The 130483-nt window shown below is 50.5% G+C and overlaps 7 protein-coding genes and 1 long non-coding RNA gene across 16 annotated transcripts; 3 read left to right on the top strand and 5 right to left on the bottom strand.

Annotated features, from left to right (window-relative positions):
• The first annotated feature begins 26721 nt into the window (after positions 1–26721).
• Fam240a (family with sequence similarity 240 member A) lies at positions 26722–28426 on the top strand. Its single transcript, XM_015994386.3, has 2 exons — positions 26722–26880; positions 28017–28426. The coding sequence occupies exons 1-2, from the start codon at positions 26738–26740 to the stop codon at positions 28105–28107; spliced, it is 234 nt and encodes a 77-aa protein (XP_015849872.3). The 5' UTR covers positions 26722–26737; the 3' UTR covers positions 28108–28426.
• Positions 28427–40396: 11970 nt separating this feature from the next.
• Als2cl (ALS2 C-terminal like) lies at positions 40397–61995 on the bottom strand. Of its 6 annotated transcripts, none has more exons than XM_042281780.2 (26): positions 61854–61995; positions 57302–57427; positions 55748–55946; positions 55359–55424; positions 54879–55044; positions 54317–54448; positions 53589–53711; positions 52275–52333; positions 52067–52133; positions 51530–51726; positions 51077–51142; positions 50611–50709; positions 50352–50513; positions 49925–50036; positions 48976–49053; positions 48224–48354; positions 46966–47139; positions 46756–46852; positions 46409–46566; positions 45783–45848; positions 45233–45406; positions 43974–44016; positions 43165–43226; positions 42904–43053; positions 42566–42662; positions 40397–42277 (listed from the first exon to the last, which is right to left on the bottom strand). In XM_042281780.2, exons 2-26 carry the CDS (start codon positions 57402–57404, stop codon positions 42197–42199), a joined length of 2862 nt encoding a protein of 953 aa, XP_042137714.2. In that variant the 5' UTR covers positions 57405–57427; positions 61854–61995; the 3' UTR covers positions 40397–42196. The 6 variants fall into 6 exon arrangements, with proteins under 6 accessions (XP_042137714.2, XP_042137712.2, XP_076433286.1 ...); XM_042281778.2 differs by having other exon boundaries at positions 53589–53708; positions 61854–61975; XM_076577171.1 differs by lacking the exon at positions 61854–61995 and adding an exon at positions 61524–61813 and having other exon boundaries at positions 53589–53708.
• Positions 61996–68304: 6309 nt separating this feature from the next.
• On the top strand, positions 68305–77707 carry Tmie (transmembrane inner ear). 2 transcript variants are annotated; one of them, XM_015994398.3, is made up of 4 exons: positions 68305–68833; positions 71941–72024; positions 75470–75619; positions 76615–77707. In XM_015994398.3, exons 1-4 carry the CDS (start codon positions 68584–68586, stop codon positions 76713–76715), a joined length of 585 nt encoding a protein of 194 aa, XP_015849884.1. In that variant the 5' UTR covers positions 68305–68583; the 3' UTR covers positions 76716–77707. The 2 variants fall into 2 exon arrangements, with proteins under 2 accessions (XP_015849884.1, XP_006975582.1); XM_006975520.4 differs by having other exon boundaries at positions 68623–68833; positions 71941–72058.
• A 1418-nt stretch (positions 77708–79125) lies between these two features.
• Positions 79126–85493, bottom strand: LOC102905137 (serine protease 50). Its single transcript, XM_015994387.3, has 6 exons — positions 85246–85493; positions 84966–85142; positions 82165–82327; positions 81058–81341; positions 79825–79991; positions 79126–79453 (listed from the first exon to the last, which is right to left on the bottom strand). Exons 1-6 carry the CDS (start codon positions 85469–85471, stop codon positions 79217–79219), a joined length of 1254 nt encoding a protein of 417 aa, XP_015849873.3. The 5' UTR covers positions 85472–85493; the 3' UTR covers positions 79126–79216.
• Positions 85494–87659: 2166 nt separating this feature from the next.
• On the bottom strand, positions 87660–101929 carry LOC102905454 (serine protease 46). Its single transcript, XM_042281776.2, has 5 exons — positions 101790–101929; positions 96668–96845; positions 96238–96497; positions 94589–94752; positions 87660–88172 (listed from the first exon to the last, which is right to left on the bottom strand). The coding sequence occupies exons 1-5, from the start codon at positions 101872–101874 to the stop codon at positions 87918–87920; spliced, it is 942 nt and encodes a 313-aa protein (XP_042137710.1). The 5' UTR covers positions 101875–101929; the 3' UTR covers positions 87660–87917.
• An 88-nt stretch (positions 101930–102017) lies between these two features.
• On the top strand, positions 102018–108015 carry LOC143274351 (uncharacterized). Its single transcript, XR_013052964.1, has 2 exons — positions 102018–102215; positions 107162–108015. It is a non-coding gene; the product is annotated as an uncharacterized LOC143274351 (long non-coding RNA).
• Positions 107117–113966, bottom strand: LOC102905767 (inactive serine protease 45). The gene is made up of 6 exons (XM_006975534.4): positions 113817–113966; positions 111893–111919; positions 109675–109822; positions 108968–109242; positions 107878–108041; positions 107117–107598 (listed from the first exon to the last, which is right to left on the bottom strand). Exons 1-6 carry the CDS (start codon positions 113920–113922, stop codon positions 107365–107367), a joined length of 954 nt encoding a protein of 317 aa, XP_006975596.2. The 5' UTR covers positions 113923–113966; the 3' UTR covers positions 107117–107364.
• A 2653-nt stretch (positions 113967–116619) lies between these two features.
• LOC102906076 (serine protease 43-like) lies at positions 116620–122906 on the bottom strand. 3 transcript variants are annotated; one of them, XM_042282128.2, is made up of 6 exons: positions 122781–122906; positions 122350–122571; positions 121990–122149; positions 120988–121250; positions 120093–120253; positions 116620–117481 (listed from the first exon to the last, which is right to left on the bottom strand). In XM_042282128.2, the coding sequence occupies exons 1-6, from the start codon at positions 122857–122859 to the stop codon at positions 117245–117247; spliced, it is 1122 nt and encodes a 373-aa protein (XP_042138062.2). In that variant the 5' UTR covers positions 122860–122906; the 3' UTR covers positions 116620–117244. The 3 variants fall into 3 exon arrangements, with proteins under 3 accessions (XP_042138062.2, XP_042138063.2, XP_042138061.2); XM_042282129.2 differs by having other exon boundaries at positions 122786–122906; XM_042282127.2 differs by having other exon boundaries at positions 117103–117481; positions 122350–122811.
• Between the last annotated feature and the right edge of the window lie 7577 nt (positions 122907–130483).

The raw sequence follows: 130483 nt of genomic DNA, 5'->3' as shown, positions 1-130483 counted from the left end.
GATAAGCACCAAGTGTCTAGCGGATGCTCAGATTGTTGGCTTTTTTTGGGGGGGCGGTGTGGTTTTTGCTTTTTCTTAGTTTTTGAAACATGATCACACTTTGTATGTAGCCCAAGCTGGTCTTGAATTTCTCATCAAGTAGCCAAGAATGACCTTGAATTTCGGGTCTTCATTCATGAATGGAGGATGGTAGGCATGTTTCCTCAATCCCCGTTTTATGTGGTGCTGAAGATCAAACCTAGGGCTTCCTGTGTGCCCTCCAAGCGTTCTGCCAGCTGAGCTACATCCCCAGAGCACCATCCCACTCCCACCCCCGAGTATCAAAAGCCAGGTATTGTGGCACACATTTGCAATCTCAGCACTAAGGATGCTGAGACAGGAGCCAGCTCAGGATACAAAGTGGGACTGTCTCAAAGAGGAAAAAAAGATGGGAATGTGGGCTGGAAAGATGCCTCAGTGGTTAAGTCTTCACTGTGTTTACAGTGGACCCCAGATTTGGCTCCCAGTACGCCTACATGGCAGCTCACAACCACCTATAATTCCAGTTCCAAGGGATTCAAAATACTCTTCTGACCTCTGGTCTCATGCACCCAGGCACATATACACATAAAATTATAAATCTTGGGGCTGGAGAGATGGTCCAACAGTACTTGCTGCTCTTGCAGAGGACCTAGATTTCAGGTTCCAGCACCCATGACAGCTTACATGGCCTCCATAACTCCCATTGCAGGGGCTCTGGTGCCCTCCTCTGCCCTCTACAGGTGCCAGGCACACAGTGTATTTGTGTGCACAAAGGTAAATAGTTTTTATTCAGCTCTCGTTTGCGTGGGAATGATGCATGGCTATGGTAGTGAGGATGCCACTGTACCTCACCCTGTCTTCTGCTGCTGCTGCTGCTGCTGCTGCTGAGTCGTTTGTATTTATTTTGTTTCCGTTATATCAACTTTTTCTTTTTGGGAGAGGGAGAGGCTGATCTGCAACATAGAATTCTCCTGCCTCCGTTTCTCAATTCCCAACCTCATTAAGTACATTTACATTGGTTTATACTCGTTACCCAACCCACCATGCTAGGATTTTTTCATCATTCCAAACAATCTGCTCCATTAAACACTGTGTTCCCCTTCACCCTGGTTTCCCTCAGCCTCTGATAACCTTAACTGTCTGAATTTGATCCCAGATGCCATGAAGAAGTGGAGTCAGTGTTTGTCTCTTCACATCTGGCGTAGTTCACTTAGCGGGTCAGTAAGTTCTGATCATGTTGGAGCATGTGCAATGCACCCATGCCGTACAGGCAAACACATACAAACAAAATAACTTTTAAAAGGTACAGAGCAATTGAGAGACGCTTGACATTGACCTCCGGCATCCACATGTGCACACATGAAATTACATACACACACATACAAAATAGACACATAAGTGTAAAAGAATTGAGAACAAACAAACCTTTGTGCTGCTGGTGGTGGCGCACACGGCTTTAACCCCAGCACTGTAAGCCTGGTTCACAGTCTTGTCTGTGAGAGTCCTTTGCAAACAGTTTGGTGAGCTGTGTCGAAATTCTTGACTTAGCCAGCGAGAGACCCAAACCAGATCCGGGAAGTGATGGGCTTCTGACCTTCTTCATGTCCCTTTAGCTGTTACTCATGATCATGTTGGGAAAAACAGATAAAGGGGTTCGGTGACACCCCCCTCCCCAAACTGGTCTTCAAGGGGCGAGCAGGAACTTCTGGTTTTTATAGAAAAAGGAAACAAAGAGGAGTGGGGTTTGTGGAGATGACAACGGAGGCAGTCTAGTCAGGCCTGGGATCCCATCTGTCACCTCAGCTCTGAGAAGTCATCATCACTTGGGTGGAGCACTCCGGTTCCCGTAAGATGACGGGTGCTCACTCCTGCTCCAGGGTCAGTTCCCATCAAGGAGGTGCTGTTGGGTGATCTCATCCTGGGGGTGGAGTGGAGGCTTAGTGTCCTCCCTTGTCATAAATCAGTCCTGTCTTCCCGGGAACTCAAAGTAACCCAGCTGGGAGTGAGACCTGCGGGAAACTAAAGAGGTTACAGTCAGAGGGGCCGTCCAGCCAAACGAAAGCAGCGGCTCCCTGAACAGAGAAGGTTAACGCTGACGGGATAGGACTAATGTAGTGCCCTGCTCTTTTCATTGTCTTGGTTTCTCGTGACAGGGTTTCTCTGTGTAGCCCTGGCTGTCCTGGCTGTCTTGGAACTCACCTTGTAGACCAGCCTGGCCTGGAACTCGGAGACCCACCTGCCTTTGCCTCCTGAGTGCTGGGATTAAAGGCGTGTGCCATCACTGCCCAGCTGGTTTGGTTTTTTTAGATGTATTTATTTTTCTTAAAGATTCCTTTATCATTTTATATGTGTGTGTCTGTGCAGTGTGTGCAACGCCCAAGGAGGCCAGAAGAGGGCAGCACTGTCACAGGTGGTTGTGAGCTGCCAAGTGGGTGCTGGGAACTGAACCCGTGTCCTATGCAAAAGCCACAACTGCTCCTAACCTCTGTACCATCTCTCCGGCCTCAAGGTTTGCTTTGTTTTTAATCATTTGGATGTGGGGAGGGGGTGCCCATGTGAGTGCAGGGGCCCTTCGAGTCCAGAAGAGGGCGTCAGAGCCCCTGGTCTGGAGTTACAGGCAGTTATGAACCACTCCGGATGCTCTGGAAGAGCAGGAAGAGCTCTTGACATCTGAGCAGGCTCCCCAGGCCCTGCAGCCTGCCTTTTTTTTTTTTTTTTTTTTTTTTTTTCTCTCTGTGTAGTTTTGGAGCCTGTCCTGGAACTCAGTCTGTAGACCAGGCTGGCCTCGAACTCACAGAGATCCGCCTTCCTCTGCCTCCCAAGTGCTGGGATTAAAGGTGTGTGCCACCACTGCCCGGCAAGCCGCCTTTTTAAGTAGCCAGGTGGGAGCGTGAGGTTCAATACAGCCATAAGCCCATCTCAGACGGAAACATCTGCGAACCAGCAGAGGGTCCGGGGAACCTGCACAGGCCGTGAACACAGACACTGGGCCCCAAAGCTATAAAAAAATAAAATAAAATAAGATAAGCGGAGTTTAACTCAAATGCTGTGAATTTACATGAGCTCGGGAGCCCCCGCCCTTCCCGCTTGTGAGGACTGGACTGGGCTTTGAGGGCACAGCTTCTGTTTAAGAATATCCATGCCCATAAATTTAGCTTTGCAGGCTCAAGCATCAGGCTTAAGTGCAGGTATAAAAAGGACCCAGGCAAGGCCAGGTTGGCACCACAGGTCTGTGCCTCCCCCTTTCAAGCCCTAGAAGCTGCTCCTCCACCGCAGTAGAATTGCGGCGGCCCTTCTGTCCTCTCTTGTCCTTCTTCAGGATCATGAGACGGCACACCTGGGAGCCACTGACATGGAGTGACTTAAGTGGCCAGGGAGCTTCCAGGGCTGGTTCTCTGACGCAAGCCATCTGAGCCAAGAAAAGGATTCCTCCACACCCAGGGATCCCTGCAACACTTGGATGACCTGCAGGGGGAGCTCCTGAAGAAGAAGAGCAAATGAACGTGCTTCTTAAGACCGCATTGGGACCGGAGAGATGACTCAGTGGTTAAGAGCACCTGCTGCTCTGCCTGAGGACCTGCGTGGGACTCCCACGATGACTTACAAACCATCTGTAACTCCAGTTCCAGGGGATCTGATGATATCTGGCCTCTGTAGCCACTGGCTCACACACCTACAGGCAAGCTAAAGAACAATACACATAAAATGAAATTGAGAAAATCTTAAAAGAAATACTTTTCTTCGGTATCACAACCCCCGCACAATTTTTAAGGCCCATGATTCTATCATAACATCACTGTCAATCAGTCAACTTCAGGGTGGAAGTTGACCCAAAACAGAGCCAGGATTACTGGGAAGGTCAGATGAATCCCCCTCTTTCTCTGACCCCGAGAATGTCAATTCTGCACTAATCCAGTTTCCTTTTACAGACTGAAATCCTGTGAAAGTGGGGAGGCAGCCAGTATATCTAGCGAAGGTCACTCTCAGGTGCCATCTGAAGACTCCGACCAGAACCCAACAATCCAGCTGGAAGCCATACCGGGCAATCTCGCAGCTTCTACGGATTCCGGGCATCTTCGTGCCACAAGTTGAGCACCGCCATGTCTCAGCCTCATGGGAGTGGCAAAGCCTTCCCTAGAGGAAGCTCGGAGGGACGGCCAAGCCTTCCTCAGGAGTCTGAGTGTGACCTAGGGGGCAGTGTGTGCAAAGACTAACAACCGCGGCTCCTCCTGGATGTTTACAGGTCACCCACAGAGCCCTCCTACCCAGGGTAGCCAGCCCCTCCCACCATGCTGTGTAGACTAAACACACTGAGGTTGCAGGTGCACAGTGGTAGGTTCAGCTCCACCACAGCCTGCACAGCCACCTGACCCAGCTTTTCTGTACGTGTGTCTGGGCGTCTGTCATTTCTTCATGCCCTTGCCACACCCAGTCCAAATTCCAGACTGCGTGAGGTTTTTGCTCCCTCTCACCAGCGGCTCAGTGGGGGAGGGGGAAGGGAGGCAGAGTCACGACGAGTTTCCCGAAAGGAGACTCAGGGACCAACATCGAGGGGCAGATCTGGTTGAACGTGTATGTTCACTGGCCTATATGATTATCCAATCAGCTAAGGCCATATCAAGTCACTGTCCGATCCGTCCGAATGGAGGGTGTACAGGAGGCGCAGTATGTTCAGGCCGTGTGTCTGCAGACAGAGGGCGGGACGCAGGCAACGCTTTGGCGCCAAATGAGAGCGTCTCCAGTACCTGGACTCCATTATGAGTCATCTGGTGTTCCAGAGACTCAGGCCTGCTCAACAGCCTCAGGAGGTGTTGGCGCTTCTCACGTTCCCTGTCTTTTAGTGACGCCGGCTGAACTGAGACTAACCCCTCACTCTGTAGTGTGTAAAGACTCTCTGACCCAAACTCCAGGGCAACCAGGACCTCACCAGACAACCAGGGCCTCACTGTCTGATGCTACGACCCATCAGCTGGGGCCTTCTTCCCTGGATCACAGCAATGGCCACTGCCTGGCTCTCTTGAAGCTCAGCCATGTCCTTACAACAACCAAATTAGTGCTCTCTCCGGACCTTGCTCAACCCCCAAACTGTTGCTCCTTACACAAAAAGGTCTCCTTTTGACCTATCCCTTATCATTGACCTTCTCTTTATAGCTTTCCCGTCAACACCTTATTGGACTTAGAAGTCGCAGCTCATGCCTCAATAAGCTGGGCTTGGTCACTTGTCCTCAGTAACCCAATTAAAGGAGCCATATTAATAGGGAAAAGCAGAAAAGGGAGATTTGTTTAATGTGGCCACACTAAGAAGGAGAAAGAGATCTAGGAACTGTCTAGGAACTGCCCCAAGTTCATCTTCTGGGGGTCCTAACATGAGGGTAGCATTTATATAGACAGACAGACAGACAGACAGACAGACACACACACACACACACACACACACATGCAAAGTATGGTCCCCTGTCCCCCATTGTCTACTCTCTAAGTAGACTACTCTCTACTGTCTAAGTCTGCCCTGCAAGGTCATCTCATGAGAAAAGTCTTTCTTTCTCCAGGAGACAAGAACTTTCTCTGGGTGCTCCCAGGGCTTCAGCCTTTCCCTTTTCCAGCTGGAGCTCCATGTGGGTCCCAGGGCTTGAACTCAGGCTGTCAGGCTCGGATGCAGATACTTTTATCCAGGGACCTCTTCCTTGGGCTAGAGAGATGGTTCAGTCGGGAATTTGGCGCCATGCAAGCATGAGGGGCCTCGGCTTGTGCCCCAAACCCATGTAAAAAAGCTGGGTGTGGTGACACACACTTGAAATCCCAGTGCTACGGACAGAGACAGGCAGGTCACTAGAGCTTGGTGGCCAGGCAGCTTACCTTAATGGGCAAGCTCCAGGCAAGTGAGAAACGATGTTTTGTTTAAAAAACAACAACAATGTGGCCAGCACATGAGGAACAACAAAGAAGGCTGACCTCTGGCCTCCACCTATACATGTGTACAGCCTGTACACACATGCACTGCACACACACCCAAGAATGTCCTTCGTGTAGAACACATGCTTGTACATGTTGATGCTCAACCTTTTGAGGATTTAAGGAAGCTATGGACTTCCGTCTTAAGGAACTGCTGTGTGTGTACAGCCATGTATAGCACACATGGCTGTATAAACAAAGACATGTGTGGGTTCAGAAGGATCTGCAAATTACGTGGCATCCATTCATGTTCCCCGTGGTCCTCGAGAAGAACTCTCTCTGAAAGAAGAGTGTGGAAACTGGACGTGACCTTGTTTCACACACCAGTGGGTTTCCAAGGCCACGCCCCAACAGATCCCAGCCTTAGCCAAGCCTCTGGACTCACTGCCCCGCTGGGGGGTGGGGTGGGGCTTGTTCATCAGTCAACACCACAGACCAGGAGGGGGTTGGGCCTCTGGGATTGCAGTGGGGAGAAGGTTGACCCCAGAGGGCCCTAGAGAGATGGGGGCAGTGAAAGTTCCTCACATTCAGCTGCTGGCACCCCCGTGTCCAGCATCAGGGGTGGTCAAGTACACAGTCACACACAAACACAGAGTGTATCAGTCATGCGGTGACCTCACAAGCTTTGCTCACTCACTCTCAGGGACCGTAGATAAAGACTCCAACCTCATGGTCCCTCTGCTCCACCCCCTTCTCTATACAGCCAGCATCAGGCTGGCCAGGGGCTGCTATGTGGGCAGCTGTGTCCCTTGGATCCCATTGACAGGCTTGGGCTGACCTGAGTGGCTTCAGAGGATTCATTTGGAGTGTCTGGAGAGACCTCAAAAGTCACTCGCCCAAAATAATCCTCCCAAAAGTTCTGCCAAAGAATCTCCCTGCTCTCATTTTTCCTCAGGGAATGACCTGGAAGACTCCAGAAGGCAGGCTAGTGTAATCCAGGCAGCTTACTAACTGTGGCTGCTTCAGCAGCCAGGCAGGGGCTGCTGCTTATCCAGAGGTAATCGAATATGGATCAGATTTATAGAAGACTTGGAAAAGGTCAGGCCAAGAGTCATACAAATCCAACCCCATCAATTATAACTCTTGTCCTTTGTCAATTTTCAACGGGGTCTTTCAAGAAGTCACCAGGAGCCTGGACTTCCAATTCCCTACAGATTCGTACACCATGCCCCGGCCCTCATCTTCTCAGGCCACTGAGAGGCACTAACAGACTCAGAGGAAGGCTTCGTCAAGTCACCTTCTTACAGAATCTCCAGGCCCCACAGTTGTGTTGTGGGGTCTTGAGTAGGCAGGGGAAGTGGAGCATGTAGGTCACTCATGCTGTCTCAGCTCTCTGTCAAGCTCTGTCTGGCCTCTACCCCAGAGGCCCAGCTCCCTTGGGCCTGTTCCCCTCCACAGGCCTCCATTCTCAGCACACTCTTCACAGCTGAAGCAGGTAAGTTACATCCATAGTGCTACAGTCAAATTATCCGACACAGACTAAGAAAGATTAATTTGGGCTTATAATTTTTGACATTTATTGATTTATTTAATCAATTATTCATTTATTTTAGGGTGTGAAAAGCATACCTGCCTCAGGTCTGAGGACAACTCTGGTGAGCTGGCTCCCTCCCTCCACTACGTGTGTCCCAGGGACTGAACTAGGCCATCAAGCTAGGCTGTAAGTGCCTTTACCCACCGAGTCACCTCACTGACCCTGCTCAAGATTTGGAAGGGTTTTATCCACCATGGCAGGGAAGGCATAAAAAAGTTTATGCCAGTGGCCCCAGGTGACTAATTTCTGCCAGCTACACCCCACCTCCTGAAGGTGCCACAGCCTCCCCAAATCTCGTAGTGCCCGGAGAACAAGTGTGCAGAACATGAGTCTGAGAGAGATTTCAGATTCAAAACACCCTACCCCCCAGGTTTACACTGAAGCATGCCATCTTTCTACTGTTCTTTCATAAAGTTCACACATACTATCCTACATATTTCACATCCTCTCTGACTATGAGGAAATGAAGGGCTGATAAGTCCTATGTAAAGCATCGTGACGTCCTGGAGGAAATGGAGCCCACCCCATGGAACTGTAGAAAGGACTGTTGTCAAGCAATAGGAAGGCCTGTGCTCCCAGCTCTGGGAAGGCCTATCCTGCTATGGTCAGCCTCTCCCAAAAAGCAGCCAAGTGAAGCCTGGGATGCCATGTGCTCCATGTAAATAGTTCAGTTGTCACAAAACCAACATTATCAGGACTGGGGATGTAGCTCAGTTGGTAGAGTACTTGTTCAGCATGCATAAAACCTTGGGTTCATAATGACACTTGCCTATAATCCCAACACTTAAGAGGTAAAAACAAGGGTATCAGAAGTCCAAGGGCATTCTTGGCGACAGTACCAAGTTCAAAGCCAGCCTGAGCTCCAAGAGACCCTGTCTCAAGAGAACAACAACAAAACCCATGACATCACTAAGCAGCAGAGACCCTGGAGAGGTGTGCTGCCCCCTCCCTGCCTGATTCCTGCCTTATGGATTTTGAACTTTCCTATGGCAGATCTAAGTATGGCCGAGAGTCAGTTCTTGCATATTAACAGCGAGCGAAAACATCTTCCTCAGATGAGGAGCTGTTCCGAGCCCCACCACAAAAGCCAGAGATAGCCCTTCCTGGGCTCTGCTGCATCTACAGACTGGGCTGCAATTGTGTTTCTTGCTGGGCCTCTGTGGCCAGTGACACGTGACCTGAGCTTGTACTCAGTCGGCAGACTTGGTGAGGCAGCCCCCTTCCTTACAAATGGCTACCTCACAGTCTTGTCTGTGAATCGCTGGCTGAGCCAGGTTGTCACTTTCCTGGAATGGAATCCATTCTTGATGGTTAGCATTCTGGGTGCAGGCCTGTCTCACTGGCTGTTTTGCTTGGCCCGTTTGGCGGAGGGGTATTTTTGAGCCTGGTTGTTGTCTCCCATGGGGGCAGTCCTCTGTCCCTACTATTTATTTCTTTTCCCCTGTCGCCATCACATCTAAAAACTGTTCTTGTAGCCAAGAGCATCTGCTGTGATGAATGCAAATGTTTTCAACTCCAACTGTCCCCTGGCAGTCTCTTGAATTTTCCTTCATCATTTTGCGACAGCCCATGGTAACAAATTGAAGCTGAATAAACCCTTTATTTCCAAGAAGGAAGAGCAACTGCAGCATTAATGCCAGCGATAACGGGCGTGTCGCCATCTGCCGGGGTCCCCTCTGAGACGGGAGCTCTGCTGGCAGCCAGAGCAGCTTTATTTCCAAATGGCCTGCCTGCTGGGCATCTCAAGAGACTGTAGCATCTGCTTCCACCCTGCCTCCAAGAGCTCTGTCAGCCACCAGCCTCTTGCAGCCGCTGTACTTGGCTAGGCAGAGTCTGAGAAGAGAGTCTATGGAACTTTGAACTCACCCCACATCCACAAAGTTGGGCTGCTTCAACAGTACATGTGAATAGAAACCACTAGGGCATCAGAAAACTCTGCATCGCCCCATGGCTCTCATCTAAAAATGCAGGAGATGGACGACACATTAGCTGGAAGCTGTGACACTCACCTCTACTGCAGCAGCCGGGCAACACCAGGATGGACTGAACAACACCTTTTCTCCTTGGAGAAGTGGCTGATGGCAGGGACCGTCTATGGCATGCAACATGAAACCGGAGCATCTCCCGTTGAGAGAAGGAAGTACTCAAAGGACAATGGAGATACATCACAGGACCAAGGGAAGCCGGTGTGGGTGGCTCTTACAGGCCACATCTGGGACAAGCTGAACATTGGAACTAAATTTTCATAGTAATGATAGTAACTCATTAAATAAAGTAGTAGTTTTTGATGCCATGCTCATAATAAATAGATTGCTATTCAGGTAACGACATAGTATGGATAGAAGTAACTCTTCTATGCTGTACCATACCAACTAACAAGAGCTGGGGAGCAGGCTAAGTCCCATGCAAATGTAAGTATGTTAGTGTGGGTCCCCATGTACAAAAGCTGGCCTTGCAGACCCACACATGGAATCCCAGTCTGCAGAGGCAGAGACAGGAAGATCCTTGGAGCTGGCTGACTAGCTAGTCTTGACAAATCAATGAGCTCCAGGTCCAGTAAGAGACCCTGCCTCAAAAATAAGCTGGAGAGCAGGCTGTGGTGGCACACGCTTTTGATCCCAGGACTCGGGAGGCAGAGGTAGGAGGGTCTCTGTGAGTTCGAGGCCAGCCTGGTCTACAGAGTGAGTTCCAGGACAGCCAGGACTGTTACAAAGAGAAACCCTGCCTCAAAAAACAACAAACAAACAAACAAAAAGATAAAATAAGATCTTTCTATACGTTCTTTCTTCTCCAAGTTGCTTTTGGTCAGGGTATTTATCACAGCAACAGAAGACAAACCAGAACACTCATGCTAAGACATTGGAGCCAAAAACAATGTCATCTCCATGACACTGATAACCAAGTCTCTCCTAGGCTGCTTCTGACCATGAGGACACATCAAGCATAAGCGATTTGAGAAGCACTCTAAGAACACTGGCCTGAGACCTTTAAAAAATGTCAGTGTCAGGAATGAGGGGAAAAAAAAAAGTAAGGAGAAGGGAGGGGGAGGGAGAGAGAAAGAAGGAAGGGAGAGGACCTCTCTTGTGTGAAATTATTTTTGAATATCTGCCTGCGAGGCAAGGTGGGTCCGTTGATGTAATCATGGCACAAGGATTTCGGGGTAACCCATAGCTCTTGGCTTGGATTTGGGGCCTGCTCCCCGGGGGGATTCATGGCCGCTACTGCAAGCCTGGTCAAGTCTGTGGTTCAAGAGATCGCTGGCCCTGGGGGTGTGTCGGGGGTGGGGTGGGGGTGGGGGACACCGACTACTATTGGTTTGCTAAATGAAATGGACTTGTTGTCAAACCACCTTCTAAATATTTCTGTTTATACCCACAGGTCAGCGCTGCCTCAACCTTGGCCAAAGAAACTTCTCTCTGCCATGGGCAGCAGTTCATACAGAGACTCATAATTGGTTAAAGTGAGACCCTGGCTCCAAAAATCTTCTTTAGGGGAAAAAAAAAAGGCCTGAGAAGCAAAAAAGACATTAAATAGATTCAGTGTAGGATGGGAACGTAAAACGGTGCCAGCACTCTGGAGAAGAGTTCATGGCTTCCTAAAACCTTCGGCATGTGCTGACCATGTGACCCAGCATCCTGGAGGAATGAACTCTCACTCACACAGAGAACTGAACTTGAATGTCCCTAGCAGCTTTATTGGTAATGGCGCCAAACCAGAATCATCCAGAACACCCTTCCTCGAGTGGATGACTACACCAAGGCACAGTCCCCCATGCGGCCCACTCAGCATGGAGGAGGATGGGTGCCCAGGAAACGACGCTGAGTGGGAAAAGCCAGCCTCACATGCTGAGCAGTTCCATTTAGGCAGCACTCGGAAATGGCAAAATTACAGACGAGGAAGAAATGAGTGGTTGCCAGACACTGTGGAAGGAGGGAGGGAGGGTGGTGGCCGTGACGGTAAAAGGCAACACAGAGACCCTTGGTACGGGACAGGGCTAATCTCCACTGGAGGGAGAGGCACACACCTACACATGGGATAAAGTAGCACAGCATGTGGACCCAGTACGACCTGAAGAGGCAGACCTGGCTGTGACACCCTTGTCACGGTCCTGGTCTCAATAAAGTGCTGTAGTTATGCATGGTGCTGAAGCTGGGAACCTGGGGAGAACACGCATGTTTCTGTGTGTTTCTTTGCCGTGTCCTGTGAATCTACTCCAAAAACTTCAAACAGAAAACAAGCCCAGGACAGAACCTGTGTGCGCTTCCAGCTCTGCCTGCCTGGAGCCTGGCATGCCTTTCCTTACTTTGTTTGGTACCCCAGAAATTTTCCATGAAGTCTCAGTCCCTCTCTTTGGGTGCCTTATCAGCAGGGAACAGACGGCATATAGAGGTATAAGAGCAGACACAGAAATCCTGGGCTTGCCTCTAAGGGGGTCAATTCTAAGTGCTGGACTCTCCATTGGTTTAAAAAACCCAGTCTGTCATTTACCGCTAATGAAGTCTCAGGTAAGATTCATATGTGCCTCTGTTTTTTTGTCTGTAGGATGGGTTCGGTGATAGTATTCAGGTCAAAGGATCTCTGTGGGGCTTAGTCCCTAGAGTTAATAGATGTTAGTTATTATCTACAATAATAGTACAAATCAATGACCTACTATCATAGCTCCCTGATCTCTCACAGATGTTACCACGCCCACTTTAAAATTTCGTTACTTTTTAAAAAAGTAACATTCTTTTAAGAACATTATTTTCTTATGCATATGTGTGTTTTGTCTGCATGCCAGTGCACTATGTGTGTTCAGTGCCTCATGGAGGCCAGAAGAGGTCACTGGATCCCCTGGAACTGGAGTTAGAGTTGTAGGTCCTGGGAATTGAACCCATGTCTTCTGGAAGAGCAGCCAGTGCTCTTTACTGCTGAGACATCTCTCTAGTCCCAAATTGTATTAAATTCTCTCTCTCTCTCTCTCTCTCTCTCTCTCTCTCTCTCTCTCTCTCTCTCTCTCTCAGATTTATTTATTTATTTTTATGTACACTGGGGTTTTGCCTGCGTGTATGTCTGTGCCAGATCCCCTAGAACTGGAGTTACAGACAGTTATGAGCTGCCATGTGGGTGCTGGGAATTGAACTCAGGTCCTTTGTATGTGCATGTATACCTGTGTGGGTGCACACACTACAGCACACATGCAGAGGTCGAAAGACAACTTGCAGGAGTTGGTTCTCTCCTTCCATCGTGCGGGTCCCAGGGATTGAACTCAGGTTGTCAGACCCCGGGACAAGTAACTTCACCCACTGAACATCTCACTGGCCTTATCATCCCATTTTACAACGAAGCTGGCAAGTCAGTAGAACTAACTAGTGTGGTTTACCTAACGACAGGAGGAAATACAAAAATACTGATAGGCTTTTCCCAAACGGGTCTATTTTAGAGTGGAAATCAGAAAAAGGATAGTGTAAGAGAAAATCCAAACAGAGAACAGGAATAAAGAATAGATTGTAGTCCCAGAAAATAGCGTGTAAAAGAACACCTTAATTGTATTAAACTGTGAAGGGAACTGATTTTCACACTACACATGAATTCCTAAGGCGGGCCCTCCTGGCTTGTCATTCTGGGACTCATCAACGGATTTAACCACATGGATCTGTCTTCCTTTCAAATCTGCCAGCTTTTGTAACATGTTAGCTCTCGCTGAGGACTTTACAGGACTCCTCCATTCCAGAAACATATGGAAACGGAGCAAAACACCAGGGAGAAGGAAGGCGGCCCCAAACATGTGTTTGTGGTTTTTCATTTTGAATTTTTGATTTTTTATGGCATTCATGTATTTATTTTGAGAGTCTCTAGCCCAGGATGGTCCCAAACATGCTGCATTGCTGAAGATGACCTTGAACTTGTGATTCTCCTGCCTGCACTTTCCAGGTCCTGAGATTACAGGAATGTGCCAGACCCTGGCTTACGTGGTGTTGGGAAAGGGACCCTTGGCTTCCTTAATGTTAGGCAAGGACTTTATCTACAGAGCTGCATTGTTATCCCAGGTTTTGTGTTGGTGTCTCACTCTGTTGCCCAGTGTGGCCTCAACATCTCAGCAATCCTCCTGCCTCAGTCACCAAAGAGCTGGGATTGCAGACATGAACCCCCTGGCTCTATGTTTTGGAAAGGGAAATCTTAAGCAGTTCTCATGCTAATATCTCCACATTAGCTGGAGACCTCTGAGCTCAAGGCAGTGAGAGAGGAGTCAGCACAGAAAATCCACCCAGCTCTTAAGTGCTCCAGGCTGGAAGTCAGGGTCACCTCCTGTCTTTGCTAGAACAAATCCGTGACCAGGAAAGTTGACTACATTTTCTGTCTAAGGCACTTGCCACGGAGGGGCTCCTGCTCCACAGGGGTCCAAGCACAGAGGGGACCAGGCCACAGCACAGAGTCTGACCACTCTCTCTCTGTCATCATGTCTCCCTCTCCTGTCGGCCCCCTGGTCACCGAGGAAGAACTAGCAAAGAGCTTGAGCCAACCGGAGCATTCGAAATGAAGCTGAAAAAGTGACAAATACAAAATTTTGCAAAACAAATCCCACAAACATGGGTGGAGGCGTGCTGAATTGGGAAGACAGTCTGCCCTGTCATTACCCAGGCTCCTCCTAAGCTGTGAGAGTTGTAACTATGCTTTCAAGTTTGCCAGCCAGTAATGCAAACAGCACTGTGCGAGAGCAGAAAATGCCTTGCCCTAAACATGTCTTCCTCTTCCCCGTGCAACAGGAAGCCCTGAAACACAGAGAATAAACAGGTCCAGGCAAGTGACTCTGGGTAGATACACACACACATTTTTTTTTTTTTAACTTTAAAGTAAACTGTACTGTGCTTCATTCTGAGTGTGAAGACCTTTGTAGCAGTTTCTAGCTATGAAAGGAACTTTGAATATAAAATGAAGATTGGGAAATTGAGAAAGTGTTGATCTAAAACTCAGTGGATCTGGGACAATCATAAATGTGTACTCCTTGAAGTAAACACAGAATGGAGGCTATGTGTGGTGGTTTGAAGGTCATTGGCCTCCATAATCTCATAGGGAATGACATTATTAGGAGGTGTGGCTTTGTTGGAGTGGGTATGACCTTGTTTGAGGAAGCTGTCACTGTGGGGTGGGCTTTGAGGTTTCCTATGCTCAGGATACTGCTCAGTGTCTCAGTTGACTTCCTGTTGCCTGCAAGATGTAGGACTTTCAGCGACTACTCCAGCACTATGTCTGCCTGCACGCCACCATGCTCTCCGTCATGATGATAATGGACTGACCTCTGACACTGTAAATGAGCCACCCCAATTAAATCTTCACAGCAATAGAAACCCTAACTAAGACACTATGAAATCCCACATTGGGGGGGTCAAGTGGGTTTCTTCCAATGTCTGTGAGCCCAGGGGAGGAGTAGCAGTTACATTTCGCTTTACAAGGGTGTTTTCAGACAGCTTGCTAAAGGTTAAGTGGATTGATTGGAAGAACCTGATGTTCACCCAGCAGCCAACACCAACCTTTCCCAGCAGTCTTCTAACTCACAAAAGTTGTTTTTAGACTTATTTATACTCTATTTTCTATGTATGAATGTTTTGCCTGCATGTATTATGTGCATCGTGTGCATGCTTGGCACCTGTAGAAGTCAGAAGAGGGCTTTGGTCCCCTGGATCTTAAGTTGTTGACAGGTATGAACCGCCACATGGTGAGATCCAGGTCCTCTGGAAGAGCAGCCAGCGCTCTTAGCCACCGAGCCGTCTCTCCAGTCCCAATTTTCCAACATTTTAAATGTTCAGTTTCATGGTGGATTTTCAAAAGAAGGAATAGGTATTTCAAATCCTAGCTGGGCACAGAGGCTTGTGCAGGAGGCTGAGCTGGATGATTACTTGCACCTGGGAGTTAAAAACTAACCTGAGCAAGATAGCAACTCAGTCTCAAGAAAGGAAACAAACAGAAAAGCCAGGACTAGCAGTTTATATTTATAATCCCAGTATTTGGGGGAGGCTGAGGCAGAATGGTTGGCTTGGGGTCAACCTGTCTTATGGAGTAAGTTTCAGATGAGCCTGGGCTGCAGAGAGACCCTCTTTCAAAAATAAGAGCCAGGTATGGTGTTGAATGGCTTTAATACCAGCATTCAGGAGGCATAGTCAGGCAGGCTAGCCTGGTCTACATAGAGAATTCCAGGCTAGCCAGGTGTGGTGATTTGAATGAGAATGGCCACCATATTCTCATATATTTGAATGCTCAGTCACCAGGAAGTGGAACTGTTTGGGAAGGATTAGGAGGTGTGGCCTTGTTGGAGTAGGTATGGCCTTGTTGAGGAGATGTGTCATTGGCGGTGGGCTTTGAGGTTTCAAAAGCCCATGCCAGTCTCAGTCTGTCTGTCTGTCTCTTTCTCTCTCTGCCTGCGGATCAGGATGTAAAGGTCTTAGTTACTGCTCCAGCACCATACCTGTCTGCTTCCCACCATGATGACCATGAATTAAACCTTCTTAGCTGTATGCAGGCCCCGAACTAAATGCTTTCCTTTATAAGCTGCCTTGGTCATGGTGTCTCTTCACAGCAATGAAAACATAACTAAGACAGCAGTTACATGGTGAAATCCTGTCTCAAAACAAAGAAAACAAACAAAGAAAAACCTCAAAATCTTGTACTACAAACATTTTACTACCATTTTATTCTATTCTTTTGTCTGTTTTGTTTTGATTTTTTGAGACAGGGTTTCTCTGTGTAGCCCTGGCTGTCCTGGAACTCACTCTGTAGACCAAGCTGGCCTCAAACTCAGAGATCCACCTGCCTCTGCCAAATGCTAGAATTAAAGGCACCTCCAGCACTGCTCCCCTTTATTTGTACATAATGTTTATTATTAAAAGAACAATAAAACCACCTAGAGTGAGTGAGTGAGTTGATTTATCTATTTACTATTCACTTAGGTGCTGAAATTTGAACCCAGTGTGTATCATATGGTGCACACAAGCTGACATCTCCGGTGTTTTGTCCTGCTTATACCTTCCGTGATGATTGGTGCCATCCCTCTTACACCCTCAAAAGCATGTTCAGAAACACAAGCAAAGTTTGATGATAACCCAAGCTGTGTTTATTCTCAGACAAGGATGCCCAAGATATTCAGCTCAAAAATACAACCAATGTGCTCCTTGGAAAGGCATAAAGAGGGGCTAGGGAGCGATGGCTCAGAGGTGACAAGGTTTGCTGCTTGTTTAGAGGACCCGGGTTCAGTTCCCAGCACCAGTGTCAAGTAGTTCGATGTCCTGGAGGATACAGTGTCTTCCGGCCTCTGAGGGAACCTGCGCGCTGGTGGTATATACTCATACAGACCCATACACACAAACAAACATAAAAGAAATCTTTAAAAAATGACTAGACATGAAGGACACTTTCAACCAAGAAGTCCTTCTTGCTGTGGTGCATTTCTGGGAAACAGCCACTGGTGGCCAGCCAGCCCCTGCTCATGCTGGAGGAGGACTGAGCAGATTTTGAAGCGTCATCACCCCTGCACTGTCCACGGATTAAGGGCTTCAAAGAACACCATGACTCTGTAAGTCATCCTGTAAGGTGACCCCAGGCTGTAGCTCAGCACGACAGCCAGAGTTCCTTTACCCTAGAATACAGACAGGTTTGCCTGCCTCTCTGAGGATCCCTGTTCACACATAATCCACACCATGTTCTAAATATCAGCCCCAGTCCAGCCAAGTCATGGCCCCTGCAGGGCATGCCAGGGCCGAAGCTTGCCTGGTGGGCAGTGGGATCAGGGAATGGGGACCATTTTTCATCAGGAATAAGGCCACCTTGTCATCTCTGTACTCTGCTGCTAATTGGTACCTGTAACCTTGACAGGCCCAGGCATTCCTGGAACTCTCCCTCCTGGGCTATAAAAGGGTTCTGAATCTGAGGGTTCAGAACCAGGCAGTGGCCTCTGTGAGCTGCAGAACTGAGGGAGCAAGGCTGTGGCACTTGCTGGCTCTACCCCACATCAGACAGCAGCAGACTCATCTCAAAGGTAAAAGATGTCGAACATGAGAGAGCCTAGGATGGAGGTTAGTCCTACGCTTCAAGGAGGAAGGGGAGTGGGTAGCCTCCTTGTAAGCTGGTTGTTTTCAGCTACCGAGTCAAAATGTAGGTCTTCTTGGCCAGTATAGCTTCAGATCAACGATGGCCTCTGGTTTTGACAGCTAACACAGGGCTGGGATTCACCTTTTCCTCCAAAAGTTTCTTCTTGTATCTGCTCACCAGTAACCTAATTGTCTTTATTTTTATTTATCCATTTGTGTATTTTTTTTTTTAATTTAAGTCAGGCACGGTGGCACACACCTTTAATTTCAGCACTAGGGAGGCAGAGGTAGGTGAACCTCTAAGAATTTGAGACTAGCCTGGGCTACATAGTGAGTTCCAGTCCAGTCATGGCAGCATAGTAGACTGCTTACATTCTGACTGAGAGACATCAAAACTCCAAACAACAGATGCCGCCCCCCCGCACACACACATACACACCTCACTTAGAGACACTGTCTCAATGGCTTCTCAAAAGACTGAGGTAGGAGCACTGGCCCTCGCTGTGATCATGGTTCAGAAGTGAGTGTCTCAGACTGCAAAATGTACAGGAACCATCCGGGATTAGGGTAAAAAGCAGAATTTGATTCAGATTTTGGTCTTGAACCATTGATGTATTTGTACCAACTCCTGAGTGACGAGAATGCTGCTGGCCCAAGGGCAAACGGGTAGCAGCACTCGGTGTGTTTCCATAGCAATAAATTGTCTTTGAGACTTTGTCAACAAGTGAATCTGATCCAATGAGCAAAATGAAAATTTTATTTAAAAAAATGTCCTACTGTTTATTTTATTTCATTTCACTTGTTTTGTTATTTTATTTTAGAGATGATGTCTCTCTGTTTAGGTCTCTCTGTTTAGCCCTGGCTGGCCTGGAACTTGCAGCAATTCTCCTGCCTCTGCCTCATCAGTGCTGGGATTGTCCTAGTTTTTTGTTTTTATATTAACACATAGTAAAACACTTGGTTGCATGTACTCAGTTCTAATGAGTTTTACTCTACGTTTGTGTATCTCAACTCCCCCACTCCCAATCAGAATACAAGAGGATGCAAGATAACTCTGTTCCTCAGTATCTCTTGGGAGACAGAGGCAGGCAGGTCTCTGTGAGTTCAAGGTCAGCCTGCATAGTGAGACCCTAGCAGCTAGCACTACATAGATCCAGGATCCAGTCTCTCTCCATATATATATTCCAGACGAAAATCCTTTGTCTTGTATGTGATTTACAAATATTTTCTCCATTTGTATCACATCCTTTCATTCTCTTAGCGTCTGTTTTCACTTCAATGAAGAACAGTTTGTTTGTTTCTCTGTTGTGAGTTGAACTTTTCATGTTTTATCTCAGATCCCTGCCAAACCCCAAACTGTGAGAGAAAAGAAAAGAACTCTTGCCAGGTGGTGGTGGAGCACATCTTTAATCCCAGCATTCCAGAGGCAGAGCCAGGAGGATCTCTGTGAGTTTGAGGCCAGCCTGGTCTACAGAGCAAGATCTAGGACAGGCACCAAAGCTATACAGAGAAACCCCTGTTTCGGAAAAAAAAAAAGAAAAGAAAAGAACTCTTTCCTATATTTTGTCTTAAAATTATATTTAGATCTATAATCTGCTTTGGGTTAATTCTGCTTTGCAGAATGGGGTTAATACTGAGTCTGTTTTTCTTCTCATGCCGATGTCTGATTATTCTAATGCTATTTATCGCAACATTATCCTTTCCCTCTCGGTGAGCTGCTGGACTGTTTTGTGCCGTGCCTTGGAACATCAAGGTGTCAATACCACCCATCTCCATTATGCAGTTTTACAAGTCAGTTGTCTCTCCAACTTCCTCCTTCACTTTCAGAGGTTCTTTGGTTACTCTGGCTCCTTTACCTTTGGCAGATAAATTTCAGTATCAGCTTGTCTATATCCATTTTTAAAACCCACTCTGGTTATTCATCTCGTTATAATACATGAATAAGTTAGTTTGGGGAGACTGATGTCTTTGTTCTACTGAATCACAAACATTGTATATCTCTGCTTATAAAGATGGTATTTCGTTCATCAGCCTTTAGCAAGCATGTATGTGTTCTATTGGATTAATATCTAAGTGTTTCAGGTGAGTGTTGGTTTATGTTATGAAAGCTATTGAGATTTTAGTTTTTGTTTCTGATTGTTCATTGTTAACATTGCTTGGTTTGGGGGCATTATTAAATTTATTGAGCAGCTCCAGGAATTTATAAATTACATTTATTTGTCGGGGGGGGGGGGTCATGTCATAGTGCACATGTGGGAGCAGAGGACAACTTCTGGAAGTCAGTTCTGCCCCTTCCGCCATGTGGAACCGGTGGACTCAAGTCCTTAGGCTTCAAAGCCATCTGGACCTCAACCCCACCTCGTTGTTAAAGACAACGTCTCTTGTAGCTCAGGCTAGCTTTGAGCTTGCTGAGGATTTATGACTTTATGACTCGCTGAGGATTGAACCTAATTTCAAGCATGCTAGGCAAGCACTGTACTGACAGTGCTATATCCTGGCTCCCCCAGGAAAATTTTGAGTACTTTATTCGGTGTGTACTTGAAAAGAGTGCCTGCCCAGCTGTCATTGGGTGGAGTGTTTTGTAGAATAGACTCCATTCTAGTCAGTTGACGCTCAGATGTTTTTATATCTATGATTTCTTCAGCTACGCACTCTCCACTGGTTCCTTTGATTATCCAGAAAGGAGAGATGTCATCTCCAACTCTACCCAGATGTGTCTGTTTCCTCACCCAGCTCTGCCAGGTTCTGTCGGTGCCTTCTGAAGACCCAGCCGCTGTCAGCACTGTGGTCCTTCCCGCTCTCAGCACATTGATTACCGTGTCTGCATATGGGTTTCTTTGGATTCAAGTTCTTGAAGCTATGTGGGGTTTTTTGTTTTTGTTTTTTTGTTTTTCGAGACAGGGTTTTGGCGCCTTTCCTGGAACTCACTCTGCAGCCCAGGCTAGCCTTGAACTCACAGAGATCCACCTGGCTCTGCCTCCCAAGTGCTGGGATTAAAGGCGTGCCCAACCACCACCTGACGCTATGTAGGGTTTTGTTTGTTTGTTTGTTTTGTTTTTCCAAATTCGGGGAGTTTAGCCTTTATTTGTTCAAATGTATTTTCCTGCGCTTCACTCTTTATGCCCTCTCATTCACTGCCTCTAAGCTCTGAATTCCCTCTTTCCAATCCCTTAAGCTAAAACCTAAGACTGAGGTGGCTGAGTTTTGCTGGCACCACCGAGACAGAGAAGGCCTGAAGGGTCAGCTCCTCCCTGCCAGACTGTGACCCCCTCTACTGGAGGGCGGGTGTTTCGGCTTCAAGGCATTGGGAACATGAGTCCTTGTGTCTGTTTCTGGGTTTCAGGTTGTCCTGAGTCTAAACCGAGGATCGCTGAAAGCAAACGGAAAGTTTCAGTCTTTCCCTGAAGGCCTCCTCACGTGGCAGCACATGGCTTGTGTCCGTCCCTTAGTGGCACATTCTTTGGAGAACAGTGGGGTGTCCATCCTCCACTTTGCCAGGAACTAGAACCTTTCTATTCAGCACAAGGCATAATCATAAAGAAAATTTGAGGGGTAGGGGTGGAAAGATGGTCAGACGCTTTGCTGCTCAAGTATGAGGATTGTAATTCCAATCCCAACACCCATGTAAGAGTCCAGTGTGATTCCATGTATACCTATAACAGAGACAGGAGGATCACTGGGACTTGCTGGCTGCCAGTGTAGCCAAAACATGAGCTTTAGGTTCAGGGAAAGACCCTGCTCCAAAGGAACAAGACGGAGAGTGACGAAGGAGGACACCTGCAACCTTCTCTGGCCTCTGTGTGTACTCGTGGATGCACCACACACACACACACACACACACACACACACACACACACACACACACACAGAGGCACACACAGAGGCACACACACAGGCACACACAAACATACACACAGAGACACACACAGGCACACACAAACATACACACAGAGACACACACAGGCACACACACAGAGACACACACAGGCACACACAGACACACAGGCACACACAGACACACTACACATGCACACATGCAAGAAGGAAGATGGGGAGGTTAGATCACTTGCTGCTCTTGCAGAGGACCTGGGTTCAATTCCCAGCACCCACATTGGGTGACTCACAGCTACCTGTAACTCCAGTTCCAGGATATCTAACGCCCTCTTACGGCCTCCTTGGACACTCCATGCAAATGGTGTATATACGTCACACAGGCAAACACTCATAGTCATAAAATTAAAATAAATCTTTAAAAAAAATAATAATAGCAATAACAATAAGAAGAATCTGAAAAGTGGCTAAACATTTTTAGAAATGTGAAAAACAATCCTGATAAAATAGTTGCTATTAGCAAGTGCTGGCCGTGAAGTTTGCTGTTCGAATGCACAGTCCAGTGTGTAAACAATGAGGCACTCTAGCCAAGAGTCATAGGAATGACCAGGATGGATAAGACAAAACTCAAAAACAAAAAACCTTCTCAGATTCCTTCACTTAGACTTAATGCTCTAGGTAACCTGAGACTTGAGGGATTAAATTGTTGGCATGGCATTGGACTCACAGGGACAAATTTATTTGACTCACTGAACATGAGTGGGCTCCTCATGCAGAATGGATGCCTCACAGATGTTATAGGTTCAAGTTTTCTGTAACTGAATGAATGTTATGGTTGAAGCATTGATTAATCTGGGGGGATGGCGCCATGGCGACTGTCTGAAGCAGAATTAACAGAATTCACTGCAGGGCAGTCTAGTCAATGGTGTCCTCAGCTGAAGAGACACAGAGGGGACATTTATTTCTCTAGAACGGTCCCCTGTGCTCCCAAAGAGCCTTCCGACAGTTAACACCTCTACCTCATACTTCTGCAAGGAGGAGCAGCTGGTCTCTTTGTAAAAACCAGGAAACCAACACAAGCACAGGGAACTCATGCCCAGGGACAGATGTGCTGACCCTAGAGATGAGATGCTAATCCCAAGGTACCCCCTCACATCCCCATGAGTGAGAACAAGGGGACAGGAGTGAATCTCTAGTCCAAAGACAGAAAAAAACAAAACAAAACATTTCTCTACCTTTATGGACCCTTAATTTGAGTGTAATAAAATCTATCCATTTTTAGTATAGACGTTGATAAATGTTAACAATTACATTCAGCTACCCAGCCATAATTAAAAACAAGGGTACGGCACGTTTTCATAAATTTATAAAGTATCTGGGTACTTCTGCAGTAAGTGTCTGCCCCCAGCCCAACCAGCAAACTCCGTCCAGCTTCTGTAGATGGGGCTATGCCTCAGCGGAGTCCCTGGACAGACCAACTTCCCTCCCAGGTTGCTCCTGTCTGTCAGCCTATATGCATGTCGTCCCCAGAAGCACCCACAAGCCCCTCAGACCAGAATGTGGATTCCGTTTGTCTGAACTCCTATGCCAAGAGCTGTCACAAGAGGTGTCTGTGTCTGAGAAGTACCCACTGCACTCTCCATTATAGCTGAAGTCACCTCAGGGTGGCCCTGTCATATCCCAGTGTCCACTGGGGATGAGGTGGATGAGGTGGATGGGGTGTTAGGTATCTTTAATCGTCTCTAGTCTCTTGCTTTCATATTGTCCTAAAAGTGTGTTCCTAAAGTTGCCATTGATTCTTTTTCTTTTCTAAAAGCAATGTATTTATTTTATTTTACTTACATGAATGTTGCGCTGGCACATTTGTTCACCACAAGTGTGTCCGGTGCCTGCAGAGGTCAGAAGAGGGCGTCAGACCCTCTGGAACTGGAGTTGCAGATGATTGTGAGCCACCATGTGGGTGCTGGGAACCGAACTCTGGTCCTCTGGAAGGGCAGCCAATGCTCTTAAAGGCGGAGCCATCTCTCCAGCCCCCGAGCTTGTTTTCCTGAAGCTGCAAAGTTACTGACAGCAACTGCTACAGGGCCTCTCACAGTGACAATGACAACAAAAACAGATTCCGAAGCTGAGGGAGTTTGAAAGTGAAAAGCATTTTTAAAGACGTACGCACGCACGCACGCACGCACGCATGCAGCACAGCCTGAGAAAGCAGCAGACAGCTCAAAGGAGTCAGTTCTCTCCTTCCACCATGTTGGGACCAGGAATCCAACTCAGGACAGTGCTCTATACTCTGCTCTGTCTAGCTGCCTGGGACTTTTCCATTGCTTCGTGCATGCATGGAATCCCCATGGGTATGTGACAACCTGGCTAGGGACAAAAAGGCTTCCCAGATGCTCCTCTGGGTGTAGGCTGCTGCGTGACATTGCTTATCCCCGAAAGAAGAATTGCCCTGCCACCAAAGCAGTACTAGCCAGTGAGCAGCTGACCGGGCACAGGGAGAGCGAGTCCCATACCCAGAAAGCCAAGCAGCACTGTGCACAATGAAGAAAATGGACTACGTGGAGACACCAGTTTGCTGTGGGATGTCCTGTATACTGTGAATATGTGTAGCTATGATTGATTGATAAATAAAACGCTGATTGGCCAGTAGCCAGGCAGGAAGGATAGTGTAGGTGGGACAAGGAGAGAGGAGAATGCTAGGTGGAAGAAGGCTGGGTCGAGGAGACGCTGCCAGCCACCATGATGAAAAGCAAGATGTTAAGATACCGGTAAGCCACGAGTCACATGGCAACTTGTAGATTAATGGAAATGAGTTAATTTAAGATATAAGAACAGATCACAAGAAGCCTGCCATGGCCATACAGTTTATAAGTAATGTAAGTCTCTGTGTGTTTCCTTGGGGACGCTAGTGGGAGAGATCTGTCCTGACCGTGGGCCAGGCAGGACCAGGAAAACTTCAGCTACACCAGTTACATTCCTTTAGCTTTGATGATCCCACACCAGAAAACATTCTTAGAAAAATCTGAGGTCCAAGGCTACAGTCCTATCCCTGGGAAGGATGAGATGCACCAGAAGTTCAAGACTAGCCTGGGCAATACAGTGAGATGCTTCTCTCCAAAAATCCCAAATCCCAACTTGGGGATTGTACTGCACAATCCTAGTAATTCTAGTACTCAGGAGGTCAGAACAAGAGATTCACAAGTTCAAGGTCACCCTCAGCTATGTAGGGAGTTCCAGGCCAGCCCGGGGTTGGAGACCCTGCTTAAAAATAAAATCCAAAATTCAAAATTTTGTTGAGTGCTGCTGACACATTGCCACAAGTGGAAAATTCCACATCATGAAACTGTTTTATGCATGAAATTCTCTAAAATGGTGTCTAAAATTACATCCATACTATGTGCATAAGGCGTGCACCAAACATAAACGAATTTCATGTTTAGAATTAGGAAAACATCCCATTATGCATATGTAAATATTCAAAAATCTTTAACCACTTCTGGTCCCAAGCATTTTGGATAATATATTCAGCTTGCAAGTGTATTCAAAACTTTGTAAGTTGCAATCTATGACCACATTTGAACTTGAGAGACATACTGAAGATAAGAAGAGTGGGACCCATAGTTTTTGTTTTTTGGGGTTTTTTTTTGGTTTGTTTGTTTGTTTTTGTTTTTGTTGTTGTTTTTTTAAGGAAAAGTCTCGTTCGAGACCAGCCTGGTCTACAAAGTAAGATCCAGGACAGGCACCAAAACTACACAGAGAAACCCTGTCTCGAAAAAACAAAAACAAACAAAGCAAAGTCTCACTATAAAAAAAAAAAGCTCTGGAACTTGCTATGTAGACCAGGTTGGCCTCAAACTCACAGAGGTCCATCTACCTCTGCCTCTTGAATGCTGGGATTAAAGAAAGTATATACCACTATGCCTGGCAAGAATTTTTAAAATTTTAAATTATAATTTAATTTAAAATTGACATTTTAAATTAAATAATATTTTAACATTTTTTGAAAATTTTATTCACGTAATTTTTATTCATGCCACATACACGCCTTTGGGGGACCAGAAGAGCACCCTCTGGAGCTTGAGTTACAGGCAGTTACAGTAAGCTGCTCAGCATGGGTGCTGGAACTGAGCTGGGGTCCACCAGGAGAGCAGTAAGAGCTCCTGACAGCGGAGCCATTTCCCCAGCCTCAGAGAATGTCTCTAAGAAGCACCGAGGACACCAGCTGAGTGGAAACAGGTCTGGAGAGAATGTCTGGTTTCAAGCTCCCTCCCCTTTTACCCCATCCAATTGCCACGGTCACTGTCTGTGAGAGACTGATGGTCCAGATCTTCAGGCAGAGTCACGGCGGTCCTTCAACTCTCCCAGACACCACTCATCTCCCAGACATCAGCACCCAGGCATCACTCATCTCCATGTGTGTTGCTGGACTCTGCTCCCCAAGGTCTCTCCTCTGGCTTTCCCAGGGCACAAGGCCCAGCCAGGGGAGTCTCCATGGACACCGGCTCTTGTTCACTCTCCAGCTGTGATGGACCACCTCTGAATCCCTTGAGAATCGGTCCCCAGGGCAGTACTCTCATCACTCCCACTCTGGCCATAGCTGAGCCCAGGCTGCCTCCAGCAGCTTCTTCATCCATGTCCCTGGACCTCCTGGTCTCATCCCCAGCACACCTGCACACTGATGGTCTGAGCACCCCGGTTCCCTCCTCACACACACGGGCAGACCTTCTTGCTCCCCTTAAAATAAGAGAAACCCTGTCTTGAAAAAACAAAAAACAAAACAAACAAACAAACAAAAAAAAAAAACATGATCCCACTGGGCAGTGGTGGCGCACGCCTTTAATCCCAGCACTCCAGGAGACAGAGGCAGGCAGATCTCTGTGAGTTCAAGGCCAGCCTGGTCTACAGAGTGAGTTTCAGGACAGCCAGGCTACACAGAGAAACCTTATCTCAAAAAAACAAAATTAAAACAAAGGAATCCCAGCACTGCAGAGGTAGAATTGAATGGTTTCTGCCACTCCTCATGTGGGTGCCCAAATCCACAGCCCACACGCCTGTGCCTACTGCTGAGGGCTCTCCTGTCAGTAAGGAAGAATGACAGAAAGTGCCTCCAGGCCAGTGCCTACGTCACTGCTGCCCAGGAGCACTCCACTCTCCATGCTCAGACCCTCTGGCTCCAGTCTTCCTGCACCCTGACAAGGGACGCTCTCGGACTAGGTGACTGGTTCTGTGGCTGGGTCATAAGAAAACAGCAGGGTCTGGACGAATGGACCCGGACCCTGCAGAATCTGAGGGATCATGCCGGGGCTGGGGCTTCAGTGCCTCTTTTCTTTTCCAGGGGATGAACAGTCAGTACGTCCGCCGAGAGGTCTTCTGTGGGAACACCTGCCACGAGCTCAAACGCTTCTGGGAGAGGGAGATTGGCAAACAGACGTACTACCGCCAGTCCGAAGAGCATCGCCTGGGAAGGAGCGCGCTGAGAAAGTACGCAGCCGCATGTCTGTTTTCACACATTTTGGAAAGATTTATGTATTTTTGTTTTACGTGTATGGATGTTTTGCCTGTATGTCTGGGATCTTGTGCACGCAGTGGCCAGAAGAGGGTGTTGAATCCTCTGGAGCTGGAATTACAGACTGTTGTTAGTTACCATGTGGGTGTTCATAACCAGACGTAACTCCAGCTCCAGGAGATTCACCACCTCTGGCCTCCTTGAGTACCCCCCCCACACACACACACACTCACACATTATTAAAAATATTAAGTCTTGGAATATAAGATGGAGATACTGGAAATGGCTCTGAGGCAAGTCTGGGCAACATGAAATTGTTAAAAACAGAAAAGAGGGAGGGAGGGAAGGAGGGAAGAAGGAAAAAACAAGCTAGAAAATGGGCTGAGGAGACGGCTCAGTTGGTAAAGCATTTGCCAGGCAAGCTTAAGGACCTGAGTTCAAGGACCAGCCCAAATATAAAGATTCCAGCTACAGCAGTGCATACCAATTATCCAGTGCTGGGAAGATGGAGATGGGAGCCTCACTAAGGTCTGCTGCCTAGCCAGCCTAGCTGAATTGGCCAGCTCCAGTTTAGTGAGAGACTCTGTATCAAAAAAATAAAGTAGGCGCTGGAGAGATGGCTGGAAAGATGGCTCAGGAGTTAAAAGCACCAGCTGCTCCTCCAGAGGGTCCCAGTTCAATTCCCAGCACCCACGTGATGGCTCACAACCACCTGTAATTCCAGTTCCGGGGGATCCAATTCCTTCTTCTGGTCTCTGAGGGTACCAGGCACATGCACAATGCACAGACATGCATGTGGACAAAACATTCGTACACATAAAAATTTTAAATTTAAAAATAAGATCGAGAACAACAGATAAGACACCTGACATTGACTTCTGACCTCTGCATGTGCCCCCCACACACAGGCAGACACACAGAAAACCCCCAAATCAGAAACTGAATCTGTTCATTTTCACCTATGTAAATAAACATGCATGTATATTTGACTTGCAAGTCCTCTGCACACCCTCCCAAAGCCTGAACACAAAGGGTTTCGGGAGGAAATGGGAAGACGCTTCCTGGAGCCACAGCTGTAGAGAAGCCCATCTGTGCATGTTTCTATTTCCAGACTCAGGGAAGAATGGAAGCAGAGACTGGAAACAAAGCTGAGGCTGCGGAACAGTCCAGATGAGGCAGAAAGGCGGACAAATGTCAGCTGAGAGCTTCCCGCTTCCCTGGCCCCTGAGGACACAAAGCACCAGGTCCCTTGGCTGGAAGTCAGTTAAAACCCCAGTCCCTCTGCTGTGGCACATCCCTTCCCAACGCCCTGCCAAGTCGCCCTCTCTGCATGGAGGCCAGGCTATTATTCCAAATGTCTCTGAATGTGAGCTTGTTTAATAGCAACGCCTCAGGCACTGTGTTTTGTTTTCACATAATTTCCCTCCGGCTTTAAAAATCCACATATTTTAAAGTATGTGCGCACCAGCAGGGATTCGGATCTTCCTGGTGCTACTTTAAACTATTTCTGCTGTACCATTTCACCACGAAACATAATTGCATGCAATCTTTTCTCGTATTTTCCTTTGAAGAGAAGAGCAGTGCCCCATCTACAGCACCCAAAGCAGCATCTGAAGTCATACAATAAGGTTTGTAAAGATCTGGTCTCTGTGTGAACCTACATGGCCTTCTAGAATGTTTATCAATAAAATTTGGAGGTCATTTTAATAAAACCCAGTCTTTTGCATTGCATTCTGTGAGCATGCCTTTCTTTGCACGGATTTAGTCCAATCTCCACAACTGTGCACTGGTTAGCTTCCAGTCTGTTAGCGCAACAAAACTGATATCAGGCTACAGATTCTGGACTTTGAAATGACACTGTCACTCCATCTCTTGGGTCTAGAATCATCAGGGGTCTCTGCTATTGAGAATGCAATGAGAGAGTCCAGGAAACTTTTTCTTTTCACAGAGGAAGAAAGTAAAGAGATTTATGATTGTGGTCCATGACACCCGTAAGGCTTTTTAGACACAAGGATAATTCAACTGGTCAACATGAAAGTAATCCCTCTGATCACATACACATATATTATTATAATTATACTTTAAAATATTTATTTTTATTTTAAATTATGTGTGCCTGTGGGAGGGGTGTCATGTGTATCTGTGTGTGGGTGTGTGCATGTGTATCTGTGGGGGGGATGTGTATGTGCATCTGTGGGGGATGTGCATGTGCATCTGTGGGGATGTGTGTATATGTATCTGTGGAGGTGTGTGCATGTGTATCTGTGTGGGGGTGTGTGTGTATCTGTGTGGAGGTGTGTTTATGTGTATGTGTGTATGGATGTGCCGTGTGTATCTGTGTCTGTATCTGTGTCTGGGTGTGTGCATGTGTATCTGTGGGGGTGTGGGGGTATGTACCTGTGTGGGAATGTATGTGTATCTGTGTGAAGGTGTGTGTATGTGTGTGCCATGTGTATCTGTGGGTGTGGGTGTGTGAGTGCAGGTGCCAGATCCTTGGGAGCTGGAGTTACAGGTGGATGTGAGCATCCCTATATGGATACTGGGAACTGAACTCAGGTTCTTGGCAAGAGCAGTACATACTCTTAACCACTGAGCCATCTCTCCAGCCCCAATTATTATGCCTTGTTATAGACAAGGAAACCAAGGCTCAGAAAAGTGATACAAGAGGATATTTAAATAAAAAGAATGGCGCTTTTCTACATTCCAAAAAAAAAAAAAAAAAAAAAAAGAAAAGAAAAGAAAAGAAAAGTGATACAAGTATAGAACTAATTAGTGAAAGAGTCAATGTCAGTTTAACTTCAAAACAAACCCTCAAATCATGGTGCTAGTTAATTAACGCCCACACATTCTTATTTACAGTGATTTGTGCTTGATGGGAATGTATTTTAATCAACTATTAAAATCCATGTATAAGTCAGGTGGTGGTGGCACGAGCCATTAATCCCAGCACTTGGGAGGCAGAAACAGACAATCTCTGTGAGTTCAAGGCCAGCCTGGTCTATAGAGTGAGTTCCAGGACAGCCAGGGCTACATAGAGAAACCCTGTCTTGAAAAAAAAATGCATGCATAAGATGAGTGTTTATATGCTAAAATCACATTAATTAAAAAGATCTTCAGTGGACTTTAAATTGAAGGGTTGCACTGTGAACGGTCGATCATGGCAGGAGTCTGCACCAGGTCCCTGGAAAACGCCATTTGTCCTTGTCATGGTCTGAAAGTGAAATGGTCCCCATGGGCTCATGTTTGAAGCACCTGGTCCTTAGCTGTGAGCCCTCTTTTGGGAGGCGTTGGAACCTCCACAGTGGGAATGCAAATTGGTCCAGTCATTATGAAAATTCCATAAGAAAGAAAGCATGAAAAATAGAATTACCATACTAAGGACCCGATTATACTACTCCTGGGTATCAACCCAAAGGACTCTAAGTCAACACGCCACAGAGATGCCTGCACGTGCATTTATTGCAGGACTATTCGCCATACCCAAGTCATGGAGTCAGCCTCGGTGTCCATCAGCAGATAGAGGACGCATATTATATACACACAATGGAATTAGCAAAAAAACAATTAGCCACAAAGAGCAAAATTATGTTGTTTGTAACAAAAGGGTTGGGAGGCTGGAGAGATGTCTCAGCAGTTAAGAGCATACACTGCTCTTGCAGAGGACCCGGGTTCAGTTCCCAGCACCCACATGGCAGCTTATAAATGTCTGTAACTCCAGTTCCAGGGGACCCAAGAACCTCTTCTGATATCTGTGGGCATCAGGCATGCACATGATATATATACATATGTGTAAAACACTCATACTCATGAAATAAGATAATAAATCTTTTAAAAGTTACATTGTTTGCTAGAAAGTTTAATGAAACTGGAAACCATTATATTAGTGAAAAAGCCAGACTCAAAAAGAGAAATATCATGTTTTCTCTCTCTTGTGGAGTTTAGATTGTATATAGGTACATAAACTCTCTCTCTCTCTCTCTCTCTCTCTCTCTCTCTCTCTCTCTCCCCCCCCCGTGTGTGTGTGTGTGTGTGTGTGTGTGTGTGTGTGTGTGTATACTAACACATAAATGGTTAATTCAAGCTGTGAATAGAGCCCTGGTGGATGAATTAGTCTCCATGTCCAGCTTAGTCCATCCTGCCCCATCGACGTGGTGTCCTTACAGAGATCTGAACTGTCCTAGCTGGTGCTACCTGAAACCTTGATACCCTGGAGACGAGCTGTAAGTACTTCCTTTTGCTTACTGTGTGCAAAAGCAACTGGGTTAGCATGCCTAGTGGACACGGTGGCCAGCTTTGGGAGACCTTGAGCAATACAATGCGGAAGGGACATGAAGGGAAGGTCACAGCTACCTAATTACCTTGTGGAAAGAAAAGACAGGTTGAGAAGACTCAGGACCCACCACATGGGGCTTTGAGGCTGAATATGAGCCTCCATGGCATCCAGAACAGCCCCTAGGGATGGGAACACAGCCATGTGACGAGACACAAGACGGATCTGTTGGGCAAATGAATGGAAGGTTTGCATACAGTGCGGTACTATGTTTTACAAGAGCCTCCTCCATAATACCCCCATTCAGATCAGGCTGGGGGGTCTGAATGACACCACTGAGGGCCTCTTTCCTCTCTCAGCAGAGAGCCAGCACAACACTCGGAGTCAGTCAACGTGAAGCAAGCTGCAGTCCATGGCTAAGCTTTAGAAGGTCCTTTTATAAGGCCGCTTCCTGATCAGGAAGCTTTCGTAATTGTCCAAACATTTCCTTTTGGACTATGGAATGGAGGTCATAGTGTGGGGGCTTCTAGAACCTCCCCACAGTGTGTCCACTATGGCCGTGCCCACAGTAGTCTAGTGCCACATGTGCCCGGCCACTTTGCTGCTTGTAGTTTTCCCTAATAAATGTGATTCCTACTCTATGGCGGGTGGCTGTAGAGACAGGTGCCCTGTGCCCTGTGCCCTGGACAACTGGCTCCATTCAGATTCTCCTTGAACCCAGAGGCTATCTTGATGGCAACTCCCTAGGCCACAGGGGAGTTGAGGCAAGAAGAGAGAAAAATACAAAGAAACCAAGAACAAATGAGGAAAGGTAAGGAGGAGAGGAGAGAGTGTAGTATTCTGGAGAGCTTGCAATTTAGAAAAATCATTTTGATCATCGTTGGTTCTCTCACGGGTTGGTCTGATCCAAAAATAGGAAAAAGAAGAAAGAGGGGACGTGAGGAGGAGGAGAAGGGGTAAGAGAAGACCCCTCCCCATTGCTCACAGCAGGGGTTGAGCACAGTGCATGGAAAAAAGAAGTTTATGCTGTGCAGCAATAGTGCACGCCTTTAATCCCAGCACTCAGGAGGCAGAGGCAGGAGGATCTCTGTGAGTTCAAGGCCAGCTTGGTTTACAGAGTGAGTTCCAGGACAGCTAAAGCTGTAACACGGAGATACCCTGTCTTGAAAAAAAAAAAAAAGAAAAGAAAGGAAGGAAGGAAGGAAGGAAGGAAGGAAGGAAGGAAGAAAGAAAGAAAGAAAGAAAGAAAGAAAGAAAGAAAGAAAGAAAGAAAGAAAGAAAGAAAGAAAGAAAGAAAAGAGAGAAGTTTATTTACCAAGAGGTTGGAGTAGCTGAGATGCTAAATGAGAGGTGTGTCGTGGGGTAACCCAGAGTCTCAGCAATAATCCCCAGCAGTTCTTCTTCTTCTTCTTCTTCTTCTTCTTCTTCTTCTTCTTCTTCTTCTTCTTCTTCTTCTTCTTCTTCTTCTTCTTTTTGCAAAGAAGAAAGTCAAGAGATCAGAGCTAAGAGCCTTATCTGCCTGCTGCAGCTAGCCTCTTCAGCCAAGAGACCTCTCTGAAAAAGAGCTACTTCCTGTCTGTTTTTCTTTATATAGACTTTCTGTTCTGCCTTCTCATTGGTTGTAAACCCAACTACATGACTGCCTCATCAATGCCTGTCTGTACAGACCTCCAGGTCTATGGTTGGTATTGAGATTAAGGGCGTGTGCCTCCAATGCTGGCTGTGTCCTTGAACACACAGAGATCTACCTAGCTCTGCCTTCCAAGTGCTGAGATTAAAGGCATGCACCACCAACGCCCAGCTTTTGCTATGGCTCTAATAGCTCTGACCCCTGGGGCAACTTTATTTATTAACATACAAATAAAATCACATTTCAGTACAAATAAAATACCACCATAAATAATCTACCCTTTTATTCTATCATTCCCACATCTCCCCTTTTTCTTTTCAGAACAAGATCCCTGAACCTAATCTCCTTTGCTTAGTTTCCTCCCTGACTATGACCAATAACAACTTGCAACCAATCCCCCTAAACAATGGCAAACATTCACCAAACAACCAAAAAACACCCACCCCACCTCTTGTGAATGTGGGCATCTTGTTCTCTAGATGCTTCCTATTGTCTGGGGGTGTCAGCATCTTTAGGGGACCATGTGATAATTGGGATCATGGTCAAATCCTAGGAGAGCTAGCTGTATTTGTTGTCCAGTCTCTGTGTAATGGAAAAGTGCAGGGCTTGTCTGAAGTAGTTGAAGCTAGGCTGGAGTAGTCTGTGAGACTGGACCATCTCAGCTAGCAGCTTTGAAGTTGTTGTGAGTGCAGAATTTTGAGGAAACTGTAACAGAGGGATTCTGAGAGGATTGATCATCCGGGCCACTTGTCTTTATTGGTGTTTGGTCCTTTTTTTTTTTTATGAAAACACACAAACTTTTAAAAGTAATATACATATCAGTGTTAATACAAGTATGGAATGTGTGTTGTGTACAAGTCAGCTAAAGATGATTTTTTTTATTCTATGTTTGAGCAGGTAAAAGGCATCTGTCAACTTTATAACTTTCCATTTGTACTGTATATCAAATTGTAATATAAATCTCTAATAATAAGTCATGAGGACTCTGTAGCCAACAAGATTTATCATGTCTCTTTCCGTCTCAGAGCTGCTCCCATACAACAGCATACATGTCACCTGTCCTGTAGTCATTCCTGGTTTCTTTCTCATGTCTGTAACCAAGATCCTTGGGAGAGCTTTCCTGATCAAATCTGATCTTTATTAATTTTGAAGAAATCCATAGCTGTGGAAATAAAAGCATAATCTTTCTTCCAACTCAACATATTTCCTAACTTCCATCCTGAAGTTAAGACATTTTAAAAATATATAGGTTGGCTTAATTTAGCAGTTTCCATAATCCAATGTCTCTCAGTGGCTATTGTTTTTTGTTCATTAGCTTTTAAAAAATTCAACGTTAACAAAGCAACATATAGGATCCAGGCACCCTGTATATTTTCTATCTTTTCATAGCTTATTCTTTTTACATTACTTTACTCTCTCTTTAAAGACTTAATTATTTTTAAACTATTATTTATTTTTCTATGGCTGTCTATACCCATTTTTTTTTCTTTCTTTAGGATCTACATATTTTTTAAATACACTGTAACCTGTTCAGTGGTTTTCTTGGCTTGGTCCTGGCTGTGCGTGTGCGTGTGCGTGTGCGTGTGCGTGTGCGTGTGCGTGTGTGTGTGTGTGTGTGTGTGTGTGCTAGGCTGCCTCTGCACAGCTCCGCTCAGCATATGGCACGCTGGCAGCTGGTTCTGCCCCTCTCAGTTCCATGAGACCCTAACCTCATGTGGGTGAATACCAGCCCTGGAGCCATATTTACCCAAATTCCCACCCCAGCTCTGGGAATTTGTTGTGTCCACCTGAGGCATTTGTACCCAATATGGCTGCTTAAATGCTCGACTGTACAGCAGGGCCTCTTAAAATAGCCACACCTCTGTATGCCAAGCCTACCTGAGAGACCACTTTCTCGGGCCCTATGTGGAATATTTGAGTCTCCATGTTGGACACCATAGGTAGTTGGACTTTTCTTTGGGCTGCCAGCTCATAAATAACAACACAGAGATTTATTATTAATTATGAAAGCTTATCCTTAGCTGCGGGGGCCCACAGAAGCTCCTTAGTAAGGCCTTACTCAAGGTCAGAAAGTCTGAGCTTGCTTTGCCCAGCAGGGCTGCATAATGGGATGGTTTGGCCAGGGGCGTGGTTACCAGGTGTTTTGAAGGGTCTACACTTGGCTGTATGCTGTGCTTTGATCTTGAAAGGGGGAGGTCTTTTGCCTCTCCCCTTGGTAGTGTATAAAAAGCCCATTAGAATAAAAGTCAAGGCGGCTGGGTATTGACCCTGAGCCCTCCCAAAGCTATCTTGTGTCTCTGTCCATCTTCTTTTATATTTCTATCTAATACTTCCTCATTCTTCTCTCCTCTCCCTAAGAACCCTTTGATAGGTTGGAACTGGACTCCTATACTTAGTATTCTCTCCTGCCTAGATATTGGCCGTCCAGTTCTTTATTACACCAATCACAGCAGTACATCTTCACACAATGAACAAATATCCCACAACACCACCCAGCCAAATCACGTGGTTGTTCTGAACCTAGGGACTGAAGGAGGGGAGGAAATAGAGATGCAGCAGCAGAGACAGAACACACATGGCAGGATGCAGACAGGGGCACAAGGGCAGAGGCCGCAGACCCTGGGGGAGCTGGCTTCTGCAGGAAGTGCTATGGAATCAGGAAACCTGCAGGACATGAAGGACACTGTTCTGGGAAGGGCAGGGGTCGGGGGGTGGAGGAAGCACACCAGGGACTATAGATCTACTAAAACAGGTAGCAAGTGTAGCCAGAAGACAGGCAGAAAGCATGCAGAGTAGACAGAGACTCAGGGCAACCATGTGGGCCAAGGTAGAAGGGCTGGATTGGATTCCAGGTGCTCTGCAAGGCCACTGGAGGGCTTCCCAAAGGTCCCTCCTGCTGCTGTGGGGACAGCTGACTGACTGCACTGGGCAGGAGAGGTCACGGGAGGACCAGGAGGGGCTAAGACTAGGGTCCACTGGAGAGTGACCATAACCTGGATAAGGCCGCCCTTAGACATGGAGAGAAGCAGAGGTACACATGACTAGGTGGATGAGATCAGAACAGAGCTGGGGAGGGCAGAAGGAAGCACAGAGCACTCAGGACTTCTGGGAGCACTGACAAGGCCTGTCAGGGATGAAGGGCTGCTGGGTTCTCAAGTAGAACGGAGAGTGATAGCCAATCTCTCTTTGCAAACTAGGAGCGGAGAATGGGCTATGACTCTTTGTGACACCCTGGGAACCTCGCTTATCTCCACATAGACCACTTAGGCAAGGCTCTATGGTGATATTTTATTTGTACTAAAATGTGATTTGTATGTTAATAAATAAAGTTGCCTGGGGGTCAGAGCTAATAGCAAGCCTTAGCAGAAGCTGGGCGGTGGTGGCGCACATCTTTAATCTCAGCTCTTGGGAGGCAGAGTTAAGCGGATCTCTGTGTGTTCAAGGATACAGCCAGCATGGAGACACATGCCTTTAATCTCAATACCAACCATAGAAGACCTGGAGGTCTGTACAGACAGGCAGTGACTAGGAGGTCATGTGGTTGGGTTTACAAGCAATGAGAAGGCAGAACAGAAACACTATAAAAAGACAGACACACAGGAATAAGTCTCTTTCAGAGGTAGGACAGCAGCAACAGTGAAGGGTAAGGTTTTTAGCTCTTAGCTATTGCTCTGACCTCTTGGCTTTCATCTCTGTATTGGCTCTGTGTTTCTTATTTAATAAGACGGTTGGTTACATCTACAATGCTCCCTTGCAGACTGATATGTATTGGTACCGTGCTCTACAACAGTCCCTGGAATGAGGAGAGATGCTGATAAGGAGCCACTATGAGGCCTTGGTATCCACCTTCACAGTTTCAGTTGATGGCAGACCTTTCTAATATACACCAACCACCATCCTCACAACCACCACCTTGGCCACTGTTACTACCACCATCCCATAATCTAAAACCACCATAGTCATCACGGTCATCATCACCATTACCACCACAATCACCATCATCATCGCTTAAGGTTTTGCTGGAGCTACCAACTTGCCTGGCTATAATTTGAAAGCAGCCCTGCAGTGGTTAGATGGCCCACTGCCCGTTAGGTAATGTTATGGCCCTGGTCATTCAGTCTGTGTCCTGTAGTGGGACTGGGGCCTTGGAGCTGACATTATGCTTGTCTCACTTCTGCTGTCCTTGAGAAAGACAAACTGAATCCACGTGGGGCCAATGTTTCTTTGCTGGCTGGGTTCATGGAGCTGTGCCAAGTCTACCAGAAGCTAGAGTAGTGTTAGCCACCATCTGGCCACTCAGGCACTGTCTTAGTCAACGTATTGTTTCGAAGAAACACCATGACCACGACAACTCTTTTTTTGAGACAGGGTTTCTCTGTGTAGTTTTGGTGCCTGTCCTGGAACTTACTCTGTAGCCCAGGGTGGCCTCGAACTCACAGAGATCTGCCTGGCTCTGCCTCCCAAGTGCTGAGATTAAAGGCGTGTGCCACCAACGCCCAACTCTTATATAGAAAAGCATTTAACTGGGGCTTGTTTACAGTTTCGGAGGTTTAGTCCATTATCAGCATGGCAGCAAGCAGACATAGTGCTGGAGGAGGAGCTGTGAGTTCTGCATCTGGCTCCTCAGGCGGCAGGAAAAGAGAGAGCCCCTGGGCCTGGCTTGGGCTTCAGAAAAACTCGAAGCCCACCTGCAGTGACACACTTCTTCCAACAAGGTCATGCCCACTAATCCTTTCAAGTAATGCCACTCCCTAGTGGCCAAGCATTCAAATCTGTGAGCCTATGGGGGCCGTCCTTATTCACACCACCTCATGTTCTGTACTTGACTCACTGACACCAGTGAAATTCCGCCTTTTGGAGGAACGAGGCCACACAGCCAGCAGAGTTGATGGCTATGAGAGGAGAGGAGCAGGGTGCTCCCCAATCCCACTATGGAGCAGTGTCTGCTCAGGTGGCATCGCAAAGCAGAACTGGAGCTGGCCATCCGAGTGCTGCCCCCTCTGAAGTCAGAGCATCCCTGGGATCTTCCCTAAAAGCTGCCGAGGCTCAGCAGACAGAGGCAGCATCCAGGGCTGGAGGAGACAGTCGCTCTTCCCATTGGTGCTCTGATTGGCGTGGTTCCAAGGGTCGACCAGCTCTTCACTATATGGAGTGCTCCCAGTGGGGAGCACAGTCACATGGTGAGGATAATGACTATGGGACAGGTTGGTGACTGGGAGGGCACTATGCTCCCCTGGCCCAGCCACGTGGTAGCGGGGGGGGGGGGGGGGGGGGGAGGATCACCTGCTGGTCTTTATAGGATCTCTCTCTCTCCTCACTCCAGGGGAATCGAATACAATATCAGGTGGGATTAGGAGTCACTATAGCTAAAGGCAGGTAGGGACAGATCTGCAGAAGGAAACTGGTTAAGAAGCTACAGACGACACTCCCTGTCTGGCCTCAGTGTCTTCTGGAGCCTTCAAAACCGCGAGGGTCAGGAGTGATTCTGCAAATTGCAGTCCCCTGCAGGCAGCTGGCGGCACTCAGGGAAAATGCTGGCCTGTGTTTGGAGTGCAGCAACTAACTGACCCATATTGTTTAGTGTTCCTAACTTGGGTACCTGACACAGGAGGACACTGAGAGATCGGTTTTATTGTTACTCTCAGTATCCTCGTTCAGAGGTGAGTCTGCAGGGGAAACCCCAATTAGGTGGGCTGTACCACAAAAATCTGTCTTCAAATGAAAATGGAGCTAATTAGGCATCAGTGGGACATCCCACTTGTAAGAAAAAGTCACACACACACACACACACACACACACACACACACACACTTCCACCTTACATGTATAGCTATTCCATGATGAGGTCTATATAGCACCTTAGGCTCTCTGCAAACCCCCAAGGTCTCTGAGGAAACTTGGGCCTGATTTGCAGATGAGCTTAATTAAAAGCCCTACCAGGACTGTAGTCACAGGCCAAAACCATACCAAGAAAAAGCTGCCTCGTGCACAGAGGCCCAGTCGGCAATGCTTGCCCTGGAAAGGATTCTTCCAGACACAACACACCATGTTCGTGAGGGACAATCAGTACAATGGGCTGCCAGTGTCGGCTGGTGCTCGTCAGTGGAAGCCAGATGATCCAGGCCCAAACCAGGCAAAGATAAACATTACGGTGCTGGATGGCACAGGCCTGTTCTCTGTTCCTACCACACAGGGAGCCTGTGGAAAAGGAGCCTTTGGCAATGAGTGTCAGCGAAAGCATCAAGATGCCTGATTATGCGTGCCCAGGTAAGGACCACAGCCACCCAAACACAATGTCTCAGGCATCGCAATATTTTGGTGTTCAAGACAGGGCCAAAACCCAGCACATGAAGTTCAGGGACCCTAGCAAATGTGCCCAAACACCAGATTCACAGCTGAGTGCTGTGGGATGTCTTTCTGTATGCTATGAATATGTGTTGCTCTGGTTGGTTGATAAATAAGGCTGCATTGGCCTATGGCAAGGCAGCTTAGAGGCAGGCAGGAAATCCAAGAAGAGAGACAGGAAAGAAAGCAGAGGCAGAAGAGGTGCCAGCTGCCGCCGCCAAAGGAGCAGCAAGACTCCAGCAGACCAGTAACGCCATGGCCACGTAGCAACATATAGATTAATAGAAATGGGTTAAGTTATAAGAGCTAGCTAGCAAGAAGCCTGCCATAGGCCGAACAATTGGTAATTAATATTAAGCCTCTGAATGATTATTTTATAAGCAGCTGCGGGACTGCGGGGCTGGGCGGGACTGGGCGGGACCGGAGAAAACTTACGGCCACAGCTGAGTAAACACTAGATGCACAGTCCGACTCCACCCACCTCTGGCAAACACTTTGTAGACCCTGTGACCTCCCGGGAGTGCCCCGGGACAAAGCACATAATACGTACATACCCTTTGCAGGAACGACACAATCCCCACTTTCAGGGCAAAAGGAAGCTCTGTATTCCCAGTGTTACTCCTTCTGAACGTGACCCTCGCCCCTCTTGTAGCTAAATGTTCCATCAGTGGGCAGCTGTCTGGGGCATTTGTGAGCACTGCACGCTCCCTGTCCCTCACAGGCAGGAGATGCCGTGAAAAGAGGAAATGGGGTGCGGGGGACTCAAGGTGACAGTCAGTAAAGTACTTGTTGTGCAAGCATGGGGACCTGACATCTAGTCCCCCAGTGGGCACAGGGGTGCAAGCCTGCAGCCACAGACCTGGGGAAGCAGAGAAAGGAGAATCCCTTTGGCTTGCTGGTGAGCCGTCCAGGTGAATCAGTGAGCACCAGGTTCAAGGAGAGACTCTATCTCAAAAAATAAGGTAGAGAGGCCAGGTGGTGGTGGTGGTGGTGGTGGTGGTGGTAGTGGTGATGGTGGTGGCAGCGGTGGCGGCAGCAGCCCCAGCGCCAGCAGCGCATACCTTTAATCCCAGCACTTGGGAGGCAGAGCCAGGCGGATCTCTGTGAGTTCGAGGCCAGCCTGGTCTACAGAGCAAGATCTAGGACAGGCACCAAAACTACACAGAGAAACCCTGTCTTGAAAAATTTAAAAAAAAAAAAAAAAAGGTAGAGAATGATCAAGAAAGACGCCTTTATACACACACACAAAGATAAAATGGCTTTATTAAAAATTCTGAATAAATAAGTAGACTGTAATTGTGGCCATCCCCCAGAGAAGTAGCCAAAAAAAACAAACAAAAAATTATAAGGCAGGAAGGGAAATGAAGAAGGCCCGGTTGGGATGGAAGAGATTTTAACCACATCACGTCTCATCTTTCAGCCTCCCCTCCGGAAGCCATGAAGTGAGGTGGAGTGAGGGGTGTGCCATCTGGCCTGCGGATTCTATTATTTCGTAAGGGTATTGATGATAGCAACCATGAACTCTGAAGACGGCCCTCTCGCATGGCTCACATGTCCAAAAACGGGACGCATTCTAGGCTGGACAGTTTACACCCATGAAAGACTCCATCTGGGAGAGGCCATCACTGAGATGGCCCCATCAGCCTCCAGAAGCCGCAAATGTGAGCGCCTGACTGGCACCCACTTACACTCAGTCAGTCCTGCGGCCCGTCCCTCTCGGATGTTAATTTTGTCTTAAGAGTTTGCTACAGCCTTGGCTGCCCCTGGAACCTACCAGGACACTAGGGAAACCCTGTGGACTCACGAGGACCAGAGGCCCAAGTTCTGTCAGTGTTGGAAGCAGGAGAGAGGGGAGCAGGGTTTTGTCACCACTGAACTGTGTCACAGGCACTTAGGGTTGTGTGTGTGTGAGAGAGAGAGCGAGCTCCCTCAGTTTGACCCTTCAAAGGATCTTCCCGGGGACACAAGTTCCTGACAGAACTCAAGCCCAGGCCCTATGTTCATGCAACATTTGGTGGATCCAGACGGGGAAGGCCTCTCTTTGCTTGCTCTGGACACGGCAGTGCAGGAGAATAATAATCTCTCTTCATACAGTGCTCCACATTTCCTGAGACACTCTGAAGGTGGTCCTCAGCCCTGGCCTGTGCACCGGTCTCAGCATCTCCCTTGGCCCTTCCCACATAGGCTGAATTGGTGGGAGGCATACCTGGAGCCAGAAACAGTGACCCAGAGCCCAGCACTGTGACCAGACTTGCTTATGGTCCTGAGCCGGAGACGCTCATCTTTCAGGGCACTAGCAAGCCTTGAATATTCCTGCTGTCCCTCCCTCAGAGAGGCCACAAAATGTCTCAGGTATGTCATTTATGGGCCACCTGCAGTCGGCTGGTCAGGGAGGCCAGGTGAATGACTGGTGTTTACATCCCCTGCCGTTGCAAAGGGCAGGGCCTGCCAGAGGCAACAAGGCAGCTTGACACAGAGCTGAGGTCTCCTGCCACAGGGTCCTCCTGAGAGGCCAGCTCAGGCCTGAAGCCCAGCTGAGGAGGAGACAGGTCCCCAGGCAGACACTCACAGGAAAAGGAACAGAGCTTCTGCAGCTTGGGACCTTCTAGCCAGGAGCAGAGAGACAGAAATGAGATGAACAGTCGCGTGAGGATTTCCATTTCAGTCGGAAGAAATGAATGAGTCCAGATCTGGGGGAAGGGCTGCCGAGCTCGGTAAACTGGACTGGAAGGATGTTGGAAATCACCTCCCCCATCCCGCGGCATGCAGCCCGGAGACCGGGGGGCTACTGCGGGAGGGCTGAGGCGGAAAGAAGCTAGGGCTCCTGACCCGAGACGGTGCTACCTTTGAGAGAAGGTTATCCGAGCCCAGACCAGAGGCCAAAGGAGAGCGATCAGCTGCGGGGTCACAGCGGCCGGCCTGGAGGGAGCAAACCTCCATCTCCTTGGAGAACCATCGATGGGGAGCCGGTAGGGAGTGTTTGCTCCATGAAAGTCCGCCGCAGCCATGCGGGCCCCTGGCTCTGCACTGGTCCAGAGTGGCCACGTCACCAGAGCTCTCTCGAGTCCCAGGGGCCGGGCAGACGGTGCAGCCGCACTTCCTCCTTCTGGATGTGCTGGTAACAGGACTGGGGGTTGGGGGGGGGAGATGAGGCTGGGGCGTGCTGACAGACCTGCTCCCAACTACACGCGTGGCCTTAGGCCCCCAAGGCCGCCATCTCACCCACCTCCCTGTGCACACACGGCTCCAGTTAGGACTAGCTGCAACCTGAAGGGCTGTGAGACTCATCTGCCCTGGGAACAGGACCAGGGACCCTTTCCATGGACACAGGTAAGGCAGGGATTTGAGCTCTTTCTATCACGGTGTCTGGGGCAGGGAAGGGATTTCACTGGGCTCACAAGCCCTGGTCCCTCACCTCCAAAGCTGTGAGCAGGAAGTCATGGAGGCCGCCTGTGTGGATGGGGTCCATCATGTCACGGATCAGGTGGATCTCAGCCCCCAGATGCTGAATTCTAGAGAAAGTACCGAGACAACAAAGGAGAGAAGGGGGAAGTCAGCCACAGACAGATACCCCACAGCTGGGCGGGGGGCAGCCCTGGCCTAGAGGGCTAGACACCTCTGGAAGGGCCCCAGCTCTGACCCAGGCACCCACGAGACTGGCGCCTTTCTAGGCCTTAGCTCCCGCTCTGTCCTGTGTTTGGTGCAGACAGGGTAGGGACGAGTCTTACTTCCATCTACCCCGTTCCCACTCACCGAGCTCGTGACACCACATAGATAAGCAGAGGCAGTAGGTCATCCATGGGTAGTTTGTATTCCCGGCCCAGCACCCGAGACACCGTGGCCTCGATTTCCCCGTAGGTCTTCTCCAGCACCTCCAGCTTCTCCCAAGGGTCCACTGTGGTGCTGTAAGGAGGGTGCGGCTCCTGGTCAAGGAGGAGAAGGACAGCACCCACCCCCCACCCCACCCCCGTGCCCTTACAGGCACATCGCCCCCAAACCAGGGCAGACACTCACATGATCTTCTGCAGACACTCAGTGGCTGACAGGAAACACTTGTCCCGGACCAGAGAATATCTCTGTAAAGGTGAGTGGAGAGGTAAAACAGGGATCCAGCTTAACATGCTCCCATCCTCAGGGTCCCTTGCCGCTCACACCTGCCCCCTCACTGACGTAAGTACATCCCTGCCCTGACGGCGGAGTGATCCAGGGCAATCCCACAGCAACACCGCGCTTCACTTTATGCAGCTGTAAAATGGGGGAACTATATAGGTTCCAAGAGGTTGAGAGGACCAAGGTGGACAAAAAAAGGCAGTCATCCTGACAGCCAAGGCCGCCTGGTGACGCAATTCCACAGCCGATGCCAGTGGTCCCCACACCCAAGGACTTGTTGGAACCCAGGTTTCTGAGCTGACCCCTGCTCTGACCCTATAAGGCAAGAACCTGGACGTGGCTCAGTGGTGGAATTGTTGCCTAGCAGTGTAAAACCCGTGGGGCCCACAGAATCTGCTTCCCTAGGAGGCTCCAGACAGTCCTGAGACAGCCGGTAGCCTTGTGACCTTCACCAAGGCTGTCTTATGGGGTGGGTCTGGGGTAGCTCTATCTACACAGGGAGAAACTGAGGCTCAGAGCTCAGGTGCGCCACCCACAGTCACAGCCGGGCGGGAAGAGCCTGCGGTTGAGGCTGCTCGTGTGGGAGCCACTTGAGACAGGGCGGAAGACTGGGGTCTCCTCCCTCACCTGCCTGTCTCCCCAGGCGATCCTGACTCAGAAGCCCCAGGGCCACAGACCCCTCCCCCCAGGCAAGCAAAACGTGGCTCTCTTACCTGATTGCTCGTCAGCCTGAGGTCCTTGAAGGGCCACAGGTGCCTGAAATTGGAGACAGGAGGTGGGAGGCTTTGCAGCTCTGAGCTCAGAAGACACACCCCATTTTGTTCGTCCCTCCCAGGAAGGCTGAACAGGCAATGGGGAGGGAATGTGGGGCCACCCTGGTGGTGTCCTCAGGTATATGCACACAGCCTGAGGCCAGGGGAAGCCACAGAGTCCTGGGGAAGTGACCTTCCACTGCCGTGTGACAAAGGGGCCCTGGGCCCTGGAGGACAGTGGGAGTGGCGGGGATATCGAACACCTGAGACATGCACCTGTCAGAGGGCCACTAAGGAAAAAAAGGATGCGTCAGGGGCAGGAGGGTGTGGGAGGGCAAGGGAAGTACTAGGCTTTAGTGACTGGACTATGGCAAGCACCTGTCTGACCTGCTCCCAGAATATTCCTCAGTTTCCCCAATGCTGGCCAGCACCCTGAGTAGTTCACCAAGCCAGGAGGGGTTCCAGGAGCACCACTGGAGTAAGGGGCAGGACATGCCGGCTCTCTCTGGGGACAGTGGAGGGACTGAGCCGGAAGGCAATAAGCCCCGAAGTGGCTGGTGCAAAGTCAGAGGGAAGAGCAAAGGTGTTTTCCTTTGTGGGACGGTTGAGCACCTAGATCAGGTCGCATCTGACTGTGTGTCCCGGAGCTCTGTGGTGTATGTATAAATGAGCATGCCTCACTGTTGTGGAACATTACTTTAACCGTGGGAAGGTGTGTTACATTTGTTTATGCTGCATTTGTTTAATGATGTAAAGATGTGTTGCATTTGTTTCATCTTGCCTGCCTAAGGCACCGGATTGGTCTAATAAAGAGCTGAACAACCAATAGCTGGGCAGGAGAGGGATAGGTGGGGCTGGCGGGCAGAGAGAACAAGGAGGAGAAATCTAGGCTCTGAGGGAAGAAGAGGAAGAGGGAGAGGGACATGCCCAGGGCCAGAAGCCAGGCAGCCGCCAGCCAGACTCGAGTAACATACACAGAAGGAAAGAAAGGTAAAAAGCCCCAAGTCAAAACACAGAAGAAGAGAAACAGGTTAAGTGATAAGAACTAGCAAGAAACAAGCCTAAGCTAAGGCCAAGCATTCATAACTAATAAGCCTCCGTGTCATGAGTTGGGAGCTGGTTGGTGGCCCAAAAGAAAGTCTGGTGCCCCTCACAGTTGAGGTTGGGTAGAACCACCTGCTGCCCCACAGCTCTGGCTGGGCGCGCAAGGAGGCGCTTACTTCTGCACATCCAGGAACTCCAGCAGCTTCGTGTCAGGAAACAGGCTGAGGTTGGTGATGCCCTGGCTGTACAACCCGTCCTCTCTCTCATGAAGAAGCAGGTAGAGCGTGAAGAGCTCTGAGTAGAAGCTGGGCAGGATGAGGGGCAAGAGCAGCCTGTGCACCTGCAGGTCCCTGAGAGGCCAGAATGGGCGGGAGACACTGTTGGCAGGCCCACCTCTGCGTCTGCAGAGATGAAGTCTGTCCTGGGGATCTCTGTGACCTCAGGCTCATCTCCTCCACACCGCAGTGCACAGGGATGAGGAGGCCTCGGGCAACTGCTTCCCCCTCTGCACAACTCAAACTTGAGGCTGGAAGGGCACATTTAGAACGGAGATGTATCTAGCGTGTGGTGGCACCACTCCTGGGTGGATCCCAGGACCAAGGTCACAGGCCACTGTGATGTAGAGTCAATGCACCACGCTTGGTGAATAGCACACACGCCCAGTGCTTTCCCAAGAAGCACTGCCACCCAGAGGGAGGCCCCAGATACAACGGCCTGGCCAGGTACCTTGTCTCCATGTCCTCCTCCTCCAGGGTCTGGCCCTGGCGCTGTAAGGCAACCTTCAGTAGACCCCTGCAAGCCAATGAGAGGAATGATGTGGCTGCCACTCACAGAAACAGAATTCCACCCACCCAGCCGCCAAAACGGAGAGTAGGCAGGTGGTCCCATCTCCCGGAACTGGCTGGCTAGACCTGGATGGGATGCCTGTAGAATCTAGCCTTTCCTGCCACTGCGGGTCCAAGGCTGGAGCTTTGGTGTGAGTGCTGGAGGGTCCTGGCACTCCAGTGGCAGCTGAAGCTCCTATCTGTAATGCTCAGAGGATCTAGGTTCTACCTGGGACAGGACAGATAGATCTGAACACCAGAGTCACACTCAGCCTACAGCAAGGGTACAGTTCTTATGGGGCAGGGGTATGTCCAGGGACTAGACAGGGATTGGCTCCTGGCCAGGAGCTGCTGGAAGTCCTTGCTGACATCTCTCATACCTCTGGTCACCACTGACACTGACCAACCTCTGGTCCTGAACTGAACAAGACTTGAGTTAGAGGCATTGGATAGAGCCAAGCCTTGGAAAGGGCAGTCCTGGGCAATCCAGTCCCTAGGCAGTGCTCTTCACCCTGTGCACAGGCTCACCTGTAGGCAGCCCAAAGCTCCTGGCCATGTTGCTTCACCTCCTCCTGAGCCATCCCCTGTAGGTGTTTGTTGGCTCCTATGCCTGAATACGTGGCCTGGAAGGTCAGCATCAGGGTGCGGAGTAACTTCCCCAGGGGGTGTCGGGAATTGCTCAGAGCCTGGGCCCGAGGGAGACAACAGGGATGCTTAGAGCCAGGGTGTGGAGCACCGTGAACCCAGACCAGCCTCCCAGACCGGGAACACTGAGTGAGGCCCTCTGAGGACCAGGAACACCATGGGCCCGTCCCCTCCGGTTAGCACCATGCTGTGAGGAGATACAGGAGACCTTCCCCGGCCTGGACCCTCACCTTCCTGAGGTACTGCTGCAGGGCCTGGGGTGCGCGGTGCTGCAGCAGCTCCTTCAGGATGTCCTCCATGCTGCCCGCACAGTCCTTGGGGTGGCTCCTGGGGCACCATGCACAGCGTCCCTCACCCGCCCCTGAGCCCGCACCCACCCCCGGAAGCTCCCCTGACGCGTCGTCTCTGACCGGCAGGGACACCCAGAGGGCCAGGCTCACCTCTCACAGCACAGGTACTCCTGGGACTCCCGGAGCTCCCTGGAGCTCTGCACATGGAAGCCCAGCAGGGCTTCCTGCAGGTCCCCAGGGCAGCCGGAACGCACAAAGTCCTGGAAGGGTCTGTAGACTCCCTGCCAGCGGCTCTCCACGGGGAAGGCGCCCAGCCCCAGCTGTCTGTGATTAGGGAACAGCAAGAGATGTGGAAGATGTCGTGGAAGCCAGCAAGGCCCCGGTGCAGGCTGGGCTGGTGGGACCAGGTTGGCCTGTGATCAGGCCCCAGGAGCCAGCATGGATGGAGAATGCAGGCAGAGCTGACCTCCAAGACAAGTGGAGGAGGAAACGAGGCAGAGCACGTGTTCTGAGGTGGGGGAGAGACGGGGTACACGGTGCTGCACAGGGCCTGGCGAGCTGGAGGCCAAACCCAGACAGACGGGTGCCTGCAAGTCCAGGAGTCCGCTCTGTCCTGTCCTCTCCCATAGCCTCCCTGTGGTGGACACTGCCTTGCCGACAGGCTGAGTGAGACCCAACTGTGAGTCTAACAGGCAGCGTCTCACAAAGGGAGCCCTGTCCGGCTGTCACCTCACAGGTATCCCACATCTGCACCCCGCCAGGCTGGGGCGGACCTCTCCAGGACCACTGTTCTCTCCCAGCTCCTCTATCAGACAGAAGTAGCACGCAGGTTGATGAGTCCACTGTACCTCTTCCCTGCCTCTGAAATTCCATCAGGGACCGTTTTCCATCATTTTCCCTCAACACACCCAGATTCTCAACAAATATGGCAAGAGTTATTCACCTGAACTGAGTTTCCCAAAGGGGCTTCTGCTGTCTTGGGAAAATAACCTGCCTCACAAACCAGTGCTTGCGGGAAGGTGAGTCTACATACCAAGTTTCTTTCCTTCATTGTGGCTGTTGGAAAAGTCAGAGGCAGTAAGGGGTACTATAACTATATCTATAACCATGTGTCTATCTCTTTAAGATCTAGTCACAACTTTATTTTTTTTTTTTCTTGTGTGTTTGACTTGGAAACTGTCCTGTATCCCTTCTAGGAAAAAGAAAAGCTAAAACCAGGGTCAAAGTGAGACAAATCCTACTTTTCTTCCAGTTTATGTATGGCAGTATATCCGCCTAGGCCTAGACTTCAAGAGCATCCGGCTGGAAGACCTGGGGCTCTGGAGTCTTCTACAGTAAAAGGCCTCCACTGAGCCCTGAGGCCTTGGGTGGGAGGAGACACACACTGCCAAACAGGCTGGGCTCTCACCTCTTGCGTGTTCTGGCTAGGTCGGGCGGGAGGGCAGCTGTGTCCAGCACTCCCTGTGTGTACAGTCCTTTATCTGTCCCACTGCTGAAGGAACCATCCAAGGTGAAGCCATTGGGGAAGGTGATCTTACCCTGGAAGGGAAAGGGAAGACAGATATGTCTGCATGCCCAGCCAAGTGTGTCAATGTTCGGCCTCCTTGAGTGGGTCAGATGGAAATGTCTGACCATGTGTTCTACCTGTCCATTAAAGGTGCCGGAATATTCTTTAAGTCTCGCCCACCTCCGTTGTGAGACTTGATCCAGGGAGCTAGAGGGTCAGCGTCTTGCTGTGTGGAGTTGCTCCACCCACAGCACTCCTGATCACGCGTGAGGCATCAGGCCCACCTGTCCTTCTGCATCCAAAACCACCCCCAAGTTTCCAAAGGCCCCAGCATGGACACAACTGCTTTTGCTACGTCAACTTGGGCAGGAAGAAAGAACAGTGACCCCAGGGACAGCTGCCCAAGGTTCGGACGGTGATGGCTGTGTAAGGGCACAGCATGGGCACAGCCAGCCTGTGCCCTCTGGGCATGAAGCAAATCCTCCAGTCCCTGCCACCTTGCTCTCTTAAGTCAGGACTGCATGCAAAGGACATGGAGCCCTTTGGACACCATGGCGGTGGGAGGAGCGTCCTCCGGCTGCCCATACTTTATCTTCTTCCTCAGCTCTGAGCCCTGGCTTTATGGGGTGGGATGAGGAGTGGATGGCTCTCACCTTCCCTAGGAGTGCCAGGTCCCTGGTGAAAGTACCCTCGTGCAGAGAGTCATCCTCCCACAGCAGGATGCCCGGGCCCTTGAGAAGAAGCAAGAGAACAGAGGGAGGGGGCGTGAGACTGGACAGAAAGCCAGGGTGGGTGGACACTGACCCACAGGGCCAAGAGCACCCCGGCCCTGGCACCGCCCTCCCCAGATGTGGGAGTCCCATAACGTTAGCTCTCAGATGTGGCTCCTCCTCAGGAAATGCTGGCTTCCTTTCAGCTGCCTTTGCTTCCCTGTCACTGCCCTGGGTCCTCAGGACCAATCAAGTCCCCTTCCTGCTGCACCTGCCAGGAAACTCATTGACAAGTCCATGTTCACCTTGTTTCTGACTATTTTGTAGGTCTATTCTTGCCTCCCCTTCTCCTTTTCTTTGAGGTCTGATTTGGTTCTTTCCAGAACAAGGTGGAGTCTAAACAACCCATAAAACCATGGACAGCTGTTGGCCAAAACCCCACCACACATCAAGGCCCTGGCTCGCAGAGAGGCAGAAGGTAAGAGCTGGAGGCCCGGCCTTGGAGGAATTGGGTTTGATCTCAGGCAGGATGTGACGTTGGGCCGGTTCTCTGATGTCTGTCATCAATAAACGCATCAATAAACAATAAAGCCATTCATACGCTAAGGACATCAATTGCAGGAGTCACAGGAAGACCCCAGGAGGAGGACAGAGAATCGGCGAGGGCCAGGAAGGGGTCTACGAATGCCACTAGCTGTCCAGTGACAAACTTGGTTCCTCTAGCTCATGTACAGTAAGCACCAGTGACCTGAAGACAGGGAAAGGGAGGCCCAGAAGAAGCCTGGATCTTGCCAAAGTCAGGGAAGATGGGTGGGCAGAGCTAAGCATCTCGTCATCCGCCCAGCTTGGCTTTAACTCAGCTAGAGTGCCCAGGGAAGGGGCCGCCACTCACGGCCATCTTGTCCCCTTGGAATGTGCCTTGATAGCAGACGCCTGCCTGGGTGACCAAGACCCCAGGGCCGTGATGCTGGTCAGCCTGCCACATGCCGATGTAGCGCTCGCCCCTAAGGGAAGAGGGAGGGAATGTGAGAGAATAGTTCTCTTGTGCCTTCTGGATGCTCTGCCCACAGGGGCTTTGGGGAGAAGATGAAGGAAGGACCCCAAGAAGAACAGAGGATGGCAGAGAAGGGAATCATCCTTAGGAGACGGCATGCTGGGTGGAGCCCCCTAGAGGGAGCACGAAGCATAGATGGAGGGAAGAACCATGGAGGCAGGCGCCCAGGACAGAGCAAGACAAAAGGCTGAGGGGTCCAGGCGGACCAGGGAGAGCCTGCGGCTTGAACCAGCCGGACTTCTGGCTTCTCTCTGCCACCCCTCACCTCTCACTGTCGTCCTCAATGCCATAGCCACTCCTCTGGCCTCTCTCCCAGTGGCCCGTGTACTTGAAGGGCTGGGAGGCCTGTGGGGTACTCTCAAGGACACCAAATCCATGCCGAAGGCCAGCCTGAAAATAGCCCTTGTACACCCTGTCAGTGCCGTACCTGGAGGGATTCACCAGCGGTCGGCTCCACCTCAGAGAGCTCAGTCCAGAGGATGTCCGTCCCCTCTCCCTTCCCCTCCGGGCCAAAGGTCACTTACTCACAGATGCCATAGCCACACATGCTGCCTTCCCGCCAGTGACACTTGTAACAGTCAAACTTGTCCTCAGAGGCCTGGGGCACCAGGCAGATGCCAAAGCTGACCGTGTGATTTGGGGGGGGGGGGTCAGAAGTGAGTATTCAGGCCACTTTGCCTGATCAGATGCCCCGCCACATCCCTCCACGCTACCCAGTTGTCCTTGTCTCCAAGGAGTACTCAGAAAGTACAGAAGACCTCAGAGTCCCCTATTCTCTGGCAAAGGAGCCTCAGCACACCCCTCCCCCACCACGGGAAGCCAGTCTCAGCCTGAGACCCACATTCCTATTCCAGCCAGGTTTCCCTTCTGTGGTGAGAGGAGCTGGGCCATCTGCCCACTCCTGTGTGAGGTTTGGGAATTCGGGGTGGCCCAGCGGACGGCAGCTCCTCTGGTTGCCCTGTATACCAGCATTTGCCCCCGTCAGCTTACCCATGCTCTAGGCCCCGGCAGAAATCCCCCACATGGTTCCGCCCATCCGGCCACTTCAGAGTTCCCCTGGAACACAGGTGAGGTCCACTGCATCAGGCCACCAGCCCCACCCCCAGAGAGCTGCACCCCCAGACTCTCAGCGCCCCATCCCTCCCTCCCTCTACCCTAGGACCTTCCAACTAGACTCTGCTCACCGAGAGTCCTCACTTGAGCACTGAGCTCCCTTACAGAAAGCCCTCTGGCCTCCTGCACCAGCAACATGGGGGGGGGGGCGACATTGTGGGAACTCTCAACACTTCCCCTGGGAACATCTATAGTCCCCTTTCCCCTTGAACCACAGGAGGTGCTGAACTAAATGCCAAGCTTGAGGAAACTCCTAGTCAGTGCAGTTTCTAGCACACTTCTGTCTGATGACCTGCTGGAAGTGCTAACCCCACAGCAATGGTGACTCACTTGCCATGGGGCTTGGCCCGACACCAATTGCCCTCATAGGTAGCCTGGTAGAGCCGGCCCTCGTGGCGGAAAGTATAGGCCACACAGCGGCAGTCGAGGGGTACAGGTGACTCCCGGTCTGACCCCAGCAAAGGGAAGTCCTTCTTGCCACACAGGGCCTGGCACACAGCCTGGGTCACTTTCCACTGCCAGACAACCTGGTGGGGACAGAAAGGCAGGGAACATGTCATTGCTGCTGCAGGTACCCAGGTCCTTCCCCACCACTCAGTCCCTAAGTACACCGCCCTTCGAAGATGTGACATCCGGCCTGAGTAGCCCAGGGACTAGATAACCCAGAGGGCTGCACAAAGAGGGTGGGGACAGACATCTGCTTAGGTCTCTACTTCAGCCTGACGGTGGGAAATTCCTTTTCCTCTGACATCCTCATACCGAACCCTAGGCATACCCCCGATGCCCTTCTAGCCCTGTAGGACTGGCACTCTGCCCTCCCCTGGCTTCTGACTTGATCCCCACCATCCACGCTCCCACCTCATTCACCTGGCCCTGGGGGTCTCTGGCCTGAAAGGAGAACTCTTCTTCGGGTGTGAGGATGCGCAGCACGCACCTAGGCAGAGGGAGGTGACCGGTGAGCCCCAGTTCCGTCTGGGGTTGGGAGTGGGGATCATGTGGGAGCCTGGAGGTATGAGCAGATATCATGGGGCCCAGGGAGGGAAGTCCAGGGACACCTGCAGAGGAAGTCACTCACTTGTCTTGGCCAGGATCTACCCACACCAACTTCAGGTCAAAAGTGTGGATATTGTGGCCCTGGAAGAAGATGAGTATGGGTGTGGTCCGGAGCCGTGTCTACAGAGACACCTGCCCTGGGGGCCCCAGATGCCCAGCAAGAGCATCAGCACTGAGTTCTTCCATCAGCTCGGTCCCATTCAGCTGCAGCTGCTCTTTCCTTTCTCACCCTAGGCCTGGCGAGGCACCTGGACGGGCCTCCCTGGTGCAGCTGTCTAAGGCTCCTCTTGCCTGGGGACCGAGGCTCACGGCAGAGCCTGACACGTCCAGGTTCACACACCTGTCTTCACACTCCATGCTGAAGCTGTCAGCTCCGCCCTCACACCCTCCTGAGCTTGCCCCAAGCACCCCTCACGTCACCCCTCCCCGTGTTCCTCTTCCTGCCGAAGGAGCTACCCTGCTCAGAGCCCGATGGAACGTCCCCTCTCTGGAGTGTTGCCATCTCCCATCTGGCCCGAGCAGGCCCTCACTAGACCAGGAAGTGGGAAGGGCACAAGGCCAGTCAGAGAATGGAGAAGTTTATGAGACAGCCGAGAGACGAGAGAATCCCACAGAAACAGCAGCATGAGCAAAGGCCCTCCATCACTTCCTTCCTCCATCACTTCCTTCCTCCATCACTTCCTTCCTCCATCACTTCCTTCCTCCCCATCACTTCCTTTCTCCCCATCACTTCCTTCTTCCATCACTTCCTTCCTCCATCACTTCCTTCCTCCTCCATCACTTCCTTCCTCCCCCATCACTTCCTTTCTTCCATCACTTCCTTCCTCCATCACTTCCTTCCTCTTCCATCACTTCTTTCCTCCTCCATCACTTCCTTCCTCCCCCATCACTTCCTTCCTCTCCCATCACTTCCTTCCTCCCCATCACTTCTTTCCTCCATCACTTCCTTCCTCCATCACTTCCTCCCTCCTTCCCTCCCTCCAATTGTTTTTGTCAGGCATTTTGAGCAGCAACAAGAAAAGGAATTCACACAAGCGGGGAAGGGCTGGAAACATTTCCTAGTGAACAAACTGTGACGTCAGGAGAAGAGGGTAGAGACACAATCAGAACAAACCCCAAACCCGGCCACCACGCTGAGGCAGGGGAGACAGTGCAGTGAATGAATTTGGTCAAGGTCACCAGCTGTGGGACAACCGCTGAAGCCCAGCCAGTCTTCCTCTTGACCCGCAGTCCCTGGCCTTTCAGGCCCCATCCGCGTGCCATCCTCCCCGAAGCCTGTGGCCTGTTCGGTTTCTAACCTGACCCCAGACCCTACCTCACGTTATCCCCTCCTAACCTGGAGCAGGACAAGGGCATCATCAAAGAGCAGCACCCGCTCAGCCCGCAGCGGGGTGACCACCACAGGGATGTCCTGGCTATCCTGTAGGAGTCGGTGAGCAGGGGTACAGAGCACATCCTGCTGGGACAGAGAGAGGCAGAAGTTCACGTGCCTACACTGGAGGCTGCTGGCCAGCCCTGCATGTCCCTCCTGCACCCCGGACACCTCCCAGAGACCATCCCAGCAGGCCTGGAGCAGCCCCCAGGACGGACGGACGGACATGGACACACACACACACACACACACACACACACACACACACACACACACACACACTGATGCTCCAAGATGGAGGGGGGGTCATCCCTGGGCTAGTCCAGAAGGGCAGCACAGCCTCTCTCTCTGGGGCACCCTGTCACAGTCAGAGAGTTCCTGTTACCCTCACCCAGGATGTTACACCCTCTGTCTCCCATGGTTACTCGGGCCCTCTCTACTCCTGGTCCAAGCCTGTCATGTCTTCTGGGGACACAAGGACTCTCTTTTCTGCAGGGGCATCATATGTTGTGCTAGATAGTGACAGGCATGTGTAATTGGTGGCAGTTCTGCTGACCCAGCAGGTGGCCAAGGGTGACAGCCAGCCACCAGGTTACCAGTCCTCCTCCCAGATGGGGAAACTGAGGCAGAGAGCTGCTTAAGCCACCCAGCATAGCCCCGTATCCAATGTGGAAGCCCCTTCCTTGACTCACCCTCACCCGGCTGCTGAGGTTGCGCCACAGGGCCTGTGTGGCCAGAGCCTGGTCCAAGGCCTGCCTCATGAAGAACTGCAGGTTCCTAAACAGGGTGACTGCATGCATCACCAGCTCCTGGGCTGGGTGGTGCTGTGGAAGGACAGGGCAGGTGGGGAGGCTCTGAGGGCCTTGGATCCAGGCCCTCCACCGGTCAGACCTAAATTAAGCCACAGCTCACTGCTTTTCTCCCTGATTACTCTTCTGGGGACAGGGAGGGTGCATGAAGATGCTTCCAGACGGATTAGGACATTTCAGTGACATCAATAGCATGGGTCATAAGTCCTCACACCCGGTAGAGAATTCCATGTCGGCTCCTGGAGTGTCAGGCGCCCCCATCAAGGCAGAGCCGTGTGCCCAAGATTCCATAGGGCAGATTCATGCACCCAAACCCCTCCCCGGGGCAAGGCTATGCCCTCTTGGGGTCCCTCCCCACTGCTTAACTTGGTCCCCCGAGCCTTGCTTCTCCTCGCCTCCCGCTCCTCCTCCACACGTCCATCCTTGGACTGCTCTCGGTACCAACCTTGTCAAGGGTGTCCCTGAGGCTCAGCAGGAGGACCACGTATTTCTGCACGTGCTGGGTGAGTGGCTGGCTGAGGGCCTGGCACAGCATGGGGCCCACGGAGCCCTCAGAGCTCACCCAGGACAGCAGCTGCTGCAGCTTCTTCCTCTGGCTCCTCCAGTACTCGCTGCATTTAGGAAGGGCCACATACTACCTTCCCCCCTTCCAAGCCCACACCCACCTGGACCACCCCATTCTAACTGCTCCTCCCAGCTCCCAGGCCCGGGACCCCAGCCCTGTACCCCATTAGTCCGGCAAAACATTAAGCTCGCTCTCTGGAGGTGTTGCAGCCTCACCTCGGAGGTGATAGGGGCACTAACTGTAGACACTCAAGTGGTGAGTGGACAAGACACCTGCTCCTCTGGGGTGGGCTTCCCCAACTCCCCCTCAGCTAGACACCCACACCCACATAGGGAGCTACCATGGCAGCCTCAGGCTCACCTCCTCCTCTTTGAGACACTCTGAAAGGCCTGCACCACCACACAGTCAGTATAGGACTTGATGTACCTATGGGCAACCCAGGATCATCTTGAAAGCCCAGCTCCCCACACACTCAGCCCCTGCCCTTTTGGGATCCCAGATCCCACCCACTGAGCAGCTGGAACCCTATGGCCCAGACAATTCCCCGACACCCTCAGCCTTGGCAGCCCTGACTCAACAGTGGCATCTTACAGGCCTAGTCTAGGTCTGAGCCTCTGAACCTGCTGCCAAGCCAACAAACTAGCCCACAGGAACCCCACTCCAGCTGACCCCTAGAACCAAGTAACGGAGGTGGCACACTGGCACTGTGGCCATGCAACAGACTGCTGGGGGGGGGGGGGGAGTCTTACTCCACGTGGGCCTGCAGGACATAGTCAGCGTTGTTCAGTAACAGCAAGGCTTCCAGACCCACGGAGGGTGGGTCGTGTAGCCTCTGCCGAAGTGAATGTAGGCTCTGGTCCGTCACCTCCCACAACCGCTGGGAATTTTCATGTAGCTGCTGCAGAAGCCGAAAGCACTCTCTGCCACAGGAGTCTGAGGGTTCCGGGTCTGTGGAAACAACAACCACCTTGAGCTGGCATCGAGAAAAGGTCCTGTAGCCCTGGGGTGCCCAGGACAAGACTAGTACCCCCTAGACTCTAGGGCCTAGAGGGGCATGCTGCGGCAAAGGGCTGAACCCTTGAGTAAGCAGGGTTGTGCATACGCCTCCTACTCATCAGGACAACCCTAATCATCTTGGGGGAGCCGAGTCTCCTAGCTCCCCTGAGTCTCTAGACCCAGATGCAGAATGTGGATCTTCAGGGTCAGTCCCCGGCCACCGTATAGATGTACAGTGAGAGGAAGGCACCTGCCCAAGGTCACATTGCTGCTGGAGAGCTTCTCTCCAGGTTCCATTAAGCCCCGCAGTCCCACAATCCACATATGAAATAATCACTCAGACATTTATATTACTTATAAACTGTATGGCCGTGGCAGGCTTCTTGCTAACTGTTCTTATATCTTAAATTAACCCATTTTTATAAATCTATTGCTGTGGAATGGTCTGTATGTCAAATTGCTCTGATTGGTCAATAAATAAAACACTGAATGGCCAGTGGCCAGGCAGGAAGTAGGTGGGACAAGGAGAGAGGAGAATTGTGGGAAGCGGAAGGCTGAGGCAGAGAGACACTGCCAGCTGCCGCTATGACCAGCAGCATGTGAAGACACCGGTAAGCCACCAGCCACGTGGCAAGGTATAGATTTATAAAAATGGGTTAATTTAAGATAAAAGAACAGTTAACAAGAAGACTGCCACGGCCATACAGTTTATAAGTGATATAAGCATCTGAGTGATTATTTATAAGTGGATTGTGGGACTGCGGGGCTTGGGGAACCTGGAGAGAAGCCCTCCAGCAACAATCTATACCTTGCCACGTGGCTGGTGGCTTACCGGCATCTTTACATGCTGCTTGTCCTGGCGGTGGCTCCCCCCTCAGCCTTCCGCTTCCCAGAATTCTCCTCTCTCCTTGTCCCACCTACTTCCTGCCTGGTCACTGGCCATCAGTGTTTTATTTCTATAGAGCAATATCCACAGCATCACATTACAAGGGCGACCCTCCAGGTGAAAGCCTTGTGTGTTCTGCCTTCTAGTCAGGCCTTTCCAAAGCACCACAGGAGCCCTGAGTGGGAAGAAGAAGTGAGGCCAGTGGTCTATCTACGCCTGTGGTCCTCCCAGGCCATTTGAGAAGGGAGCCACCAGTTTCCCATGGCCAAGGCCTCGGCTCCATCAAAAGATGGCAGTATCAAGTGGCATCACTCCCCCTCGGGGTTGAGAATGCTGCCTTAGAATGTCTAAGGAGGCAGAAATCTACTCCCCGGGGGCCGCTCCTGTGCCCCCTCCCTTCCCCACTCAGGGCCTGACTCACCAGCCAAGAGCAGGGGCTGGAGAATGAGACTGTTGGTGCGGGCAAGGGTGGTTAAGAAGACCTCCTCCAGCCGAAGCAGGTCTGCTTCCTCAGAGCTACACATAGCCAGGGTGCGAGACACAGGGCCTACGGGATAGGAAGGACACAGGTCACAGCCAGAGAACAAGACAGGGTCACAAATATCCTCCCCAGGTCCCAGAAGCAAGTTCCTATAACCACATCAGACTCTCACTGAGCCCAGCTTCTCTCAAAAAGAGATCTATTCTGGCCACTGACCCCTGCCCTGCTACCTGATGGGGCCCTGGCAGAGGGAAGCTGAAAACTACCAAAGGAAGCATCCCTTTCCCCCCCAAGAGTAGTCTTCAAACTCAGTTCTGGCTTGCTCAAACACTGCCACAGATCCATGCGTGTTGTTGCATGGGTGTGGGTTCACGCAGTCCAGTAGCAAGGGGAATCAGCCTGAGGGACTGAGACACCTTCCCTTAGCCAAGGGCAATTTTATTGTTCTCCAAATTTACACTTTTAGCAAGCTGATTTCCATGTCCCCAAAACATCCTGAAGAAGCTTCCAAAGGAACAATGCCCAAATACAAATTCTCAGTTAAGGAATATCACAGTGTGCCTGAATTTTTCCCATTCAAGTTTTGCATACGCTTTGTACCCTTGGGAAACTCTCAGACAAGATTCACAGAGAGGGCAACAAGAGAAACAAAAGATGGATTAAGGCTAGGTGCTCCCCAGACCAGGGGCAGCTCAGTAGGAATTCTCCCATCACATGCGGCCAGGGAGATGACTACCTAGTCATTCTTTGCCCTGGCCAGGCTCAGGCTCCTGGTCACTAGACAGCTGAGTAAGCCAGGAAAGACTTGTACAAAAGCCTCTGGAGGCCTCCTGCTGACGCCACAAAGGAGAACAAGGATGAGCCGCAGAGCATGGTGGGAACATCTGTAGATCCAGCACTGGGGAACAGGATTTTGCTGTGAATTTGAGGGTAGCCTGGGCTAAGACAGACCTTGTCAGAAAGAAGGAAAGAGAAGGAACACGAGAAGGAAGGAAGGAAGGAAGGAAGGAGGGAGGGAGGGAGGGAGGGAGGGAGGGAGGGAGGGAGGGAGGAGGGAGAGAGAAGGAGAGGGGGAGAGGGGGGAGAAGCCAGCATAGTAGTGAGGAGAAATAAAAGCAAAGGCTCCCCGGAGTGCTGGCCCAGCCTGTGAGGATAGCCCACTTTTTTTCTTTCTTTCTTTCTTTCTTTCTTTCTTTCTTTCTTTCTTTCTTTCTTTCTTTCTTTCTTTCTTTCTTTCTTTCTTTCTTTCTTCCTTCCTTCCTTCCTTCCTTCCTTCCTTCCTTCCTTCCTTCCTTCCTTCCTTTCTTTCTTTTTTGTTTGTTTTTTGAGACAGGGTTTCTCTGCATAGTTTTGGTGCCTGTCCTGGATCTCGCTCTGTAGACCAGGCTGGCCTCGAACTCACAGAGATCTACCTGGCTCTGCCTCCTGAGTGCCGGGATTAAAGGCATGTGCCACCTCCTCCCGGCAGGATGGCCCACTCTCATTGGCCAGCAGACAAGCTTGAATTGGCCTCAGTCAACCCTGAAGATCATGGAGGCTTCAGAACAAGGCAATCGCAGATCAGACATCAGACTCGGCAAGACAAACCTGACGACAGGTGACAGATGGGGCCAGGCACTGAGAAAGCTCAGCACAGCCAAGAGCCCAGACCCTACACGTCTCCCTCCCCCAACCAGACTGAGCCTGCTGGATGGGTCCCACGCAGGAACAGGGTCACTGGGGCTAGCAGGCAGGTCAGCTGGAGCCTTGAAGTGTTCTGCCCTAAGTGAGGGATCTTTGTTTGTTTGTTTGTTTGTTTTGTTTTGTTTGTTTGTTTTTTGGTTTTTCGAGACAGGGTCTCTCTGTGTAGTTTTGGTGCCTGTCCTGGATCTCGCTCTGTAGCCCAGGCTGGCCTCAAACTCACAGAGATCTGCCTGGCTCTGCCTCCCAAGTGCTGGGATTAAAGGCGTGCGCCACCACCGCCCAGCTTAGGGATCTTCTAAGCAAGCAGCAGTGCAGCATGCTGCCATGAGGCAAGGGTAGTGAGGAAACATGCTTGAACCCCACTCCAAAGCTGGGCTGTCTGTGGCTCTGCTCAGGCAAGGCCTCTCCCAGCAGCCCTTGCTGACCTCACTTAGCAAGGATAAACATCTGTCCAAACGGCCTGACCTGACAGCCGCCTCAGGGTATAGGTAAAGTGTCTTCACTCTGCCTAGTCCTTACACTCTGAAGCCTGGATTTAGCAGACCTGGGTAGGGCAGGAGATGTCATCATCAGGACAGCCCAGGATGGGCAGGTGACATCAGGCAGACCCCAGCAAATGGGAAGGGGGATCAGTCTTCCTGAATCCACCCCAAAGATGCTACAGGGGCACCACAGGTCTCCGGCAGAACCCAGGAAGAGAATTGGCTCCAGGACTCGGGAGGGCGGGGACCTCGGGACGCTGGCCCAGACCCTGGGCCAAGGCATTCCTGCCCCACCTTTCCTGCAGCTGTTCTGCTGCTGCGTCGGGAGCGGGAGGCTGTGGGAAGGAGAGTCAGGAAAAGGAAGCCGCTGGACAGCCATCTTTGTTGGTCATGAAATCAGTCTCCCACACACAAGTGGAGGGTGGGTAGGACATATTCAGGAGCCTCTGATTCAGTCCCCACTGACCAGGAGAGCCCAGCTGAGGCATTACAGTGTGTCACCTGGCCTGGATCTCCCTGGCCCTCAACCATGCTTCCAGAAACTGACAGAAGGGAAAGTCTATGACTGCAACCCTGGTACCCAGCCCACACCTCACCTGCTCTCCACAAGTGAGACATCTCAGCCCGTTACGTCACAGCCTATCCCCATCCCCGATCCTCTCTGAAACGGCGCTCATTTCAGATTTCGCTGGATCGGAACACTTCAAACTACCGTGGTTGCCGCTCAAAAGAACAGACTATCCAACCTGTAAGCTCCACATCCCCCAACATCCCAAAGCACAAACTGGACCTGGGTGCATCCTACAGACCCAGGTTAATAGCCTCTAACTCTGCGGTGCTTTTCAGGTCTGTGGCCCCAGAAGGATTTCCACCCCCAGGAAATCTCATCACCCAGAGGAAAGGGTAGAAATTAAGCAAAGATGCTAACGTGGGCCTGGGAAGACTGCGCTTGGGAGTGGGAGTCGGATGTGGAAGTCTCGAGGCTAGGAGCTCTGGGTTCATCCCGGCAGTGGTGAAGTGGGGAGACGCATGAGGCAAGGCCAGTGACTGAGAGGGGGTGTGCGGGGCAGTGGCAGTGTGGAATTACAGAGGCGGCCAGCAAGGGCACTCCCCACCCCCAACCCTGGGCCCACCTCCCATCCCATATCCCTCTGGTCAAGGACATGGCCTCCTTATACTCTGTCTCCCTCTCGCCAACTCTGGGGTCCTTAGTGGCAGGCTGTGCGAAGGGGGGAAACTGAGGCACAGAAAGTCCAGGAGAGCTGAGAGACATCATCTGTAGATCAAGTGCAGAGCTCAAACCCCCAGCCCCAACAGGCTCACTAGAACCAAGTGGCTCAGAGGGGTGACTCACTGGGCGCACAGTGCGTCCCTGGAGGGCCCAGCCTCCCGTCTCAGCCCAGGTACACTTGATGCTCACAGACAGACAGGGTGAAGCCCGAACAAGTGAGCTGCGCCGTGCACAGGTGAGTCAGCTATTGTCCTGTGGCCATCTCAACAGCAGTCGGACCTGCTCCCTTTCCCCTGCATTCCTGGCCTCTGTCCACACCAGACTTCTCCCGAGCAGGGTCACTGGGGCCTTCCCCCGCCCTCGCCCAGCCCTGGCCCCTCCGGCCCCTCAGCCGCACCCTAGCATGGCACTCACTCTGGTATTTCCTGGTCTGGACTGGCATGGACCTTATTTCTGCCGTGGAGGCCTTTTCCTAAACCGTGCTGGAGACCCATTAATCAACCTACGTGCCCAGTGGGGCTGTGGAAAGAGTTGTCTGCCCCAGGGAAGTGCACACAACTGTCACACCTGTCCTCCAGGCTGCAGCCCCAGCCTCTGCCTCTCCCCGGGTCCAAGATTCTGACCCTAGACGCCTCGCCTCGCAGTCTCTGTTTGTCCCAGCCTCCCTTTCCTCTGCCTGTCCTGGCGCAGTCTTGGGAGTTTCCCTAACTACTCTGCTCCAACCTTTCGGCATTTGTCAACGCTCCTCCCAGACAGGCAACACCACCTTCTCGGCTTCTCCGTCCGCCCTTCCGCCTTGACCAGCCAGCGTCCCCTCCTCCTGGCAGCCTCTCCCTCTGGGTGATACACTGGCACCCGGGTCCTGGCCAGGCCGTCCTGCGCTGAGCTAGCACTCCTCACTGCTGCAGGGGGTTGGACCCCGCGCTGCGTTTAAACCCGAGCCAGTGATCGAGGGACCGGGAGGAGGAAGCTAAGAACTCCACCGAGACGGGAGATGGAGGGGGTTCGTGACCATGGCAGCGGGAGGAGGAGAGAGCCCCCACCCGCCGCCGAGCTCGTGGGGCAGCGGACCCCGCCCACCGAAGCGCGCCCTTACCTGCGCCACGCGCTGCGGTGCCCCGAGTGGCCGCGCAGCTCCGCGCCGCGCCGCCCTCCCTCTCCGCGCCCCGCCCCGGGGTGTTGCTCGCGCGGGGGCGCCTCGGAGGAGGCGGAGCGCGGCCTCGGATTGTTCCCACGCCAACAACTTCTCATCAGGCGCCTCTCCCGTCACCACCGGCCTGCAAAGGCTCCCCTCCGGCGGCCGTGCACTCCAGGTTCGCACCCTGGCTATCAGTCGCCTTTTGCCTTCCCCTCCCCGATCCCAGGACGGCGGGCGGGGCCTGAGGCCACCCTATTTTTTTTTTTTTTTTATTTTATTTTTATTTTTTTTGCTCATCGGCTCTGCCCAGGCTGCAGCTTTGGGACCTGACCGACCCCCTTTGGGTCACCGAGCCCCTACCCTCACCCCCACACCCCCGCGAAGGAGTTTTGGGTGTATTCGGGGAAACTTGTTGCTTAGAGCAGTCGGCCATGATGCCCCGCAGCCCCTAAGCTGGGCGTCCTTCGGTAGCAGCTACTGCTGCGTGTGACCTTGAAGGAGGCCCCCCGCATCCATTCCGGGTACAGCCTGGAGCTGGCCAGTTTCCTGTGCCAAAGCCTTCGACCTTGGAAAAAGCGGCGCAGTTCCAGAGCAAACTCTTGGAAGGAGAAGGGATCATGGTTCAAACCCTTAACAAAGAGAGCTGCTGTCTGGCTGCCGGGCTCCCTTTTTGGCGGGCAAGTTAGTCACCCCTGCACCTGCAGTGGCATCTGGCCTCTAGGAGCTGACTGGCCTGGCTGAGTTGGTTCTAACCCTTCCAAGCCTGAGCACAGAGGGGAAAAGCCTGGGAAAGAGAGTAAGAAAAAGAGAAAAAAAGCAAAGGTCCACCTGCCCCTTGGACAGCCTCCGTCCACCTTGCCAGGGAGAAGAGAGACATCCAACTTTAGCAGCCCTGACTCCCTTAGGTTGCTTTTTGGTGAGAGAGCTTCAGTTCTGCCAAGCTGCCGTACAGCGCCAGACTCAGTTTGTTGTCCTGGCCCCTACCACAGGTGACACTGTCCTCCCCCCTCCCCCCACCCCACGCTGCCCCACGAGAATCCCCTCCCCCAGCCTCCTCTCTCACCACCTGGCCAAGACCCTCTTTCCAGCCTTTGCTTTCCTTTTCTTTTAAATACTCTTTAAAAGGTAAATACATTACAGGTTACTCTTTGTGTGTGTGTGATGTGTATGTATGCATGCAGATGCACATGTGTGTGTGTGTGTGTGTGGCTATATTTCCTCCGATGCTTTCCTTTTTATTTTTGAGACAGTCTCTCCTTGACCTACCACATAGGCTAGATGGACTGGCCTGTCTGTCTCTGCTTCTGCTTCCTCAGTGATGGAATTACAGGGATGCACCACCACACCTGGCTTTTTCACATGGGTTTTGGGGATCAAATTCAGTTTCTCATGCCTGCAAGCAAGTACTTACCTAACTGAGCTATCAACTCAGCCTGGCTTTGCTTTCTTTCTTTTTTACGATTTATTTATGTTTATGAGTGCTCTATTGACTTTATGCCAGAAGAGGGCATCAGATCCCACTATAGATGGTTGTGAGCCACCATGAGGTTGCTGGGAATTGAACTCAGGTCCTCTGGAAGAGCAGTCAGTGCTCTTAACCACTGAGCCATTTCTCCAGCCACCCTCCAGCCACCCCTGCTTTGCTTTCTATACCCTCTCCTGTGCCCCTGAGGGAGCCTCGTTCCCCCAGAGTCCTCCTTCTCTACCTCTGCCGTCTGCCTGCCTCTTTAGCAGGCGGGGCAGGTCATGAGCTGGAAAGAACTGGTTTTGTGCCAGGTGCCCCTGAGCCAGCCCTTTCCTTCTTTGGGCATAGGTTTCCTCGTCTGCACAAGTGTCTGAAGGGAGGCAGGGCCTGGCAGGAGAAGAGGAAGGGTTCCTTCCCCAGATGTGACTTCCCGGTCGGGGGCGTTTGGAAGGCTCCTGAGCTCTGGACTTCCACCGAGCCACCCCACAGGCTTCGTCATACCCTCTTTGATCATCTGCCAAGTGAGGCAAGACCTGGCCAGCCTCTTCCAGGTAGTCCTTGACTGGGGACCAGCTTCTGCCCCTCTGGTGGCACAGGGAGGGCTGTCTACCGAATCCATGCCCATGCCTCCTGACATCACAGGGCTCCCACTTCAGCTCCCCACAGATGTGCACACGTCATGTACATACATGCAGTTCCACAGGTGACAAATGTGCCAGTGTGTATACTCAACTGGGACACATGGGTCCTCCTCTGCTGGCCAGGTAGGGGCCTCTATGCTACACGACTCCGAGGTAGCCATCCCACTCATGGCCACTTGTACATCCATCTGTACATACATACATAGACTGACACACACAGACACACAGAGAGCTGCATGCAGAATGCAATGCGCTCGTGTCTTAGTACACAAGCTCATGTTCATGTACATGCAGGTCTGTCCCAGGCTGGGCTCAGCCCTGAGCTATTCTGGGCCGGGCCTAGGGCCAACAAGTTCAGGGACAGCCAGCTCCCAGCACACCCCAGCTGCTGTGTCACTGGCCCAGGCTAGCTGACTCCCACCCCTACCCCAGGCTAAGTCCATGGTGGCCTGGCTCCCAGCCTGGCTCTGGGACTGCGTGTGTGGAGGCTTCTCCATTCACACACACACACACACACACACACACACACACACACACACACACACAGCTTCTCCAAAGCTAAGCCTTGAGTTCTGTTGTATCAAACTCCTGGAGAGAAATGGCCACGGGGTCTCCTGGCCACTGCTCAGTTCCCTGCTCATGGCTTCCAACCCAGAGGCCCTGGAGGCTGGATTGGGTCCCCACAGGAAACCCATATGACATAAAAATAGCACAGGAGGGACAAGTAGCTGTCTGCCTGCCTGCACTCAGGCCACCACACAGGAAGGGGATGCTGTCTTCTAGGGAGCCAGAACCCCCCCACCCCAGCCTTGATGGGCCCAGCTGAGGGGTGGGTACAGGGGCATGTGGGGTGGGTCTGTAAGAAGCTGCAGCAATATCAGAGAGTGGAGAGAGCCCTGGATCAGAGGCAGAGGACTGAGTTGGGCATTGCAATTTCTGAGGCCTAAACACAGCTCCTCCCTGGGATTCCTCCCTCACAAAAGAACAGGGTAGGTCTGGCAAGATGGCTTAGCCAGAAATGCTGCATGGACTGAACCTGACTTCAGTCTCAGGAAACAACATAGAACTGCAAAGAGACAAACTACTCCACGAAATTGGCCTCTGACCTCCACGGCAGGCCATGGCACTCGGCACTCTCACCACCCACCCACACATACACACACCAGTAAATTAAGGGCTGTAGGGCATGATGGCACATTCCTTTAACCTAGCACTCTAGAGGCAGAGGCAGGTAGATCTCTTTGAGTTCGAGGCCAGCCTGGACACATAGCAAGTATCAGACCAGTCAGTGTCGCACAGTGAGTCTGTGTCTCAAAGGAATAAGGAAGGAAGGAAGGGCCGGGCAGCGGTGGCGCAAGCCTTTAATCCCAGCACTCGGGAGGCAGAGCCAGACAGACCTCTGTGAGTTCGAAACCAACCTGGTCTACAAAGCGAAATCCAGGACAGGCACCAAAACTACACAGAGAAACCCTGTCTCCAAAAACCGAAGAAGAAGAAGAAGAAGAAGAGGAGGAGGAGGAGGAGGAGGAGGAGGAGGAGGAGGAGGAGGAGGAGGAGAAGAAGAAGAAGAAGAAGAAGAAGAGAGAAATCAGAGGAGACGACCTCAAAGCATAGGCCAGCTTTCTGATCAGAATGTAAGTTTCATTTTCATTGAAAAACCGGAAACACACCAACCGTCTAACGATCGAGCGCTGGTGGAATGAGATGGATGACTTTGCTCTTACTCAATACACTATATTATACAGCCTTCAACAATGACCATAAAAATAAAGACGAGCCTTTAGGACGGAAGGTCAGGTGACCAGCGGAAGGGCTCACAGCTGTCGGTATCCTTAAGCTTTTCGTGGTGTTGTTTATTGAGACAGATCTCACGGCTTGAACTCCTGATCCTCTCTCTACCTCCCAAGGGCCGAGTTTAAGCTTTAATAACTACAGATACTATGTAAAAAATAAAGCAACAAATTTATAAGAAATGTAATTTAAAAGATTAATTATTTAAATTCTCTTATATTAACTACATTTTGTGAATTTTGACTAACATCCCTTTTGCCAATTTCAGAGGGAAAAAAAAGATTAAACCGTAAGCTTTCAAATGCTATTTCTTTGTCTTTCTGTGTAGCCCTGGTTGGCCCAGAACTCACTGTGTAGACCGGGTTGGCTTCATATTTACAGTGATCCTCCTGCCTCTGGCTCCTGAGTGCTGGGATTGTAGGTGTGTGGTACTTCAGTCATCAGATGACATTTCTTATAAGTTCATAGCTTGATTTTATAATTCTTTGATTATTAAAACTTAAAACTACCACACTAAGACTTTTGGGATACCCTGTTATTCTAAGTCAATTAGATTTTGAAACCTATATGTCAGTATTACGAGTGTGTGTGTGTGTGTGTGTGTGTGTGTGTGTGTGTGAGAGAGAGAGAGAGAGAGAGAGAGAGATGGGAGGAGGAATCGAGGGGGCACCCGTTGGATAAAAAGACTTGGATTCAAAGGCATGTGAGATGAACAGGGAGCCATCAGCTCTGTTCCAGACCCTATCTGAGGTCAGCCTGAGCTATACAGCAAGACCCTACATCAAAACATGAGAGAGAGAGAGAGAGACAGAGACAGAGACAGAGAGAGAGAGACCCTGCAGAGACGCAGCTGGCTTTTCTCCCTCTCTCCCTCCTTCCCTCCATTTCCTTCATTTTTATTTCTCTTTGCAGTGCTGAGGTTTGAACACAGTGCTTTGTGTATGCCAGGCCAGCACTCTGCCACTGAGCCACAGTTCTGGCTTGCCCTACTTCTTGGTGGACAGACAAGACAATGAACTTTAATTTTTAAAAATTTATTTATTTTATTGTATGTGTATGAATGTTTTGCTCGGACGTACACCACATGCTTGTTGAATTCAGGAGAGCATATCCAATCTCCTGGAACTGGGGTTACTGATGGTTGTGAGCCACCATGTGGGTGTTGGGAATCAAACCCGGGTCCCCTCGCAAGAGCGACAAGTGCTCTTAACGGCCGGGCGGCTGAGCTGTCTCTCCACCTCCATGACAATGAACTTTGAACAGCAGTGCCCTCCCAGTCCTGGGAGCAGCAGTCCTATGTATTCTGCTGAGGTGAGCCAGCTTTCAAAGCCAGCAGCCGCCACACACTCCCCTTTCCCTGCCATTAACCCTGTAATAGCCACTGGCTCCTCGTTCCCTAGGTCAGAACATAGAGGCAGAGAGGAGCAACAGATGTCACACTCTGGTTCACCTGATCAAAGCCTACCCCTGCCTCTCTAAGCGCATGCCCTGAGGATGTTTACCTCCACCTCCCCAACCCCCACTGCGATCAGTATAGCTTTCTGTGGCCCTTCCTTGGCCTGGCCTGTGGCTGAGGCTCATGTGGAACTAGGAGGCAGAGACCTGTTGCTAATGCTTTGGTTTTAGAAGCATTCCTGGGGGAGGGGGGTATCATGTTGTGTTGGTTTTGGATTTTGTTTTGCTTCTTGCTTGCTTTGGAAGAAGTGACCCCTAGATTTTGCCATCTACTGTTGAGACTCTCTTTAATAGCGCCCCCCCCTCCCCCGGCCTCTAGTCTTTTTCAAACAGCAGCCATTTTCCTCGGAAGTCCCTGAAGGGCAGCTGGCCTTCTGCTCCACTCTGAGGCCTAGCTCAGTCCTTATCATCAAGGGTACATCCAAGACAGAGCCCTGTGAGACCCGGTGTAAGGCCTTGCTGAGGTGTCCCCCCCCCCATACATAGCCTGGGCGGGCCTTCACTGCTGTTCTCCGGGAGAGATAGATGCTGAGTCCTGGTCTCCGAGCACTCAAGAGGCTGATGATGTCGGAAAGAAGGAAGGAAGATGAAGTGGGCGGTAGCATCTCCAAGCTCCCACTGTTACACTCCCCTTGGGCTTCAGTCCCTCGCCCAGGTCTCCCCAGCTGCTCAGAAGCTCCATCCCTGAGCAGTCAATGTTCCCACAGTGTAGGGGACCAACTTCAAGACCTTGCTAGAGTCGAGGCCCAGGCAAATAGCAGGACGGTCAGCAGGGTCAGAAAATGGCCCTAGCTGACCTTGTCCTGTGGAGCGGGTCCTTCCACAACGCCAACATCTGGCCAGCTCTAACTATACTCTCCCTGATTCTCCATACCCCCTCCCCCTCCTGCTCTGGTGTCCAGGGTGACCAGAGCTGCCTCTGGGCAGGAAGCCAGCCCAGAAAGGCCAGGACATCCCTCAGTGCCTGTCACTATGGCAACATGCCCGCTCTGCCCCCTTCCAAGTCCAGTACCATTTCCCCCCCAAACTCAGGACGTCAGAATGGGAAGGGCCTTCTAGATCAGTCGATTCCAGCCCCTCCCCTTGTCCCAAGTGGAGAAACTGAGGCCCAAGAGGGAAGGGACGGGGTGGGGCTGGGATCCTGTTGATCAAGGGCCTACTGCCAACCCGTCCCTTTCTCCCTCCCTGCTTCCCCTTCCTCGGTGTCCTTGGAGTGGAGTGGGAGGTACAAAAGTCCGAGAGCCCGGAGGAGGGGGCGGTGCCACCCACACCTACCCTCATCCCAGCCGTGATGGCGCAGGTGGCGTCCCAGGAACCTGACACCCACGATGAATAAATGATGCGGGCTCAACCGCCCGCGGCCAGAATTCTCTGCCGCCGCCGCCACCACCGTCACCGCCTGCGGGTGGCCAGGGGCAGTCACCTGGCAGCCCTGTGCATCAGCCCCCTGCTCCCAGGACCTGCGCCGGAGCGCGCGGCGGCGGGAGAACATGGCCGGGCGGCGGAGAGGCGCGGGGCGGCTCTGGGCTCTGGGCGGCGCCGCGCTGGGGGCCTGCCTGGCGGGGGTCGCCACGCAGCTGGTGGAGGTGAGGCACCACATCACGGAGGGTACGGGACGCTGGCGTCGTCCAGGCAGGGGGGTGAGGGTGCGAGGAGCTGGCTCTATCCCTCCTTCCTGCCCGGTGGGGTGACACGGCCCCTCGCCCTTAGAGAGAGTCCCTGGTCTGATGGCAGAGCGCGGCCTCTGACATCAGGGATGCAAGGAGTCTCCATGTGTCTGTGTAGAGGGAAATAGCCTTGCCATCCGGTCTTTGTTTTCCTAGGGCATGGGGAGAGGGACTTTCAGCCCTTAGCTTTCTTGACTTCTCGTCTAATGGGGGATAGTCGGAGCCTGGATTTAGGGTAAGCTGTGGGAACTGCCCTTTCTCTATGGAAGTACTCCAGGGTCCCTAGGCAGGACCCAGGGACTGGAAGATCCAAATAGGTCCTAGTGATTACGGGAGCTGTAGAAGGTTTCTGAGCGGACATATCGTGAACAGCTCCTGTTTGGAAGGAAGAGGATAAATGAGGAGAGGGCGCAGAGTGGGAGAGCTGGGAGGAGACTGCCCAGCAAGGAGGTGAAGAAGATGGGTGGGGCGAGGCGGCCAGGGCCCCGCTGGGGGCCACCTGCGACCCTCCAGGAGGAGGTAGCCCAACAGGCTTACAAGTCAGGAGCTGGAGGCAAAGGGTGAAGACCCAAGAGTCAGGGCCAGGAGCCAGGGTAGACAGGGCAGAGTGGAGGCAGTTGCTGAGAGACAGGGTGGGACAGAGCCAGTCTACTCAGAGGGCTTTAAAGAGACATAACTTTGAACTGAAGGGCCTGAGGGCGGCGTCTCATGGCGTAGAGACCTGTACTCCTGTTTAGCATCTCCCTTCTGCAACTGACCAGGGCCGTGAAGAGGCTGTTGGAGTCAGATGTCAGCCTCAGTACCCGGCCGGTAAGGGAAGCCAGCCTGGCCTGGGCCCCAGGGAGCACGCTCAGGTCTCTCACCGGCTGCCCTGAGGCCCCTGTACAGAAACTGAGCTGTCCTCAAAGCAAAGCCTGGGGCAACAGGCAAGGCAGTTCTGAGGCAAGGAGCCTCCCCACTCCTAGGAGCTCGTCTCCCAGCTCAGCGGAGGAAATCACATTTGCAGCCCATCCGCTCCCATCTCAAGCAAGGCCTAGCCCTTCTTTCCAAGGAAGCAGGAGAAATGCTGGCCGGCTGGGAACCACGTCTCTTCTCAGTCGGGCCCTGCAGCATCCCTGTCCACCAGGCTGTGCCTCTGGAGGAGGCAGGACCTCCAAAGTTCAGAATTTCTACCTTGACCAGGACCCACCATAAGATGCCTGCTTGTTACCCGTTACCCTCCACCCAAGAGCCTGGTCAGGTTCTTCCAGTTAGACAGTCAGTCAGACCAACACACCAGACCTGTGAGACAGGGCACAGTAACCGCCAAGCCCCCAAATCTAATGCTGCAGTCACCAACCCCAAGCGCATACACATTGCTGCAACCACACATATGCTCTCTGCCCATTTATATGTGCCCAATCCCACGCATGGCATGTATCCACACACTTGCCTGCCTGCACAGGGGTTCCCGAATCCACCAAGGGATGCTGCTGATTTAGTGGGATGTTATTGCCCATTTTACCATCAGATTGGACAGTTCTCAGAGGTAGATGGCACTACCCCACTCCAATTACAGGGAGAGAAACCGAGGTCTAGCGTAAAGGAAGGAGTCTCTGTTCTAGGCCCTCTTAGTGAGGAGCAAAGAGCTCAGTCTATGGCTCAGAGATTCTGAGATGCCTGGCATAGGTCAGTGATCTCCTCTGAGTGCCACCTGCCCCATGGGTAGCAGTTGTTAGATGAGGGAGTCCCCAGATCCCAGCAGATGTCTTCCCGTGTTTATGGACCCCAGTGGGGGTGTGGGAGCTGGAGAGAGATTGCGTGACAGATGGCCTTTCTTTCTCAGATAGCCACGGGGGACTCCCAAGCCTGTCCTTACTGATCATTCAGGAGGCAACGTATTGCACAAATGCCTGGTCCCACCCCCTTCTTTGTCCCTTAGCCAAACTGGTTGACAGAGACAGGATTATATCTCTGGTCAAAACTAGCCTCTCAGATTCCACAAGGCACAGCCATGTCCCATAGACACTCAGGACAAAGTCACGTACCCTCGAAACACCCAGGACAGACTGAGAATGAAGCTAAGTTGGTAGAGTGTTGGCCTAGCACACACAGCATCTATAAAAACAAACACACCCAGAGCAAACCACAACTCTAAAAAACATAGATCAGGGGTGTGTGCCCCCATCCCCCCAGAGAAGATTGTATTTTCTAGAAACCCAAGGCAGAACTACCTTTGAATACCCTCAGGCAAGTCGAGACATCACTATGCCTTCTAGAAAACACAGACACGATAGTGTCCCTAAGCCAGGAGCCGGCAGATCCTCAGAGCAGTGTGGATCTACATTTAGCTACATTTACATCTTTTAGCCACCTGGTGGCGCTACATTACTATTTTTCTAAGGCTAGCCTGGCTGGCCTTCTGGTGGATGAATTAGGGCTTTTAGTGGGACAGGCGTCAGTGTGTGCACACCTGCGTGAGGAAAGCCTTAGCCCTGTGTGGGACAGGCATCAGTGTGTGCACACCTGCATGAGCAGAGCCTGAGCCCTGTGTGGGACAGGCGTCAGTGTGTGCACACCTGCGTGAGCAGAGCCTGAGCCCTGTGTGGGACAGGCGTCAGTGTGTGCACACCTGCGTGAGGAGCACCTGAGCCCTGTAGCCCAGCAGTAGAGCTCTATTGGGAGATGAGAACAAAGCCGGTCTACCCGAGCAGCACACGGGGCCCATGATGCAGGCCTTGCCTTGCCCCTGGCCTTGCTCCCGAGACCCCAGCAGAGCTGGCTGGGACAGGGTGTCCACACTTGCTCCTTTGAGCCTTGTTTCCCCAAAGCATCAACCATTCTTCTAGTCCAAGTGCCAGGTGCCACGGTCTGGGACTCTGATCACTGCTTTTATTCTAAATCTGGAACTTTCTGAGGTCTAGGGTGTTGGTTGTGAATGTCTGAAACATTTTGGGGATTCTAAAATGTGTGGGCCGAGTCCTTGCTGACCCCATCCCAGCCTACTGGCCTGTGCCTGGCTCATTCCTTTCTCTGTTGACCCACAGCCCAGCACGGCCCCGCCCAAGCCCAAGCCGCCCCCACTGACCAAGGAGACCGTGGTGTTCTGGGACATGCGCCTGTGGCATGTGGTGGGCATCTTTTCACTCTTCGTATTGTCTATCAGTGAGTAGCTACATCCATCTCTCTCCACCCCACCACGGGAGGGTCATAGCTCCTCCAGCACCCTTGGCCCCTTCAGCACCCCTTGAGTTCAGAGCGGCAATTCCAGGCAGTTCAAGTAGGTCAGGCACCCACAGGAGGCCCACCATGGTCTCTGGCACCTCCTCACTCACGCCAAGTCCTGTGGAGGGCTGACGGGCCAGTGGTGACCCGAAGATTTCTGCTGGACTCAGGGAAGCAGCCACATGGCAATTACGTTAATTATAGGGGACTCCACTGAATCCAGGACATGTCATCTTTCCCCATGGCTGGCCTCCTGATGCTTTTCTTGCAGTTTGGCCAATTCAGAGAGCCCACACCCAGGGGCCCCAGCAAGGACTCCCCAGACGCCTAGTAGATGTGGCTTCCAGGCCCTGAATCCTACCTCCTCCAATGCCATTTTCCAGAAATGATTCATACCTACTTCCTTTCAAAGCAGGGGGTCCATTCCTCTCCTTCAGTCTGGACTCTTACTGATGCAAAGTTGTAGCTGAAGGGGCTTAGCATGCACCCCTTCCCCCTTTCCCAGTGGGAAGCTGAGGATGGAGGACTAAAGGTTCCATGAAAGGCAGGCCAGGTGGGAGAGAATACCAGAGCACAAGACAAGTGCAAACCAAGGGTGGGGGCAGTGAAGAGAGAGGAAGCCCATCTGCCTCCAAAGGCCCACAGAGGCTGGGTCTTCTGAGCTGTGGACCAGAGGGAGGGTTCTGGGAAGGGACTACAGAGGGGCTGGTATGGGCAGAGACTAGGAGGAAGCTGGTCTCTATGCCAGGCCTCAGATATCTGTGGGACATCACCAACATGCACCCAAAATGGAGGCTGAAGTGGCATTTGTACTCTAGTGGTGGCTTTCCCAAGAGAGTCTCCAGAGTGCTGGGTGGGTGGCCACAGAGAAGCCATCCACTTGCAAAGGGATCTCAAAACATGACATCTGACTCGCACATGCTTCTCCTGGCACCCAAAGTGTCCTCCAGAGAGAATACCCCCTCCTCCCAGATCTGAGGGGCTGACTGATTCCCAGCTGAGGCCGAGAGAGAGTCAGGCCGCTCAGTGAAGACCCCAGAGAAAGGGGTACCTGCAGCCAGAGCCCCTGCATCCTGAGGGAGACCACGCCTGTTATCAAAAGCAGGGTTGGGGAGCAACTATCCTGAGGAGCCCCAGAGCAGTGAAGGGAATATCTTTGGGGTATCCCTGAGGGTACCGGCTAGGAACCTGAGGCCTCCCCCAGGCTCCACTCTGGGTGAATGTTGGAGGTGCCTGGGGCCACACCCGGTATTTGCACAGAGTCAGACTGAAGAGGCACGCGGACATCAACCACACAGAGCATCTCCTACCCTAACTTCATTTTCTAGAATGGGAACAGGCAGGAACAGAAGGTCCCTGAGCAGCTGGTCAGCAGCGGCTGCCTTCCATCGCTGCTGGGAGTGATGTAGTTTCTCTGCTTCCCAGACTGCTCGGACCCAGGCAGCTATTAGTGAAACATTGCACACTGCCCCCCCTCTGCCGCTGCCGCCATACACACACACACACACACACACACACACACACACACACACACACACAGTCGCTCGGAGCTAGGGACTAGGGTTAAATAAATCCCCAGCTCTTTCCTGGGCCTCCATACTTGATTCCCACATCTTTAGTTTTTCATTCTCTTTGAAGAAAAATTATCAGGCCAGGGTAGGTAGGGCAGGCTTGGAGGGCCAGGCAGTATGTAAGTGTGTGAGTCCTGCTCTGGCTGCCAACAGCTACCTGTTCTGTTTCCTCTGAAGTTCTGAGCTCCCGGGTCTCCGCACTAACCACGTGGAGCCTGAGCAGGCAGGGTGCTCAGGGTGTCAGTGGGGTGAGCAGGCAAGATGACCCACGCCAGTAGGGTTGGAGCATAAGGAGAATCTTGAGTCCAAGGCACCCACACAGGAGTCTGGGAAAGACCAAAGCAGAGCACTTTGGGTAATAAAAGTCCATTGCTGGCTCAGGTCTAATCCCAAGAGCCCTATGCTGGGGACATAGTGCAGCCAGCTCTGCCCACCCTCAACATATCTCTGAATGCTGGTGGCTCCCAGAAGTGGAGGCTTTTGGACCATCCTTCCCATTCGTCTGTCCATTCATGCATCCATCCGTGCATCCATGTATCCATCCATCCATTGCTTCTCCCATCCTGAAAATCTGGGTGAGACACATGGAACCAAAATATTTGGCTCAAGGGATATTACTTTGGTTGAACAAGATGATCCCAGACTACCTAGGTATGATCCATTTCCTCAAAATAGACCTGGCTTGCCATGCCTGGGCCCTTCTGCACCTCAGTAGCCTGCCAGGAAGTTCTGTCTGGCCATATTATTTATAATAGGAACCAGCCCCACCCCCTCCCCAGGGGCTGGGGCCACAGTGGTCAGATTGTGGGAGCCTTAGAAAAATAAACTCAGCCCAGCCAGCCAGGTCCTGGCAGCCTTGCCCTGCACATCACTAGATGGGCCAGCTTTATGCTCTGCCCCAGCTGACGTGGGCACAGCTGCCTTTAACCAGAAAAACACTCCTGGAATAACATCCTCAGAGGTAAATGCCCAGGACAGGGTCTGGGCATTCTCCCCAGTTTCTCCCCAGCCAGGGTGCAGGCTTGTCCTCCGGGATGCTGGGGAGGGTCCAGGCTTGTCCTCCGGGATGCTGGGGAGGGTCCAGGATTGTCCTCCAGGATGCTGGGGAGGGTCCAGGATTGTCCTCTGGGATGCTGGGGAGGGTCCAGGCTTGTCCTCCGGGATGCTGGGGAGGGTCTAGGCTTGTCCTCCAGGATGCTGGGGAGGGTCCAGGATTGTCCTCCGGGATGCTGGGGAGGGTCTAGGCTTGTCCTCCAGGATGCTGGGGAGGGTCCCAGGCTTGTCCTCCCGGATGCTGGGGAGGATGCATCCACATCCTTGGGTATTTGAGGCACTTCTGCCTCTTCACTTAGGAGGCTGGGGAAGGAAACCCAGGGTGTCTTAGGAGCTCCCAGAGAGGCCTAGGTCAGAAGCACAGGGTGACTCTGGGTAGCCATGGCTAGAGCCATAACTAAGACCTTCACTTTACCTTCCTCCAGTACCCAGTGTGATCAGAAAGACTATCAGACCAAGATAGGCTATAGAATTTGTGGGGCTAGTCCAAATGAAAATACCAGGCTTCGTGTCCAAATTACTAGGAAGTTGACATTAAAGCATCACACTAAGCATGGGTCACGGGCGAGCACATAAAGTCAGCTTCACCTGGGAGGTCACCTCAGGCTTTTGCAGGAGTCTCTTACGTGAGACATGCCTGGGCAGATGGAGTCAGGCCTAACATGTGGGTGCCACTCAACCTGGCTGAGACTCCACCCTAGCCAAACTTGCTCTGACATCCACACAGTCATCACACTATGCTGTGTCTTCAACTGCCGTGTACCACGGACACGGAAGGAGATTGAGGCCCGGTATCTGCAGCGAAAGGCAGCCAAGATGTACACGGACAAGCTGGAGACCGTGCCTCCCCTTAACGAACTCACAGAAATCCCTGGAGGTAAGTAGATTCCAGTCCCATGGCAGCCAGCCCTGGATCCCGCAGCCAGCCAGTTCCTCAGTCCCGCTGTCCTAATTCACCCTGTCTCCCTGCAGCTGGTTCAGAGAAGGGACTGGGCACTGTCCCAGGAGACCAGAGTGCAGAACTGGTCAGAGCCAGGCAGCTAAAACAAGAGCCCATTTGTAGCAGAAAAGTTGTGTGTGTGTGTTGGGGGGGGGCACTGGGGAGGCGGCTTGGCCAGTAAGGTCTTTGCCATACACGCACAAGGACCTGACTTTGGATCTCCAGCACCCACAAAAAAAAAAAAAAAAAAAAAATTAAACAACAAAAACCAGGCATGATCATGCACCTGTAAATCTCAGTGCTGCGGAGAGAGTGACAGAAGGTTCCTGAAGCTCACTGGCTGGCTAGTCTTGCCAAATTGGTGGGCTCCAGGCTTCTCAATAAGTAAATAAGGTAGAGAGCCAAAGAAGACACTCAGCATCAACCTCTGGTCTCCATGTGCATGCCCACACATGTGCACACTCAGCACCAACCTCCGGTCTCCATGTGCATGCCCACACATTTGCACACTCAGCATCAACCTCCAGTCTCCATGTGCATGCCCACACATGTGCACACTCAGGATCAACCTCCGGTCTCCATGTGCATGCCCACACATGTGCACACTCAGCACCGACCTCTGGTCTCCATGTGCATGCCCACACATGTGCACACTCAGGATCAACCTCCGGTCTCCATGTGCATGCCCACACATGTGCACACTCAGCACCAACCTTCGGTCTCCATGTGCATGCCCACACATGTGCACACTCAGCACCGACCTCCGGTCTCCATGTGCATGCCCACACATGTGCACACTCAGCACCACACACAGGCATGCATACACACGTACCTCAAATAAAAATGATCTGAGAAGGGAGGCTGGGAAGGCAGAGAGGAGGGCTTTGGGACCTTCCCTCTCTCACCACTGCGGCCTCTTCCCCCACCCTCAGAGGATAAGAAGAAGAAGAAGAAGGACAGTGTGGACACGGTGGCTATCAAGGTAGAGGAGGAAGAGAAGAACGAGGCCAAGAAGAAGAAAGGAGAGAAATGAGGAAAGCATCCTGGTGGTGGCAGCTGGGACTGGCAGGCCTTGAAGCCCAAGTTCAAGCCAGGATCCAGGCACCAGGACTCCACGTTCATCCATGGACCACAGAGGCTATGGTCTGAGAAGCCAAGGCCACGGCCGTTATGTCATGGCCCAAAAGGTGTAGGGACAAGACTTGACGAGTGTCCATCCTGGACTCTGTTCCTTTCACATCACCCGTCTGGGCACTTGTCTCGGGCCACTGTCCCTCTGCAGATATAGAGTGGTCTTGGACTCCTCCCCACATCCAGGCAGGCCTCTGGCCCACCCTTTCTGCCAGGGGCAGAGGTGGCCGTGAAGGAGTCAGAGATTGGCGGTTTCGGATGGCAGGATCGAACAGGTTGTGTATGAACCCGTAAGCATGGAGGGCTGGCTGATGGGGAGCTGGTGACATGAGAGATTCCCTGACATAGCTAGATAGCAGCCCTGATAGCAAAGAAACTGCCCCAGGCTTGGCAGGAATCTGTCCCTGGCTGCCGAAGTGGCCCCATTATCAGGAGGGCTCCTGACCTGGCAAATGCTAAGCTCTGAAAACAAGATGCCAATGTGTAGAGCTGGGGCCGCTGAGGGGCTGGCATGAGGCCCAGAGCCTAAGGTCTTCTGGCTCAGGGGTAGGGTTTGAAAGACGAAGAGGGCTGAGGCCGGGGGGCTGAGCGAGAAAGCCTGGGTCTCCCCATGGCCTGCTGAGCACAGCAGTGTGCAGTTCCTCTTCTGCCATGTCCCCTACCGAAAGAAGCGTCTCTGCCAAGAAGACTATTCAAACGCCATTGAGGGGTTGGCTCTAGAGGAGAGAGATGTGCGAGGCGCTTCCAACGTCAAAATGAGCTCTGACCAGAGCTGGGGACGGAGACTCTGGGAAAGTTTTCCAGGAGGGAAGCCTGCTAGAAAGGTGTCCTGAAGAGATCTGTCAACAAAGCTGGGTGCCTGCTCAGCCCCAGACAAATAAAACTTCAACCTGAGATGATCTCCACCCCGTCCCATGCTTTGCCAAGCCCTGGAGGATTCCGGTAGAAGGCGACACAACAATCCGTAATAATAGGTGACTCGGGCGAGCCTGAAGTTCTCTCCCTGACCCCTGTCCCAGACTGAGACCAAAAAAAAAAAAAGGGGGGGGGTGGGGGGTGGGGGGAGTGGAGAGATGGCTCATTGGTTAAGAGTACTGCTCTACCAGAGGACCTGGGTTCAATTCCCAGCACCCACATGGCAGCTTACAACTGTCTGTAACTCTAGGTCCAGGAGATCTGACGCCCTCACACATGCAGGCAAAACACCAGTGCACATAAAATAAAAATAAGTAAATCTTTTTTTTTTTTTTTTTTTTTTTTTAAGAAGCCCAGAGGCTGAGGAGCAGCGAGGAGAAGTTGTGGCCACCCCACCCCGCCAAGTGGACTCGGGCCAGGGAGGGAAATCGCTGAGGCTCACCTGAGCTCTCTCCCACTCTACCCCATGCTCTCAATAAGTCTCTAATGTTTGGAGCCGGGTACCTGACTCACGGGAATCATCCCTCATTCCTGACACGGTCCTATATCAACATCCTACAAGGGGAAGCACCCCAGAATGACACGAGGAAGGAGTATCGAGGGGCCGAGGGATCACAGCAGGCCCCCATCACGGAAGGAAGCACTCTGATTAGTCAGGCATGGTCGGCTGACCTCTACCTCCAGGTTCCAGTGCACGGGCTTCTCATTCCCAGAGCTGGCTGGGGTCCTTTCTCCCCAGACAAACCAGCGCCCTTCTGTGTGGCAAGGCACTGGACGTTCAGAGGGGCAGCGGCGGAGGCCACTCGAGGTCACTCAGAGCAGTGCCGGTGGGAAGCATGTCTTTCCCAGCAGATCTTTTTGTAGCTATGCCCACAGGCCGGAAGCAGGGCTAGAGGGTCAAAGTACTCTGTGGATCTTTGGGGACAATATTCTGGAGAGTTCTAGCCACTGGCCAGAAGGCAGTCAAGACTAGGGAGAGTCCGGCGGGGGTGGCGCACGCCTTTAATCCCAGCACTGGGAAGGCAGAGGCAGGCGGATCTCTGTGAGTTCGAGGCCAGCCTGGTCTACAGAGAGAGTTCCAGGACAGCCCAGGCTACACAGAGAAACCCTGTCTCAACAAAACAATAACAAAACGAAACAAAAGACCAGGGAGTCGCACAGAAGGACCATGCCACTTTCCATCTAGGGGTCTGGCAGGGAGGTCCCCCCAGCCCCAGCTTTGGCCTAGGTACTGCATCCCAGTCTTCCCACGTCCCCTTCACATACCCCTCTACCTTCTGCAGGCGCCACCCCAAATCTTTCGAGGCTCACACTTTTCAGTTTAAGTGCCCAGAGTCCCTCACCTACCCCACTGTGCACACCTGCTTCCCACTAGAGCGGCTCAGAAGGAGGAGATGTGGGGAAAAGAAGTGTTTAATCTCTGCTAGTCCCTGCTGATTGCCACATCCACCGCAACACTCAGTAGGAAGGGAAGGGGACCCGGCAGTGTCACAGAGTAACAAGAAGGCCGAGGAGCAGAAGGAAAGCCAGGAGCGACATCCTGGAAGGGGCTGGGAGGGCCAGGGCCTCCCCACTAAGGTGGTCCCAGATCCACGGCTGGAAGGAGGAGACCTGCAGAAAGATGGGCGGGGCCTCGCTCTTCTTGCAGCCGGGGCCCCAGCTCATCATCCCCACCAGGTACCATGTGCCGCCTGAAGAGCAGACCAAGGGCTCGCCAGTTATCTCCTGTAAGGAGGGAGGAAGTTAAAAGGGATCAGGGAGGTGACGCCATGCCTGAGAGGACAGAACTCCACTCAAGGAGCCAGCCCAGGGTGTTTCCCACCGGATTCTTTCCGTAGCCTCCCAGTGTGGACAAAGCGGGTAGGCATTCCTGACCCATCCTTTCCTCCTCACTCCTTAGCCTTAGCTCCACACCCACCCCTCTCATTTCCATCCGATTCGGTCCACCCCTTTCCAGCCTCCACACCCCTGCCCTCGCCTGCCCTCTCCATCCTCTCCTCACTCTCCCCTCCCCTCTCCCCAGCCCTCAGCTCTGCCTCCTGCACCCCTCCACCCCTTGGCCCTCGGGATAGATGAATAGGGGCAGAGGTCCTCACGTAGCAGAACTTTTCCCTGTTGTTGTCCGAGACACAGATCATCTGAGATGTGATGATCCGAACCAGGGAGGAGATTCTGGAGAACTTGTGGTAGAAATGCTCACATTTCTTGCTGTTCAGGATGGAGACTTCCTTCTCCTGGAGGGTTTGGAACTGGGGCCACCTGCCTGTGGGACAGGTCCCCATTCAGGTTTAGCCACTGACGGTGGCTCACAGCTACCCGTTCTGTCTCTTTTGCATGGTAGTCATAGAGATGTCTCCATGTCTGGGGGATTCTCCCTCCGGCCAGCAGGTGCCAAGGTTGCCCCATACAGAAGTGCCAAGGTTGCCCCATACAGAAGTGCCAAGGTTGCCCCATACAGAGGTGCCAAGGTTGCCCCATACAGAGGTGCTGGAACAGACAGTCCACACCGATGGCCTCTGCTAGTCCTCTTCCAAGTGCTTGCCAGTGCTCTCAGGGCCAAAGCCTTTGTTCCCAAAGCTGTCCCGAGAGCTGCCACCTCATGATGCCCAGACCCGCTCCATGGATACCCCACCCCACCCACCCCCATCCCACAGCACTATTTTACATCCCACCCAAAGTATATCTGAGCTCCTGGGCGTCAGGAAACTTGTGATCACTCCCAGATAGGTCACAGAACAGGCTGTTTAGAGGGCAAATCGGATCCTCAAGGATACAGAGAAGGGCATCTCTCTTGTGCATTGGTGGCCCCATAAAGGGAGTTAGATATTCCCAGAAGCCATGAGAAAAATGATCCCTTGAATGGGTGTGAGAGGACAGCCTGTCTTGAGGGCCTTGCTCCTATACTGGAATCACAAGGGATCGAGGGTCACTGAAGGGAAGGGATGTGAGGGGACCTTGTGTGACTCTCAACTTCCAGACACAAGCTGCAGCGATTCTGGGAAGCCTTCTGCAGAAATGGGGACTCACCCTCTTGCACTCTACTTGCCGATGCCCTAGGGTTGTGTATGGGTGACAAGCTATTGTTCTGAGACCTCCTTGCTGCCTTGGTCCCGAGACTTCAAGGGCGGTAATGACCATGATATGTTCACTGACAAGACCCTCAACTTGGGGGGGGGGACTTCAGAGATGAGAAAGCAAACAAGGAGTTCCTGGATCAGCCAGCTCCTTAAAGAAGGTACTCCAGAAATGTCCATCCATGGGGCACCCCAGCCACATCCAGTCCTTTCTCCCACCACGCACCCCGGGCTGGGGGTGGGACTCTGACTCACCATTAATCCGGGGATACCCCCAGCCTGTCACGGTGCAGCGAGAACTGTCCTCCACCATATATTCCAGGCCGGGCAGGCAGATGGGCCACACATATTTGCTGTACTTGAGCCCCCACTGGAGTTTGAGGAGGCTGATGTCGTTGGTCCGGCCGACCCAAGACCAGAGCCGCCTGGGTTGGTAGCCGCTGTTTATGAAGATCTGACGTACTGGCACGTCTGTGCTGGTTACCGTGGTCCGGTTAATCCATGGACTCCCCACCCTCACTGTATAGTTAGCGTGTTGCCTACGGGAAGGGGGGGGGTCTTCCATCAGCTCTAGGCTCCTGCCTCAGCCCCCAGTCCTGCCCTCCACATCACTGTGGCCCTCTAAGCAATCCAGGCAGGCCACCCCGGGCTTCATGGTCCCCTGAGCCTATTCCTCAGGACAGAGCCCTGCACACACTGTGTGGTCCTCTTATTTTGTGGAGGAGAGATTCAGAGATTCAAAGAATCCTGGCCTGCTCAGGGATGTACCCTTAGGAAGTGGTCGAGTTGGGATATATAGACTCCATTTCCTCACAGAGTTCCTATAGTAATGACCACGGCCTAGATCTCAAGCCACCCTCCACAGGACACCTCTTGAAGTCACTCTGTTGATCCTTATGTCAACCTGGAACCTGTCTTCACTGGTCAGTCCTCAAGGGAAACATAGACACTACTCTCAGGAGTCCCCAGACCCCACAACATTGGCACAGCCATCCTTTTGTCTCCACACAATCTATGTCTGTCTTCCGTCTCTATCCACCCGGAGAGGTTCTAAGCCGGGGCCTCTCTGAGGAAAACTAGAAACTATTGATTGACGAAGGGAAGAGAAGTACCTGGAACCTAGGGTCCTCTGAGCCTCCCTTACCTACGGAGGACTGCTCAGGACTGTCGGGCAGGTAAAAGGGCAAAGGGTGGGCACATGCCAAAGGCTGAGCCCCAGGAAGGAGCCTGTGAGACTCAACCCTCCCTTGCTCAGAGTGAGGACGAGGCTGGGACTGGCGCTTGGGCTCCACGCAGGACTGGGTCTCCAGTATTCCAGATGCCTCTCCACCCACCCACCCACCCACCTGGGCCCCGACTCACTGGGTCAAGCAATGGGCTATGGTCAGCACCCATTGGGAAGCAATAAGGGTGCCAGCACAGATGTGGATGCCGTTAGCCCGCACACTGACCATCCATGGCCACCGCCGAGTCATGGCTTCTGGGTCTCGGAGAGTAGGGTCTGTCTCATGGGAGGTGCCGCAGACTAGAGGGAGAAAAGAGCATGAGGAAGTGACAAGCTCACCGGCCACATCTTGTGGCTCTGTCCCCACTCTGGCCTCCCTCCAGCCTCCCCAGCCTCTCACCTGTTTCTACCCACCCTATGGAAAGACAGCATCCATCCACGGCCATCTCCAGCTTTAGCAAAGCCTCGGCACTATACCCAGGTACCTATTTCCTTGTTCCTACAGCTCAGGCCCCCAATAATCAGCCTAGTGGACGACTCCGCTTCAGCCAGATGTTCACGAATGCACCTGTATTTCTATCTGGTTGCAGATTGCTCCCCCTTCTTGAGCCAATGCAGACCCCACCCCTTCTCTGGGAACCCCCTCTTGTGATTCATGGAGAGAAAGACCAATGGCCCCACAGTGAAACAGACTGTAAGAGGGAGCAGGCACATCCCAGAGAGGAGAGCAGAGTGACAAGAGCTGTGAAGCTTGCTTGGCCTCCTTGGGACTCAGCCCTAAACTACATCACACAGCCGTCTCACAAAAGCTAAGCGTCTGTAGAACCAAAGGCGGTGAGGATTCTGGGACCTGGTGCACCCTTCCGGAGGGAGGAGGGCCGACGACTGAGGGCACTTCAGAAAAAGTTCTGACATGGAAGATGGGGTTTAGAGAGATGGCTCAGCTGTGAGGAGAACGGCTGCTCCGGGTGGTGGTGGTGGCGGTGGCGGCGGCGGCGGCGGCGGCGGCGGCGGCGGCGGCGGCGCACGCCTGGAATCCCAGCACTCGGGAGGCACAGGACCTCTGTGAGTTCGAGGCCAGCCTGGTCTACAGAATGAGTTCCAAGACGGTCAAAGCTACACAGAGAGACCCTGTTTCTAAAAATAAAAACAAACAAACAAAAAATGCACTGATTGCTCTTCCAGAGGATAGGAATTGGGTTCCCAGAATGCACTGTGAGCTCACAACCATCTGCAGCTCTAGTTTTGGGGGCTCTGGTGTTCTCTTCCGGCCTCCAGAGGCATCGGGCATACATGCATGCATGCATGCAGGCAGGCAAAACCACTATATGCATAAAAATAAAATAAAGGAAGTTGAAGATGCCCATATTTAGCTTCCACTCAAGCCTTTTCTAAACAAATCAGTGGATTGTGAAATCAAGTAAATGGGTTATGGCCAGCATGTTTACATATTTGTTTACATGTTTATGTATTCATTGTAATGCTGGGAATGTAACCCAGGGCCTGGTAAATGCTACTCAGGTGTTGCACTTTATCTACATCATTCTCGAGTGGATGGGCGGACACACACACACACACACACACACACACACGCACGCACGCACGCACGCACGCACGCACGCACGCACACTCTTGTGCGTGCGTGCGTGCCTGTGTGGAGGCCCGAGGAGGATTTTGAGTCTCTCATCACTCTCCACGGTATTCTGATACAGGGTCCCTCACTGAACTTGAAGCTGGTTTGGCAGCCTCCTCAGCCAGGGACCAGGATCCCAGCAATCTCCTGTTTCTGCTGCCCACCCCTAACCCCCAACATGCTGGGGTTACTGGAGCACGAGACCCTACCCACTCAGCTTTCAGCTTAGATTCCAGGTTTTAACTCAGGTTCTCACGTTTGTTCAGGTGGGAAGAGCTCTTACCCACTGAACCATCTCTCCAGCCCATCACTGCATTTTTTTCCCCCAGAGCTGAGGACCGAACCCAGGGCCTTGCGCTTGCTAGGCAAGCGCTCTACCACTGAGCTAAATCCCCAAACCCCATCACTGCATTTTTAAACGATACTCAGCTGACAGACCATCAGCATGTACCACGTACAGTCCCTTGGTGTCCCCTGCTAGACTTTTTTGAAACAGTTAAAGTGACTTCATTGAATCCCAGGATAGTAACTCTTTCTCACGTGGGTCTCAGCTACAGACCCCTGCTTATGAGAAAGTATGCTGGTGCACTGGTTAGGTTTACATGTCAACCTGCACTACACAGAGTCTTCTGGAAGAAAAGCGTACACTGAGTCAGATCGGCCCGTGAGTAATTCAGTGGCAATCATTAATTGATGCTGGATGGCACGGCCCTGGGGGGGGGGGGGGCCACCGTCCCTGGGCAGGTGGTCCTGGGCTGTGTAAGAAAGCTTGCTAAGCATTATCCTGTGGGAGGGCGAGTCAGCAAGCAGCCTTCCTCCACAGTTCCCGCTTCAGGCCCTTGCCCTGGCTTCCCTCCGTGGTGGACTGTGACCTGGAAGTGTAAGCACTGCCCCCCAAGTTACTTTACCACACCAACAGCAAGGACATTAAAATAAGCAGGTGTGCCTTGCAGACCGCACAAGAGGACTCACACAGCCCTCTTGGAATTGTGTTGTGGGCTGGGAACCGAGACAGGGTCAGATCAGGTCCAAGGCAGGCCTGCAGCTGCCGGACAGGCATCTGGCTAGCAGCCAGCTCTGGACACCTCAACAGCACCCCCCAACTCTTCCCACCGAGACTTTCCTTGTCTCCTATTTACCTCACCTCATGAAAGGCCTGCTGTAAGCACAGGACCATGGCCTGGCCCAACCTCCAGTGCTCAATAAACGTGGGTACAGGGGCTTTCCCATCCATGGACTGTCCTCTGGGCCCTCGATCCCTTGACCCTTCGACCTCAGGGGTCCCAAATCCTGCCCAGTACTCACAGGGGAGATCGCTGGGTTGCGTCCCCGCGGTCTGTGGCGTGGTGGTCGGTGCAGGGGCCTGCCGGGGAAGGCGAAGCCTGCCTGAGGGACAGGTGGCTCTGGGGTCACAGGGGCCGCCAGGGCCGGTCGGGACTGCGGTGGGCAGCGTCCCGGGGAACTCGCCTGCGGCCAAGCAGCCTGCGGAAGGTCAGGAGCGGGTCAGAGGCGGCCAGGGGTGTGGGCGTGCCCGCCGGGGAGGGCGCTGGGGACCGGGAGGGCGCTGGGGACCCGACGGGCTCACCTGCCGGCCGCCGAGGCAGCAGCAGCAGCAGCAGCAGGAGCAGCAGGAGCAGGGCGCCGGTACGGGTGCGGGTGCGAGAGGCCCCGGGCCCACGGGGACCCTGAGGGCCCTGCCCGCGGACCCCTGCCCAGCACCCGCGCTCCATTGCGCCGCTAGGTTCCTCCGCAATGGCGCCCTCCATCGGGCGCTTGGGTGCCCAGCCTGCGTGGCGCCCCCTGGGTGCCATTCGTTGGGGCGCTCCTGCAGAATAGCGCGCAAGCTGTGCCCCGCTCCTGCCTGGTGTCTGCCCTCACACTTGGCGGGCCCTTCCCCTGGGTCAGTTTGCTTCGCCTCAGCTAGCTCCGAAGGTTCCATGCTATCTCCACCAGCAGCATCAGCAGCAAGAGGAAGGCCAACCCTGACCTGCTAATCCCTTACTCCCCTCAGCGGGCATCCTTATCTTCCTCTTGAATGTTGACATGATTAAAAAAAAAAAAAAAAAAAAAACAAGGGGCTGGAGAGATGGCTCAGAGGTTAAGAGCACTGGTTGCTCTTCCAGAGGTCCTGAGTTCAATTCCCAGCAACCACATGGTGGCTCACAACCATCTGTAATGAGATCTGGTGCCCTCTTCTGGCCTGCAGGTATACGTGCTGTATACATAATAAATAAATAAATCTAAAAAAAAAAAAAAAAAAAAACCAAAAAAAAAAAAACCAAAAAACAAAAACAAAAAAACCTCGAAGGCATCAAAGAAAGAAATTGAAGAAGATACCAGAAGATGGAAAGATCTCCCATGTTCATGGATTGGTAGGACTGATATAGTAAAAATGGCCATCCTATCTTGAGAGCACAGGTCTTAGGAAACTAAAGCAAACTAATGTGTTCATTAGGGTCTCACTATGTAGCCCAGGCTGGCCCCAAACTGACAGCTACCCTACCTTGGCCTCCCAAGTACTGGGGAGATAGCTGTGAACCACCAAGCTTGGCTTCAATAACAGTTTTTAAAGCCCACACCACTTGAAGCAGTGTGCTTTCTAGATCCACTTACTGGGACCATAATGAGAGGTGATGGTGTCCATCGGTCAACAGCGAGAACAGAAGGTCACTGGACATTTGAGTAACATGTTGATGGTTCAACAGCACAGTTAACACGTTTAAAAAGTAATATGGAGGGGCTGGAGAGATGGCTCAGTGGTTAAGAGCACTGGCTGCTCTTCCAGAGGTCCTGAGTTCAATTCTCAGCATCCACGTGGTGGTTCACAACCATCTACAATAAGATCTGGTGCCCTCTTCAGGCCTGCAGGCAGAACACTGTATACATAATAAAGAAATATTAAAAAAAGAAAAAAAGTAATGTGGAATACTACTGGAAGCTTTGGTGCAAGGATATAGGAATTTTCCAGCCCAATAGACAAAGTGAAAGTGGGATCAAGCTGGAACATTCTCACTTTTGTCAAGGCCTACGCTCTCGGGAGAAACACCTGAGCAGGCCATTTAGTGGAAAATGCAGACAGGGCTGCCGCATTTCTGACCTCCGCATGGGGACAGGGGAACTGCTGCTCTGAGCTGGCAGACCCGAGGAGGTCACTGATGGAGGTGGGTGAATCAGCCCAAGAGCCCAGGATACAGTCATGTCTGTCACACATCTCAAGCAGGAACTCACATCACCCACCCCTACCAGAGATAGAGGAGGGACAGGCTGGGGTCTAGAACCACTCAGGGGAAAGTTAGGGTTAGGCAGAGACCGGGAGGCACCAGAACCCAGCTAGGAGGGGCAAGCCTGTGATCCGGCCCTGGGAAGTCTCCTAGAAAGAAGTCAGCCCTTACAGAAAGGCCTGCGGAAAGACGGTCTCAGAGACACAGGTCAGAGGCCTTGGGAACATGGGAGCTGCTGAACTGCTGGGTTCACAGAGTGGGGACTTCAAGTCCCAGTGAGCAAAAGAGGGGGCTACAGGCTGGAGAGGTGGACCAGTGTGTACTGCTCTTGTGGAGGACCTGAGTTTGAGTCCCTGTGGTCACATGGGGTGGCCCACAACCACTTGTAATTTCTCCAGCTCTGGGAGAAATCTGACACTCTCACTTCCACATGCACATACATACATACCCATAAAAGGTTTCTGTTGGTTTTTGTTTGTTTGCTTGCTTTTGTTTTTCCAAGACAAGGTTTCTCTGTGTAGCTTTGGAGGCTGTCCACTTGCTCTGTGGACCAGGCTGACCTCGAACTCACAGAGATCTGCTTGCCTCTGCTTCCTGAGTGCTGGGATTAAAGGTGTGCGCCACCATTGCTGGGCTAGAAGTTTTTTTTTTGTTGTTGTTGTTTTGTTTGTTTGTTTGTTTGTTTGTTTTTAAGATAAAACTACAAGGGAACAACATCCCAAGATCACACACCACACCTATGACAGACATAGAGTAAGAGTATCCAAGAAGGCTCAGCTTGAGAAACAGCCAGGTTTTATGAGGGGAGTGTTCTAGGGCTTTGGTCAAAGTCAAGAATGTGATAACTTCAAATGGCTCAAAAGGTTCAAGAGCATCTTCATTGAACAACTGGAGGGCAAAACCCACAGTGGGTCTAGGACCCTTCCCCAGAGTCCCTCTGTCCTGAAGTCCTGTTCAGCCTCCAGTGTCCACTTCTGAGGGCGGAGCAGAGAGAAGGGAGAAGCGGTCTGTGGGAATGACTGTTACAGAAACAGGCTCACAAGAGCCACAGGGAGCCCAGGGAAACCAGCAAGATGTAGCCAGTGAGGATGAACGGGCTCAGGAAGGGGGGGACAGCCATGCTGGCAAACCGCAGGTCGCCGATCTGTCTCTTGATCCATTGGGTGAAGTGGGAGGTGCTGGTGTAGATGCTTGGGAATTGGCGGCGGCCGCAGCCGAAGTTCCAGCTCACCACCCCCATCTGGATCCAGGTCTTGTTCATCTGGCAAACCAGGGAGCTGCCAGAGGTGTCCTGCGGGCGGGGGGAGAGGAAGGGAGGCGTCAAGAAGCAGCACTGTTTGCTAGATTAGGCCTTTGTTGTCCCCAAGAATGAGGCCTGCCTCTGAACCTTTCCTGTGACATATACATCTGTGCTAAGGTTCAAGCTTGGGTCCACACTGGCCTCTCCATTGTCCTGCTAGCTCTCTGATGGTTGAGCCCTCCCGAAGCCCTGGGGGGCCTCCAAGGTACAGTTGTTGCTCTTTCCCACGGTCTTGCTTACAGGGGGCGATCTTAGAAGCGCCAGCCAGCTCCCCTGCTTGGGTGTACAGACAGGTGAATGCAGAAAAAGACCCTTTACAGTGTCATACATCAAAAGGTAACAGTAGGTTTCTTAGGATTTTAAAAATTCTTTTTATGGGATTTCACTACCACCCAGTGACAGAGCCTTCGCCTATGATGCACAGGACCTTGGACGCTATCTCCAGCATAAGAAAAAACAAACCAGCCAGGCGGTGGTGGCGCACGCCTTTAATCCCAGCACTCGGGAGGCAGAGCCAGGTGGATCTCTGTGAGTTCGAGGCCAGCCTGGACTACCAAGTGAGTCCCAGGAAAGGCACAAAGCTACACAGAGAAACCCTGTCTCGAAAAACCAAAAAAAAAAAACAAACAAAAAAAAAAAAAAGCCCTTCTCCCTTTTACATTTCTCTGTAACGTTTGAAACTTTATGAACCAGGAAAAGAGTTTAGTAAATTTATCCCTTAACATAACGTAAAAGATTCCCAGGACATGATGTTTTGAAGGACACGGAAGACAATTAAGGAAAATAACAATAAAATTCTGCCGAAGGACAAGAACAGAGGCTCCACTAGTGCACAGAAATGCTGTTGCTGGCCAGGTGTGGTGGCGCACACCTTTAATCCCAGCACTCGGGAGACAGACCCAGGCGGATCTCTGTGAGTTCGAGGCCAGCCTAGTCTACAGAGCGAGATCCAAGACAGGAACCACAACTACACAGAGAAACTCTGTCTTGAAAAAACAAAACAAAATGAAAAAAACAAAAACAAAACAAAAAAGAATGTGTTTTTTTTAAAAAACATCTTTTTACTTCTTTTCCCACTTTCATGTATGCGTATATGTGTGCTGTGTATGTTTGCATGTATGGGGTACATGTGCACATGTGTATAAGCGTTCATGGAGAAGCCCAAGGCTTAAGTCTGGAATCATCTTCCATCACTCCCACCTTATTCATTTAAGCAGAATCTCAGTCAAACCCAGTGCTCTCCCCACCCCAGATTGCTAGTCTTATGAGTCAGCTTGCTCTAGGGATCCTATGACCACACCATCGGAGGCTCGAATTATCTGCAGGCTGCCACACCTACTCAACATTTATAGGTTCTGGGGATTTGAACCCTGGTCTTTACCGTTGTACAGCAAGTACTTTAACCTCTGAGCCACTGCCTTGTTCCAAAAAATAGCATCTTAATTGCATGCACGAGAGTACAGGAAAGTAAAGATTCCTCGAAGCCCCAAACTTGAATGGGGAGTGGAATCCAGAAAGTCAGGAGACCCCAGGAGTTGGCTTTTAGTCCAAAGCCTGTATCAAATCCTGTGAGAGCAAGCTTCAAGTTCACAGCCTTGTTCACAGATTCAGGAGACCAAAGCGCAACTTAGAGCCTTCCTTGCTTGCCATCATCCAGAGGAGAACTCCAAAGGAAGAAGCCTTGGGAAATACCCTGCCCAAAATTACCCCGCAGAGAAAGGGCAGAGTAGAAACACACACCACACATGCATGGACAGGCTGGTTTCACACTGCGTGATTCCAAGAAATGAGCTGAGTTGTTTGAAGTAGTCCAAGGAACAGCATGCATGTGGCTGCTGGCAGAAACCCAGAGACGAAGTCCCAGGCTTCAAGGCCTGAGAGGGAACTGCCCCTGAGGCTCCCTGATCTACACAGCACTGTCTTTCAGGCTTGCTAGGAGGAGAAGACATGTTGGTTGTTCCAGTTTTCATTCTCCAGACACAGTTAAAAAACATTTTGTCTCTATTCCGTATAGAGTTAAGCGTAAATAAGATTAGAACCATGACAATTATTAAATTACTGTTAGAAATCGACCCATTGAAAGGAGCGCAGGGCTTTTTCAGTTCCTTGGCAATCTGATTCTAAAACGATACTGATGAATGAGAGGCCATGAACTACATGGACTTTTTGGAGAAAGAAGAGAAAATTGGAAGCCTCAGTGTGGGGGCAGATTTGACCAAGCAGACAGATATATTCCAAAGCTTACCATGATAGAAACAGGATATGTACTGCCATACAAACAGGAAAGGCAACCAACAGGACAGTGCAAAGCCCATAGCCTGGTGAACGCCTGCGAGGGACTTGGTACATGTTACTGAGGGTAAAGAAATTGGCTCTTAGAATAGAGATGAATGAAACTGAATCCCAGCACAAACTCCAGAGCAAAACTCTAAACATGAACAGTGAAAAAGACAAAACTAATTAAAAACATACAGAGCCATATATTTATGTCTTGAGATGAAACACATCTTAAAAAGAGGTTTTAACAGACTGGAGAGATGGTTCCTAGGTTATGTGCATGTACTGCTCTTCCAGAGGATCCAAGTTTTCCCAGAACATCCACACTGTGTGGCTTGCAACTACTTGTAACTCTAGTTCCCAGGGATGGATGGACACCATACAGTTGTATGGAAAAACCGACACATAGACAACACACACACACACACACACACACACACACACACACACACACACACACACAATTAAAAATGAAAATGAAATCTTTTTCAAAAAGAATCTTCAAAATTCACAGTCCTGAAGAGGAATATGTTCAGCCTAATTACATCTAAATAGAGACTATCCAGGAAGTAAAAGACACCAAATATTGTTGAAAATAGATGATGAATTAAGATAGGACATTTGGGGATAGAGATGTAGCTCAGTTGGGAGAATGCTTACTGAATATGCACAAGGACCTGGGTTTGATCCTCAGAGTTACATGAACATGGTGGTATCCTTATAATCCCAGCCCTCAGATAGAGGCAGGAAGATCAGAAGCTCAATGTCATCCTCAAATACATAGAGTTTGAGGCTAGTCTGGGCCACATGGGTCCTTTCTCAAACAAACAGACATCCTGAGAAGAATATGGGATGATCTGGATATGTAGGACAATATTGTTTATCTAAAATAAACTGTATTAAGAGCACTAAGTATTCTCCAAAGACAGAAACATCTTTAAGGACATGCATTAAACAGAAGGGAGTAGACAGATGCCTATAACAGAAAGACAAAGGGGAAAACCAAGCCATAGAGAGGCCAGCAGTTATACTATGGGAGTCCTTGTTAGAGGTCTAGAGGCAGAAAGAACATGTGGAGAGAGACACTAGAGGACAGACAGACAGACATCTATTGCATGTGGACACTTTGTTTTCACACCAAAATATATATATATAATCACATTGAAATATATATACTTCAATGGAAAAATGAAAGCTAACCTTCAAAAATGTTACAGTGGAAACAGAATTTAAATCTATAATTAGATATAGACGCATAGAATGCCACATATTGCAAAGCCCACAAAATGTTGCCTAAATGTTGCAAATTTTAGTTAAGGACTGCAAGAAGTTTTAGCATCAAACAAAAGAAGGAAAATAAATTATTCATTAACATCAACAATCATTTGTCCATGAACATTAGGCTCAAAACACTTGAAAAGGAATTAGTAAGGATAATTCATGTATTAGAAAGCAAAGAAGTCATTGAATTGGGAAATGAAGCTGGTGGCGGCGGCCGGGATAACACACACCCTCTGGTTTGAATAAGAACAGAGAAGAGGATCTATGCCTAGAAAATGTTCTCTCCCAGAACCTTAAGACTGTTTACAACCTCTGTGGATTTAAATCCAGTTCAGGTGAATTATTGCTAAGAAAATGCAAATGATTCAGACTAATTCAGAAGGGAACAGAGGAGGGTCAGGGAGGTGAAAGCCGGGTGGCCTGAGTGTAGTCCCTGGGACCCACGTGGGGGAAGGAGAGAACCAGTTCCCACAAGTGGCTCTCTGCACCATAGCATCCACGCACCCCACCACACACAGATAAATAAATACATGTAGTTAAAAAGTTTAAGATTGCAGAGTGATGGGAAATTGATTAACCCAATGACTATGAGTAAAACAATTTACAATAGTGTCTAAGAACAATCCCTCAACAGAAAACATGTCTGTCCACGTCCTCCAGGCAACTTCAACTCAACCTTCAAGGGGGAGGTAATTTCTGATACTTCAAATGTTCCAAAACATGAACAACTTATTTCCCAAGTGAAGTATATGTGTTCTCACACTAGAACTTAACAGAGAGAATGACTTGGTCTAAACACCTTTAAAGAAAAGATTGATTTATTTTACTTTATGTGTATCAGTATTTTGCATGCATGTCTGTCTGCGCACTGCACGCGTGCCTAATATCCTCGGAGGTCAGAAGTGGGTGCCGGATTCCTTAGAACTGGAGTTATGGATGGTGATCGGCCATCATGTGGGCGCTGGGAACAAACTGGGGTCCTCTGCTAGCACGAAGGGACTTAACCAGTGAGCCATCTCTAAACTTACACTGGAGCCCGGCCTCACTGGGAGAAGGCTCCATGGTTTATTCTGCGTGACAATTGCTTGTTCCCAGAGGCCAGAACCTTTCCTGGACCTGACTGCACCCTAGAGCCCAGCAATGTTTGTTGGATGTAAATAAATTAAACCCAACTAGTTGTTTTTCTAGAATGTTGGGCAATCTAGATAATGTTACCAGGTACAAAAGCAGCCAAGGTAAAGCCAGAGGCTACACTGTCATTCCAGTTAGACCTCTGGGAGAACTTCCCACTGTCCTTTGGTGCAGCAATGATGAATTCATTTCTTTTCACAGACATCCTGTCAAGTATTAAAACTACTTTTTAACAGATTGGGGATTTAGCTCAGTGGTAGAGCGCTTGCCTAGCAAGTGCAAGGCCCTGGGTTCAGTCCTCAGTTCAAAAAACAAAAAACAAAAAAAAAAAAACCTACTTTTTAACTTACATACTTTTTAGCATAAAAACCTTTGGTCCAAGAATACTTACTGTTTTTCTTGTATACAAATATGTTTTCTTTAAAGAACTCTGTTTTCCCCCAGAGGAGTTCTGTCTTTTACATTCAAGAGAGTAGGGCCTTTCAGAGGGAAATTAAGACATGTGCTCAGGAAGATATGAATCTGTGGGTTTGGGACATGGCTCAGCCGTCAAGACTCTTTGTTGCTCTTGCAGAGGACCCAGGTTCGGTTCCCAGTGCCCACCAGGTGGTTCACAACTATCTGTAACACACCACTTGCAGGAGATCTGATGCCCTCTCTGGCCTTCTCAAGCACCAGGCAGTCACACATTACACAGACATATATGTGAGCAAAACACCTATAAACATAATATAAATAAAATATAGTAATAAAAAATGAAGTATGTATCTCAAAAACAATATTGACTAGAAAAAGCAAGTGGCTGAAGCTTACAGAATGCTATCATTTCTGCAAAACTGTCTGCCATGACTGGACCAGATCTGCAGGCATGTGGCTAATATTCAGGAGCACTAAAATGGTGGAATTGGGCATGATGGTGCAAGACCTCAATCCCACCACTCCAGCATGCAGAGACAGGTAGAACTCCGTGAGTTTTAAGGCAAGTCTGGTCTAAATGGTGAGCTCCAGGCCAGCTAGGGCTACTTAATGAGTGCCTCTCTAAAAAATAAAAAATAAACACCAAGAGTTGGGGGCTGGAGGGATGGCTCAGAGGTTGAGAACACTGACTGCTCTTCCAGAGGTCCTGAGTTCAATTCCCAGCAACCGCATGGTGGCTTAGAACCATCTGTAACGAGATCTGGTGCCCTCTTCTGGCATGCAGGCATACCTGCAGGCAGAGCACTGTATACATAATAAATAAATCTTTAAAACACACACACACACACACACACACACACACACACACACACACACACAGAGTTGTCTGTAGCAGGGACAAAAACCATTTCACACCTGTGGTGTTTTGGGTGAGAATGGCCCCGAAAGGCTCATGTTTGAATACTTCCTTCGGAAGGATTAGGAGGTGTGGCCTTGTTGGAGGAAGTGTGTCACAGGGGCAGGCACTGAGGTTCAAAAGCTTCCCGCCATCCCCAGTGTGTTCTCTGCTTCCTGTTTGTGATTCCAGGTGCTGCTTTAGAGACAGGCTTGCCTTCCTACTACCACACTCCCTGCAGGGACAGTGATGGACTGCCATCCCTCTAGGACATAAACCCCACACAAACTCTTTCTTCTCTAAGTCACCCCAATCATGGTTGTGACAATCTCTGATGAGCACATGGAAAGGAAAGCATGACCCCCATACTGCCTGCTCCCCACTCCATCTGCACATTATTCCACACCTGACAAGTGTCCAGGCCCCATTCTGAGCTCGTACACAGCATGTCATTCCCAATGAACGTCTTCTGGTTCTTCATCAGGAGGAACTGGTACCGATGGTTGCAGATTTCATTGTTCACGATCCTGACAGCCAAGCCCTGGACACTGTAGGGGGTCTTCTTGGCCTCTACAGAGAGAAAGATCTAGGCATGACCTCAACTTTGGAACCTATTTCCAACTCAGAGAGTCATTCACATTTGTGCATGTGAGAGGCAGGGTCACCGGGTGGTGGTGGCACACACCTTTAATCCCAGCACTTGGGAGGCAGAGGCAGACAGATCTCTGTGAGTTCAAGGCCAGCCTGGTCTACAGAGTGAGTTCCAGAACAGGCTCCAAAGCTACACAGAGAAACCCTGTCTTGGAAGAGAGAGAGAGAGAGAGAGAGAGAGAGAGAGAGAGAGAGAGAGAGAGAGAGAAAGGCAGGGTCATGTCCTGAGATGCTCATTCATAAAAACTGCAGGTGGAAGCCTGGCTTTCAAAAATGTCCCTACTCATTAAGAAAGTTAAGCCAAGAACTGGGGATGACACACATCTTTAATCCCAGCATTTGGAAGGCAGAGGAAGATGAATCTCTGAGTTTGAGGCCAGCCTGGTCTACAGAGTGAGTTCCAGGATAGCCAGGGCTATGTAAAGAGACTCTGCCTCAAAAAAAAAAAAAAAAAAAAAGAAAGAAAGAAAAGAAAAGAAAAGAAAAGAAAAGAGCAGGGGGTTGGGGATTTAGCTCAGTGGTAGAGTGCTTGCCTAGCAAGTGCAAGGCCCTGGGTTCAGTCCTCAGCTCCGACAAAAAAAAAAAAAAAAAGCAACAAAAACAAAACAAACAAAAAAATAAAACAACAACAACCAAAAAACAAAGGGAAAAAAAAGAAAAAGAAAAAGAAAAAACCCAAAAAACATAAAACAAAACAAAAGGAAAAAGCTAAGCGAAAGTCTCCCAGGGACGGATGTGAAGTGAAACCTACATACGAGTGAGAACAAGGATATGTTTCCCAACCATTCAGGTGTTGTGAGACTAAGCCTTGGTGCACTGCTCTTAGGAAAGGTGTTAAGACCCTAGAGGCTAGATGTGGCACCTGCTGCATGCTGAAAGGTTGGCGGAACTCCAGATAACACCAACAGGGCTGCCTCTCTGAGAATCATGCGTGCGTATTGACTAGAGGCCACCTCAATGCTTCAGAACACATCGAGGTGAAAGCCCTCAGCACACCCTTGTAAATAGCCAAAGACTGAAGTTCCTACTCTGCTGCAGGCTAAAGACTTGGTGTAGGATCTAAGTTAACTTCGGGGGCTGGTGAGATGGCTTAGCAAGCACATCAGGCCTGATGACCTGGGCTTGACTCTCCGGGACCCATACGATAGAGAGAAAACCAACTCCTTCAAGGTTGTCCTTTGACCTTCAGGTATACACTGTGGCACAGGTACTCCCACACACATACACATAAACAAGTAAACAAACAAACAAACATTTTAACTTTGGAAACTGAGGTCCTCACAGGCCTCTTGTCTCTCTGCTCAAATACTGCATCTCTCTATGGGTGTATGAATGTGCTCAGGAAATGCTTGCAAATGACAGAGTACAGAAGAGAATGAGTGACCTCTGCTCTACTGCACTCACCTTTAGTCTTTTCTTGTCCCCACCCGATGACCCAACACATGGTGCCAACGGCTGGCTTGAAATTGGTGGTGGGGAGACAGATGGGCTGGACGAGGGGGGACCAGGTAACAGGGTACTTGAGCTTCAGGATGGCGATGTTGTGAGACATGTGATTGTTGAAGTTCTCGTGAATCACAATCTTAGTGATCATGAGCTCCGAGCTGTTATCTGGGAGGTTCTGGACACCCACCTTTACGGTGTAGTTAGCCGGGTCCTTGGATCTGCAGGCCCAGGAAGAAGAGGATCGGCAGTAAGACCAGGAATGGCTACAGAGATAGGGTTCTGAGCACTAGGCTGCCTAGGGTAATGTTCTCTATTCCCAGATCCCAGATTCACCAGGACCCCCAGGCCTGAAAGAAAGACCCCAGACCAGGATGAACCCCCGGCTGACCTCTGTAAGCAGTGCGCAGCGGTGAGGACCCAGTGGTGGTGGATGATGGAGCCGCTGCAGACGTACATTCCCAGGAAAAGAATGCTTACTTGCCATGGCCACTTGCCCACTTCTACCATCTTCCCATTTACCATCCTGCAGGATATGTTGGTCTGACCGCAGGACCAGAACCAGGGCCCTGAGGAAAGAGGTGGAGAGAGGGGTGCCAAGGGTAGCCCCACAGGCCAGGGCAGATCGTCCAAGTGTCTCTCAGCCATGGCCCACGCAGTCATTGCCATCTGCACAAGTCGGGGACTGAGACGACTGCCTCAGAAACTGGCAGCACAAACCTAGAGGCAGCAGGTGGTCCGTTACAAAGAAAGCCCCCAAATAATGGAGACCAACTGTCTGACCCTTGCTATGAACCATCACCCCAGGACTTCCTGCCCACAGTTCGCCCATGACTTGGGGAGGAAGAGGAGGAGAGGACCTCTAGAGGGTTAATATAGTCAGCCAGGGGCAAGTGATGGGACCTAGTGTTCATGATTCCTGTTGGTTGTCTCTAAAAATACATAGACAGTGTTGTTTTATTGTCCAGCTAGAGCCATGGCTCACACCCTGGAAACAGAGAGGCTCGCCTGCCCCTCACTGGCCTCAAGAACAGGGAGGGATAGGAGGATGGCAGCTTGCATGAACTGGAGCTGAGATTGAGATTTTATTTTTGTTTTTGTTTTGCTTCTTTATTATTTTATTTTTATGTATGTGAGTGTTTTGCTTGTATGTACGTCTGCACATCATATGTGTGCAGTACCAATAGAGGACATAAGAGGGTATCAGATTCCGAGGAACTGGAGTGACAGACAGTTGGGAGCCACCTGGCCTGGGTGCTGCCAATCAAACCCTGGTCCTCTAGAAGAACAATCAGCACTCTTAACGCTGAACCATTCCAGTTCCTGCTTTTTGTGTTTTGTTTTGTTTTAATGGGACCAGCCTGGATTGGTATTTACTAATAATTCTTCACAGGGATTTCAAAACTAACAACCAAATATTATAAAATAGAAGAAAAGGAAAATGATTCTATAAGAAAGGGTTACAGAACAAGATTAAAGAAACATGAAGTGGGTCTGGTAATGAGCAACCTTAGTCCCAGCACTCGGGAGGCGAAGGTCGGCAGATCTCTGTGAGTCCGAGGCCAGCCTGGTCTACATAGTGAGACCCTGTCAAGACTGGAAGGGAGGAAGGGTTTCTAATGGAGAGTCTTCTGCCGGTCCGGGCTGTTAAGCAATCACGTGTGGCCACTGAGCTCCTCAGACAGGTGGAACTGGACCTCCTTTACACCATCACAAGCTGCCATGCCACGAGTCTACTTCCCTCCGCAGTACACTACCCACGTAGAACCATGTCAGGACTCAACAGCTATGGCCAAGGCAGGTCTGGGGGGCTGTGGTGGGGCCAGTTTGGGGATGATAGAGAACAGTAATATCTATGGTGAACTGTATACAATAGCAGAAACATCAACTACATCCTACCTTGCTGAAATCACTATGGTGGGACTATAATCTGAGTGCCCTTCCAAAGGTCCATATGTGAAGACTTGGTCCTCCAGAAGTGATATATGGAGGTGTCACAGACCTTTAGGAGGTGGGGTCTAGGGATGAGGACATGGTTCTGTGGGTATGGTATTGTTGGGCAAGTATGAGGACCAAAGTCTGGATTCCCAGCCAGATGTGGCAATGTATGCCTGTAACCCCAGTCCTGAAGGACAGAGCCAGGTAGATCCCTGGAGCTCCCCTGAGAGCCAGTCTGACTGAAGCAGGGAGTACCAAGTTCTGAGACCTTGTCTCAGGAAATCTGGTGGGGAAGTGATCAAGAAAAACATCTTGATGGTAACAGCATGCACAGAGATGGGGTCTGGTGGGGGTCTTTAGATCACTGCGAACATGTCCTCAAAGGACCGGAGAAGCCCACCCAGTCTCTCTCTGCTTCCTGACTTTGCACAAGTACTCATTCCCAGGACAGGCAGTCGCTACCTCCATAAAGGGTACCTCTACCCCATGTGACAAATCTTTAGACTTTGAATTTTGAAAACTGTCAATTAAATATATCTTTCTACTTCCTTTGAAGACCTGTCTCATATATTTTTTGTTGCTTTTTTTTGGGGTTGCGAGGGGTTCGAGACAGGTTTTCACTGTGTAGCCCTGGCTATCCTGGATCTCGCTCTGCAGACCAGGCTGGCCTCGAACTCACAGAGATCCTCCTGCCTCTGCTTCCTGAGTGCTGGGATTAAAGGTGTGTGCCACCACCACACCTGGCTCTCGGGTATTTTCTTGTCACACAAAGCTAATGCACAGCCCATGCATGAAGTTCAAGTTCATTTATCCCATGCGTCCCTGGCTCCTGCTGCTATCCGGTATACATGGCCTGTTCCCTTGCTTAGACTCCTGTGGGTAGAATGTCCTTCCTTTCAACTCCTGACCTTCCCAGGGATCCGCAGGTGCTGCACTACCTCCTAGGTCTCCACAGAGTACTCTTACTTTCTCATTGCTCAACTCACACCTACACCCTTCTCCATGCCTGTCTCCTATTTCCCTGATCTGCCCCTACCCCAGAGAGCCACATTTCTGGACTGTCTCATACACCATGGTGAGTCCATGGCCATCTTTTGTTGCTGCTGCTGTTTCTTCCTTGTGGCTACTGTGGTGGTGTTAATGAGAATGGCCCCAAAGGCTCATAAATTTGAATGTTTTTTTCAAAGTTGGTAACTGTTTGGGAAGGATTGGGATGTAGCACGAATCTTAAAAGTTCTTATTAATAAAAACAAACCTGGGGCAGGTATCGGGGTGAGTGCTGGAAGATCAGAGAAGCCACAGCTTCCTCACCTCGCCAATTCCTCAGCTGATCCTGTTTCCTCAGACTGGAAGACTCTGAGTCCTCATCCAGAATGGCTCTCAGCTGAACTGCTGCTCTAAAGCCTAAAAGCTTAACCAGCCAAATGCCTCTAGTTCCTGGTCCTCACGCCTTATATACCTTTCTGCTTTCTACCATCACTCCCTGGGATTAAAGGCTCGCTTTCTGGGATTAAAGGTGTGAGTCACCATGCTTGGCTGTATCCTTGAATACATGGATCTCTGTTTCTGGCATGCTAAGATTAAAGGCGTGTGCTACCACTGCCTATTCTCTATGTTTAATATTGTGGCTGTTCTGTCTCTGACCCCAGATAGGTTTATTAGGGTGCACAATATTTCAGGGAACACAATACCACCACATTAGGAGGTGTGGGTTTGTTGAAGAAAGTATGTCACTGAGGTTTCAAAAGCCCACACCAGGCCCAGCCTCTGCCAGCAACTCAAGGATCAGACGTGAGCTCTCAGTTACTGCTCCAGCACCACGCCTGCTGTGGCCACGCTTCCCACCATGGTGATCACAGACTAAGTCTCTGAAACTGTAAGTAAACCCCAATTAAAGGCTCCCTTTTATAAGTTCCTTGGTCATGGTGTTTCATCACAGCAACAGTACAGTAACTAAGACCTTTTTGCTTCTATTCGAGTCTATCCCTATCCAGACTGCTCAACTTTGGTAGTCAGGAGAGGGCTTAAGAAGTGTGCTTTTCTTTTCCCATAAAGCTGCAACCCCAGAGAAGCTGAGGTTCTACAAAAGAGCTCCACCATCCCCACAGCGACAACTCTGGGGGCAAGGCTGGCCCTCTCCCCAGTGTTCCCTACCCTCTGTAAGATCCTTGGGTCTCAAAGAACAGCTCTTTCCAGAACTTGTGTCCAAGACAGCACTGACCCTATCCTTCCTCTAAACCCTGTATAGGACTTATGGGAGTCAGCCTGGAGATAATGCCAACACCAGGTACCAGCACCAAGGAGGGAGCCTGATGGGTTGTTTTTAATATTTCCATTATTATTTTTAACTCTGCATGTATGTCTGCGCACTAATATATGCATGTGAATGCAGATGTAGAATCCTCTGGAGCTAGAGTTACAGGCAGTCGAGAGCTGCCTCAGATGTGGGTACTGGGAATCAAACTTGAGTCCTCTGGAAGAACAGTGCACTCTTAAGCACTGAGCTATCTCTCCAGCTGTGATGGGCTATTAGTAGGTGCGGTGTACTGCAGATCAACCTTGCCCCAGGCACAATGTTGCCCTTCTATCTGTAGCAGACACCCAAGGATTCAAATAGACTCTACTTCCGACCTTGGTACCCTTTCTTGGAGTTCTGGAAGCTAGGCACCATCACTTACAAAGGGGATCCTGATACTCGTTTCTGCATTCATAGGTGGCCACCAGAAAATGTATATCAGCTTTGAGGTCTCCATTTCTGTAAGGTCCTAACTGACTCCTGTCCCCTCACCAGAGGCAAAGCAGTTAGCATGCATGCTTGTGCTACACATACCCTAACCATTAAAGCATCACTAATACTTGACAGGAGTACAAAGCATTCAGGGTAGAAGACTGCCCGCGTACTCATTCAGTCATGCATTCAACAATGTGCTAGTCCAGGAGAAAGGGTGTCACATGGGGATGGAAGAAGACAGTGCCCACGTTGGGGGATGTATTCCCCATTCACAGTTATCACCCCAGCTAGCTCACTGTCAGGCACAAAAAGTACAGCAGCAGGTGACCTGAGGTAGGGCTCCTACCACAAAAATTACCTTTCTCAGGAAAAGCCTGGATATCCTCTGCCACCTAAATATTTTCAATCCCAAAGCATCTATTGGAAACTGTTGTTGAGTCCTGGTTCTAAAACTCACAAACCACTAAAACTGGACCCAGATTTCCTGTGTGAAACAGAGCCCCCAGCATACAGTGCTGAGGTGTAAATTGTCTCGCCAGGGACACTCAGACAGCACAGTCATTGTCATAAGTCCTGAGACTCCCAGACAAGCTCATCCATCCCATGGATGCTAGTTTGTTTCTCATTTTTGTTCCTTTGTCTGTTTGTGATCATCCTGAAAACTGGAACTGCCCCACACTTTATGGGTCATGTGGGTCCTGAAAGGTCACAGCCCACGTCTATTTCATCAGTCTACTGAGGATGCACCCATCCCAGTACTGACCAGTGGAGGCCTGCGGGCAGAAGGGCAGTGGATGTAGACAGCAGGCTATCAGATCCCTCCATGCCTCTGTCCCTGCCTTACCTTCCACATAGGGTAGATTGTCAAATCTGGCAGAAGAAAGTGGTTGTGAAAGAAGACCCTGAGGACCCACTGATCCACACGCCATGGCAAGAAGTCCAGCTCTTATCGTTCCTTAGAACAAGATGGAGCATCTCCATGGTGCAAGGATTCTAGAATTCAGTTGTTTATTCAGGAGTACAGAGAGCAGATCTCTGCCCTAGGGTTTGGGGCTCACCCTGCTGAGGCAGCCTCAAAGGCCTTCCACAGCCACGAATGGAGGCTATCAGAACCTCCCTGGGACAGTATTTTGGGGGCTCACCACTGAGCCTGCAACCACACCTGATCCATTACAACATTCGCAGAAACCAGCTCTCAGCCTTGATGATGCCCTCACATCTAGCTCTGAGCCCATGAACTTGTCCCATGTGTGGCTCCTGATAGCACCAGGTGTGTAGTTTGTGACAGTGCCTTGTGGTTAGTCTATGAAGCTCCTGCTGTGGAACAATCCTCTTGTACACTATAAAGATTTGTCACTCGAACTGGTTTAATAAAACGCTGATTGTCCAGTAGCCAGGCAAGAAGTTTAGGTGGGGCGACCAAATGAAGGATGCTGGGAAGGAGAAGGGTGGAGTCAGGAGTCGCCAGCCAGATGCAGAGGGAGCAGGAAATGAACATGCCATGCTAATAAAGGTACTGCCATGTGGCAGAGACTAAATAAAGAATGTGGGTTAATTTAAATGTAAGAGCAGGTAACAAGCCTGAGCTACCAACCAATCATTTATAATTCATATTCGCCTCTGAGTTGGTTATTTGGGACCAGGTGGTTGGGACAAGAAACTTCCATTTACAAGCTCCCCTAGTGTTCACCTCTGCCGCATCTGAGGAGCCCCTAGAGGTGTGGGAACTGAGACACGACTTCTTCCTATAGTATGACTGCTGTGTAACTAGAGACTTCCTTTTGCCCTCAGGGACTGTATTTTCAAAACAGAGCAGGTCCTGGGGAGGGTGTAGGGTGTAGAGCTGGCCTGAGACTTCTTGGGGAGCAGCCACTTACAGGCTTCATCCTTCAGCAGAATAAATGGTGTCTAGGGACACCTCCCCACCTCTCCACTTGGGGTAGCGAGTGTCCATGACTGCATCCCTTTCTGCTGCACCCTTGCCACCAGTGTTGCTGAAGGCACAGAGTGGCACATTTTTCACCTGCTGCTGAGGGAGATGACCTGGCGTGATCGTTGGTAGAGAACTATTTAGTAACACAGACGTATGGAAGCCACAACTGAACCTCCACTCCTGGAAACATTACAGAGTTGTCAGGAGGACAAGACTTCATGGGGGCTGTGGGGAGCCTCTGTGGAACTGCCCACCTGCTGCCTCAGAGAACAGGCACCCAGCCGCTCCCTACCACTGAGCAGTCGACTCACTGACAGAAAGGGGTCAGAAATGGAAGTGCACCTGCTGTGTGATGGTCAAGAACAAGCAAATCAAACTTTTTTCTTAGGAGTGTGTGGCAGAAATGCAGAAAAAGGTGATTCCTACAGTCAGATGCCCTCGACACAGCAGGGAGATACACAGAGTGGAGAGAATTCCAAAAAAGAGAAACTTTTTGCCTCTGTGAAAATAACACTTTATTTTAAAAAAAGACTTATTTTAGTGTGTTTGCCTGAATACACACAAACACACACACACACACACACACACACACACACACACACACACACACACACACAAACTGCCTGTGTTCTGTTCCCACAGAGGCCAGACAAAGGAGACAGAACCTCCAGAACCTAAGTTACAGACTGTTATGAGCCACCATGTGGGTGCAGAGAACTGAGCCTAGGTCCTCTCCTCTGTAGCAGGAGCAAGTGCTCTCAACTACTGAACCATCTCTCCAGCCCCATCTTTCAAAATACTTTCTTCTGAGAAGGAAGAGGGCATTTGATCAATAGAACAAAAATAATAAAATAAAAACCAAGTACATTTGTAATCAATTAATGAAGATGTATAAAATTCTATTTTATGAAAAATTATTATGTGTGTATGGGTAGTTTTGCCTGCACATATGTCTGTGTTCCTGGTACCGAAAGAGACCAGAGAGGACATTAGATCCCCTGGAACAGGAGTTACAGATGCCTGTTAGCTACCACATGGTGTCAGAATTGATAATGATGTCTCTATCTGTTGCTATTTGTTCTCTTATTTGGAAGCCTCACCTGAGGGGACTCTGCTGCCTGGGACTCTTTATAGGAAGTCCAGCCAACTATTTCAACAGCACTTCCTAGTCAATTTCTGCTAGGTGTTTTAAACACCAGATTCATTGGTGCTTATCTATCTATCTATCTGTCTGTCTGTCTGTCTGTCTATCTATCTATCTATCTATCTGTCTGTCTGTCTGTCTGTCTATCCATCCATCTACCCATCTATCCATCCATCTATCATCTATCCATCCATTCATCCATCCATCTATCATCTAACCATCTACCTATCACTTACTATTTATTCTTTTAGTTTGGCTTGTTATATACTTAATAAATTTACTCATTTAAACCTAAAGTATGGCTGTCATAGATCATCCTCCAAACTATGTAAAACAGAACTCTAAGAAAAAACAGACAGATCCTTATTTTGTGAGAAGGCTCTCAGAAATACACAGATTGTGCAGGTGTAAATACATGAGGTGTTGACAAGAATTGAAGAATACAATTGACAAGCATGACCCAAGTAGCTGTAGTTCAAACTGCCGGTGCCCATGGCAGAGGAGCAGCAGATGGGGACTGACTTCAGGAGATCGGCCCACCAGAATGCAAGGCAATGATGGGCAAATCTCAGATAGGCAAGGCCCCGAGGGCTTTAGCTCCATAATGTCTCTTGCTAGTGGTGTGTCTTTATATGTTTGCCGCTGCCATTTTTCTCTGGTATCTGGCATGGTGTGAATGGGTGGGGGGTGGGGTGGGGCGGGGTGGGGGAGTGGAGGGGGTAGGGGGTGGGGTCCCCACCACCTTTAATGCAGTGTGATTATCTCATGGAAATACCCTGTTCTGCTGGCATTTTTACCTGTAGATTATTATGAAGATGGTTTCCTCTGAAGCTGTACTGTTTAAAGTGTTGCCCCTGCTCCTGATAAAGCAGGGGCTGCGGAGGATAGAAAATAGGAACAAGGAAGAGTCACACAGCTAGGGCTTATGAGTTTCTCTTAAGGAGCCGTATAGACTATGGTTTAAGTTAGTGATTAAGAAAAACTAAGTCCCAGGGTTAGCTCAAGTTCTTTCTGATATTGGGAAATGTGTTTACGGGTTTCAGTGTGCATCATAGCTAAAATAAAGCTTTAAACAATTAACGTCAGGTAACTAGAAAACAAAGAATTGGATGGTTAGTTAAGATAATTGGACTGAGCTCTAAAATATGGAAAGTGAAACTAGTAACCTGTTTTGTGGCAATTATAGAAACCTCTACTTATGTAAATGGTTCTGGCTGAAAGGCTCCTGATCTATGAAAAGTCTTGTTTTTCACCTGCAATATGTAAAATAGTTGATCATGTAAGAGATATGAAAAATATGTTGTTGTTTTTACTTGTAGTCATTGTAATCATTCACTTAAAAAAATAAAATGTAACCACTGTTGTTCGAATCTTAGATGGTTTTTTAATAAAAAAAAAAAACACAGTACCAGATATTGGGGTAAAAGCTGAAAAATCAGAGAAGCAGAGCAAGCCACAGCCACTACCTATTTATTACCTCATGAACTCCACGAATCCTTTAACTGAAATCCTCTGAGTCTTCACCTAAAAGGCTCTGAGCTGAACTACCTTAGTTCCTGTTTCTCAAACCTTATACACCTTTCTCTGCCCTGCTGTCACTTCCTGGGATTAAAGGTGTGTGTGCTTCCCAGCACTCAGATTAAAGATGTGTGCCACCACTGCCTGGCTCTGTTTCCAGTGTGGCTTTGAACTCACAGAGACCCAGATGGATCTCTGCCTCCTGAGTGATAGGATTAAGGGTGTGTGCCACCACTCTCTCTCTGGCTTCTATGTCTAATCGAGTGGCTGGCTCTGTCCTCTGATCTTCTGGCAAGCTTTATTGGGATACATAATATATCACCACATAACCACAGTGTAACTTTTATATTGCTTGAAAGATTCTGTTGGGGTGTATAAGCTGTAAGGGAAAAAATAAAAGAAGAAAGAAGGAAATCATCAGGTAAGATAAAGAAGGAAGACATCAGGAAAGATATAGAAGGAAGACATTAGGAAAGATGTAGAAGGAAGACATCAGGAAGTATGGAGAAGGAAGACATCGGGAAGGATGGAGAAGGAAGACATCGGGAAGGATGGAGAAAGAAGACATCGGGAAAAATGGAGAAGGAAGACATCAGGAAGGATGGAGAAGGAAGACATCAGGAAGGATGGAGAAGGAAGACATCAGGAAGGATGGAGAAGGAAGACATCAGGAAGAATGGAGAAGGAAGACATCAGGAAAGATATAGGAGGAAGACATCAGGAAGGATGGAGAAGGAAGACATCGGGAAGGATGTAGGAGGAAGACATCAGGAAGGATGTAGGAAGAAGACATCAGGAAGGATGGAGAAGAAAGACATCAGAAAGAGGAAAGGAAACATCAGGTAGAAGAACAGAACAAAAGAACAGAGCAGAACAAGGACAAAATAATAACATAAAGAAAAAGCGTTCATTCCTCAGGAAAGAAGTTTGTGTGTTTTTCTCACTGACTCTGCATCTCTCTGACCTGCAGAAGGCTGATCCCTCTGCATCAAACTTTGTTCAAAAAGTATTTTCAATTCAAATGCACATGGAACACTCAGATTGGGCAATTAGGCCTTGATGGGTTTTCTTTTTTTTTTTTTGGTTTTTCGAGACAGGGTTTCTCTGCGTAGCTTTGCGCCTTTCCTGGAACTCACTTGGTAGCCCAGGCTGGCCTCGAACTCACAGAGATCCGCCTGGCTCTGCCTCCCGAGTGCTGGGATTAAAGGCGTGCGCCACCACCGCCCGGCAGGTTTTCTAACTCTCTACAGTGAGTGCATCACACTTTTCACAAGCAGTTTTAAGAGAAAAGAAGGAAGGGAAGGAGGGAAGGAGGGAAGGAGGGAGGAAACTAGCTAGCTAGACTCTGGCTGTGGATTATTCCCACTGTTGGCCCATATGGCATATTTCAACTGTCCTGACACTATGACCACTGTTACAGGGAGGAAACTGAGACCACAAGCCCAGGCCCTTAGTCCTGTGTTCCAGGACTAGAAAGACAGCAGAAACCATGAGCCCCCACACTAGATGCCTACCTACCCACCTGCCCTGACCCCCAGAAACACCCCCAAAGAACAGAGAGGGGAAAAGGGTCAGCTCATGCTCACACATATTTAATCTCTGCTCTTGTCTTAAATTCCAGAATGTTGCTTCCAAGCCACAGTCCCCTTCTCCTGGCCACTCAAGGCCTAGTCATCCACCACACCCCTCCCCGAGGACCCAAGCTCTCCAGGGACCACTCCGTTCCTGCCCTGACTTCTGTGGAATAGGGACATGCAACCTTGATCAATCATCTACCTAATGCCACTCGGCAGAGGCAAATCAGGGAGAGGAGGTGTGAAGAAGTCACGGGCCCACTGGGAGCTGCAGCAGCCAGAACAGGAGCAGGGGGTAGGAGGCCCTGCAGGGCCCTGGCAGTGCCCCGTGGTTCCTTTGCTCCTGGATCCATCTGGTATATCTGGTGAGGCGAGTGTATACACCTGGATTCTGAGCTTTGATGCAGGCCTTCTTCCGCGATAACACCCCAGCCAGAATCCATCTTCCATCAACTTCACAAGCCAGTGGCCCCCCGGGATCCTCCTAGGCAAAGACAAATGAGGAATGGAGGCCCTGCCGGGACCACAGGACCTTCGACACCCACCCCTCGGTTTAGCTTCAGAGAATCACTCCTCCAGGAGCTCACTGGCTGGGGCCCCTTCAGCTTCTCAGCTGGAGACCACACTTATGAACTGCAGCCAATAGCAGCAGTCCCAGAGAAAAGAGGATGAGAACAGAGCTTGGTGCTGGTCACGGGAAAAGGGGCCAAGCCCCAGGACTCACCCTCAGAAAGAGAGTTGCAAGAAGCCCCCAGAAACTCACATAGCACGGGTCCACTCCGTAATTAGTGGCACAGATCATGCTCTTCCGGACAAGGGGGATGACTCGGGGATAGAAGGACTTCTCGTGGAAAGCGCGGTCACACCTTTTGTTGTCTATGATGAACACCTCTGCCTCCCAAAGCTCTGGAGTCTGGGTCAAGTTGTCTATAGGGCACATAATGGATAAGTTGTGACCCCTCGCTCCCTCCACTCAGCCCTGCAGCTCCGCTGAGCTCTGCCCCACCACACCTAGGCACCTCCCTTCACGTGGTCTTTCTTTACAGTGTAGGCCTGACACAGGGAGCCCTTCACCATGCAAGGCTTGGTTCGGAGCCCCTCCTCAAGGAAGCTTTTGCTGCTGAACCCGGAAGGCTACCAAGTCCCAGCACGGCCACCTACAACTTGGGACCCCAGCCCTGTGATTGTCTTCTTTCACCAGCATTTGCTCCCTTAGCCCCAACCGACAGCTGCTTCGCTAGGCATTTCCGGTCACCTGTCTACTCAGAGCTCGGCCCAGATCCCCTGCCCTTGACCTCAAGATCTGCTGGCAAGGTCTTTGCCTTGCTTGCTTTGTTTTTAAACAGTCTCATACAGCCCGGGCTGGTATCAAATTTATGTACCTAAGGCCAGCTTTGAACTCATCACTCCCTGGCTCCACCTCCCTAATGGCTGGGATTACAGGTGGCATTCATCAATGTACCTGGCTTCTTCGACACTTTGTCAGCCTCTGTACCACCCACCCCTGTCCCCCACTCTGTGACTCCCTTTCTGGCAGGGCATGCATTCCAAGGCCAAGGGCTCAGAGCAGGGCAGCTGTTTCAGTTGTGGCCAGGGGGGGGAAGGGAGGGAGGGAGGGAGAGAGGGAGGGGGGCAGTGGATGGCTTCCTAACTCCGAGTTTCTGTGCGAGGCAGATAATTATGCCCGCCCAGCCCAAGCAGTGTTAGCCTGACTGCAGCGCCTGTGTGAACTGTGACAGTGTCGCACACTCCAAACCGCAGGCTGGAGACCACAGCCATAGCCTCCTCAAAGGTGCCACCAGGGATGGGGCAACCAAGGCCCAAAGGGACGTCCCCAAACCCATCCAACTTACCCGAGGAGTTCTTCTTACTCTGGCCCCAGCCAGTCACCCAGCACTGAGTCCCAACCTTCAAGTTGAAGTTGTAGTCTGGGAGACAGATGGGCTGCACATACTTGTTGTAGGTGACAGGAATATCCAGATGGAGAAGGGCAATATCGTTTCTGAAGAAGTTCCGGCCCCAGTACTTGGGGTGTAAAACAATGTCACCCACACGAATCTTCCGGGCCCAGGAAGAGGCTTTGGGCTGCAGCTTGCTGCTACCCAGCATCACTGAGTATTCCTTGTTGCTGCAGAAACAAAGCCCACCTGGCAGACATCCGTTTCCCACACAACTATGCACCTGCCTCCTCCCAGGACCCTTCCTTTCCCTGAAGTCCCGCGAGACATACTCTGTCCACTCAATCTGGATTAATTCAGTCTAGGCACCCTTTCATTCACAGTCCCATTGAGTCAAGGTGTGTGGGTGTCACTCCTGGGGTGGGGGTCTGGGTTTTCCTGTTGCCCAGCTTAGGATACGGTCTCTGTTGTTTGGGGTTCCACCCCAACGTAGTCCCAAGATCTTGTGAGATCCCGAGCCTGACTCTTTCCCTGTGCTGGTGACTCTTCCCACTCTGCCTTGTTCCCATCTCCTTCATCATTTCATAGAAGTACTGAGGAGGCTGGGCCGGGCCCATGGTAGCGCTAGGCCTCTAGATCCTGGAATCATGGGTCACACTCACCCCTGGATGCAGTGAGCTGCAGAGATCACCCAAGTGAAATCAATGAGGGCCCCTCCACACACGTGTTCATTTTCTATGCGAACGCTCACTTCCCAGGGCCAATGGTGGATCTCCTTCAAACTGTCTGGCCACCAGGGCTTGCCACAAACTTCAGAACAAGCATTGCAGAGAGTACAGTGTCCACAGAGAGGAAAATCAGAATGAGTGGTAACAAGTCGCCCTCCAGGGTCAGGTTGCCAAGGCTGTTCTATCAGGGGCTTCTTAAGGGAAGACACTGAGGGGCAGAGGACAGTGGACCCCAAAGGCACCGAACTAGACAAAAAATGACAGTCACAAAGATAAGAGCAGGAAGGAAGAGACAGAGAGACCAACAGCTGGAGAGTGAGGATAAGATCCACAGAAGGCCATCCATGCCGAACCTCACAACTATGCAGACACAGAGCAGGAGTTTCAAGATGGAAAATGTTTTTCTTGCACTGGACCATGTTCTTGGAAAGTGTCCCGTTGGCTGCGTCTCTCTGATGCAAAAAGTCCCTACACTGGTCAGAGTGGGAAAAAAATAGCTATGCATTTCTCCGTGAGAGGTCTTTACCCTCAGCAGTCCGGACCCCTCAATTATTAGTTTGCGTGCTGGCCTACCAGTCAAGGTGTATGTATGAATGAATGAATGAATGAATGAATGAATGAATGAATGAACATAGGTGCAGAGATTCTAAATAAAGTACAATGTGCTGCTGGGAGTGGTGGCACTCACCTTTAATCCCAGCACTAGAGAGACAGAGGCAGGTAGATCTCTGTGAGTTCCAAGATAGCCAGGGCTATGTAGAGCAATCCTATTTCTAATAAATAAATAAAATAATAAAAACAAAAAAATAGGGGGCTGGAGAGATGGCTCAGAGGTTAAGAACACTGGCTGTTCTTCCAGAGGTCCTGAGTTCAATTCCCAGTGACCACATGGTGGCTCACAACCATCCACAATGAGATCTGGTGCCCTCTTCTGGCCTGCAGGCTGAACACACACTGTATACATGATAAATAAATAAATAGAATCTTTAAAAACAAAAAAAATAAAGAAAGAAAGAAGAGGAAGAAACCCTCAAAACATTTTTGAAAAGAAAGGGTGAGTGAGAGGGAAGAATATGACAAAGTAAAATCACAAACATGTTGCAAGTGTTGTCACAAAGCTGACTACATACTAACTGGAAAATCAGCAAGGGGCTGGCTGGAGAGATGGCCCAGCCATTGAGAGCGCTTGCTGCTCTCCCCGGCTTGGCCCTCAGCACTAGCATGTTGACTCACAATCATCTGGAACTGCAGTTCCAGGCGACTTGGCACCCTCTTCTGACAAAAGGCACATACACACAGGCAAACACGCCAGCACAGAAGATAAAAATGAACAAAAACAATTTCATGTCCAAATAAAAACATCTTTAGGGGCTGGGAGGCCGCTCAGCTGGTAAAGTGTGAGCACCAAGACACAACTTCAGTCCCCAGCACAGAATAAAGCCAGGCATGGTGGTACAGGCTTGTAATCCTGGTGCTCACTAGCCAACCGGTCTAATCCTAACCGGTAACCTCCCAACTAATGAGACTCTGTCTCCAGAAACAAGGTGGGCAGTGCATGAGGAACAGCTCCTGAGTTTGACTTCTGTTCTCTACATGCATTCGTACACATTCTCACACACAAGCCTGTGCACCTGCACACACACACACACACACACACACACACACACACACACACACACCATCTTAAATAAGACTGAATTACAGAGGGAAACCAGGAAGGAGTAAGGCTTGGCCAGAAGCAAGAACATAGTAAATTAACCACTTAGTCAGTAGTGAACCTTAGTGGAGTCCTGATGGAATCCAAGGCCATGGAGACTATGGACTCAGCCATGAGCTCCCCGGATCTAAGGGGAAAGACAGGAAGCCCCAGGAACCAGGCTCAGCAGCCAGTGCCCCAGGAAGCTCCTTATGAAACTGTAGGAGAGGCTCAAGCCTGAGCCGAATTCAAAGTAGCCCTGCATTCTCATGGAAGACCTAGGTGCTCTTTCTTCTAAGCAGTTCGGGCCATGTCCTAGATCGACAATTGCTGTTTAGGAAGTACATCCAATACTTGCTTCCTACCAAGCCAGAAATGCCAGTGAGGCAGAGACGTTCAGAACATACTTTCCCCAGGAACTGGAACTTCCCCTGCCACGGGGACCCACTGACCCACCTGGTTGGATGCGGTTCTCTTTATCACCTGAAGGAGAAAAGGAGAGCAACCATGAAACTCTATCTTGCAAAGGGAGGGCAGTCAAGTGGTGCATTTTGTATTAACTAGTCCACTCACTCCTTCACCAAATCGCCCCTAATCTGAAGCTGTTCCCCAGTCTGAAGTCCCAGGCTGGGAAACACCTGTATCAAACAGAGCCTGTCTGGGGGACACGTGCTGCCCAGCTGTTGAGACAGTAAACACGTAACTACCACGTGAGATCAGGACTGGGACAGGGCCAGAGATGTCAAGTGACTCCAGAAGAGGGGGCAGGTTTAAGAGACAGTGGAGAAAAACAAATAAAATTGATTAAAAAAAAAATCCCTCCGGGGAGAAACACAATAGTATATTCCAGAGCCTTTGGAGGACAAAAATGATGTCTGTGGTGGAAGAGAAAAACAATGGCAAAAACAAAAATAATAAGTAAATAATGTCTGGAGATGAGCACCAGAGGCCAACCAGAGAGGGCCACATGAGCCAGGCTGAGGGGCTCGGGGAGGCCAGTGGAGGTGTGGACCGACCGTGTGGACTGTGTTATGAAGGCAGCAGGGCAGAGCCAGGAAGTGGAAAGACAGACGGCGGTGAGATCTCCATAGAGTCTCTGCAGAACTCAGGCAAGCAGTGAGGGATCTGGAGGAGGCTCTGAGAACAGACATGATGAGGACATGGGTTGGTCTAGAGGCACTGGCTTCTGAATTCAGAGACAGGGGGCTGTCATTCACTTCACTAAGACAGACAACTAAGACAGCAAGCCAGTTTTCAGGAAAATGAGAGTCTGGCATGGACACCAAAGAAGTGAGATGTTTGGGGATGGTTCCGGGGAAGAGGTCCAGCAGGTGGGTACGCCTGCAGGCCATGGTTTTAGGGGTGCCATGGCACACTGCAGCTCCATGCCTGGGGCGAGTGGCAAGACATAAGCCAGGGAGTAGAGAAGGGGAAGGAATCAGATAGTCCCTTCAGAAACATCCTATGTCAGAGGTGAGCAGAGACTGGGCACGGCGTGGGCACGGAGGAGAGGGATTCTACTGAAACTCAAGACTCAGAAAGCTGGGAAGGTGTCATGTGCTTGTAATCCCAGTACTTAGGAGGTGGAGTCAGGAGGTTCTGGACTTCAAGGCTATCCTGAGATACATGGAAAGTTCAAGGTTATCCTAGGGTTCATGAGACCTTGCCCCCCTCCCCAAATAAAAAGAGAAAAAAAAGGATTGGAAAGGGTTGGGGGAGGAGCCACAGGAAATAAAAAGGGGGGGCAATAAAAAACCAAACCAGCAATAAGGACAAAGACAGGTCAGGAATGGGCTGAGGATTGCGTGGGAAATAAAATGCCAGAGGGAAGCATGAAGTGATAATGACTCTTGGGGAAGGCTGGCAGCACACTGGGAGGGATGCTCGAGCAAAGCAATGAATCGCTTGGACGGATGAGCATGTCCGGTGTAAGCAGCACCTCTCAGCCCCAGCTCCAGCTCCACTCCGCTCCGGAGGCATACTCCCACCGGTGAAGAAGTGGCCTTGGTTAGTGTTACAGAGTCCTTAGATTTGGAGGGATCACTGGGGATTGGGGGGAGAGTCTGAAAAGACAGCACTCAAGGGCTGGTGATGGGAAGAAGCCGACGTTTAGAATATCATCCTTTTGAGAGGCTGGAGATATGGAAGGTGCCTGAGCATGGAGGATGCTCAGCATCCAGGGATGCTCTCTGCTGCTGTCTCCAGGAGGCCACAGGGCAGTTGTGACCTGAGGAACCTAGGAATGGGTAGCAGAAGGGAGGTGACAGCGAGGTGGGGATGGCGCACACAAGTTCCAAGTGGCTGGAAAGGAAGAGCCAACCTGAGCAAGACTGGAGAGGAGAGGACCCAGAAAGGGCAACAGAGAAGGGGCCTGCCTCACCTGAATTTGAAGGCGGAGGCAGCAACATCAGCATCACAAGACAGGTTAAGACCCAGGGCCTCAAGGATCCAGGCCAAGCACCCAGGCCACACAACGACGTAGCCATGAGTATCTATGGGCTGCGGAGACAGCGCCAGCGTGCTGCCACGTGCCCACCCACCCCCGTACGTGATGACGTCTTAGACACGTGACATGACAGCGCCAAGAGCCTGGCCACGCCTCTTCAGGGCCTTCGAATTCTCGCACCTGGGCCCAATCTGGTCCTTAAGATGATTTCAGATCCTCTGACTGGGAGTGGATCTCCGATTACAGATCTATGAAAGCAACCTCAGTGCTCTAAGAGTGTGGCGGTGCATCCCGAGCCGAACTGGTGGAAGATCCCTGGGCCAGGAACAGCCTCTTGTCCAGCCTCAGGCTGTACTCTTGTTCTCTGGACCTGTTGCCCAAGGAGTTTCATGGTCACTACTGACAAGGACCGGGAAAGCCCAAGAACAGAAAATAGCAATATTGCTAGGGAAGGTGATCTTGAGAAAGTAATGGCTGAATTGGACCTAAGACTAAATCAAGGAGCGGGCAGGGTTGGGGACAGGGTGCTGAGTGAAGAAGAGCTGCTGTCCTCTTCTTCCTCAGACCAACAACATGAAGGATTGTCACCACTGAAAAGGAGCAGTTGTTTGTGCCCGGCCTTGGGCATAAACAGGGCTTTCCACGGTGGGATGATCTCTATGGATCTTCAGAGCGGAGATTGGGAGATGACCACCCAAATTCCTGTTTCCTGTTTAGTTCCAGGTGTCCAGCAGAACTCTTGAGATCCTGTCACCCAGTCTGGCATTTGAACATTGTTTGTGTGTTTGTTTTTTGAGACCAGGTTCCTCTGTGTAACAGCCCTGGCTGTTCTAGAACTCGCTCTGCAGACCAGGCTGACCTCGAACTCACAGAGATCTGCCTGCCTCTGCCTCCCAAATGCTGGGATTAAAGACATGTGCCTCTGCCACCCAGCCAGCATTTTTTTTTTATTTAACCACAGTGGTGGCCCTCACTTCTAATCCCACTGGAGAGGCAGAGGCAGGTGAATCTCTTGAGTTCTTGGCCTACCTTGTCTATAGAGTAAGTTCCAGGACAGCCAGAACTGTTACACAGAGAAACCTTGTCTTGAAATACAAAACCAAAAATGGTTAATTTTATTTTTTATGTGTGTGAGTGTTTTGTCTGCATATATGTCTGTACACCACAGTATGTGCCTGACACCCACAGAAGCCAGGAGGCATCAGATCCCCTAGGGCTGGAGTTATAGGTGGTTAGAAACCACCATGTGGGTTCTGGGAACCAAACTTGGGTGGCATGGAAACTCTTAACCACTGAACCGTCTCTCCAGCCCCCAGCTTGGCATTTAAGTGAGTTTGAATGAGTAACTTGTGCCACTTACACAGCAAGGTAGGCAAGAGACGCTTGTTCTTCTGCCAGCATTTGGTTCCCAGAGTTAGGTCCTCTCAGCAGCTACACCAGCAGCACCTAGGAACTTGCTAGAAACCTTCATCCTAAAGCCTTGGCCCAGACTTCCAGGATTGAAAATGTCATAATGTGGATTGTATTTCTCTTTATAGACAGGGTCCCTCTCTGGGTAGCCCTGGCTGGCTTTGAACTTGTGGTAATCCTCCTGCTTCTGCCTCCCAAGTGTTGGGATTACGGATGTGCCCCATCACTCCTGGCAGTAATGTGGACTTTAACAAGCCCTCGGAGTATGCTCACACAGGTGAAGAACGGACCACGAGGCTAAGAGTAGACCTATATAATGGGGAAACGCTCTCTCTTGACATAGACTAACTTGCTGTAGTGAACAACGTGAAATTCGTGGTGTTAGTCTGTGAAGAGCCAGTGGTTTCTGCAGGGTGGAGGTGGTTTGGGGTTTTGCTGTTGTTTTGACACAGCACCTCATGTATCCCAGGTTAGCCTCAAACTCAATTTGTAGCAAAGGACTGACTGACTGTCCTTGCCTCTACCTCCCAAGCGGTGGGGATATGAACAAATGCTACCTCCTCTGCTCTGGGTCCAATGGTTTCTTCAAGTATCTGGTGATGCATGTGTTCATTAAGAGGTGGGTCTGACAGGGCTACATAGTGATATCCTGTCTCAAAAATAAAAATAAATAAATAAAGAGGGGGTTGGTATAACCTTGTCGGATTCATCCAACCTTTGGCAGTGGTCGGAACTGAATGCACACCGAAGCCATGGAGAGCAGAGTGTGAAACAGGGAGCCCTGGAAAGACAAAGGGTGGGGGATGGGAGGAGACTGGGGAACACATCTACAGTCAGACTGGTATGAGGTGGAGGAAGCTGTACGCAGAATGCAGTGAATCTCTCTTAAAATTCTCCTGACTTTGGGAACACGGCCCTTGGAAATAAAGTCAGATGAATAGCAAGAAGAGAAGGACAAATCAATCAATATCAATCAATCAATAAATAAATAATAAAAAGAAGAGAAAGACTGTTTCTCCGGCCCCAGCTTCGTCGTTCTTGCTCCCAGGTCCTGCCCCCCACCCCCAAGTCCCTGCTCCCAGCTTGGAAAGTGGTACAGCTCAGCTAAAGTTCCTGCCCAGACGCTGATCTCTGATAACCACACCAGGCACACAGGGGGCAGGACTGCCTACCAAAACTACCTACAGGACTCCGGTCTGAGCTAGCCCAGGAACTGCAAGTAACTTCCCTAGGTAAATGGGGATCCAGTTCTCTGAGCCAAATATCCAAATACCCCAGGTGAGCAGAGCTTTCAGGACACACAGGAGAGCTTTCGGGACACACAGGACATGCTCCAAACATTTATTCGGCTCATATTTGAAATCTCCCCACTCCAAAACTGCCTCAGCACAACTTAGGGTGACCCTGGATGTGATCACCTGAGGAAGGGGTGCCAGGCAGGATTGTCCTTTCATGAAACCTGTGAGGCAGAGCTTGTACACTCACTGAGACCCCCACAGGGAATTTCTGCCAGCTTCACATACTTAAGTCCCAGCTTCATACCTCTGCAGGGAGCTGGCCATGTTACCCCTCCCCTCCCTCCCTCCCTCCCTCCCCCTTCCTCCCCCCTTTCAGCAGTCACTGAGCCGTGTGATACAGAGCCAGTCTCTCTTCTTGGCAGATGTCCTCCATAACGTTAAGAGTCATTGTGCTCCACCTAGCAGTCAAGCTGGCCCTCTCGTTGGGGTCAGTTCACACTCATTCCCACCAGGCAAGAACAATTAGGTATGGGTGCGTCTGAGACAAGTGACCCGAACATCAGTCGGGACACTCTGCCACAGTCCACTATGGCTCTCCCCGGGGCAATGGATCCTGACTGGAATCTGAAGGCAGGGTAGAGCGAGGGAAATGAGACTGGAGAGGAGGCCTAGTGGGAAACTCAAAGCCCACAGGAAGACAGTGGGCTAAGGCGGTCACAGCGTTACCAGGATGGCCAGCTGAGGCACCAGAGACAGGGACAGGACCAAGACTCCCGGGGAATCCACACAGGAAGTCCGACTTAAAATATATTTGAGCCATTCATCGTATTCTGCAATGTCTGTGTAAACTGAGGGGACAGAGACTTGACCACAGTTGATGCCCCAGCTCACAATCCCCACCTGGATCCATGTGTTGTCAGATTCACAGACAAGGGGGCTCCCAGAATCTCCCTGAAAAAGAGGAGAAAGAAACCAACTGCAGGGAAGGACAGGGAGCAGGCTGGCTGCATTGAAAGGTGCTGGGAAGACTTCCTCCAGCCCCAACAACTCTTCCAGGCCTAGCTTCCCCTCCCCTCTCCTCCCCTCCCCTCCCCTCCCCTCCCCCAAACTGACAGAGATCTGCCTGCCTCTGCCTCCCGAAAGCTGGGATTAAAGGCGTGCACCACTATGCCTGGCCCTAGATTCTTTTAATGGCTGAGATTTAACTTTAGCTTATATGAGAACTGTAGTATCCTCTTAGCAATGCTACACCTTCTCTGATGATCAGGCGCATAAACACAAGATGCAAAGCCAGTCCAGCCCAGTGGAGCAGTCATATATTAAAATTGACCTCGGGCATCCCTAACCTACAGATCCAAACCCTTTCTGGAGAACTTCTAGGCCTGTCATGACTCACAACTCTGACACTGTGACAGCCCTGTGCTCTCGAGTATGCAACCTGCAGAGCCCTCTCCAGCATCAGGCTAGCGTCTAGCTAGACTGGTCAGTCCTGGGTTTTGAAAACCATGAGATATTTTGAGCCTCATCATTGCATGGAGGTGCCGGAATCTTTATCACAGCCTCAGAAATTCTCTCTGCCCTAACCCCACTGAGTGACCCGCTCAATGCCAGCTGCACTGCCTGTAAGAGCCTGAGACAGTTCCACTTCAGCACAATTCTGCATGGCCTTGCCCCACCCTAAACCCAAGGCCCTCCAACCAGCCCCCTCAAGCACACCTCCCTCAGCACCCAGGCTCTGCTCAGGACTCCTAGACGATGCAACAAGCTCAGAAGTCTTCAGTCCAGGCACCGTCCGCCCAAGGGAGTCACTTATCTAGAAGGTAACTCTCACCACACCCACCCAGCTTCACCTCCCAGTCCTGGCTGGGCCAGTCTAGAAATTTGACATAGCACTCCAGGCTGTATATATTCCAACTCTAACCACTTGTTTTTTGTTTTGTTATTTGCTGCTGCTGTTGTTGTTATTTTCTGTTTACTTTCTTTTTTTTTTTTTTTTTTTTTTTTTTTTTTTTTTTTTTTTTTTTTTTTGGTTTTTTCGAGACAGGGTTTCTCTTGTGTAGCTTTGCGCCTCTCCTGGAACTCACTTGGTAGACCAGGCTGGCCTCGAACTCACAGAGATCCGCCTGCCTCTGCCTCCCGAGTGCTGGGATTAAAGGCGTGCGCCACCACGGCCCGGCTACTTTCTTTTTTTTTTTTTTTTTTGGTTTTTTTTTTTGTTTTTTTGGTTTTTCGAGACAGGATTTCTCTGTGTAGCTTTGCGCCTGTCCTGGAACTCACTCTGTAGCCCAGGCTGGCCTCGAACTCACAGAGATCCGCCTGCCTCTGCCTCCCGAGTGCTGGGATTAAAGACGTGCGCCACCACCGCCCGGCTGTTGCTATTTTCTTTGTATAGCCCTGGCTGTCCTGGAACTTGATCTGTAGTGTAGATCATGTTGACAGAGCACACTAGTCCCAAACTCAGAGATCCGCCTGCCTCTGCCTCCCGACGAATGCTGGGATTAAAGGAGTGAACCACCACTTGTCTGACCACATTGTGATCCCATTGCTCCAAATAGATACACAACTTTCTTCAGCATAGGACCTCTGAACCCTTAGACATGCCTGTGCCCCGTCACAACAATGACACCATCCCCTTTCCAAGAAATTCAAATGTGCATCCACTAACAGCCCAAAACCCCTTCTCAAGAGTGCAGCCTTATGCAGAGGGAAGAAATGAACCTGGGAATCCTAGACATACTCACAGAAAGAGCTTCAATTTATCTCCTTGGATTTTGCCTTCCAGAGATTTATAATGTCTGTGTTGCAAGGGTTAACTTGCATTGAGTTACCTGCTATCACCGCCTCCTTTTTTTTTTTTTTTTTTTTTTTTTTTTGGTTTTTTGAGACAGGGTTTCTCTGTGTAGTTTTGCGCCTTTCCTGGAACTCACTTGGTAGTCCAGGCTGGCCTCGAACTCACAGAGATCCTCCTGGCTCTGCCTCCCGAGTGCTGGGATTAAAGGCGTGCGCCACCACCGCCCGGCCACCGCCTCCTTTTTTAGACAGGGTTTCACTGTGTAGCTCTGGAACTTGTTATGTAGACCAGGTTGGCCTCAAAACTGACAGAGATCCTCCTGCCTCGGCCTCCTGACACTAGGCTAGAAAATATAGGTCAAATGCCCACGTTGGCATGGTTGAATGCCACATAAAACTCAGTGCAAAACACTGCATTATCACCCTCAGATTTAAATGCTTTAGCAAAGTCACTAGGTAGCAAAGACTAAAACTTTTAGAAGGACCAGGCCAGGCCAACTCATGGAAAACGTGAGGACTCACTCCATAAACCTTAACGAAGGGGTCTGTACAAGATGAAGCAGCATGCCACTGTGGCTCACACCTTCTAGCCTAGTGGCAGGAGGCAGAGGCAGGAGGATCTCTGTCAGTTTGAGGCCAGCCTGGTCTACATAACAAGTTCCAGAGCTACACAGTGAAACCCTGTCTAAAAAAGGAGGCGGTGATAGCAGGGAACTCAAGCCTTTGAGGTGATGACCAAAACATACAGGCTTTAAGGGGCCCATAAACTGACCCAACAGGGACTCTGTCCTGACTCATGCCGGCCGCAGATCATCCCTTCCATCACTAGGTTTTCAGATGTCTTCAACTGTCTCTGGAACAGCCGATTACAATGCTTCTGGAGAAGAATGTTTTGCTGAACCTCCTGAAGAGGAACTGAGGTGAACACTGGATCTACAGAAAGACAATTTGGGATCTGTACCAGGAAGTGGCAGGAGCTACCAGCATCCGCTCGGTGCCACAGGGTATGTGAACATACAGTTGATCCCTTAAAACGGACAGGCCAGCCGGGATGGTGGTGGCGCACGCCTTTAATCCCAGCACTTGGGAGGCAGAGGCAGGTGGATCTCTGTGAGTTTGAGGCTAGCCTGGTCTACAAAGTGAGTTCCAGGACAGGCTCCAAAGCTACACAGAGAAACCTGTCTCGAAAAACAATAAATAAATAAATAAATAAATAAATAAATAAATAAATAAATAAATAAATAAATAGACAGACCATACACTGGACACCTGTCCCATAGGAAACAGACAAGAAAAGTCTTGCCAGCTAGAAAATGACAACCAAACGTCTGCCAGAGTCTTTGTGGTAAGAGGGTCAAAGGTCCTGTGCTCTGCTCAGCCCAGGAAGGAGGGGAAGCTCAACCCTTCGGGGGAAGAACAGCTCGAACTGGTCAGTATCACATGACCCCAGCCAAATCTAACCTGGACAGAAACCATCACACCTGTCACCCAAGCACCCAGGCCCTGACACAAAACTAAAAAACGCTAACCCAGTGGCAGTTCCTCGCTGGCAGTGCATTCTCCTCCCTCCTCCCCTGCCGCCAGCTAGGAACCCGCCCACCCCCACCCCTACCGACCAACCCTGGAGCACCAGGCGGTCCCATCTGCATCCCGCCTGCCAGGCTCACCATTTTCCCTCTGGTGGCCCCAGCCAGTCACCCAGCACAGCGTCCCGTTCTTCACCTGGAAGGGCTTCCCAGGGAGGCACACAGGCTGGATAAGTGAGGAGTAATTCACAGGGGTGGCCAGCAGAGCAAGGGCAATGTCGCTCTTCATGGTTTGAGAGTCAAAATTGGAAGGATAGACGATGTCTTGGACTGGGACCAGTGTTGCATTTTCAGACTCAGAATTCAACACGTTGTCTCCCAGCATCACCGTGTACTCCTCCTGGCTGCAAGGAAAGCTCATGACCCTTGCAGAGGTCCTTAAGGGCTTACACACCCCCTCTATACACGGCACTTGCTTCTCAGCCCAGCCTTGTGTGGATGCCAAGCATCAACCCTCCTCCTCCCTCCAAACCACGTCCCCTTCTCCAGGACCCCTGACCACCCTTGCCTGCCCAGCAATGCTCCAAGTGTGCTTCTTAGACCAGTATCACCTGGAAAGCTATTAAAAATGAAGATGTTCAGGGTGTCACCTGAGACTGAATAAGAAGAGTCCTGGACTGTCACTCCTTTTACAGATGAGAAGGAAAAAAATCTCTCTCTCTTGAGCACTGACTGCTCTTCCAGACGTCCTGAGTTCAATTCCCAACACCCACATGGTGGCTCGCAACCATCTGTAATGAAATCTGGCACCCTCTTCTATATACATAATAAATAAATCTTTAAAAAATATCTCTCTCTCTCTCTCTCTCTCTCTCTCTCTCTCTCTCTCTCTCTGTGTGTGTGTGTGTGTGTGTGTGTGTGTGTGTGTGTGTGTGTGTGTTGGTTTCTCTTTGTAGCCCTGGCTATCCTGGAACTCACTTTGTAGACCAGGATGGCCTCAAACTCACAGAGATCCACCTGCCTCTGCCTCCTGAGTGCTGGGATTAAAGGCATGTGCCACCACTACCAGCTAAAATAATTTTAAGAGATGGGGACAGGACACAGCTGGATCAGGGGCCCCAAACCAGGTCCCTCAACACTCACGCATATATGCAGTGGGCCGCAGTGAGCACCCATTGATGGCTGATGAGGGAGCCGCCACACACGTGTTCATTTCTGCTCTGCAGGCTCACCTGCCAAGGCCACTTCCTTACTACCGATGGCCTCCCATGATTTAACTCCATAATTCTACGGCCACATGGTTCTAAAGCGGGATTAAAAGGGAAGCCATTACTTCACACCTCCATCCCATCCCACACACAGTCGAGGTCATCCTCAGGAAGGGACTATCTCTCCAGCCCTCCAAGGGCAGGAGCTGACCCTGCCTCCCCAGGCAGACTGGGTTGCCCTTTGACCTCTCAGACAGGCCTGTAGAGCCCTGGCACCAGTCACCAGTGGCAGTACCTGGAAAAAACGGTCCTGCTGGAGAGCTGCTACTGGATTCCAAGACATCTTTGGGTGTGGTCGGTGAAGGAGTCCCCGATCCTGGAGTCCCAACAGGGTCTGGAGACACCGGAACTACCGAAGGATCTGAAATACTCAGGGGTTTCATGCGGTTCCGGTGTGCCGGGGCTGCTGGACTTGTGGGCATCACTCTGGAATCCCCCCTGGGTCTGTAAGTACCACCTAAGGAAGAGACCAACAGGAAAGGCTCAGGCCGAGGCGTGCCTGCGCCTGCGCGGCTGCTTGCTGCGAGCCTGACAACCCCAACAGCACCAGCACGGCCTGCCACCAACGCCAACACCATCACCATGGCCACCCCAAGCCAAGCTCCATGCAGCCACACCTCTGCCACGGGTACCACCCGGGACCCCTGTCCCCAGCCAAGGTCTCACTAAACAGAGGCTGAAGAAGCTGAAGCCAGACCAGGAGGGCCAGGAAGCCGCCCGGGTCACCCCTGCAGAAGCTGCCCATCCAGGCCTTGGGCTCAAGCAATCCCGCTCCTGGCACCCCCGCCCCCCAGCAGTGGCTCGCGCAGATGCCTCTGTGTAGGCCTGAGGGCTGTGTGGGCTGTGTGTGTGCAAGTCCAGAGTGGCTCCCTAAGACATCTGATCCCTGAGTTATTCACCAAAAGCTCGGTGGGTAGCACTGTCATGGGAGAGACTTTGAAGGCATTCTAGATCTTATCAATATTAAATAAAAAGGGGGCCGGCCGGAGCAATGGCTGCTCTTACAGAAGACCTGGATTTCATTCCCAGCACCCACATTTTGGCTCACAACTACTCATAACCCCAGATCCGGGGGATCCCGTCTCTCTTCTGACCTCTGTGGGCACCACGCACTCTCAAGGTGCACACACACACACACACACACACACACACACACACACACGAAGACAAAACTCTCATACACATAAAATAAAAAATATTAAATGAAAGGATATTAAATAAAAAGTCTACCTCAGTCCCAGACAACATAACATCCTAACAGTTTGATAATTTCCTTTTTAACCTCTGGGGGTAAAATAAGACCATACACAAAACCACAGAAATACAACTTTGGTAATCCATGTAAAGTGACTATGCATGTATCTACAATCCAGGTCAAGACACAGGACTCTGCCGATGGTTCAGGAGGCCCTCCACGTACCTTCCATGGTACAACTGCAGGCTGTGCTCATTAAGCTTACTTCCATATAATTAATTACTTGTGTTTCCTGTAGTCCCTGTCCCTGTCCCCAAACATGCTTCCCTGCAGGCTGCACCCGAGTCTGGACGGGCTGTTTTACACTTAATGTATCTTGAAAGATGCTTAAGACTGCACTTCCTCCTCTGTCATCCACACTTCCTGTGTAGAAGACCCTGGCTTGTTTGGGAGTCTCCTGTGGAGTCTCCTGCAGTCTAGACTCTGAGAACTGAACATATTCTTATTCTTCTCTCTTTCCTGCAAGTCCACAGTGGGACCCAGGTCCCGGCCCTCTGTCAGCCACACAAGTGCTGTATTCTATTATTAGGAGACACACAATGTCCATATGGTTTTCTTTGTTTAATTTTTTTATGTGTATGTGTGTTTCACCTGCATGTATGTAAGTGTACTGCATATGTGCCTGGTGCCCATGAAGGCCAGAAGAAGGCACCAGATCCCCTGGAACTGGAGTTATGGATGCCATGTGGGTAGTGGGAACTAAACCAAGATCCTGTGCAAGAGCAGCCAGTGCTCTTAACCACTGAGCCTTCTCTCCAGCTCCATCACATGATTTTCCTCTGCGACTTTACAAATGGTTTGATGATTTTGCCTAGAAACACTAATCTCTTGGGGGTGTTGAAAAATAATGATCTCATAATTGCAGCATTTTTCTTTCAGTCGTCAGTGGGAACATTTTATCAAGAGCTTGGATATTAACACGTTTTTACAGGTTTTAAAGAATTGCAACTGTCGTTCCTACTGTGGTGGATTAGGAAACTCAGCCCGATGTTTTGCATCTTTACCAACCAGGAAGTGGAATCCATCCAGGTGTGGTAGCTCGAGCTTTAATGCCAGCAATTAAAAGAGGGAGGCAGTAAAAAGGCAAGGTCAAGGCCAGCTGGGCTAAATAGTGAGTTCGAGGCTTCCCAGTGCTAAAAAGTGAGACTTTGCCTCATTTTCCCACCCTGTTGACGCTAAGATGACTTTGTGATCTGCTTCTACCAACAGAAGCCAGGTTGTGCAACTTCTGAGCTTAGAGGTTAAAAGTCCTTAAAGCGTCTGCCTTCACCCATTCAGACACTGTCCTGAGGCCCTGGTCCTGCTGGAGGATGAGAGCCTTCTCAAGAAAGCTGAAGCTTCCAGACTAAACTCAAGACCATCCAGGACACTGTGCTCTGCTTTATAAAGACATCATAAGCGCTGAGTTAGCAAATACTGAACCCTTGCTCTTATTGGAAATTCAGGCTCACGCTCCTGTGAGCCTCTCTCTACTCACGGCATTCTCAGTGTATCACCCGTTTCTAAGTGTGTTACTCTGTAAACAGCTCATTACATCCACTGTGTTAGTTGACTGCACTCCCAGCCCACAGCGCTTTAACCCATGCTTGAGGAAAAGCTGCCCCAAGAAAACTTCCCCACGATGTACATCCTAGCTTTCTGGCACTTAGGAATGCTAAGCAGCATTTCAGATTATTGTTGAGGTTCTTTGAAACTGAAAAGAAAATACCAGCAAAACCCACAAATATGTAAGAAAAATGTGGTGGTAAACACTTGTTTAAATGAGAGCCCAAGGAAGCAGGAAAATTATCAGGCGATTCAGCTCTTCTGAGGAGCATGCGTACCAATGTCTCAATGTTTCCACAGCTCTGTGAATAGCTGAAGTGAAATGTCAAGCATGGAGGAACACTGAACTGTGTGAGGACACTAAATTTGGGACGCTGTGTCACCGGCAATGGATCCCTCAAACTTTCCTGAGGCTTGTATTTATTATTCCGTTTTTTGCCAAGCATGGTTCCCGGAAGCAGTCTTGACAGAGATGAGTGCAGCGGCTTGGGGAGAAGTGTGGTGTCATTGGGAGACACCACATAAGAGAGCAAGCGAGGCAGGACTGGAAATTCAGAGGAGCTGAGCTACAAGGAGCTGTGGCTAGGGTCTCTGCTGGTCATACCAGCAGCCCTTCCAAGTCTTGCCAAATGTAAAGGGATAGGCTTCCCCACTCTCTCTGCATACCAATGATTTTGTGTGTGTGTGTGTGTGTGTGTGTGTGTGTGTGTGTGTGTGTGTGTGTGCTGAGCCTGGGAAGAGATGTTATCTTAGTGGGTGAGTTCCTGGCAGCTCCACATGCTTTTTCTGAGAAGCCAACGCTGAGTCAGTCTCTCAGAAGCAGGAGGCAGGTGTGACTTCTCAGCCAATGGCGTCTAACAGGTACACTGCTGCTCACTACAGAGTGAGTGCCTGTTCTGATTAGTACTTGACTCATTCGGTTAGGATCCCAGTGGTCCTTTTTTATTCTTTATGTGTGTGAGTGTTGGCTGCCTGGGCCTGTGGAGGTCAAAAGAGGTCATCTGATCCCCTGGGACTGGATTTTTAAGGATGGTTATGAGCCACCATGTAGGTGCTGGGAACTGAACCCAGGTCCTTTGCAAGGGCAACTTAACCACTGAGCCTTCTTTCCAGCCTTGACCCCAATGGTTTTAATAGTGGTCTTGCTGTCTGGAATGATAATAAATATCAGATTCCTTTTAGGAATTTCTTACTCACATCTATACATTTTTTTCAAGCCTTCTCTCCGGTCCAGCCTAGGGGTAATGGTGTCTCAAGATCATAAAATCTGGCCACTAGAAATGGTCACTGATATCTATTCCTCTTGGCCTCTATGACCAGAAACTGCAGGCACTATCTGTATGCTTTCTTTTGCTTTTTGTAAAATCTAGTGTGTTCAGTAGAACCCACTGTCTGCCACTCACCTCCTCCTTTCTCTCTATCATCTCTTTTAGAGAGAGGTTCCACCCAACCACCATGCCCCTTAGCGGGAGCCTTTCTAATAACTCCCCTCTGTCTGGGATTAGTCCGTGTTCCTCTTCTCCAGGTGGAGGACAGCCCTAGTACAGCTGTAATTGAGGCAGCTGACCACAGCACCAACCAGGACATTTTACAGCTGAAATATCCCCGCCCTGCTCCACTGAGGAGATCCCCGGGGCAGTGGATCCCGACTGGAGTCTGAGGAGGATGTGGCTGCACAGTGCTTGGCTGGGATGGGGGTGGCCATAGTGGTGGCTACGGTCTCTGCTCTTCCTCACGTGGAACTAAGAGCCCTAAGGGGGGGGTCCAGAGAGATGCTGAAAGCCCATTGGCCCCAGCACTGAGGAATCACCAGAGATTCCCAAAGATTCCAGATCCTACCACAGCTCCTGTGTCTCCAAACCCCACAGGACTCCAAGAGCAGGGTTTCCTGCCACGGTAGCCACAGAGGAGGAGTCTTAGAATCCAATGGTGCCTCCCAAGTATTGCTTCTTGGTGCCAGGGCTCTCTCTACAGGCCTGCCTAGGAGGTCAAAGGGCAACCCAGTCCAGCTGGGGAGGTAGAAACAGCTTCTGGGGATCAAAGAGGCAGGTCCGTCCTGAGAATGATGTTGACTGTACTGGCAGCCTATGTGTTGACATGGGTTGAGAGTATGATGCAGAAATCACTAACCAAACCACAGCAATAAACCCTGATGAAGGAGAGACTAAGTTTTTGTTTGTTTGCGTGTGTTTTATTTGGTTGTTTGGTTTTGTTTATTTTAGTATTTTATTTTGGTTTGGTTTCTCTGTATAGCCCTGGCTGTCTTGGTGGCCCATGCCTTTAATCCCAGTACTTGGGAGGCAGAACCAGGCAGATCTCTGTGAGTTCAAGGCCAGCATGGTCTACAGAGCAATCCAGGACAGGCACCAAAACTACACGGAGAAACCCTGTCTCACAAAACCAAAAAAAAAAAAAAAAAAAAAAAAAGGGAAAGGTGAGTGCCATGATAGATAGCTTCATAAAGAGCATAAAGAGTCCCAAGCTGTGGCCGGCAGCATCTGCGTGTGTACAAGCTACCAAGATGCCCAAGAGGAAGGTCAACCCTGTGGACAGGTCAGTGAGGGAAGGGCCCCCTCCCAGCTTGTTGTCTGCTAAACTTGTATTGCAAACACGGAAAAAGAGCTAAAAAGGGGAGCAGGAAAGGGTACATTTTTGTCTTCACACACCTGAAAAAATAAATGCGACAAAGGGAACATGACACGGCCATTGTGCTTATGAACTCACTGCGGCTGTGGTGGTCCGTCATGGTCAAGGTGACAAGATCAGTGAGCATTACAGCAGGCAGCAATCACTGAACGGGGGCGCGGGGGGGGGGGGGGGGCGGGGGGGGACGTGATGACAGAAAGGAAGGGTGGGAGGGAGGGAAGTGGCGAAGTGGGGAGGGGACTTGGTGAGCAGAAGCAAGACTCACTGCATACATGTGTGAAACTGTCAAAGAGCAAATAAAATACTTCTTAAAAAGAATTGCAGCTAAGTATTACCTTATTAAAGGTTCCTTCTCAAGGTTATAGACTAAGGGGTGGAGAGATGGTCCAGTGGTGAAGAGCACTTGGGTATCAGCATCCCTGCCAGGCCGCTTACAAGTGCCTTTAACTCTAGCTCCAGGAGACCGGATACCCTCTTCTGACCTCTGTAGACACTCATACATATGTGGTGATATTATGTTCCCCAAAATATTGTGCACCCTAATGTATCTGGGGTCAGAGAACAGAACAGCCACTAGACAGACATAGAGGCCAGAAAATGATGGCACTCACACCTTTAATCCTAGCATTCCAGAGGCAGAGATCTGCCTGGATCTCTGTGAGTTCAAGGCCACACTGCAAACAGCCAGGCATGGTGACTCATGCCTTTAATCCCAGGAAGTAATGGCAGGAAGCAGAAAGGTATATAAGGCGTGAAAACCAGGAACTAGGCTGGTTAAGCTTTTAGACTTTTGAACAACAGTTCAGCTGGGATTCATTCTGGATGAGGACTCCGAAGCTTCCAGTCTGAGGAGACAGGATCAGCTGAGGAATTGGCAAGGTGAGGAGGCTATGGCTTGTTCTGCTTCTCTGATCTTCCAGTATTCACCCCAATATCTGGCTCCAGGTTTGATTTAATTATAAGACCCTCTAACAATTCGTGTTATATACGTATACATAAATAAAAACAAACCTTTAAAAAAGATTATGGAAATAAATTTAGACAACCTTAAAAAGAAGAGAGAGAGAGAGAGAGAGAGAGAGAGAGAGAGAGAGAGAGAGAGAGAGAGAGAGAAGAGAGAGAGAGAAGCTGGGTGGTGGTGGCACAAGCCTTTAATCCCAGCACTTGGGAGGCAGAAGCAGGCAGATCTCTGAGTTCAAGGCCAGCCTGGTCTACATAGTGAGATCCAGGATAGCCAGGGCTACACAACACAGTGAAATCCTGTCTCAAAAAACAAACAAGAAGAAAAGAAAAAAGAAAAGAGAAAAACAGATAACCTGAAGTACACAGACACATTCTTGCCATATAGAAAGGGCTACATTGGTGAATTCTAGCAAACATTTAAGGAATAAAAAATACCAATTCTACACAAACTTTCTCACAATAATTACAGAACAATGAATATTCTGTCAAACAATTCTATAAAACCAGCATTACCCCCTTTTTTTAAGCATTTGAAGAAAAACAAAACTTTGGGCTAGCAAGACGGCTCAGTGGATTAAGGTATCTGCCACCAAGAGCACATGCCAGAGTTTGATTCCCAACCCACACGGTAGGCGAGAACTGACCCACCCAAAGCTGTCAGAGGATGGCATGTGAACGAGGTGCACCACTTTGGACTCACCAAAATCGGATAAATAATGGAGTGTTTTCTCTGAATCTGTCAAATGTTGATGGACTATACATTGTTTATGTAATTCTTGATTGTATTTACTGTATATAGTTTTTCTTATATTAGTTATAACCTTTCATTATTTTAGACATAAAGGGGGAAATGTGGTGATATATTGTGTACCCTAATACTTAAGATCAGAGAACAGAACAAGCCACTAGATTAAACATAGAGGTCAGGCAGTGGTGGCACACACCTTTAATCCTAGTACTCGGGAGGCAGAGATCCATCCGGATCTCTGTGAGTTCAAAGCCACCCTGGACTACATGAGATTGACTCAGTCTAGGAGAGAAAACAGAGCAAGGCAATGATGGCACATACCTTTGATCCCAGTACTTGGAAGCACACATGCCTTTAATTCCAGTGATGGCTGGGCGGAGAAAGGTATATAAGGCGTGAGGAGACGGAAACTAAAGGCTTTTCGGCAGAAGCGTCCCTTTCAGCTAGAGGCTTTTTTGGCTGGAGACTTTTTGGCTGAGGAAGCTTTTTCGGCTGGAGGCCTATCGGCTGAGGAGTTGGTGAGGAAAGAGGTGGTGGCTGTGGCTTGCTCTGTCCTCTGATCTTTAGGTAAATTTCATTAGGGTACACAATATATCACCACAAAAAGTTTTAAAATCTAAAAAGAAAAGGTGTATGTGGATGATACGATAGTGTACGTAGGAATCGGAGAGAAGCTAGAGACAGACAGTTTAGCAGGTAAGAGAACTCACTGCTCTTCTAGAAGGCCTGAGTTTGATTCATAGCACCTACATGGCAGCTCACACCCAACTGGCAACTCCGGTTCCGGGATCTGACGCCCTCTTCTGGCCTCTGCAGGCATTGTGTGCAAGTGGTCCGCAGACACACATAGTCAAACCCCCATATACCTGCAGTCCTGGCACTTAGGAAGCTGGGGGAGGAAGATCAGGCTAGCCAGGACTGTAAACCCCTGGAGGCCAGGCCCTGTCCCTGAGGACCTCCAACCACCAGGCTCTGCCCACAGAACACTCTAATGGCCATAATCACTGAACTCAGCCCCTCAAGACAGGTGGCCAAGCTCTGCTCCATAGAGTAAAATGCCCCAAGATCAGGCTACAAAATCCCACCAATCCCAGGCCACCCTGGAAAGCTCCGCCCCCAAGAAAGCCTTTATACAGCCTACATCTCTCTCAGTTCTTTGCAGCTTCTTTCTCAAGCAGAGGCAGCCACCCGTTTTCCCCATACATCTCCTCT

The sequence above is a fragment of the Peromyscus maniculatus genome, chromosome 7 (assembly GCF_049852395.1).
Source record: "Peromyscus maniculatus bairdii isolate BWxNUB_F1_BW_parent chromosome 7, HU_Pman_BW_mat_3.1, whole genome shotgun sequence".
Taxonomy (NCBI): Eukaryota; Metazoa; Chordata; class Mammalia; order Rodentia; family Cricetidae; genus Peromyscus; species Peromyscus maniculatus.
This window is presented reverse-complemented; position numbering and strand designations above follow the sequence as displayed.

Excerpts from the sequence above, each read along its gene's own strand:
- LOC102905137 (XM_015994387.3), bottom strand. The coding sequence starts at position 85,471 with ATGGCACCCAGGGGGCGCCACGCAGGCTGGGCACCCAAGCGCCCGATG. Across the intron at positions 81,342-82,164 it reads ATAGCCCATTGCTTGACCCA|GCAACACGCTAACTATACAG; the intron begins GTGAGTCGGGGC and ends CCCTTCCCGTAG. Across the intron at positions 79,992-81,057 it reads GGGGTATCCCCGGATTAATG|GCAGGTGGCCCCAGTTCCAA; the intron begins GTGAGTCAGAGT and ends CCTGTCCCACAG.
- Fam240a (XM_015994386.3), top strand. The coding sequence starts at position 26,738 with ATGAACAGTCAGTACGTCCGCCGAGAGGTCTTCTGTGGGAACACCTGC. Across the intron at positions 26,881-28,016 it reads GGAAGGAGCGCGCTGAGAAA|ACTCAGGGAAGAATGGAAGC; the intron begins GTACGCAGCCGC and ends TTCTATTTCCAG.
- LOC102905454 (XM_042281776.2), bottom strand. The coding sequence starts at position 101,874 with ATGGCGTGTGGATCAGTGGGTCCTCAGGGTCTTCTTTCACAACCACTT. Across the intron at positions 96,846-101,789 it reads CAATCTACCCTATGTGGAAG|GGCCCTGGTTCTGGTCCTGC; the intron begins GTAAGGCAGGGA and ends CTCTTTCCTCAG. Across the intron at positions 88,173-94,588 it reads GGGGCCTGGACACTTGTCAG|GACACCTCTGGCAGCTCCCT; the intron begins GTGTGGAATAAT and ends CCCCGCCCGCAG.
- LOC102906076 (XM_042282127.2), bottom strand. The coding sequence starts at position 122,698 with ATGGTGATGGTGTTGGCGTTGGTGGCAGGCCGTGCTGGTGCTGTTGGG. Across the intron at positions 122,150-122,349 it reads AGCAGGACCGTTTTTTCCAG|AACCATGTGGCCGTAGAATT; the intron begins GTACTGCCACTG and ends ATCCCGCTTTAG. Across the intron at positions 117,482-120,092 it reads CAGGACAGAGTCCCTGTTGG|GGAGATTCTGGGAGCCCCCT; the intron begins GTCAGTTTATGG and ends CCTCTTTTTCAG.
- Tmie (XM_015994398.3), top strand. The coding sequence starts at position 68,584 with ATGATGCGGGCTCAACCGCCCGCGGCCAGAATTCTCTGCCGCCGCCGC. Across the intron at positions 72,025-75,469 it reads ACATGCGCCTGTGGCATGTG|TCATCACACTATGCTGTGTC; the intron begins GTGGGCATCTTT and ends ACATCCACACAG. Across the intron at positions 75,620-76,614 it reads ACTCACAGAAATCCCTGGAG|AGGATAAGAAGAAGAAGAAG; the intron begins GTAAGTAGATTC and ends CCCCACCCTCAG.
- LOC102905767 (XM_006975534.4), bottom strand. The coding sequence starts at position 113,922 with ATGGCTACGTCGTTGTGTGGCCTGGGTGCTTGGCCTGGATCCTTGAGG. Across the intron at positions 109,243-109,674 it reads GCAGCTCACTGCATCCAGGG|CAACAAGGAATACTCAGTGA; the intron begins GTGAGTGTGACC and ends TTGTTTCTGCAG. Across the intron at positions 107,599-107,877 it reads ACGGAGTGGACCCGTGCTAT|GAGGATCCCGGGGGGCCACT; the intron begins GTGAGTTTCTGG and ends GTCTTTGCCTAG.
- Als2cl (XM_042281779.2), bottom strand. The coding sequence starts at position 61,199 with ATGCCAGTCCAGACCAGGAAATACCAGA. Across the intron at positions 55,425-55,747 it reads GTCCTGCAGGCCCACGTGGA|GTACATCAAGTCCTATACTG; the intron begins GTAAGACTCCCC and ends GGTTGCCCATAG. Across the intron at positions 51,727-52,066 it reads CCAGAGACCCCCAGGGCCAG|GTTGTCTGGCAGTGGAAAGT; the intron begins GTGAATGAGGTG and ends TGTCCCCACCAG.